Genomic DNA, 110,395 nt, shown 5'->3' with positions numbered 1-110,395 from the left:
AACTCCGTGGGATCTAGGTTTCAAAAGCAATCCAACAACCCAGGCATCCCCGCCCTCATCTTCTGAACTCTGTCCTGGGATGTCTCCACTCAATACTTAGCCTTCTACTTCCATCCCCTGGGACCTTGCTTTGGCCTTCCTGTTGACAATTACCTCACCTGCCTGTACCCTCAGCTTGCCTTATCTCCTTATCAGGAAACCACTGTCTTTGCTTTCTTCAGTTTGGGGACTTGACCTCAAATATTGGCAATAGTCCTGGAGTAGAAAGCAATAATTCAGGATGGGCAGGGTGAATGGCCAAGGGTCCGTTGTATCAAAGTTATTTGGAAACCCATGAGTCACACACACACCATTCCCCCTGTGGCCTGCACAGACAGTTTTCACTTCTGCTGTTACATCTTTGAACTTCAGACCAAGTCCTGAAACTGGAGAAGTTGCTTTTCAGGGCCTCTCTCCACCTTGCCTCCTTTGCTTTCTTCCTTACATCCCAACTTCTGACCTGCAACTGTCCTGTCTCAGAACAAACAATCAAAAAAAAAAAAAAAAAAAAAAAAAAAAACTCAAACAAAACGTATCTCATTTGAGTATTTTTTTTTTAAACCTTGCTCTAACCCTTTACTTTCTTAGTTTTCCCTTTCTACATCACCTATCCCTGGGGGCAGGAGTTTGCTGTTACAGAATTTTGTCTTCCCCAGAACATTCAGAGCACGATTAAGATGAATTGGTTGACACTAAATCCCAACAATGCATGGGGTGGCCTCTCCATCCCTCTCCCAAAAAGAATATCCTAAATTGGGTGGATTTTCTAGTCGCAGAAGCCTTCTGGGATGCTGCTGTATGCTACGCTACTTTCATTATACCTGCTTCACAGCAACAAATGGTTCAAGTCCTTAATTTTAGATTCTTTGGAGACTAAGACACAGGAAACTGTGAGGTTCAGGCCACATGTGAGTAAAAAGTACTGCTCAGTGGTAGGATACTTGCCTAGCATGTCAAAGTTCCTGGTTCACCCTTAGTACTACGTAGATACAAACAGGCTCAGAAAATGATTCCTTTTGCATACATGTGTATGTTGGTGCTGGTGAGCACGTGCAGGGTATGGTCAAAGGGGAGGAGCAGGGTTCACGTCATGGAACTTGATCTTTAGAGTCATGTAGCCCACGATCTCCTTGTCCAAACAGTAGGGCAGCAGAGATGGTCATTTCTCCTGTCAGGAGGTATGTTGGCTGTCCCTTAAGTTGTGGCTGGAAGATTCGGTGAGAAGCTCCTAAGTGCTCATGGCTCTTCATGCTGCCTGCCAAAGCTGTCTCCTCTTCCTCCTCCCCTCCGCCTGCTCCTTCTCCTTCCTCTCCTCTCCTCTCCTCTTCCTCCACTCTCCCCCCCCCCCACCAGACTATTGGTAGTTATGGGCTAAGAACTAGTTAACTGCCCACCAGTTAGTTTGATTCCATTCTGTGTTTAGTCAGGCTTTGTCACAAACCTGTGTTGCCACTTCAAGGACCTCGCATTGCATAAGGGTACTCGGCAATCGCACCAATGGGACTTGCCAAGATATTAGTCAGTTACCCTCAAACCTCTCTTTGGTGGCCTTTTGGGACTTTTCTGACCATCTGTCCTCTTTGGTAGCCAGATATTTTTTTACACCTCAGCCATGTGGGGTCATATTTCCACCATCTCTACTCCAGCCAGGCTACCCTTTGTTTTTCTCAGGTTCTTTTCTTCTTGGCTTGGCTTTGTCAAGTCCTCCTTGTCTCCAAGTGCTGCCTGGTCTGGAAGCTAGGCCAGCTCTTCCTTCTATGCCTCTGTCTTTACCTCTGTCTTTACCTGTCATTTGCCTCCAATATTCCCCCAGTCATGAGGAAGAGTATGGTAACAAGCTTATGGGCGCCTCTAACTGAAGTATGTCCACCTGGATTATTCCAAGTTTCCTGTCAATGACACTTCAGAGTTCTTCCAGGCCACAGCCCCTCAGTTCTCAGTCCTTTCTTCTCTACCCTTCCTTAGCCCCTAACCCATATGGGGCCTTGGCATTGCCTAGAATTGTTGTCCTCTGACCTTTTGAAGTCTAGCCTTTTATTCTCTAAGCACATCTCACTATCCTTGGTAATAGATCTTTAGCCCTTATTCTTCCCACTCCAGACTCTCCACTATGCCAAATCTTCCTCAGTTTTATCTATCATTTTCCTGTCCACTTATCAGCATCCTCTGGCTCGATTTCCTTCTTATTTGGTCCAAAGTACATTTTCCCTCAGTCCAACCCAAGAAGAGGTACTATTGGTGTAGGTATGGTCTTGTTGGAGGAAGTGTGTGATTATGGGGGTGGGCTTTGAGGCCTCCTTTGCTCAAAGTATACTCAATGTGACACACAGTTGCTTCCTATTGACTGCGGATCAAGATGTAGGAATCTTAGCTTATTCTCCAGCACCATATCTGCCTGCATGCTGTCATGTTCACCAATATGATGATAATGGACTAAACCTCTGAAACTGTAAGCTTCCCCTGTTAAATGGTTTCTCTTGTAAGAGTTGCTGTGTCATGGTGTCTCTTCACAGCAATAGAAACCCCAACTCAAACACCATGTAATCCCACCACATATAACTCTTCTCTTCCTTCATCCATTCATCCCATCAATGCTCCCACCCCAAGACGTTTGCATGTGCCATTCCTACAAATAAGATATTCTTTTGTGTGTATGTGCTTGTATGAATGTATGCACATGTGCAAGCATATGCAAGTGTACCTGTGTGCACATGGATATCCTCTTTGATCACTCATCACGTTAATATTATTATATTGTGTAGTGTGTATAAGAGTATAGTCACCGGGCAATTGGTGCACACCTTTAATCCCAGCACTCGGGAGGCAGAGGCAGGTGGCTCTCTGTGAGTTCAAGGTCACCCTGGTCTACAATAGCTAGTTCCAGGACAGCCAGAACTGTTACACAGAGAAACCCTGGGGGGGGGAGAGAGAGAGAGAGAGAGAGAGTATAGTCATGCGTGTTGCATGGTCATCAGAAGACAACTTTTAGAAATTCGTTTTCTCCTTTCATCATGTGAGTTCCGGGGCTATCTCAGGCCATCAGGCTTGTGTACCAAGTGCTTTAATCCTTTGAGCCATGTTGCCAATACCCCAGTTTAATTTTTGAGACAGTCTTGTCACTGAATCTGAGGCTCATCAATTTGGCTAGACTGGCTGCCCAATGAGTTCCAGGGATCTGCCTGCCTTCATCCTTTCCCTGGGCTAAGGTTATATATGCATGTCACTGCACCTGGTTATTATTATGTGGGTACCAGCGATCTCAGCTCAGATTCTCATGTTTATATGTCAAGCATTTTACCAAATAAGCTATTCCTGTCCAAGAATATTCTTTATCCAGAAATTCCTTCTTTATTTCATACTGACTGCTATTCATATGCCTCTTCTGCATAGAGGCCTTCTCTGGTCTCCACGTTCAACAGTATTTTTGTCATTATTTATCCTCTATTTTAATTACTCATCAGAGCATTTATTTGACATTACAGTATGTATTTTGGGGTTTGGTTTTGTCCAATCCTATATCCCATGCCCTAGAATACTACTGTCACTTACTAGGCAGTGAAATAATAAATATTAATTGGGTGAGTGTGCGAATCCCAGGGCATTTGAACCATCTGTCTTCTCCATGGGAGAATACATTTTAGCTCTGAGATTGAGGTCACTTCAGATTCACAGTGCCCAAGGTTGGCGGGCCTGTTGATGCTGCTTGGCAACCTTTTTACTTAATCCTGGGTCAGTTCCATTTCCTGTTGCCTTCGTTAACAATTCCTAACACTTAGCCCCATCTTTTAAACTCTAGTATGCTTGCATTCCATGACTAATGGTCATTTGGATTGCTCGTGATTTTGCCTTGTTATAAACAGGTACGGTGAAAATCTGTGGGCACGCAGAAGGATCTATCTATGATCCATATTTAGAAATAGAGAAAGTACATTTTCATTTTAATGGATTCTGCCAAATTGTCCTCCAAGAAAAGCTGGGCCAGTTCACAGTCTACCAACAGAGTATGAAAACAGCTGATTCTACAAAGTTGTCAATGCTGGATCCCAGGTTTTAAATTTTTGTCATTTTTGTGTGTTTATGTGTGCATGTGTGCCTTGGGTATCTAAAAAATACTCATTTATAATTTTTATGGTCTGTCACTTAAAAAATGGTATTCTAAACATTCTTAGAGCTTTAGATGTGTGTGCATGCATGTTTAGCTCATTAATTCATGTGGACTTTAAATTTAGATTTTATATGAAACACAGATACAACAACATTTTGGGTTTTTCCTCAATTTTGACAATTGTCCCAAAACCATTTATTGACTTGTGTGTCTTTTGCTCTGTGATTTACAATGCCTTACTCAGCATGTAACTTAACATAGCCATGGGACTACACTAAACTCTGGCCTGTCCCATTGATCTGTGTCCTGTGCTAGTATCCCACAGGTTTGTTGACTATAGTTTATGTGTTTTGATAGCTGGTAGTACAAGCCTTGCTCTCTGTTTTTCAAACACTTCTTTGTCATGTTGCATATTTTATTCTCTATATAATTAGCTCATCAGGTCCTGTAAAAAACTTGTATTATTATTGGAATCAAGATGGCTTTAGATGTTTGGAGCAATCTCAGGAGTATAACTGTGTTTATAAAACAGCCTTAAAAAAATCTTGGAACGTGTCTGTTTTTAGCTATTTTATGCCTTTCTTAGTAAAGTTCCCCACCCCCACCCCCACCCTCACCCCACCCCCACCCCCACCCCCACCCCCACCCCCGCCCTCACCCCCACCCTCACCCCCACCCCCACCCCCACCCTCACCCCCACCCTCACCCCCACCCTCACCCCCACCCCCACCCCCGCCCCTCACTCCCACCCTCACCCCCACCCCCCACCCCCACCCCACCCCCCACCCCCACCCTCGCCCTCGCCCCCGCCCTCACTCCCACCCTCACCCCCACCCCCCACCCCCCACCCCCACCCCCACCCTCGCCCTCGCCCCCCGCCCTCGCCCCCCACCCCCCACCCCCCACCCCCCACCCCCACCCTCACCCCCACCCCCACCCCCGCCCTCACTCCCACCCTCACCCCCACCCCCACCCCCACCCCCACCCCCACCCCCACCCTCGCCCTCGCCCCCGCCCTCACTCCCACCCTCACCCCCCACCCCCACCCCCCACCCCCACCCTCCGCCCTCGCCCCCGCCCTCGCCCCCACCCCCCACCCCCCCACCCCCACCCCCGCCCTCACCCCCACCCTCACCCCCACCCCCACCCCCCCACCCTCACCCCCCACCCCCACCCCCGCCCTCACTCCCACCCTCACCCCCCGCCCCCCACCCCCACCCCCCACCCTCACCCCCACCCCCACCCCCGCCCTCACTCCCACCCTCACCCCCGCCCCCGCCCTCACCCCCACCCTCGCCCTCGCCCTCGCCCCCGCCCTCACCCCCGCCCCCACCCTCACCCCCCACCCTCGCCCTCGCCCCCACCCTCACCCCCCACCCCCCACCCTCACCCCCACCCTCACCCCCACCCCCCACCCTCACCCCCCACCCTCACCCCCACCCCCACCCTCACCCCCACCCTCACCCTCACCCCCACCCCCACCCCCACCCCCACCCCCACCCTCTGTTGTTTGGTTTTAGCCCTGGCCACCCAACTCTTGTAGTTACCAGTGGCTTCCATGATGCTCTTTGCTTTGTGATGATATTTGGCTTGAAATGAGGCAGACTTTTGTGACTACTTTAAAAATTAACAGATGGTGAAGGGAGTCTCCATGTTCCCCACCCCTGTGAACGACTTTTAGGTTGGGTTAATTGATGTGGGAAAACACACTTTAAATGTGGGCAGCACCGTTCCATTCAGTCCTGCACTGAATACAAAGGAGGAAACCAACGTTCAGTCTCTCTGCTTCCCAGCTGCAGATGCAATGTGATCAGCTGCCTCATGTCCTTGCTACGAGGCCTCCCTTGCCGTTGGACTGCACCCTCAAACCAAGGGCAGGAACAAACTTTTCCTCCTTAGGTTTCTTTTGTTAGATATTTTGTCACAGCACAAAAGTAATTAGAAAAGTAACTAATACTAGCACAGTTCCCCTGAGGGTATCTTCATGACATCATCTGAGTTCGTCCTAAAGGTTCTTACTCTGAATCCTACCCCCGCTGGAGACTAAAATCTCCAAATGTAAATTTTGAGGAACACAGCATTAAGTCTTTAACACATGGAGTGAATCCTCAAGAGGCTTTGCAAGTACTCCCCAGGACTTCTAAACTGCCAGGAAGCTCAGAGCAGCCTATGAGAATGGTGGCTTGGAGAGAAGGAGGAGAGGCAGAAATGCTTGCTCAGCTAGCACCCAGCGTCACTAGCTATCCCCACCACCCAGAGCTCTGGCACTGGCTACTCTCTGGACCATATGGGAGACCCCAAGTTTGAATACCTCCAAGCCACAGACATAGTGAGAGATATCAGTATAATGCAATGGTCACTGTTGCTTATAGTTTTTATGTCTTCCTTGCTTAGCAATAGCCAGCCGCCTTAAAATAGCTAAGGGCCCACTTTATTGGGGGGGGGGCATTGAGACAGGGTTTCTCTGTGTAACAGTCCTAGCTGTCCTGGAACTCACTCTGTAGACCAGGCTGGTCTCAAAATCACAGAGATCTGCCTGTCTCTGCCTACTGTGTACTGGGGTTAAAGGTGTGTGCCACCACCACTGCCTGGCTCAAATGACCATGACCGTATTTAGAGAATTGACTCTTCTGACCTAGTAGAACTATTCCCTCCTCAAAACTCTCACTTCCCTATAGGTGACAATGATGTGACTGGGCCATGGGTCCAATACCTAACACTAATGCACAAACTGACTTAGTGGAGTCCATTCTATATGGAGAGATAGCTTGCTCAGCAGAGACACAGGGGTGTGGGGGTGGAGAGCTGCCTTGGTCCTGCCTCAGAGAGATGATGACACAGACTTAGTAGACTTCCTAAGGGAGGACTTGCCCTCTCCATGGAGAAAATGGGAGGTGGGGGGCGGGAGTGGGAGGAGAAGAGGGAGGAACTGGGGTTGGAATGCAAACAATAAATTAATAATAATAATAAGAAACCTCTCCCCTCCTTTGTCTTCCATGACAGTTATTCCTTTCTCCTTGTGTCCATGGCTGATTCCTGCCAGGCTGGGTGACACAAGTTCATAATCCTAGCATTCTGGGGGGTAGAGATAGAAAGAATACAAAGTCAAGGCTGCTTTGGGCCGCACATTGTAACACCCTATCTCAAACCAACCAAAACAGACTTTATACATGGTTGCTTCTTCTCTGTCCTCATTCTATGCTGGGTTCTCCTTTCCTGGTGTGGTTTCTCCTTTGCTGATAGTGTTCCAGCCTCAGGGATCTTTCCCTGATGACACACACTGCTTCTAGATACTCTCACTCATCTATAAACCAGCAACCAACACAGTCTTCTTTCATCAGCTCTGGACTCAGGAAACAAATTAGCTATCTCATAGTCAGCAGAGCCAAAATGAATTCCTTCATTGCCCCTACACTACCAACATGTCCCCATTTACACAGATGCCCAAGCCATAATAATCCTGAGGGCTATTTCTTTCTCTCTCTGCCTCTCTTCCCGCTCCCCCTCCTTCCCTCTCCCCCTTCCTCCTTCCTTTCTTTCTTTTCCTTTTTTATTGATTTTTTAAAGACAGGGTTTCTTTGTGTAATACCCCGGGTTGTCCTGGAACTCACTCTGTAGACCAGGGCGGCCTCAAACTCACAGAGATCCACCTGCCTCTGTCTCCTGAGTGCTGCCATTGAAAGAGTGTACCTCCACAGTCCAGCCCAAGGGCCATTTCATATCCCTCCTCTCTTCCATCTCCATATTCAATCAAATACCACGTGTTACCAAATCCATCTTCTCAAAACATGTAAGATCATCATGTTCCCTGTGTTTTCATTAACTGTTCCCACAGACTCTTCTCCAAACTACCTTCCACACCAGTCAGTGGTTAATATAGAGCTTTTCACCGGGTGTCAGTGGCACATGCCTTTAATCCCAGCACTCAGGAGACAGAGGTAGAAGGATCTACAGGGTGAGTTCTAGGACAGCCTCCAAAGCTACACAGAGAAACCCTGTCTCGAAAAAAAAAATATAGAGCTTTGGAACTAGGTAGATCTTCATTTAGGTCTCATCTCTGCCCTTCATTGTGGCTTTAGGCATGGCATTTAATTTTCCAAGTCTTATTTTCTTCAACTGTAAAATGGGGACAATCATCTTACCTACTTGCAAAGTTAGTGCCAGTATTCATTAAGACAACCTATATTCAGCATGTAGTATGGCAGTAGGCACACAGCAAATGCTCAATAAATGAAAACAGGATGTTTAAAAATGGGATTTCTATGAGAATGTAGATGGATGTCTACAGTAGCTGTCCTTTGCTGAAGAGACTGTTCTCATGGAGCCCATAAACTGTGGCAGGGCTCTGCTGGGTCTGAATAGAAAAGGTTGCATGTGGGCCGATCATGGAAAGCATGCAGATTACAGAAACCATGCACCATGTTTGAGAGATCTGAGTACAGCAAGGGCTGGAGAAGCTAACAGTTACTCCTAGAGCCAGTACATCTGGAGCCACACAGCAGAGGGCAGCAGAGGTTGATGTGATGGCAGATGTCTGGGTTGGAGTGGGGCATGGGATGAGAAACCTAAAGGAAGAATTTGGGAAGTGTTAATCCCAAATTGGAGTTTGGCTAGAACTGTCCTGGGATAGCAGTGCCCTTGGGATCGCTTTCCTTTAGGGTCTGGGGTGATGATGATGAATCAGGAAAGATGAATCAGGAGCATCTTGAAAATAGAGGAGAGGCCTGGAATGTAATGGTGGAAGCTGAGTGAATTGGGATGTTTAGAAACTATAGTCATTAAAATGCATCAATCCTATTCCCATGTCTATTTGTGTTTTCATTTTCTAGAAGCCTGAATGGACCGTTTAAGGTTAGAGTTACCAACGGGGAAGCTCAAATGGTAGACATACTTTTATGTGAGGTAAACGATGAACATGAAGTACAGGTAGGAACTATGTTTATAAGGTAAGGCTTACAAAAGACTCATGAGGAAACCAGAGCTGAAGGACAGGGAATGGCTTGCCTAAGGGCATATATTCAGAATTAAGTATAAACAGTAACTTGAATTGAGAAACGGATGTCACTACATACCCTCATAGTAACCATGTGAGGCACAACCAGATGCTGAATATTTTACAGATGAAAAAGGTAAAACCCAAATGCTAAGCCATTTACCCAAGCTACACAGTTGGTATTGTATCCAGGATATCAACCCCAGACAGCTTGATTCTTGGGCCTGAACTCTATCTAAACCACCCCATTCTGTTTCTTGTCTAGACAAAATTTTCTAGTTGTGAACCTTTTCCACCTTGGAAAATTATATATGATTTTCCAAGAGATTTTCCGAGATGGGTTTCTCTGTGTAACAGCCTTGAATGTCCTGGAACTCACTGTGTGGACCAGGTTAGCCTTGAACTCAGCCTGCCTCTGCCTCCACCTCCTGAGTACTTGGATTAAAGGAATGCACCACATTCATCCAATTCTACTTATATTTTGAATATTTGTTAAAGATGAAATTGGGCCAGTGAAATGACTCAGTGCTAAAGGTGCTGCCGTGCAAACCTGATGACCTGAGTTTGATCCTTAGAACCCATATGGTTCAAAAGACAAGTTGTCTTCTGGCATACACACACACACACACACACACACACACACACACACACACACACATAAATGGGTTTTTAAAAATTTGAAAACAAAGCTCAAGTTTAGGCCAAAGTTTAGGATTCTAGAGTCTCAAGAAAATTATTTCTCCATTCTCCATTGTCTTGAAGGGAATTCAATTTTGGGAACTCAAATTCTGGTAGCTAAAATAGACAGTTTGTTACTTTAAGAGGATTTTCGGTCGGTCCTTTTGTGAGGTAAATGCTATCATTTTCTCTTCCCGCCTATAACTTAGCTGCTGTGTGACATTCCTACATGTGTGAACTGTCCAATGGATGAATGCCTGTTATGCTTCCTGCAGAGGATTATTGCTGACCTGTGCTCTACTTCAGATGGCTTCTTTCCTAGCCAGTCCTGCCTCTCCTGAGCTGTCTTCCCATACCACATCGTCAGTGTAGGTCCAGGGACAGTGAGAGAAAGTTAATGTAACCCAAGTCATTGAATAATCCTTTATTCAATTGTTTTTCTCTATACTGTTGCTTCTTGTTGATTAAACAGGTGTTCTTATTCAGTGTCTGTCTTCGTGCAGGCATTCATTCATTCATAAAATACAGAGTGCCTGTCACGTGCCAAACATCATGATAGATTCTGGGGCTACAGAAATACACATGGCATGCATGGTCTATGCCCTGAGGAAATTTTATCTCTTAAACTACTGCCCCTTGGGTAGAACTTGGAATCTCCCAATTTCTCCATCACCATTGCCTTAGCTTGAGCTGTGCTGTGATCATGTGCCTCTGCCTTGGAGAGCTTCCAGGTTCCTCCTCCCATTCCCCCACCCCCACTCCAGCCTGCACTTAGCAGAAGGCAGCAGACAGACTCTGCCTTTGAAAACATCCCTTTCAACATGTCACGTCCTTTCCCTGCTCAGCCTGTTCAAAATCCTTCAATGATCGCCCCCCCCAACACTTCCTGTCAGATTGGCTCCACATGCCTTTACCACCTGGCCAAATTCAAGGAGCTATATGAGATAATTCTGCCCTAGCCACGGTACACCTATTCCCTCCATGTCCCTCTGCTCCAGCACAAGAGGTCTACTTACTGTCATCATAGGCTGACAGAACATTCCTCCTATCTATGTATCTTATGTATCTATCTCTGTCAATCATCTATCTATCTATCTATCTATCTATCTATCTATCTATCTACCTACCTATCTATCATCTATCTAAGAGGGTCTTGCTATAGCTATATAACCTGGGCTGGCATCAAGCACGCCATCTTTTTGCATTCTGGGACGACAGCATGTGCCGCCATACCACCTTCTTATCACCTTTAGTTTCAGCCATCCAAATCTTCCCTGATAGTGAGAAGCTCCAGCCTGGGCACTACCTCTTACACAACTTACCTCTCTCTTGCTCTCCCTTCTCTATGATCTCGGGTCTAGGCTCTAGCTGCTGTGAGGATCAGCTTTCCTAGGCAAATGCTTTGTATTGCACAATGAGAGTCTCACTTCACATCTAGCCGTACAGTTGCCATTTTGGGAGGCATACATTCTCTACCAGAGAATGTGGCTCAGAGTGTTACAAGGCATCATGTCACTAAATCACCATGATGCTCGCTGAAGTATATCTGTCTATATTAGGCCCATGATTCTTGGAAAAGTTGGGTATTTGACATAAAATGGTAATTCTGGGTGAGGCATGCCCGGGAAACGTGTGTCCATTATCCCACAGGTAGACCATTGCACCAGCTTTGCCTCTTTCCAGCAACCTAGACCATGCAGGTACAACTCTCTATGCTCTTTACCAGCTGATCTTTTTTAATGGGTTGCTATTTACCCTGTTTCTGAATCTCTGTTTCTACTTTGTCTTTGTTATAAACCACCTCAAAAATCTCAGGGAGGACTAGTAAGCTTCTCCTGTCTCCACTCTCAGGGCTCAGCAGGGGAGTGGATGCCCAGGCTGGGTGAGTCTTGTCAACCTCATGCTGCATAAGAACTTGAGGAAAAGGCAATACAAGCCAGAAGCCAAAGGCCAGTTCCTTCTGATAAATAAAAGGGCACAGAGTCTATGTCAGGTCCTCTATCAAAATGCCAAACTGTGGCGTGGACTGTATTTCCTTCCATGGCTTTAATTTGTATTTTTGGGGAGCCATCAGGTGGTAAGGGATGATTCATGCTTTACTTATGTTTCTTGTTTATTTCCTTTCCTCGACCTTCAGATTTTTTTCTGCTTAATGTTTGTTCCGGGTTTTGACAAAGCACTGAGGTACATGACTCGTGTTGGTAGCTTTTTTTCTTCCCATATCTCCTCAGGAAAAAAAAAATTGAAAGGAAGTGACAGTATTCCAAAACCATCTTTTATTCCATTACTGGCTGGATTGCACCTGTTACTTGTAAGGCCACCCTCCAATCATTTCCTTTTACAGTAAAACCTCATTAAAAGAAACTCCATGAGTACTATCTGGGAATGCCTTGGCCTCTCCCAGGTCTTACTTTGTCTGCTATCAGCAAATAAATGGATTGAATAAATGAGCTGTGAGCCCTGAGCCTCCAAACTTCTAGGAAACCAATGTCATTGCTTGGGCATGACCATTTTCATTCAAGTGATTGATGCTGGAGATCCTTTTCATTTCATTTAGGCAAATCTCTTAAGACTTGGAATAGGCCACAATTTGTTAGCCTTCCTAGAGTTACTGTAAATTACTTGAAGCAGTAAAGCTTCATTTCCTTTTTTATTACACTCATTTATTTATGAGGAGTGATATGCGTGTGCCGCAGCCCACATATTGAGCTCAGAGGTCAATTTACAGGAGTCAGTTTTATTCTTCCACTGTGTGGGTCCTGGGTATTGAACTCAGATTATCAGGTTTGGCAGCAAGCAACTTTACCTGCTGAGCCATTTTGCTGGCCAAGCTTCATTTCTTTATAAATAACCTGCAGTACAGATGGCTCACTAATTTGAAAGGCTACTGCCAATTAGTTTGAGTAAATGAAGTTGGACTGCATTCAACAACTATTGATTTCTTTTATCAGGCAAGTCACTCTTCCTAGGTGAGAATTCTTTTTAATTGCCCCTGACCTCCAGAAAGACCAGATTAGTGTGCTCTCCTCAGAGACACAGATGCAGTCAGTGTGTGCTCTCCTGTCTGAGTTGGAACTTTAACAGCAGGTATCCCATCCCACTGATACAGACACATTTTCGTGGCTTTGTTCTTTGTGGCTAAAACTATGGATTGAAATTCAAAGCCATTATATGGCCAGGATGAGGGATTGGTAGTGTGTGGTGCTGACTAAATCGCTTTGCCTCTTGCTTGAGATCCACTTATTTGGTGCTTGTTTACCAAGCCTTTGAATGCAACGAAGGGCAGTCAGTTACCAGGGTTCATTCTGTGAACAAGGTTAAGGAGCATTCTGGAATAATACTTCTACACTATTCACAACAGCCAAGACATGGACCAACCTAGGTCTCCATCAGCAGATGAATGGATATAAAGACAATGGGATATCTCAACTGTTTTTCTTTGCTCAGCCATAAAGTACAAATAAATCATGTCATTTGCAGGGAAAGAAGCATGGAACTGGAGGTCAATCCTGCTAAGTGAAATAACCCAGAATGTAAAAGTCAAATGTCACATGTTCTCTCATATATGAAATGTAGATTTTATACACACACACACACACACACACACACACACACACATATATATATATATATATATAGAGAGAGAGAGAGAGAGAGAGAGAAAGTAGAAAGGAGATCATTTGGGATTTGGGAAGCGATAGAGGACCAGTGGGTGGGGCATAAGACAGGGTAATTGGGATGTAGGAGAATGGAAAGATGGCTTAGCGGCTAAGAGCACTTGCTACACTACCATGAGGACCTGAGTTTGGATCCCAGTATCCATGCAACAAGCCGTGTGTCCTTCAAACTCCTACAGTTATAGCTCAGAGAGATCCATACATAGGGTACTAGTATTAGAACACCCATGTGTACACGCACACCACACACACACACACACACACACACACACACACACACACACACACACACCCTACACCTAAAATATACAAATTCTTAATTTGATTTTTCAGAGATTCTCTTTTAAATTTTAATGTATTTTGTGTATATGGGTGTTTTAGCTGCACATATATATGTCTGTACATCATGTGTGTGGTTGATGTCTAAATAGGTTGGAAGAGGGTATTAGGCTTCTGGAACTGAAGTTTCAGATGGTTGCTGAGAACTGAACCTGGGTCCTCTGGAAAAGCAGCAAGTCCTCTTGCCTGCTGAGCCATCTCTGTGATAGCTCAGGGACTCTTTTTAAAAAGTCTACTAAGGGTGCTGAAAAGATGGCTCAGTGGTTAAGAGTACGTATTGTTCTTGCAGAAGCCTGGAGCTGAATTCTTATCACCCATGTTAAGCAGCTCACAACTGCCTGTAACTTTAGCTTCAGGGGAATCCAACCCTTCTGGCCTCCAAGGGCCCCTGTAACTCACATGTAGACTCACACACGTAGACTCACATACATACACATATGAAAATAAAGTAAATATTTTAAGAGTCTACTAGGGCTGGAGTGATGGTTCAGAGGTTAAGAGCACTGACTACTCTTGCAGAGGACCCAGGTTTGGTCCTCAGCACTGACATGGTGGTTCACAAGGGGCTACGACTCCAGTCTTTGGGGATCTGGTGCCCTCTTCAGGCTTGTAGTGGTACTACATATGCATACATGCAGGTAAAATATCCATACTGACAACATTAAGAGTCTACTATTGTCATCCTCACTGTAAAAACCACTTATAATGTTTCACAAGAGAGTGATCAGGAAGTACATATCATCAAAATAAAAATGTATAATGCATGAAAATATAGTGGTAAAATTAAAGCTTTTTTTTTAATAACAAAGAGAAGGAGACAGACAAAAACATTTTGAGTTAATGATAGGGCTCAGTTAGAAGCTAGGTGCGATCCTGTGGATGAAGAACTAAACTGAGGGTCTTACAGGTAGCTTACAGGTAGCTTCTATAGTGAATCTCACTGAGTTTAAAACCCAAGATCTCTGTAGCAACTAAGGGGGACTGGATGAGGAAAAGGCTGATTTCTGCAGCCATTGGCAAAGCAAAGAATGATCAAATTCCAAATAAATATTTGAAATTTGTGCCTTTCTTTGCTATGGATTTTTATCTCAGGGACTCTAGCCACAGGGTACTCCTGGAATATGTTCAAGACAAGTTGTCTATTTCTATCCTCCACTTCTTCTGAGGGCAGAGAAGAAAGGTGATGGATGGGCTGGGCCACCTTGGGCCTTACCCCAGTTATGAAACGACAATAGAATTCCTGCTTCAAATGCCAGGGAAATGATTTCTCTGATCTCTCGGGAGGAATTGCAATCACCAAGTTTTGAAAAGCCCAGGGACATGTAAGGGGGGGGGCTGCTCTTCATTTGGGACAGGAAGAGACAGCCACGAAGGGTTAGACTGATAAGTGAAAGGGCGTGAAGCACCATTTCCCCCTGCAGGATGCTGGGACTGGGCTGGGCTGGGCTGGAGAAGATGCAGCAGGAGGTGGCAGTGATGGGGAAATCCACCCTACCTGACCTAAATACTCCCAAGGACTCTATGAGCTCATTATGATTATCATCTTCCCTTTGAAAATCAGGAAAGTGAACAGAGAAAAATGCAGTAAGTTTTCGGGGCTGTGACTTACACCAGTGCCTTGAAGAATTCTGCTGATTGTGAAGATCAAGTTTGTCTGGAGCAGTAGAAAGTCAAGGAGAGGAGGGGAAGGGAGTTGTGTTAGCAGGACACCTTAAGTACCCTGAAGTGTTTGATGCCAAAAGGTAGTACAGTGTAATGGTTAAGAGTATATACAGGGGGAGGGCTGACTCATGCCTTTAATAAGAGTATGTACTGGGCCTCTCACAGTCTAAGCCAGGAACAGGATCCTAATCCCAGGTCTGCTACTTCCTGGCCATGTTATCCTGGGCAAGTTACTTATCACATCACACCTCAGCTCCTTTATCTGGGAGATGGCATGTAGGGGTAATAGTCATACCTACTTCAGGGGTTATTATGGGATTAAGTCAATATAGGATTGGATTTAGGCAATGCCTAACGCCTAGGGAAGGCTCCTCAATGTCTGACATCAAATGCAGAATACAACAGCTGGGTCTGTGGATACTTTGGATTTCTTTGAACTTGTTCTCTTTTACCATCTACATTAGCATAGACATACCATTACAGTCAGTTTCTGCAGTATTGGGGATCAAACCCAGGCCTTCATGCACATTAGGTAAACACTCTCCCAGCTGAGCTGCATTCCCAGTGCTTGGAGAAGACATTTTGTTCTTCAAAGAATTATGCTTTTGATGTAGGTGAACTTTGGTTCAGTAGACAGGACAAGGAAAAGGGCTATGGCCTCCGATACCACTGGGTCCAGTTTTACAGTCTCAATAATTCAAGGCCTTCAAGATGGTATAGCCAGTAAGTAAGAGTAACTAGGCATGCCTGGGTCTAACTCTGTCACACATTGTGTGTCTTTAGGCAGCCTCTTTCATCTCTCTTTGCCTCAGTTTTCCCACTGGAAATGGGAGTCATCTTTACCCCTTCCTTACAGAGGTCTTGGAAGAATTAATTTCATGGACATATATAAAGAGCTCAAAACAGTATCTAGAAGGTAGTGTCATATTTGTTGATATTATTTCCCCAGAGAAAATCAAGGAGATAAGTGAGAAATGAAGGAAGTCGGTGGCAATCCTCTCCACCCTCTCCCCTTCCCGGTGGACCGGCTGGAAGATGGTCGGGTCCAAATGGGAAATGGAAGCCAAAATAGCACAATAAAGGAAAGGAAGCGCTCGCTGAGCAGATGGGCTCCTGCTTGCAGGCCCAAGGAATGTGCTGACTATTCAGGAACAGGACTTTGGCAGTCACTTAACACAATCACCAAGCAAAGGGAAATGATCAAGTCTGTCACCAGGGTCAGTGCCAATTTGTTTAAGAAAGTGGTGGGACTGAAAAGGAGGACGTGGAGAATGAGAGGCTCCGAGCATCCCTGGAGCCAGCATGCAAGGCCTCCTGGGCAGCAGGGGAATGTGGCTGGAGCCCTGATCTCCCCATATAGCCTGCCAAACTTCCCAAATAAGCAGCCTTAACCACGACGGTGGGCTAGTAACCTACATAAACATGGTTAAGTTCTGGCTCCTGTGTTTCTTTTAGTCTATAGACTTGTAGTCAATGACTGCTCTGCCAGTCACTGCCCTAGGAGCCATGGGGGATCTTGTGACAAATGATACAGGTAAGGTGCCCTGGAAGAACTCAAAGAGGATCAAGGCCAAACTGGGAAAACCTCTGAGAAACACTGTGGGGTTAGGGACTGAACAACTGCCCTCTTCCCAAGGGAGAAATCTGGCAAAAAAAAAAAAAAAAAAAAAAAAAAAGGTCTGGAAAAGATACTGCTTAACATGAAATAACCTCTAATGGTGGAATTAGCAGGGGTGTTATTTCCTGGGGGGTGCCTATGGCAGACTGTAAAGTCATTATAGCAAACATTTCTGCCTCCCCCAATCTCTTGACCAGTAGCTTCGCACATCAAAAGAGCATTTACAGTTACATCCTACCAGCTTTGCCCGTGCCTACTGTGTGCTACGTACAATGCCAGGGGCCCTTCCATGCTTTCAGTATCATAGGAAATTTCTGTGGGGGTAGATTAAAGAATGATTGGGCGAGATTAGAAAGAGCTGGAGTTACAATGTAATCCAGAGCCTCTCCAGTGTGGACTTTGGATCAGCAGTATCAACTCCACCTGAGAACTTGTGGGGGAAAAAATGCACGTTCTCATGCCCCTCCCCCTCCTTTGTATACTCTCAGAAAGGGCAGAAGCTAGGCCCAGTCTTCTGTCTGTTCAGCTAGGTCCAGTCTTCTGTCTGCTCAGCCCTCTAGATGACGTTGATGCATGTTTGAGTTTGCAACCTACTGTGAGACCGAATCAAGGCTGGCCTGGAACTCCTTAATAGACCAAGCAACCTCAAATTTGCAATGATCCTCCTGCCTCTGCTTCTGAGCCTTGGGATTATAGGTATGAGCATTAACCCATTGATGATTATAGAGTGGCCATAATACAATCACCCCTCAAGGCTCACCTCTAAACATTGCTGCATTGAACACAAAGACTTCCATTTGTAAGCAGGAGAAACATTTATTATCCAAACTAGCCATAAGTTTTATTTTCATTTGCTGTCAACACACACACACACACACACACACACACACACACACACACACACACACACACACACAGGCTAGAGAGGCGCATACCACTCTCCCAGAGGATCTGAATTCATTTCCTAGCACCCATATGAGGTTGCTCACAACCTGTAACTCAGCTCCTTGATCCAACAGCCTCTGCTAGCTTCTGCTACCACCCAAAACCACTTGGCATATATACATGCATACATGTAAATAAAAATAAAGATACATTGTTATAAATTAAGCAAAGTCAGATACTTGGCAGGCAAAGGCAGGTGGATCTCTGTGAGTTCAAGGGCAGCTTGGTCTACATAGGGAGTCCCAGGCCAGCCAGGGGCATATAGTGAGTGTTATAATTTTAAAAAAGGAAAAAAAAAAAGAAAAGAAAAAAGCAGCTTGGGAGAGAAAGATGCCATGCCACAAAGTTCAAGTGAAGGAGTTTTTTATTAAGGGGAAAAAAAGATCTTAAAAGGGGGAAAAGAGGGAGACCAGCTCCTGAGCAGTGGGAAAGGGGAAAGAGAGGCAGAGAGAGGGAGAGAGAGAGAGAGAAAGAGACAGAGACACAGAGAGAGACAGAGATGGAGAGAAAGAGAGAGAGAGAGAAAGGGAGAGAAAGAGAGGGGATGGGAGGTGGGCAGGATCCTTTTAAAAGGGAACACAGTGAATGTGCACAGGTGGTGCTCTTAGTGGCTGCAGCTGAGGGTGTACTCTGTCAGAACCCCAAGGGCAGGCCAGTACAAGAGCCTACATACTAACAGTGAGACCCTGTTCCCGAAAATACATTTTCCCAATAGATAAGCTAGAAAACCATGACTACTCTGATGAATCACCTTCTCCACTGTCCTTCTCTTGACTCATTATTTGTACAGATGGGGAGCACTGGACCCACAGAGGGTAAGGCTCCTGGAGGCAGCGATGGAACTGGCATCCAACCTATGTACCAGCTCAACGTCTTGAAGCATCTGAGGCTGTCCCTTCATCAGAGGAAACAGGAAGACAAGCCTTTGAGCTGCCCTTTATTAGAATCCCTTGGCTTCTCTTTCTTGTTAAGCCAGGAAGGGCCAGGGGCTTCCTGGGTTCTTGTAGGAAGTCCTTCCGGTTCCTCTTGCGTCCCTGTCCCAGGGCTTTGTTGCCACAGACCAATATCCCAGCCATCCTGACCCCTCCCCCCCCCACATTCATTTTGAGGTAGGACCTCATGGGGCAGCTGCCCGAACTTCCAGTCCTCTCTCTACTTCTTAACAAGGCGTCTGAGCCCCGTCAGGTTTTCCTGACTTCCATCCCATGCACACTTCTCTCATTGCCCTCACACTCTGATTTGGGGGTCCAGTGGGTCTCTCTTGAGGGTCACTGACCCATGTATTGTGCCTTTCTTCCCAGCCTCTAACACTGCTAGGGCTATTGTCCCAGCAGGCAGTTTCCAGGACCTGGTAAACAGTCCAGGGATTGTAGGATTCTGGTCAGCCCCAATAGCTGCTGGTTCTGTCAAGGCTTGAACACCCAGATGACCAGACTTCCTCATTGCTGCTGTGCCCTTTCGGATGCCAGAATTCATCTTTGACTTTACATTTGAACATCTGCCAGCTTCTGATGGTCAAAAGCACTTACCCTTGCCACGTCCTCAGTGAGGGCCGAGTATGGTGCCTCTTTGTGGGTGCCAGCTGTGGAAACCACCAAGGCTAGGGTAGGAGTTGCTAGTTACTGAGCCTAATGAACAAAATCAAAGCAACTGTGGTGTATGAGTCTGCTGCCCCCTACCCCCTCTGTGTGTGTGTGTGTGTGTGTGTGTGTGTGTGCGCGCGCGCGCGTGCACACGCACGTGCGCATATTGAGGAAAGTGGATTTTAGAAAAGAGACTGAAAAGAATCAGAAACATGATCACTAAATGACTAATAACATTTGCAGGGTATGCTGGATCGATCAGCAAAAGAACATTTGAAACCCTAGCGAGGTCCGGCTGGCCTACCTTTTAGCTTCTGTGGAGTCAGCAGGGATTTCTTAGCTGATAGTAGCCATTGGTGTGGAAGAAATAACAAAAGAACTCTGGGATTAGATGAACGAATGTTCAAAAGTGGGCAAAGGGCTCATCTAAAGCTTCAGTTTCCCAGGCTCTAAAAAGAGGTAATATTGGGCTGAACCCTATGAGAATGATACGTTGTAGGTCCAAACACGTTAAGTCTAGTATAGTGCCATACGTCTGTCATTTAGGAGTTCAGAGGCTGAGACAGGAGAATTGCTGCCTGGGATACATCAGAATGAGTTCCAGGCCAGCTCAGGCAAAGTATGAGACCCTCATCTCATAAAAACAAAACAAAACAAAATAGATTGGATATTGGCAGCTTACTATGGTTCAGTCCCAAAGCACTTTCTTTCTAGGGTTATGGTGAAGAGTGAGATGACAGATAGTTTCCCCAGGCACTGACTGTCAAGTAAAGAATAGTGATGGTGGTGGCGCTCACTGCACGACATCTAATGGCAGTCACAAATGACCTCTGACTCCGGCCATCTCACAAAGGCAAGTCCTAGGCTGGCTAAAATCTATGCAGCCTAGTCAATGATCTTAAAATGGACCAAGTCCTCTTCCTTTTGAGCTGTCTCATCCTTTGGATGTTTTGCTTATAAGTTACTATTTGTGGTAAAACCATTCCTGACCAAAGCTTCCATTAAAATATCCCAGAGGGAGAATAGTTTCATTTATTGTTTCATTATGCATTATTTAACGGTTTGTATTAAGAGCCTAAGATTTGCCCTAGAGGAGTTTACAATTCAATATGGGAGAATACCCCCAGACACCCAGACACCAGTCCATGGTGTGTGTGTGTGTGTGTGTGTGTGTGTGTGTGTGTGTGTGTGTGTGTGTGATCTCACTGTGTAGCCCTTGATGGCCTGGAATTCCATACGTAGACCAGACTGACCTCAAATTCACAGAAGTTTGCCTAACTCTGAGTCCTTGGATTAAAAGCATGAACCACCATGCTGGACTCAGTCACCATTTAATATGTGTGGGTGTGTGTGGGCACACATGTATGTGTGTGTACATGTGCACATGGGTTCAGGCCAGAGGACAGCCTTGGATGTCATCCTTAGAAACACTGTCTGCCTCCTCTGAGGCAGGGTTTCTCGATGGTCTGCAGCTCAACAGTTATGCTAGATTGGCTGTTCAGTGAGCTGCAGGCATCCTCCTGGCTCTGCCTGCCTCCCCAACTCTGGGATTACATGCCTCTGCCACCAGGAATTTTTATGTGGCTTCTGAGCACCCACCTCCTCATGCTTGTGAGGCAAGTCCTCTACTGACTGGACCTTCTCCGCAGTCCCATATCACTCCATTTTTGACAAATGGCCAGGATCATAAAGAGTTTATCCCCAGATCTGTAGGTTTACTAAGGTGGACCATCCCTGTCCTAATTCTGTTTGGTGTTTGCAGAAAAAGTGGCATTCCAGATGGACTTTAGAGACTGGGTAAGAATTCCCTGCACAGAGACTGTGCTGGTTCAACAAGAGGAAACCTGATATGCAGAGGTGCCATGTTGCAAAAGGGATCTGTGTGCCATTAGAGATTGCTCCTAAGTATGTCTGGAGCACAGGTCTAAGAAAGGGTTGCTAGAGCTGAGGCTGAAGGTCCTGGATGGGCTAGAGGTGCCTCCTGGAAGTGATTTTATAGACAATTGAAAACCAGAATTTCAGACAAAAGACAAGTTGATTTTGTTTAGAGGGGGTTCCGGCAATCTGAGATAGGGCTTTTTATTGTTAGCAATTATTTGCTACCTTATTGAGTTATAATTATATATTCAATAAAATATGGCCACTGGAAATGTACAGGTCAGTGTTTTGTTTGCTTTTTTAGAAATGATCTCACCCCATAGAGCACAGGTTGGCTTGGGACTCACAGTATAGCTCAGGCTAGCCTCAAACTCACAGCAATGCTCCTGCATTAACTTGAGCGCTGGAATTATAGCCATGAGCTGCCACACCTACCTTTTTTTGTGCAGAGATCTTTTTCTTTTCTTTTTTTTTTCTTTTTTCTTTTTGACAGTCCTAAATTGTTTACTGGTTATGAAATTTTACAAACATCGCGTATATTAGCGGTAATGGTGGAGCTGCAGAGTGTTGCGCCTTCTCCAGGCTGCACGATGAGAGCCGCCAATAGTGTAGTGAGACTTGTGACCCTGTCCAAGGCCACGGCTCTTGTGGCCAGCAGATGTCAGCCCATGCATCTCTGTGCTTGTGGACTGGTTTGGTGATCCACTGGGTGTGTCAGGGTTCCTTCTGATAGCTTTATGGAATGGATCGATGAGGATAACTCAAAAAACTTATACGTAGACTCTTCACCAACCCAGTAAGAACTGAAGACTCTCAAAGCCCCACAATGACCCAGCTCTCTCCTCAGCAACAGACTGAAGGCTTCGGGCAAACTTTAACTGGTTAACACCATGATGGACAGACTTGCTGTAAGTTGCACTCTTAGGAACTGGGCGTTTGCGGCCACCACGGCGGACACGAATCCTGTATATGAAATAACCTTGCTTGGCCTTGTAACCCAGCCTTTAAGCTTTATCAGGCCAGGTGGGGCGGGGAGCCTTGTGCAGCACAGAGAGCTGGTGGTATTGCCAGCAACCGCAACCGACACTCAGCAGAGAACGCATCACGCATCACGTCGGATTGCTTCCTCTTCCATAGCTCCTGGATGTATTTGTATGCACCCGTCTTGGCTCACCTGCTGGCTGCCGCCAGAGGAAAGGAAGGCCAGGGTGCTTTTTCTTTCTCCTTTTTTAAAAAATGCAATTAAACCCAAGGCCTCTCACATGGTAGGCAAGTATTCTCCCCTGTGCTATTATCTCAGCCCTCAATACATTTTGGTGACTGTGTACATACATGTATTATGGTTTGAATAGACTTACATGTGTACCCCTAAAGGTTCATGAGTTGGGACATTGGTACCCAGTGTAGCTATATGGTGGGAACTCAAGCAGGGCAGGAGGCAGGAGAGGCGGGAGAGGCAGAAGAGGCCATGGAGGAGTGCTGCTTATTGACTCAGTCCTCATGGCTTGCTCAGCCTGCTTTCTCATAGACCCTAAGACCTCTAGTCCAGGGATGGCACTCCCTACAATATGCTGGGCCCTCCATTCTCAGTCGCTAATCTAGAAAATGTCCTAAAGCTGGATCTTATGGAGGCATTTTCTCAATTGATGTTCCCCCCTTTCCAATGACTGTAGCCTGTGCACACATTTCTCCCTGTTTTTGATATTCTAGACCCTCTTCCACCCTGTCCTTGGGGCACAGTAAATATCCCAAGGAACCCAAGGATTCTCACCCATAAGATCATTTATGGAACTCAAGGTTGGATATTTGATTCCAGGATGTCAGTGTGGCAAGGGGTTGCTTCACCAGCCAGAATAATGTTCCTCTGACAGAATTACAGGAAATTGGGTGGCTAGAATGGTATTGCCACACTGACTGGAGACTACACAAAATGCATTTACTATGGATCTGAGTACCATAGAGCTGTCCTAGTGTGGAAAACTCCCATGTTCCCATTATTACCATAATAGCAACAAGTTTGCTTGAAGAGCTTTGCAGTCAGTCTTAGCACCATTTCCCATCTCTGGCTACCCTCATTCTGCTTTCTTTCACTCTAGGTTAGTGCTGCCTGTTCTAGAATCTTGATTAAATGGGACCCAAACTGTATGTAACTTTTGCATCTGATTTCTTTCAGTTAGCATAATGTTTTTGAGATTCTCCATATAGTTTGTTCCCTGTTATTATTGAATGTATTTTATATGCATATTATATGCTACATCTTGATATAAATTATAATGCATACTGATATAACACTGTATTGCCACACCACTACATTTTGTTTATGTATTCATCTAGATATTTGCTGGATACCTGGGCTGTTCTAGGTTAGGACCTTTATACAGTTATTATGGACATTTTTCTAGAAGGTTCCTTGTGGGTATTTGTTTTTATTTTTCTTGGATAATTAATTCTGTTAAAGTCAGAGAGAATTCTATGCATGATTTTGGTCCTTTTAGATTTATTAAGATAATAAATTACGGGCAGTTCCACATGTGCTTGGGATGCATGTATGTTTTGCAGATGTAAGCTGTAGTGTTCCATTCATGTCAATTAGGTCAAGTTGATTGATGATGTTGTTCAGCTTTTCTATATTCTTACCAGTTCTCTGCTTGTTTTATCAGTTATTGTGAGAGAGATGTCAGACTTTCCAACTTTAATTGCAAGTTTGTTATTGATTGTTTCAACTCTGGCGGAGCTGGCTTCATGTATGCGGAGCTGGCTTCATGTATTTTGAAGCTTGTTGTTAGGTATATACATACCAGAGCTACCAGGTTTATGTAGCAAGTACATTTACCTGCTGAGCCATCTATCTCAAGTGCCTTATACTTCTGTTTTGTTTTGTTATTTTTTTGAGATAGGGTTTCTCTGTGTAACAGTAATCCTGGCTGTCTTGGAACTCACTGAGATCCACCTGTCTCTGCTTCCCAAGATCTAGAACTAAAGACATAACCATCACCCTGCAGTTTTTGTTTATTTAGTCTGTTTTTTTTCTTTTTTGTTTTTTTTTGTTTGTTTGTTTTGACACAGGGTTTCTCTGTGTAACAGCCCTGGCTGTCCTAGAACTAGCTCTGTAGACCAGGCTGACCATGAACTCACAGAGATCCACCTGCCTTTGCCTCCCAAGTGCTGGGATTAAAGGAATGGCCCACCATCACCCAGAATTAATTCTTTTTTAAAAAAAATAATTTTATTTTTACTTCATGTTCATTGATGTTTTGTCTACATGTATATCTGTGTGAAGGTGTCAGATCCCCTGCAATTGGAGTTATAGAAACTTGTGAGCTGCCTTTGTGGGTGCTGGGAATTGAACATGGGTCCTTTGAAAGAGCAGCCAGTACTCTTAACCACTGTGCCATATCTTCAACGTTTTTGTTTTGTTTTTTGAGACAGAGTTTCACAATGTAGTTCTAGCTGACATGGAACTCGCTCTATAGACCAGAGTGGCTTCAAACTCAGAGATCTGCCTGCCTCTGTCTCCTAAGGGCTGCAAATAAAGGTGTGTGCCACCATGCTTTATGCTTTGATTTTTTTTTTTTTTGAGACTAGGTCCCATGTAAACTAAGACAGCTTTGAACTTTAAATGTAACCAAGAATGTCCTTGAACTCCTGATCCTCTTCCCCTTACCATTCAACAAGTGCTCTGACTTTAGGTATGTACCACTATGTCTGGCTAAAAAAAAAAAAATAGAATGTTTTTACTCAGCACATTGTAATTATTCATATTTATAGAATAAAGTGTGAAATTTCAGGGGATGATGGTAGTACATTCCTTTGATCCCATCATTTGTGAGGCAGGGGCAGGCAGATCTCTGTGAGTTCGAGGCCAGCCTGGTCTACAGAGTAAGTTCCAAGACAGCCAGGACTGTTACACAGAGAAACCCTGTTTCGATAAAACAAACAAAAAACAAACAAACAAACAAAACAAAAAAGAAAAAAAAACAAATAACAAACAGAAAGTGTGAAATTTCAATAGATCAACTATCATTTATAGGAAACAAATTTACCCATGTATTTACCATATCTGACATTGCTTTTTGCAAATCTCTGTTTCTCTCTTATATTATTTTCCTTCAGCCTGAAGAATTTCCACTAATATCTGTAGTAACATAGATATTTGAGTACTTTAAAATATTGCTCCATTGCCTTCTGGTTTGCTCCATCTTGCTTGAAAAGTCTTTGGGGATCCTTGAGCTTAGTTGTCCTGTACAAAATGTCTTCTTTTCTAGGGTCATTTTGGTTACCTTTTCCTGTCTGTGATTTTTCAGGATTTTACCATGTGATGCCCTAGTTTTAGTTTCTTCATTTGTATCCTTCCTTGAGATGCCCTGGGTATCTTAGATCTGTAGTTTATAGTTCTCATCAAGTTTACCAAAATTTCAACCATTGTTTATTAGAATTTTTGTCTATGGCTTCTCCAGAAATTCTAATTACACACATTAGATTTTGACATGGATGCATATTTCACTGATCCCTGTTAACATTTCTGAAACAATAATTCACATGCCACAAGTTTGCCCATTGAAAGTGCATAATTTAATGACTTTCAGCATATTCATAGGTGTGTGCAGTCCTTGCTACAGTCAGTTTTAGGGCATTTTCATCTGCCTTGAAGAAGCTCCTGACCCCTGTTCTCTGTACTTCATTATCTTTTTTAAAAAATGATGTTTATTCATATGTCTGTGTGTATATCTCTGTTTGTAAGCTCTCTCTCTTTCTACGTGTGTGTGTGTGTGTGTGTGTGTGTGTGTGTGTGTGTATGCTTGTTTTTCTAGGATTTTCTAATGACAGGAAGAAGTTCTAACATAATTTACTCCAGCATGATTGCATGATCACAGTAGAGGGGAAAGACACAATCACATTTGACTTTAATGGGAAGCCGGTAGTTTCCTAGATGGATAAGAGGGAGTAAAAGAGGCAGAAAGACAAATTAGAGGGTTATTTAAATGTCTATGAGTGAGCTAATGCTAATTTCCATTAAAGTAGTTGTGTGGGACTAGAGAGATGTGGGCATACTGGAGGTCTATCTAGGAGGTGGTAGTGGCAAGACTTTTTGACATGTTGGACGTGTGTGGTGTGTGAAATAAAAGGGCAGAGTTCATTTTTCTAGCTTAAACATCTAAGGCAGTGGTGATGCCATTAACTAAGGTAGCTAAGACTGGAGTAGAGGATATTTGCCTTTTCTTAGAGAGGTATATTATTTGGTGCACAGCTAAACTGAAAATGATGGGGTCCCTTGTGGACATGTAGCATTTGATACACTCATGAGCCATCCAGCTGGATAAAGCTGTCAGACATGTAGTTCTGGGGCTCAAAGGAGAGCTGGGGGCTGGAGAAACTAATGGGGGATTTGTAGTCTATAAATAGGCTTTGAGGTTTGATGGGCCAGATAAAGGGTACCGAGAGGAAAGGGCAGCCCAGGGACAGTGCAAGTCCCATTTGCTAGCAGAGCATAGAGGCAATTTGTGATGATGGAGAAAATGGGATAGAACAGGAGCCTTGCTGGTCTTTGTCTTTGGAGAACAAGCCACAGAAGGCATAGGGCCAAGGAATGGCAGAGGACCAGGCTCATGGAGAAGCTGACAGGCCAAAGCAGGGCGCACTCTGCTGACTCACTTCTCTCCTAAGCTTGTCTGGCCCCTCCCTGTCTTACCTACAGCCATAACCACTAACACTATTAAAAAGAAAAGGATAAAAAAAAAGGGGGGGGGGGCAAAACAGAAGCACAATTGGAATAGAAATAGTTTCCAGATACCAAAGTAGAAGAAAACCTCAACTGGTATTTTGGAAGCTAGAGCAGGAGTTGCCACCCTGTCTCCAGTGGTTGGCATTGTCAACTTGGCCTCATGCCCTGCAGCTGGCCACACTCCAACCAGCCCACGAAATTGTATCCCACCTCTGGCTTTGGGAACCATGCCATGTCTTCCTTAGGCAGCCAAGCATGTGGCCAGGCTTAAGGAGCTGAGTGGGAGGCCCCTGGAGCAACTAGGATAGTCAGGGAAAGATGGGAAGGGGATAACACAACCATGTGGCAGGGATAGGAAGGCCTAGAGCGCAGGCCTAGGTATCTATTCTCAGTATCCTCCCTGGTAATTATTCCTTAAACTCTCTCCTGCTTCTCAGTGGGTCATCTATGATATCACCACCCACTGCCTCTAGGGTTTTTTATTCTCTAAGTGAAGCCTGCCTCTTTCCAGTGGGTAGGGAGATCCCCTCAGGCCCAGGAACTCACTACAACTGCTGTGTGCTTGGCTTCTCTATAGTATATTCACAGTCATTTGTCTTATGGTAAACATTGCTATTAGTTCAGATACACAGCATGATGACTGTGGGGAGTTCTGAAGAGCTCTCTTTAATTGTGAACCCCCTTGGGGCATATGGAATAGGATCAACTTCTCCCAAATTTAATTTATATTCAAGTTCTTCAGGACACAACTTTTGGGAGAAGTGAGGTACACTGGGGTTTCTTCTCAATCTCTGATGGAAATGAGCAAACAGTTGTATATGCTAGAGATGATTATAAGACTTGTGGAGTCCCTAGTTGAAAATAATAGATGGAGACAATAGTCAAAAGGTGTGCTGTTTAACCAAATTGTCAATTTGATTTTAAGATTATGAAACATCTGGGTGTGTCTATGAAGGTACTTCCAGAATAGTTTGCAGAGAGAAGATTCTGTCTGAGTGTAGGTGGTACCATCCCATAGGCTGGGTTCCATGCTAAAAAAAAAAAAAAAAAAAAAAAAAAAATCTATTTAAATTTAAAACGAGTAAAAATTGACATTGGCTCACAGTTTCATAAGTGTCAGTCCAGGCTTGCTTGGCCCTATTTCCATGGGCCTGTGTTGAGGTACTACACCACGGGCAGAGCGAGCACTGTGGAGCAGGGTTGCTCATCTCTTGATTGTAAAGAAGCGGAAGACCTGGAAGAAGACACAGACCCGAAGTGCATGCCCTCAGTGACTAACTACTTCCTCCAAACAAGGCTCCAGCTCTGAAAGTTTGCATCACCTCTCAACAATGCCATCAGATTAAGAATCCATTGAGAACCAATCTGTTCACTGAGTCAAAGCCCTCGGTTTTCATCAAATGAGGACCAAACCTCTAGTACATGAGGCTTTAGGGGACATTTACCATTTGGAGCATAACAGAGAGCCCTTAAAAGACTGTGGCACCAAACTCACACTTGAGAAAGGAGACAGTTTTGGGGAAAGAGACTCAGGAAGAAAATGTTCAAAATCTCAGTGAAGTTCTGAGAAATTCTTGGTCAGATTAATGGGAGTTTCCAGAACAAAGTTTGTCTGTTGGAGGAGTCCCGTGTTGAGCAGGAACAGGCTAGATCTAGTATCTCTGCCAGGCTTCTGAATATGCCAGAGAAAGTCTAGAGGAAGCACAGCCTTGGTGTGAACACCACCATAGATTCAAAGAGTAGCAGCTGGCGCTGTCAGTAACTCTTCTCCCAGTAGAAAGTTTTCTGCAAGGGAGATCTAAGGAGTACCTCTATGTGCTTCCTAGCATCCCTACCAACCATGCTTATGACATTTACCTTGCTACCTTGGTCTTTTGGTTTTTCTTTAAGTTAGACATTTCTCCCTTGTTTCATAAACTATAGGGCAGACAATGTTCCCAGGCCTGACTCCTTAGGCTCCACAGCCTGGCCCTGGCTCCTAGAGATCTGCCTTGCTGGAATCTCCCCTTGGAGGAGATAGAGCATACAGACAGTCCCAGAAGGGGATGTGGCTTTGGATTCCAGCACTGGTCAGTTGATCAGCACAGGTGTTAACAGAGCCCAAAGGAAGGGTGCTGCTGCTGTTTTCCTGGTTGGCCCCTTCTGCTCTGAGACTGGCCTGGAAACTCCCTCCTTTCCCTTCCCTTCAAGGAAACTCTGTATGTTCCCTGTAGCTGTGTGGATGACAAATGGCCCTCTATGAGTGCTCATCCAACCTGTCCTGCCTGAGGTAGGAAAGTAGTTGATAGATGACAAGGCACAATGAAACTGCCTCCCAGTAGGATCCTTAGATGAAACATTTCCTCTGCAAAGAGGGTCACAATATAATTCAGGACCCTGGGCAAATACAGAACCTAGTCTAAAGTGTCAAAGGAAGTAGGTGCCTGATTCTTGATGATCTCCCCACTAAAATGACAGAATTGTGATGTATGGAGTTGGGAACATTCTTTTTCTCCCTCCCTCCCTCCGGCCCTCTATCCTTTCTTTCTTCTTCTTTCTTTCTTTCTTTCTTTCTTTTTTTTTTTTTTTTTTTTTTTTTTTTTTGAAGAAGATTCTATGTAACCCCATCTGGTCTTTAACTCACCGTGTAACTCAGGCTGACCTTGAACTTGCAGCAATCCTCTTGGATCAGTGCTGGGATTAGAAGAATGCATAGCCACGTCCCTTGTAACTTAGTTTTTTTCATTGTAATGTCCAAGTTCAGAGTCTGGCAAATAGTATGTGCTCAGTAAATAGTGTTAGATCAGTGAAAGACTGAGTGTCCATTGGATGCAAAAGCCATGTTTAGACACAAGCAGGCTCCGCTGATGGGATCTTCTAGCTTGATGGGATAGCACAGCTCCTTTGGCAACAGACACAGAGCTGGACTGACTCTGCAAAGGAGCTAGACACATAAGGACACACTTAAATCTGTGAACAAGAACATAGCTGGCTGCAGCTGGTTGGGAAAAGCCTTGGTGTTGTGGAGGACAGAGGAATGATGGAGGTGACAAGAGCTGCCTGAGTGTTTCCTTTCTAAGTTCTCTATTTATAGGGAACACATGTTCTGAACTAAAATTCCAAACACAAGGGACTAAATGTGAGAAAGTGGGGCTGGCCCAAAAATGCTGACAGGATACTTCCTGGTCTCAGGCTGGAGCTGCTCTCCATGAGGGACGTGCAGATGGAGGCCAGTCTTTCTTCTGGTGTTTGAGCCAAGTTTTGAGGCAGTGGTTACCAGTGGACCATCTTTTTGCTGGATGGAGATTGGCACAAGTCATGTGCCAATTTACTGTTCCTTGACTTATTTGACCTAAGAGAGTGAACACTTGATTGCAGCCCACCTCAGCATGGCCACCCTTCTGGTACATCAAATACCTTGGCATCTACTCCTTCCAGTAAAATAATCATCCTACTGCTTTTGGGCTAAGATCAAATGCAACCAGAGAAAACCTATTGTATTTTAACACAAAGTACCTTTAGATCCTAGCTGCTCACCACCAGATGGAGACAGCAATTGCCCAGAGAACAAATTCCAAGAGCTTGCCTTCCCTGGGGGAGATTATTGTGTGCTACTTCAAATTCAGTGAGGGCTGAAAATGGAGAGGGAAAGAGCCGATGAGTCAGTATGGATTCCATGAGATGTCGTGGAGCTATAGAGATGAATTTGGTGGGCACCCTTCACGTGTCATCTCAGCAAACAGATTAGGTTGAAGGCATAGGCTACACGTTAGGGTTCAGATTCAGCAGTGGTCAAGCTTTGACCAGAGCTGGACTGAAGGACAGTAGATCATGTCCAAATGGAATGACAATATTGGTCTCTACTGAACTGTAACCTCCTACTTTAACCAGACTAGAGATTTAGCTAGGGTGTTAGAATTGATTCACAAAGACTTGTTTCACACACCTTTGAAGAACTCAGAATTAAGAACTTTGATTCTAGCTAAAAGTAGTCCCCATTCATTCAGCCATGATGGATGCAGTAACAAGCTCAACTTGAGCTGGCCATATGTGGCAGTTCTTTTAGAGGTTGAGACTTGGCTGAGAGCAGAGTTTGGTGGGTCATTGTCCTTTCTAGTGGAGGAGAGAACATGCTGTCTCAATGGAAGATAGGTTCTGAGGGAAAGGGATGTGGAAAGTTAGACACAAGATAAGGGCTCTAGCACTGAACTCAATGCCCTCTCCCAACCTTGGTTGCTGCTACTATGTAAGAACTGAGCTTGTATATATGTGTTTATGTATGTATGTATGCATGCATGTATGTATGTATTATGTATTTTCTAGACAGGGTTTCTCTGTGTAACAGCCCTGGTTATCCTGGTACATGCTTTGTAGACCAGGCTGGCCTTAAACTCACAAAGATCTGTGTGCCTCTTCCTTCCCAGTACTGGGAAGAAAGGCAAGCACCACCATGTCTGGCAGAATTACACCCAGACATTGTCTTCAGGACACCCTCAGAGGAAGATCTAACGTACCATCTTCAGATGAGTCAATAGAAGCTGAACTGGTCTAAACATTCAGAACAGGATAGGATTCCAGAGATTTTTGATAACTATCATTTTGTTAATAATTTATTTTTAATGTTGTGTATGTACATGTGTATGACTGTATATGTGAATTCAGATGCCCACACAGGTCAGAGCCATTGGATCCCCTTGGAGCTAGAGTTATACAAGGTTGTGAGCTGCCCACTTTGTTCTGGGAACTGAACTCAGGTCCTCTGCTGAAGCCTTAAGCACTCAATATCTGAGCCATCTTTGGAGTCCCTGATGTCAATTTTTGCTAACTAATGTTTCCTAGGCTTGGAGCCTACTATGGAACTCCCCAGAGGACAAATGGGCACTAGATTTTCTGCATCCCTGACACCAAACTGTCAAACATGTCTCATCTATAATACCCTTCCTCTCCAGTGTGCCTGAAAGTTTGCCCCCCTTTGCATTTCTCAGGGCCCATTTAGGCAAGAGCCAGTTCCCTAGTCTATGTGCCATCTCTACAGATTCACCCCCAAATGACTGGGTTGGAGCTATGAACCCAAACCCTTACCACATCCCGCCCCACTGTCTCCCTAAACCCTGTTGCTGTCCACAGCTTTCCCGCCTTCTGTTAACTGTGTGGGGAGGACTTGGCAGCACACACATGAGGTTTGCTGGCCTTCATCCAGGCTGAATTCACATGGGCCCCCTAGAGACTCCGTCTCAGCCTTAGCTGATTGTGAGCAATAGTTCAGTTTTAGCTCATCTGCGGATTTCATCAGAGTGCTATTTACTGACATCCTAAAAAATTTTTTATCTAAAGCTGTTCCTGGAGCCTAAGCCTGGAGTTGGTTACTTTGGCTGGTCACAAGCTGGTGTTAAAGAAGTGGAAAATACAGATCTGGGCTTGCTTTGAGTCTAGAGACTTGGACTAGAACAGCTACAGACAGAGTCCAAGGTCAGATATCATTTCACATTGAACCTATGTCTTATGCATAGTCAGACTCTGTTGCCTAAACTCTGGGATGACTCTGGGATGGCAGTACATGAAATATACTAAAAAAACAAGCCTAGAAAGTTGTAAGGATGCTGTCATAGAAACTCATCTGTCTCCTCGCTTACCTTGGTATTGATGTCATCAAGTGATTTGGACATTGGCTTTCCTTCATTAGAAAAATGATCCTGTTGCTTGAATGCGTCCCTCCAAAGCATATATATTGGAAAAGTAATCCCCAAGTCACATTCAAATTTGGAGAAGGGCATTTGGGGATGGAATAAAGTTTAAGTGATATCATGAAGATTGGGCACTGTGACCGTATTCTCAACTATAAGAGGAGAGAGACCCTCGCTGGTACTCTTGCTCTAGCTTGCTCTGTTAGGATGCAGTACAAAGTGTTTACCAGATTCTGAACAGACCCTGTGGCAGGGGAAGACAGTGCAGAGGCTCCTGCATCTTGTATTCTTGCTGAGGTCATTTAAGGTTTAACTAGAGTTTGATCTCCTCGATGGGGAATCCTGTGAAAAGTTACCTAACTCTATTCTAGGAACCCGGGGTCAGGATGTCCTAGCTAATTTATCTTACTTTTTGTTAAACTGACTGCATGTGTGGATGTGTAGAGCTCCCTCCAGCTAACTGCTCATCTTAGCTTCTGTTAAACTGCTTGCTCTGTGAAATGAATAACCCCCACCCCACAATGGTCAAGTGAGTTACTAGGACATACCTTTTGTCTTCAAAAACCCTGTGTTTCTGGACACTCAGGGCCACATCTAGGTTCTTAAATACCTGGGTATGGTCCCAACAAACTAGAATAAAGACTTTCAATTGACTATATACTATGTCTGAGTGGTCATCTCCGGTGGGCTTCCTGTAGCAATTTCAGCCCTGTACTTTGGGACTTTCTAACTTCTAAACCTCTATGCTTTATAAGTTAGCCAGGTTGTAGCATTTAGTTGTAGCAGCAGAAAATGGGATGAGACAGAAGAGATAATAATGGTGTACAGAAGGAAACTGTTCTGGCCCCTCTCTCTTCCCTTGCATCACCCTCTGGCTCTGGCTGTAGTGTTATGGAATTTTCCAAGAGGGAGGTTTCTACATAATCTTATTGCCTTATTCTGTTATATATGATGATAGACTTCATAGAGTCACTTTCATACAAGTATATTGTGTGCTTTGGTCATATTTACCCCTTTTCCGCCTCTCACTTCCCCCTTCATTCCTAAAGTCACTTCTACTTTCATGTATATGTGAATATATACTTTCATATAATACTCTTCCAAGATTCATGAGTTCGAATCATATTGAAAGGGTGGCAGTATAGGAAATTGAACCTCTCGGGGGTGGTAGAGTCATCAGGGCAAGTAATGCCCCTATGAATAATCAGGGTCTCTTCTTCCCTCCCTCCCTCCCTTGCCCTCTCCCTCCTTTCTTTTTCTCCCTGCCCCTCCCTCTCCCATCCATCTTTCTCCCTCCTTTTCTCTCTCTCTGCCCTGGAAAATTCAAGATGGCCCTATACAAACCATGGAAAAGACTATTACCAAAAAAAAAAACTGTATCATAACAGTGTGCAGATTTCAGACTTGTAGCCTCCAGACCTTTGAACTGTACATCGAAGCTTCCCAGTCTGTGGTGTCCCATTGTAGAAGCTTGAGCAGACAAATACAAGAGTATTCCTAAATGAGATGATTTCTCTACAGGAGTTTGAAGAGTCAGTGGATTCCGGATGGCTAGTAGAAGGAGGGGAGAAAGGCAGTGAACTAAGACGCACACTACAAGCAAAGGTGTAGAAGGCTGAGGAGTTAGGTGGGTTGGGGAGCTGCAGCTGTTTCAGCACAGTTGTTGGACTTTAGCCTTCCAGTGCCTGGCAGAGTGCCTGGTAAGTAGCTGCTGCTCAGCAGATGCCGAGCAAGCAAAAGCAGTTCCTTGTTCTCTGGGCATCATGTGCATTTGTAGAGTGCCCATCCCCTGTGTATCCTCCTAGACTGCCAGCTAGTTAAGACTACGTCTGTGATAGAGAAGCGAACACTTAAGATGCTACAGAGGTCAGGAAAGAGACTCATCTAGAATCCTTTTCTCTTGGCTCCCAGCCCAGTGCTCTTTCCACTTCATTGACTTGTCTCTTTCATCTCTCTCCCTTCTTTCCCTCCCTTAAGTGACTTTAACACACAGAGGCAGAGACAGACATACCACAACAGACGCACACGCTCAAACTTACTCTGTAGCTCACTGTTATTCAGGTTGTTCTTACCTAGTGTATTCTGCTTATCTCTCCAAGTGTACTGTCAGCTTCTTCGAGTGGACATTTGGGATTGCTTCTAAATTCTCTACTCTGAACAGTCAATGTGAAAAGAAAGACAGCACCAAGAATTGAAGAATCGTTGCCCAAGAGCTTTGTGGATTAATTATTAGGGGCTGGCTGCCTTGAACTTGAAAGTTCCAACCCTTTCTGTGTACAAGTGAAGCCAATGTGGCAAAGAGCTTGCTGCTTGGAAATGGAGGGCGAACAGTCCTCTACTGCAGCAGAAGGGTGGTTCTTTCTTATTTCGAGAATAACTTGTTTTCCTGAAATGTGTGTGGGAGTCCTGTTTTGATGAACTTGGGGAATCATTACTTGAAGAAATCGTATGGTGACATGTTTAAACTAATGATATTAAATCATTGAATTAATCCATTTCGTTCCTCAATACATCTTTTGCTTTATAGAGTTGAGATGTATTCACGTACCAATTATCCAAGAAAAAAAATTCATTTATGTCACTGTACCTATCCAGCCTAGTAAATACCAACAGTGAGTAAATGCATGCTGACTTAAGAAAGTAAATCCATGTTTCTTAGTTAAAGTACATTGCTTTATAAAGGGAGGAGAGAAACATTGCCTGATGGGCCTACTATGTTTTAATGGGACAAGAAGCTGTGTATGAACAAGATTACTTTTTCCAACTGTTCTCATAAATCAGAAGTGTAATATGGATTTATATTTAAATCTCATTGGAACTTAAATGGATCTTTCTCCCATGGAAGCCACCTGAGTCACTAGAACTCTCAGCCAAAGGGCCTGGTTCCAGCAACCCCAACACTCTGGGTGGAACAATACTCTCCATGACAATGCAGCCAGCCATGGGGCAAGCAGTGGTAAACGAGAAAGGGATTGATTTTAGTGTGGCCATAGTAAGAAGAAACAGGGGGATTACCAGTCTTTCTCCATGGTACTGACCAGAGGTTGAGGTCTGCAGAGGAGGAAGAATTGAATTAGGAACTAAGAAGTGTGGATAGTAAATCAGTCTTGGACAAACTGGGCTCACCTTATCCTTATCTCAGCTATGGCCGTAGGGAGTACCACTGACTGGCCCCTGGGAGGTCTTCATGTCCTGAGGGGGCCAGTCAAGATGACTGCTCTTGGAGCTAAGCATTCCTGGAGCTGGAGATAAGGTGGAGGAAAACTCAGGAACTCAGAGAATGAGGAGGGTTAAGGAGTAAAAGGGCATCAGTCCAGATGACTACAAAGACAAGGTCATTGTTTAATTCCCCAACTGCAAAGGATCCTCTATTACAATTCTTTTTTTGTTTCTGTCTTTCCAGGCAGGGTTTCTCTGTATTGCTTTGGAGCCTGTCCTGGAACTCTCTGTAGACCAAGTTGGACCCAAACTCACAAAGATCCGCCGCCTGCCTCTGCCTCCCGAGCGCTGGAATTAAAGATAAAAGGCATGTGCCACCAATGCCTGGCCCTCTATTACAATTCTTGTGAGTTGTGTTTACATCTCTCTTCTGTCACTTTCTGAGTGACCTTGGGCAAGTGGGTTGGCATTTCTGGCCCTCAGGTTTTCCTTGCTATAAAATGGAGACAATCCTAACCATTGCCTCAAAGGATTGTTATGCCAATGAAAAGTCACTCTGCGAAGAGTGAAGACGGATTGAAGTGGATGAAGGCAGTCGCTGTGAGGCATTGAAATAGCCTTTTCCTACAGTGACCATGAACCTCAGGTTACATTACATTAGGGGTGATTCTCCCTAAGATTAGACTATGCTGTAACCTATTTCTCCTGATGGCAAAGGCAGGCCTGAGATTTGAAAGGCAGGGAAGGCAATAGTCATATTTCTCCATGACATGTCTATGGGCAAGGTGTCCATCACAGAGAGGATGACAGTCATGGACGTAACCATAAGCAAGAGCTTGTTTGGATACCTTATGCACTCAGAGTCATGGGCCGTACACATCCTGAAAGCTTTCTGCAGTAGATGAAGCTGTTCTTCCTTTCCTCACGTCAGCCTAGATTAGGCCACCTACAGCTGTAGGAGCTTACTTCCAGCATGTGACTGCTTTCAACCTTTGCCTTACCGCCCCTAGCACCGGCAGGTTCTCTGCAGTGTGGAGGAGACAGAAACCCTGAGGGTAGTCTTTAACTGATGAAGGATAGGAATCAGTGGACAAATACTCTAGTCTTCTAGCAGGATGAGTCATAGGAGTGCACTCATTTTATTGGTGGGCTCCCAGCAGGATGCTGCGTGTTCTGGCAGCAACCTGAGAATTTATATAGTCTTCCCCACCCCGCCCCCAAGACAGGGTTTCTTTGTGTAGCTCTGTAGATCACAAAGATCCACCTGCCCCTGCATTCAAAATGTGGGGGTTTAAAACCTTACGCTACCACAGCCTAGTTTTTTTTTGTTTTGTTTTGTTTTGTTTTGTTTTAGGCAGGCAGGCAGTCTCAAACTTGCTAGGTTGCCCAGAATGACCTTGAATTTCTGATCCTCCTGCTTCTACTTCCAGGTAGTGCTGGACAGGGAGGATGCACAACCACACCCAATTGTTTCTACGGTGCTGGAGATCAAATCCATTACCATCTTACATCCAGTACATTCTGAAAAAGTACCCTAGCAACTGAGCTACATCTGAAGTCCTGCCCAAGCCATCCCTTCATTGATTTTTCTCTTAATTCCCATTCACTCACCCCCCGCCCCCGACGCTTTTGTGCATGTGCTCATGTGATGCACTCCCTGGTAAACTACCCAAACCCAAGTGTCTCTGTGCAGGTCTGCTTTTTCCTTTCTCCTTCCCTCCTCTCTCTCTCTCTCTCTCTCTCTCTCTCTCTCTCTCTCTCTCTCTCTCTCTCTCAGAAAGGGGGAAGGAAATAACCCTAAACAAAAACACCTTTCATTTCTTCTACTGTTCACACAAGATCCAGGTGTAGGGAAACAAGAGCCTGAGAAAAGCTCGTTACAAAAGAAATGTAATAACCCTGCTGGACATCTGTTTTCAAAGCTCTTTCCTTGGCGTACCTCCTTGTTATTGAAAGCAGGAGGAGCAGCAAGGCCATCACCGGGGAGCTGGTGAGAAATGCAGAGCCACCCAGCTGGCTGCTTTCGAATCTGCATGTGTAGGAGCTCAGCAGGTGCTCTGTGTTGGAACTCTGCAGGGGCTCCTGCCTACACTGCAGTTGGGCACTGGGTCTTACCTTGCTATCTTCCTGGCCCCCACACAGTCTGATCAGGGAGCCCATGTCACTGTTTGTAGTATGCTGACATTGTTCTTTTGAATTCATACCACCCAGAATTTAGGATGTGTCCTTTTGCCTGAGGTCTCCATAGAAATGGGCCCTCGATCCAACGACTAGCATTGTAATAAGAAGGGTTGTGTGTGTGATGTGGGGGGAGGAGAATGTGGGTCAATCCTACAGTGCTTACCCAGCATGTGTCCAAGGCCATGGGTTACATCTCCAACACACACACACACACACACACACACACACACACACAGAGAGAGAGAGAGAGAGAGAGAGAGAGAGAGAGAGAGAGAGAGAGAGAGAGAGAGAGGAGGCAGAGACAGAGGCAGAGGCAGAAGGACAGAAAGACAGAGTTTTGCTACCTGGAAGGGGGAAGGAAGATCATCCACTAGAACCTTTGGAGGGAACATGGCCTTGCTGATGCCTTGATTTAGGAGTCCTAGCCTCCAGAACTGTGGGGATTTCTTCTCCCTTCTCTTCCCCTCCACTTTGTCTTCATCATCTTCGTTCTCTTAGTAGGGTCAAACCTAGGGCTTTTCACATTCTAAGCAATTGCCATGTTACTGAGCTGTATTTTCTAGAACCAAACCCACGGTATCAGCGTCAGCAGGGCTGTATTGCATCTGAAGGCTCGGGGGTGGATCTGCTTCCATGTCCTTCCCTGCTTCTCGATGCTATGCCATGCCTTGGCTCTCCATGTTGGCAGTGGTCAACACAGTCTTTTCTCCTATGACACCATTCTGAATCTTACTCTTCTGCGTCCTGCTTTCATTTATAAAGACCTTATTTATGTTGGGCGCTTCTGGCCAACTCAGTGTAGCTCCCAAACCTCTGTGTTCTAAAGACATCTGATCGGCAGCTGTTACACTCACACAACATTTTCACAGGTTCTGATGAATGGGATGTGTGCATCATCTGAGAAGCATTATTCTGCTTACCCCGCCCTCCTGATTTGCATATATACTTCCTTCCATCCTCATATACTCTTTTCAGAGAGGTTATTTGTCCATTTTTCAGACAAGATCCCGAGGCTCACCAAGGTGGCCTGCTTAGGGTGATTCCGTGTCTTTCTCATAAAGCTTCATCTACCTGTTATAACTGGTACAGCTGCAGTGGAACACCAAAAGCAGGGTACTCACATTGACACAATGCTGTTAAACAGATTGTAGACCTATTCATGATTATTTTCAGGCAGGGTCTTACTGTAGAGCCCCGGCTGGGCTGGAATTCACTATTTAGATGAGTCTGGCTTCAAACTCACAGAGCTATGCTTGCCTCTGCCCCCTGAGTGTTAGCTTAGTCTGTTTGTTTTTAATTGTGTGTATGACTATTTTCCTGCATATATGTCTGTGCCTCACATACATACCTGGAGGCTGTAGAAGCCAGAAAAGGGTGGTTGATTCTGGGGAAATGAAGACTAAGCCACCATATGAGCACTGGGAACTGAACCAGGGCCTTCTGAATGAGCAGCAAGTGTTTGTGTCCACTCAGCCATCTCGCCAGCTCCCTGTGTGCTAGGATTAAATGCATGTACTACTAAGTTCACTTTAATAAGTTTTTTGTTGTTATCTATGTTAATAAAAACCAGCATGCCACAGGATAGTGCACACAGTGTATGTTAAACACACAGACTCACAGACACACAACCATACATTTCTCTAGTTACCTTTTACGGGTATATAATATCTGTACATAAGCAACTGTATGGACCAGTGCTTGGAATGCCCAAAACTCTAGCTGTTACTAACTCCAGTAAAAGGCCTGGAATGAGAACAGAGTTTCAAGGAAATTTTTTCAAGATACCTGAATAGTTTGTTGTTTTGCTTTTGTCTTGTCAAGGTATTCCTTGGTACATTTTCTAACTAAACATGTATTTTCACAATAATGGGGCACAGAAAACTTGGTGGTTGCCAAGGGTTACGGATGGCTAGAACGAGTGGGTGGTGTGGTTGTGAAAGGATGACATGTGGGAGTTTGTTTACTGTGATGGTTACACAAAACTGTACACATAATGAAGTTGTACAGGATCATACACACGAATATTCGCCCACAAAGGAGTGTGTACAAAACCCACAGACCAATCCTATGCTAGTTGTCTAGGTTTTCTTCCTTTATCCTTATTGTACACTTCTGTGAGGCCTCTGTGTACATGTACACCTTACATTTCTCTAATGTGTAGCCAAACTGTGCTTTCTACAACATGACAAGGAGACATGAAGTTTCAGTGACCAGACAGACAAGTGGCACAAACCGTGCCATCCAGTAGGCCCCTATGTGAACGCCACTGGGGACACATTCATTCATGATGGGGGTTGACATCAATGGACTTGTGGGCTTTGGCATTTTTGGGACTTGGTATTGCCAGGCTCAGTTCAGGTGTCTGCACATGCCCAGACTAGTCTCTTTTGGTCGTCACTCTGCCTCAGCTAGCTCTAAAGGTGGAGGGGTCTAAGAGAGGTTCTTGTATTTTGAGGAAAACATGTATCGTTTGCATGATGTTTATTTTGACTTAATGCTTCCTAGCCTTGAAAAAACCACATGCCATCCTGGAACAACCAGTGGTAGAGGTGCTGATGAGTGCCCTTTGTTCAAGGAAAACCGAAGGCCAGAGAGGAGAACTAATTTACCAAAGGTGGCGCAGCTAACTAGCTGTCTCCTAAAACGCATTCACACTGGAGGCGGAGGGGTGTTGGAGCAAGGCAGTGTGGAATGGTCAGCTGAGTGTCTTATCCCTTGCCTGGGATGAGTCCCTCAGCAACTGGGAAATGGTCATATGGTCAAGCCTTGTCTACTTGAATACTGCCATATGTGAATGGGGAATTGATCATCGACCAATCCCAGTTCCATAGTCATTTACCCACAGATCCACCCACTACCCTGGAGCCTGTGTGTCAGAAAGTAGGAAGTGGTGGTAGAGGAAAGGCACAAATGTAGGAATTATAAACGTTTAAAACCAGTTTTCCCTCAGCCAGGCATTGGTGGCGCACACCTTTAATCCCAGCACTTGGGAGGCAGAGGCAGGCCCATCTCTGTGAGTTCAAAGCCAGCCTGGTCTACACAGTGAGTTCCAGGACAGGCTCCAAAGCAATACAGAGAACCCCTGTCTCAAAAAACAAACAAACAAAAATAAAAACAAACACCCCCCCCAAAAAAGAAAAAAACAATTTTCCCAAGCCAGTCAACATTTCAGCATGGAGGGCTGGGGGTCATACAGGCCCCCCACTTCCATCTGAAGAGCTATGGACAGTTGATAGTTGCTGGGAGTGGGGGAGTCAGTTTTCTCTAAAAGTATGGCCCTTGATAAGGCAGCCATGTTCCAGTGAATTGCCCCCACCCAGGTTGGACTTGGTGGGTTATACAAATAAGGAGGACCTGAAGTGGGGAGGGTAGAAGTAGGGATGGCATTGAGGGATCTGGGAGGGGTTGGGGGAGAAGTGGGGAGCATCCAATATGATCAAAATGCATTGCATATATGTATGGAATTCTCAAAGAACTGATAAAATTATTTTATAAGAAACAAACCACACTAGGTAGAATGTAAAATGAAATTTAAAATAAATAAATTATATATAAAAAAGAAACAAACTTTCTTGAGCTCAGAAAGGTTTAATTTCTCTTTTTATCCATGCATCAATAGGGAGGAAGGACAAGCTCTAGGTGCTTTGCTGAAGAAGCAGGGAAACCGAGTCCCACTGAAAGATTAAGGGGTTTGTCTCGGGTTATAGATCAAATTACAAAGAGTTGGCTGAAGGCCTGCATTTTAGCCCACGACTCCTACCAATACACTGTATTGGCTCTTTTCCTGACTGTCATGTCTTGTGCTCATGGACACACCCAAGAGACACGGTACTCTAACCACAGCTCCATCCTGCCCTTTACAGTTGGATATCACGTCACCCTGGAAGAATGAAGTCACTCTGTGGACCTGGAAGAATGAGGAAGACATTCCAGCCAAAGATATCCAATGCTTCCCCTGTATGGAGTAATTCTTTAGACTGTTAAGCACGCATGTATCTATATGCTTTGAGTGAAACAAAATTGTTGCTTGAGGTGCTTCCGAGAATTGCTAGGGAAACTTTTAGATGTGAGATTTCACCAGGGGTCTGAAGGAACCAGAGAAAAGAGAAGGGCACCAATGGAAAGGTCCCCAATGACAGCCGATCTTGTTTAAAGTATCAAGTGAATAGCATTGGGTATAAGGTTGGCGTGGCAGGGAATGCTTTTCCCACGTGGCTCAGATGCATGCACCACCAGTGTGGCCTTGACACACTGGTAAGGATTCAGGCATTACGCTGGCCTGCCCGTTACCTGACAGAATGCACTCAGGCAGTATCCTGGGTTCCATATCTACTAACTGGTCTGGACAGAAGTGCAAAGGACCCCTATAAAAGAAAGACCCCCCCCACTTGTGCTCTCTTCTTCCCCCCCTCTTTCTTTCCTGCTGTTTCCCTGGGGCAGACAGGACTTTTCCTGTCTCCCTCTTCTCTTCTGTCTCACGCTCTCTATTTATCTCTGTGTCTCTTTACCTCTTTTCTCTTTCCTTCCCCCTTCCCTCCCCTTTCTAATTAATCTTCTCACTAAGCTCTGTCTGCCTGGCATTTGTGTCAGGCATTGTGTGGGCCCCCCCTCACCCTTGCCTGCCTTGGAATCTTCCAGGGTTCACCTCGGGCATTATCATAACAACACCCCTGTTGGAAAATGGGATTCTATATTCCTTCTTTAGAAGCTGGGTGGGATTTTGACTAGTTAGAAATGAAGTTAGGTGACTTCTGAGGTGAGGTCATAAAAACGTTTCTTCCTTTATGTGCTTGTTCCTGTGACCTTGTGACAGTCACTGTGCTGGGAGGGAACAGAGGAACTCTCACAGCAGGCCCTCTTGAGTCTTAGAGAGCCCACAGGAATTGGAAGATGCCCTGGCCTGCCCCTCACTGCTCCTGTTGTCTTCCTCATGCCTAGTGCTTCAACTCTACTGTCCCACTGCACTTAACCCACTTAACGGAAGGGGGGGGGGCACCAAAACTGAACAGCCAAGCTAAGCACTTCCCAGCTTCTCATTGGCAGGAGCCACAAGAAATACAAACATGACTGCTGATAGCGTGCGAGCTTGTGTGTAGATCAGAGGACAACATTATGAACCTTCCTCAGTTGCTCTCCAACTTGGTTTTTGAAGCAGGGTGTCAGTGGACCTGGAGCTCAGCAATTTGGCCAGGCTAGCCATATTTACCAGGAAGCCACAAGATCCTCCTGTCTCTGCCTTCCCAGCATAGGATTACATGCACACGTCTATTGTGCTTGGCTTTTTTTTTTTTTTTTTTTTTTTTTTTTTTTTAATGTAGGTGCTAGGGGTCTGAATTGTAGCCAGCACTTTACCCAGTGAGCCAGAACCCCAGCTTTGAATACTTCGATCTGAAGCCACTGAGTTTTGGGATGACCACGAGAAACGAGTGAGGTTAAGGAAAGCAGAGGGATAGTGTAGAAAGAGTACTTTGGTCGCAGTTTAAATGTTTTAGTGGAGACGTTATCAGGAGTTTTTAATACGTTACTGAATCTTCCCAACTCATTTTCTAACTAACCTGGGAGGACTCTCCCATTAGCTATCACACTATTGAGAGAGTGAATGGACCCTAAGAAATTGGAATTTTCTCAGGAATCTCATGCTGGGAGAAGGAAACAGCCTGGGCCCTGGTGTCAGCCAGATTGGAAACCTGTCTCAGGGAACGATTTCACACAGTTCTGGCAATTTGTCAAATAACCTTGCAGGGGAAACTGGTACAAAGACAAGAGAGATGATGGGCGTGACCACACCTTGACCAGGACTGCTTAGCTATGCATGCCTCTTGCCCCTCTGTTCAAATGTAAACCTCATGGCAGGACCCCAAAGATGAACTTGAAGGGCCAATGAACTTCTTTGTTCCTCTTCACAATGAATACCTCTCCTTTGAGCAAGAGAGAGACAGAGGAAGGGGGGGAGGGAATGGGAGCACTAATTTAGAAGTCAAGAGGCCTGCTCTTGGGCTCTCACTGTCAACAACTCGCTGTGTGAACTTGAGGAAGAGCTTTCCCTCCTGGCCTCAGTTTCATTATTGGTGAAAACAAGAGGTTAGAAAGCCCTCTGGTATTAAAATGGCCTTTCTAGTGAAAAGCCTCGGAGGAGTTTGAACTTTGCCCTTCTGCAACAGGAACTATTGAGTAAACGATAACCTGCAGAGAAAAGGCTCCAGAGATAAGGTCTTTGTAGGTGAAGATAGGGTTAGGAAATCTTTCCTTTTCTCAGGTGAGTGGAAGGTGATGCACGACAGGAGAGATAAGGATAGGAGGTTGGGAAGGTCAGAGGCTAGATTCAGTCAACACAGCACGGGTGCCGGAGAGGCCTGACCTGTTTGAAGAGAAGACGCCTCCAGTTCTTTCCATTCTCAGACCCATCCACTTGTCTCAGCCAGAAGGGCTTTCTACTTAAACAGCTTCTTTGTTCTCTTTCCAGTGAAATACATGTTGGGCTTTTTCATAACGATCCTAAGCCTACCAATTTGCTCAGCTTTTGCTGGGATTAGACTCTAGTCTTAAACCATTGCCCAGACAGTAGGGTTGTCATCACTATACACTATACACCAACGATGAAGGCACAGGTCAAAGACTTTTAGTGTCTTCTTTTGGTCCTTTTATGGATCGGCTTATAGCACTTGACCCCAGTCTCTATTCTAGAGTCTTTCACTTTGGAGACTTTGCTTACAAGACACTATCACTATAATGGAACCTGCAGTCTGTCATTCCCGTAAGAGAGAGGTGGCCCCAGCTGTTGGCTTGAGACATTCTCTGAGGCAAACAATGGGTTGGCCGGTGCCAGTGGGGACTGAGTGGGTTCGCCTTTTAGTAACAAAGGGAGCTTTTGAATGGAGGAGCTGCCTGGGCTTCTCAGTTGCTTACTTTTCTCTGCTTCTAGAATGCTTCAGGCAGCTCAGGGGGATCTGGAGTCCCTTGGCCTGTGGCCTGTGGCTAACACTTCCCCCACTGTGGAAAGGAGGCTGAGTTTTCGCAGCCTTCAACTGGGTGTGTTGGCCTTTCCCCCACCAGTCCTGGCACATGCTCACAGGCTATTCAGAGAGTTGTAAAAACCGGGAGGCCACCACAGGGAGGAGTAGGAGGGACAGAAGGGTTGTTTGAAAAGCTCTGCTGCTTCCTAAGGCTCAAGACTGGGTTTGCTCTGGAGGGAGGTTAAGGACACAGCTGAAGCTATTTCCAGTCATCTCCCTCCTACATCCCTTTGATAACAGCTCCTAACATGTATTGAGCCATTAGTATGGACCTGGCATCATTCTCTGTCTTTTTAAAATGGATTTTCAAATTTAATCCTTCACAACAGTGCTATGGTATGAGACTATTATTATCCCTATTTTAGAGATTAAATAATAATAATTCAACTCTCCCTGAAGTACATAGGGGTTAAGTAAGCTAGGAAGAGGCTGAGCCAGGATTAAATATGCAGAGAATTTGGCTCAGGGAGGCTATACTAACCACTAGACTTTATGGCTTGGTCATGAATTGTCCCCCCCAGAAGGCTCATGAATCCTGTTGAAAGTTTATTCTCTAGTTAATGGTACTATCTGGAGGAGGTTCTAGAGATTGGGATGTAGGGCTTTGTGCTGGGTAGTTTTATTGTCAACTTGACACAATCAAAGTCTTATGAGAGGAAGGAACCTCAGTTGAGAAAATGCCTTTGTAATATTCTGATGGAGGGCTAACACACCAAAGTGTTGGTGCCCCTCATGCAGAGCTGGACTACACTGTTCCATACTCTGTGTCTGTTCTCTGAACTGTCTTTCTGAGGTTTGCTTTCTCGAAGCCCATCTCATACTTTTGATATTTTAGCAGCTACCTGTTTACTGAGTGATTATACTGTGTACCAGATATTATAATATGCACATTACGTAGTCACTGGCTGACTCTGTTGTATAGGTATTGCCACTACTTCTATCTTACAGGTGTGGAAACTTAGGCTGTAGATTGTTTAATGGTTATCATTTGTTCAAGGTACTAAGTATAACAGAACCGTGACTTAAAATTGAATTAAGGTCTGTGGTCTGATGGGGCATATACTCATTCAACCAATCAGTCAGCAACATTCTGTGTATGTGTGCTGGGAATAAACAAAGGGCTATATCATAGTCCAAAATCAAAATTGTATGGGTCATGGACTACATGCTAGACACTATACAGAAGTAGGTATATATACTGACAATATTTTTAACTCTAAAGCTAGGCATAGTGGCTCACAACTATAATCATAACACTCAGGATATTGGGTCAGGCAAATTGAGTTCAAGGTCAGTCTAGAGTACATAGTGAGTTCTAAGCCAGCCACAGTGTAAAATTCTGTCTCAAAACAACAGCAACAAAACTCCACCAAATAAAAATGAAATTAATAAAACACCACACCAAATGAAATAAAACGATTCTGCATCTCCAGACTAGCATGTCCTCTTAAATCGCGATTATTCACTCATTTGACATTACCCTGTGGATGTTTAGTAAGTCTCAAACTAACATGTGCAGAACAATGTGACAGTCCCACTAAGCTCACTTCCTAGTGTCTCTCTTGGTTGTATAAATGACTTCACCATCTGTGTGGTCTGCTTATACCCTTCCAAAATTTGTTGGTTGAAACTTAATCCCTTTAAGGAAGTAATTAAAGTCAGGAGGGTCGTCCTCATGAACAAGATCAGTGCCCTTCTAAGAGGGCCACGTAGATGCCACAAGAAGGCACCATCTGGGAAGCAGGAAGTAAGCCTGCCCTATGTCTTGATTTTGAATCCCTTATCTTCTAGGTCTCTAGACTGCAATAAATTCATTTCTGCTGTTTATAAATTGCTGACTTGTTTGTGTAGCCCAAATGAATGAAGACATCATCCATGCAGTTGCTCAAGCCACTATTTAGAGGCTGTTTTGGATTCTTTTCTGTCCCTCTCACCTACTTCTAATCCATCAGCTTGTCTAGCTGCCTTTTTCTATAAACATATCCTACAACTTTTCATGTTTTTCTCCACTCTCCCTCCTGCACCAATCTTTTCACCACAAGTAAATCATAGAACAGATAATTTCTTGCCCCAGCTTAACACAGTTCAATGTGCTGTCATAGGTTCATTAACTGTATGGTCCTCTTCGGTCTGGGCCATGTCTCTACCCAGATTTCCTGCCACTTACCCATTCCTTCCTACGTATATTCCATACCTTTCTGTTTATAGTCGATGCTGTGTCTGCCTTTGAGCTTTGGGGCATAGCCTTTTCTTTATCTGGAATGTTCGTTTTCTGGGGTGACTCCTCTTTACATCACCTTCTCAGGTGATGTAAATCTTCCCTATCTAGCTTATATAAAGTTGCCACTCAGTTTGTTCAGCTGGACTTTATATCATACCGCAGAGATATTTGCTCATTCCCATTTATTGCTGTACCACTCACAATAGCAAGGACATGGCCACAACCTAGCTGTCAATCAACAGATGAATAAATCTGAAAATGTGTCATAGGGACAAAATGGCATTTTAGTCAACTGTAAATAAGAATGAAATTTGCAAGACAGTAGAAGGATCTGGAAAGTATTAGGCTGAGTTGACCCAGGCTTAAGAGGACAAACAGCATATGTTGTAAGTGGATCCTAGCTTTGATGTTTATATATATGGGTGTGAGCGTGGATATAGGATATGAAACTAAAGAGGAGGCCATGCGAGAGGAAAGTAGGGGTCTAATGATGGGGAGAGGACAATGGAGCATGGTCCATGAAAGCAGAAAAGAGGTGACTGGGGATGGACGAGTACCCCAGGTGTGGGTAGACGGGGCACAAGAGGTGGGAGAAAAAGCAGCAAGAGCAAACTTTGTGTGCCAGTTAAAAATTAAGGAAATTTAATTTAAAAAGAATATCTCATTTGTTGTTTTCCTACCTATCCATCTGTTGTGTTTGACTTTGCCTAGGGAGACATGAACAAATGTCTTCTCACTCCCAGAAAGTGCACTGGAGACAGATTCCACCCAAGTGAGATAAAAAATAAATAAATAAATAAATAAAGAAATAAAGAAAAAAAAAAAAAAAGAAAGGAAGAAAAGGAAAAAGAAAAAAGGTTTCACCAAGTGAGGGATAGTTTACCAGTGTGTGGTAGACTGACTCAAAGGCAGTTCCGTGGCAAAGCCATTCCAGAATTGGTGATGCCTCACAAAAGCTGCATCCCTAGGGCTCCCTGCATAACTTACAGGGAGGCAGCTCAGCCTTTCAGAGAGCATCTACTAAATTGTTGTTACTAGTTATATAACCTTGTGAATCTTGTTTTGGGGACTTTCTGGGCCTTGTGTGTTGTTTGCTTACTGAGCCTTGTAAATTAAGTTTACTTCCTGAGTCTCAAATGTTAAATTACATGCATTTCTTTACCCTCTGTGTGTATGTGTGCACAACTTTGCCCTGGTACATGTGTGGAGGTCAGAGGAGCATTTGTGGGAGTTGGCTCTCTGTTTTTGGCATGTGGGTCCTGGGCATTGAACTAAAGGTTGTCAAGCTTGGTGGCAGGTACCAGTTGATTTGTCTCTCTCAGGCCCTACTTCCTGAATCTGAAAAGGTCTTCCTCTAGGATGGAATGTTCCAGTGAGGAGGAAATTGCTACACACCATTTCCCCATCTACTAGAATAAAATCTCCAGAAGTGTAAAAAGCTGGTTTTCTACCTGCCATTCCATTCTCAGAACATAACACAGTATCTAGCACATGGCAAGGGCCCAATAAGTAAAGAGATGATGGTTCAGTGTAGAGGTTGGTGAGTATTGCTCCGGTCATGGGCCGAAAGTATATTCTTGGGAAAATGCAAATACAAATAGCCTGGAAGCAGTAGAAGGTGACTCTTCTCTGGGACTGGGGACAAAGGAGGAGTATATGATCTCCACAAAATCTTCTGATAAATTGACCTTGGCTGCTCACTGGCCAAAGGATTTCACTTTTCTGAGCAGCAATTCCCTTGTTTGAAACTGATGATAACTGCACCCTAACTGCTATTGGAGAAGTCTGTTCATTCGTTCTAAAGCAGGTATCTTGCTGTCTGAGGTCCCTGTAGTAGCATCCAACCTCATCCATGGTTGGCAGTCCCCTGCCCATTTCCCCTCTGCCCTCATCTCCCACCACTCATCTCTTCACTCACTCTTCCTGGTGGTGTTGTTTCCTCAAGCACATGTCCATCTCAGGGTCCATGAACAGCTGCTCTCTCTGCTGGTAATCCTCTTCCTCCAAATACCTGAAAAGGCTCATTGCTTTGCTTCCTGTAGAGCCACTCTTGGTGTCCTGCCTTCTCAGTGGGACCTTTCCCATGCAGTTTACCCCCTTTCTGGACATCTCCTGTCCCTAGCCCTGTTCACACTATAGCACTACCATTTTTTCATTGATTTTGAATAACCTCTGTGTTCTTCACCAGAGTTCATGGGAATGGGGAATTTACCTGCCTTATTTGCTGCTGTGCCCATAGCTTCTTGAATGAGGTCTTCGATTAGCAGGTACTCAGGAGATCATGTTGATCATTGTTGAATGAATGAGGGAATAAATGGAGTGTCAACATGTAAAAAGTATTCAGTCAACTGGAGTTGTTATTATGGGTAGCAATCTCATAGGGGTCCTTAGAGTACAGAGGCGGGAAGGCAGTCCTCAGTCTGTTTCCATATATTGACTCTCCAAGCCTTATTCTTGTCCTGGAGAAGAGCTCCACTGAGGAGACTTGAACCAATAATGCTATGGTCTATGTGTCTATATCCCTTGTAATAGTTTTCACTCACTATAATGGAATATTTGAGATAATTAATTTACAAAGAAAAATAAATTTATTTTGACTCATAATTTTGGAGATTCCAGTCCCTGATCAATTTACCATATTGCTTTTGGACATGTGGCAAGGGAACACATCATGGTGCAATTTTGCAGTAGAGCAAAGGTTCTCATATTAAAAAAAAAAAGCCAGAGAACAAATAGAGAAGGAAAGCCTGGATCTTATAATCTGCTTCAGGGACATGTTCCAATGATCCAGATGCTTGGCACTAAGCACCATTTCCTAAACTGTGCTACCCTGCCGACCAAACACATGGACCTCTGGAGCAAATTTAACATTCAGAATGTAGCACCACATAAGTTCACATTCTGAAATCCTAATGCTTAAAAGAATGGTATGTGGGGCTGGAGGCGATAGCTCAGGGGTTAAGAGCACTGGCTGCTCTGCTGCCCTTCCAAAGTCCTGAGTTCAATTCCCAGCACCTGCATGGTGGCTCACAACCATCTACAACAGAATCTGTTGTCCTCTTCTGGCCTGCATGTGTATATGTGGCCTGTGGATAGAGCATAGAGCACTCATGCATAATAAATAAACAAGCAAATAAATAACAGAGAAGAATGGTATTCAGGGGTAGGGACTTTGGATTAGATTATAATTAGATTATAAGAAGAAAACCCTTGGGATTAATACCCTGATGAAAAAGAATCAACAGAGATCCTTCACCTCTGGTACCATGTGATAACACAGCTCGAAGGTTCCATATATAAGGAAGAAAGCCCCACTAGACATAGTCTGGCCACCTTGATCTTCGTGTTTCCAGACTCCAGAAATGTGAGAAAGAAATCCTGGTCATTAATAAAGACCATCATCTTATGACATCTTACTTTAGCAGCCCAAATAAAGTTAGACATGGGGCAATTTATTTATTTATTTTTATTCATATGTGTGGTGTGTGAGCCTGTGTAAATTTATGTATATCACATGCATGCTGGTGCCAATGGAGGCCAGGGAGTATCAGATTCCCTGGAATGGAAGTTATATAAGGTTGTGAGCCATCTGATGTGGGCGCTAAGAACTGAACCTGGGTCCTCTATGCCATCTCTCTAGCCTCTGTTTCTATCATTGTCCAACTACATATTCCATATTCTTTTCAACTATGATTATAACCAACAAAGCATTGTAGTATTAAAAGTTCTGTTGCTTGGCTCCAAATTACACATATTTTCATACCACTTTAGGTTGAAGCAGATTTCTTATAGTAACAATATATTCATCGTTACTTTGAAATTATGTTAGTTATAAGATTTTATGATTGATCTTATTACTTAACGTACTAATAACGAGGCACAGATATCACCCATTTAAAAAAAATGTTGACAGGTGCATTCAGTATGATTGTTTTCTGTTATAATTCTTTGTATTTTATTTAAGTGAATTAAAACCATTCTTTAGCTGGGAGTGGTGGCACACACCTTTAATCTCAGCACTCTGGAGGCAGAAGTAGGCAGATCTCTGTGAGTTCAAGGCCACCCTGGGCTACAGAGCAAGTTCTAGGAGAGAAACCCTGTTTCAACCGCCTCCCCCCAACAACAACAAGAAAACCCCTCTATATATTTTGTGAAGACCACGGATGTTAACAAACTCTTCAGAGCTCATAACACAAAGAAAAACCCAAGACTCCCCTGCTAAAGTATAGATGTTTAAGTGTAATTCAGTCCAGCTTTCCTAGACAGTTAAGTCCTTCCAGGTGGTCCCTAAACCACTAGCACAGATCCTTGACAGTGAGATCTGCATGCAGAGTGTCCCTCCCCAACAGTCTCATCTTATGCCACTTGAATGTCTGTGCATTAGTTTGCTTTCTCCATCCAACTCCTTTCCCAGACATCCATTATCAGCCAAACTCCAGCACACAGTATACCTCTTTACCTTTGCCTTTCCCTCTTGCTAGGATATAGACCCAGCCCAAGCTTCAAGTCTAGGACATCCAAGCAACATAGCAGTCATTAATGGCAAGTAACCGATGATATACCTCTTTTTTTTAACAGCCTAGGCTAATATGTTCTCATTCTCCATGACCCAGTACTCGGGAACTCCATCTGAACAATTGTCCAAATAATCTGTAACTGCTTCTTTAAGGGACATGTTACCCCCTCCCTCCCTGCCAGGGATTTTAGCATAGATGTAGGCAATGATTTGTCCAGATAAGAAAAGTATGAAAGAGGCTGAAGAGATGGCTTAGCTGTTAAGAGAACTTGCTGCTCTTGCAGTTTGGCTTCCAGAACGAACATGGAATCTCATAACCTCCTGTAATTAAAATTTTGGGAGACCCGATGCTGTCTTTGATCTTGGTGGGCACCAGACATGCAAGTGATGTACATAGACATGCATGGCAGGCAAAACACTCAAACATATAAAATAAAATAATCTAAAGTCTCTTAAAACAATGGAATGCTTATTTATTAAAGCAAATAGTAACTCTTCTAGCTCTTTTCCCATTCCTGTTATCCAGAAAACAAACTCTTGGCTTTTCATCTATAGCACAGAACCCCATACTTTCTACACTCACTTCTAGAGCCCAGCTTTTACCTTTCTTGTTCAGGGACTGATATTATAGCCACTGCCAATCTGTGGTAATGAAGTGACAGGTCATAGATCTTTTTAAGCTAGAAAATAAAGAAGTGAAAAAAGTAGAGGGATGATAAAATAGAAAAAAAGACAGAAAGTTCTGTGGGCTGGACATGCCAACGAGGTTGAAGTACAGTTCTCATGGAAATAACAGAATAAGTTTCAATCTGGAAGATGCGGGAGGCTTGAAATAGTGTTCTGTGTGTGGTGTATGTGTGTAGGTCCCTTGGTGTTGGGTGTCTACTTCGACCTGTCCACCTTACTTTTTGAAATAGGGTCTCACTGCTGGTTACACTAGTTGGCCAGCATGCCCCAGAGACTTGCTTGTCTCTGGCTGAGGATCCAGACTCAGGTTCTTATCCTTGTATGGCAGACACTTTGCTAATTGAGCCTTCTGGCTTCTTCAAAAAAAGGAGTTTTTAAAGTGGCTCAGTTGAGAGCCAACTCAAGGCCCAAGATGTGGCTTCCAGAATGGAGCTGAGGGGAGGAATGAGATAAAGAAGTCAAGAGACAGGGACATTAAGATGTTAGAAAGTATATTGGGTTACTTTTCTTGTTTCTGTGACAGAATGCCTTTTGGAAGCAGATTAAGGAAAGATAGGTTTATTTTGTCAGGGAATATAGGCAGAAGTTTCTGTTTCACCAGCTATGCCCAAGCAACCATACAGAGGCTTAATATTACTTATAAATGCTTGGCCAACAGCTCAGGTTTGTTATTAGCTAACTCTTTCATTTTAAATTTACCCATATTTTTATCTATGCTTTGCCACATAGCTTGGTACTTTTTCCTCAGTATGGCATGTTCACCTTGCTTCTCTTTGCCTCTGTTCCCTACTTTTCTGACTCTGCTCTTCTTCTTCCCAGCATTCTCTGCTTGGCTCTCCCCCAAACCTTATCCTGTCTAGCTATTGGCCAGTCAGCTTCTGGGTTTTTTGTTTGTTTGTTTGTTTTTGTTTTTTGAGACAGGGTTTCTCTGTATTGCTTTGGAGTATTTTCTGGAACTAGCTCTGTACACCAGACTGACCTCAGACTCACAGAGATCCTCCTGCCTCTTCCTCCGGAGTGCTGGGATTAAGGGCGTGTGCCACCAACACCTGGCTTGCCAGTCAGCTTCTTTATTAAACTAACCACAGTGACATATATTCACACAGTGTGAAGGAATATTCCACAAGGGAAGGCATGCCTGGGGCAGGCGGTTGAGACACCTGTTCACATTACATCTGTAGTCAGGAAGCAGATACAGTTGAATGCTGGCACTCAGCCATCTTTCTCCTTTATATTCAGTCCTGTGTCCCATCCAAATGAATGTTGTCATCCATATTCAGGTAGCCATTGCTGCCATTCAAACCTTCCTGGAAATGCCCTCATAGATATACCCAGAGGTGTGTTTCCATGGTGAATCCAAATCTAGTTAACTTGACAATCAAGATTAAGCATTACAGAAGAGATACCCATATCAATGTTAATGTCATCTTTGATAATGAAGGTGGGGGAGCTTTCTGGAAGAGGAGAAAAGCATGAACTATTTTATCAAAGGTCTTTCATGAATGAAATAAAAAATGAAAGCAATGGAGGTAGGGGCAACAGTCTGGATGTTAGAAGAGCCAGAGGTTAAATATTAGCATTCTTCAAAACCCATGTTAGTTTTCCCTTGACATTCTATAGTCTTTACCCAGGTGATCTTTTCACTGTTTGGCTTTATATACTTTCTTCAATTTTTTTCTATTTCTATGGCAGTGCCAACCATTCAGTTACTTACGCTATCCTAGATAGAGTTCTTTCTATTTTCATGTCGAATGTATTATCAAATCCTGTTGATTTCACCTTCTAAGTAGCCTTTGAATTCACCCACTTCTTTCCACCACCCTGGTTCATCTGGTCTAATGCACTATTCTTACCTATCCATTCAGCCCATGTTTAATCCGTTTAACCAGTCAAACTGATCTTTTTTATTTTATAGCAATAATATTAGTGTATGCGTGTGTTCATGCACGTGCATGCATGCCACTGTACACATATGGATGCTAGAGGATAGTTTTCAGGAGACGGTTCCTGTCCTTCCACTTTGGATTCTAGGGATGGAACTCGGGTTATCAAGCTTGCATGGTAAGTTTTGTTCCTGCTAAGCCTTCTTTCCACCCCCAAAATGATCTTTTAAAATCCAAATTTGGTTCCATCACCTGTCTACTTGAACAAGTCATGGCCTTCCCATGTCTGTCTCATTCATGATACAACGAGCATTGTGCCCAGTGCAATATAATAGTTCACTAAATACTTGACAATCCAATGAGTGAATGTGAGATGAAGTGTTTGAAACTGGCTGGATTAAATATATTCCTTGATTACAAACTGAATTCCCAATCTTGGTCATAAACTGAACCCTACAGTTAGGTGCATTATGAAATCAGAATGCCAGGCTACAGTCTAAGGCCATCCTCATAGCTGCTTATTTGTACCAGGCACTCTCAATCCTGGCTGCTCATTACAATAATTGATTTCCACACTGCTCCCTGTCTGGTGTGGTGACACATGTCTATAATCCAGTACTAGGTGGGGAGGCTAAGCCCAGGCTACACAGCAAGATCTGTCTGTCTCTCACACACAAAGCCCCCATCCAACCCTGGCAGAGTCAAGTCAGCTAGTATCTGGGGTGGGGCCAGTTTAATTAGGTTTTGAAGAATCAAGTGATTTTTTTTAATGTGCAGCTCCAGTCCGGACCAAGTGTGCGGGCAATAGCATCACCTGGGAGGTTATTAAAGACTTTTATTTTCATTACTTTTAATTATGTGTATGTGGGAGAGGGGTACATGTACGTGACTGCAGGCAGGTAAGGTGGTGTGTGCTGAGGATGGAACTCGGGTCCCCTGCAAGAGCAGTACGTGCTGTTAACCACTGAGAGGTTATTAGAAATGCAGTCTCAGGCTTCAGCTCTTCTAAGTCAGCATCCGCGTTTTAACAAGGAAATAGTTAGTGTTTGGAAATGCTGTCAGGGAGCCAAGCGAGAGGGCACCGAGTTTAGTGGTGCTCTTCCTAGCTTCCAGGGAGGGGTACAGCTGCTTGGAGTGGGAGCAAATCTGCACTCCTCCCCCAAGGCGAGCTAATGGCTGGCTCAGGCATTTGCCAGACTGCTGGATCTGCATCCCACTGTGAACAAGGTCGTCTTCACGTGGACAAAATCTCCGTCCTGAGAAGCAAGAGCAAAGCAAAACAGGCGTCCGTTCTGCCAAGAAAGCTGGGATCGGCAGACTTTGCTAGCCCGGAGTCCTTTCTAATGAGTGGAAACAATAGAATAAAGAACGAGCACTAGCGGTCCTGTCACGTCCCTGCACCCAGCTAACCACAGGCCTGGCTTGGTCATAATTGCAAGTACTGCACGCTCTCGCCTGGAACCAGCTCACAAAGGCGCTGCTCGCTGCGATTCTCTCCATCAGCTCCCCCCACCCCCAGGCTTATTATCTCTTTGCCTAAAAGTAAAACAAGTGATCAGTGTGTCTCAGTTTTGTTATCTGTTTGGTTTCTAAATGTCACCCCCGTCTCTCCTTTCTCGGCCCTTTTAAATTTTTTGTTGTTCAAGAGTCTTGTTTCTTCAAGCTGGGCTGTGTAGTTCCAGGACAGTGAGGCAGCAAGCATGGGAACTCACGACCTGGCAGGGTTCTCCCTGCTGTCGCCACCACGGTGCTCCTGCCTCCTCCAGTCCTCAGCCAGGGCAGCAGCGCCCGGGCACGGCTCCTGAAGCTTGGACAGGAGTGGCCATTGACTGGCAAAGGCGTGCGTGCGTGCGGGCACTTCACTGCCCCCCTCCGGGCGGGCGACCAGCATCTCAGCAGACCAAACTAATCCTCTTCTTGGGTCTGGCTGGCACAACTCTGCGCTACCGCGGGTCTGTCTAAGTACCGCGACAGGAAAAGTCTTCGGAATGGAATGACCTGGCTGTCTGCTGCAGAGTGTGGCAAACGTGTGAAACCAATTTGCACAAGCCTTGGGCGACAGAAAGCCTTGCATTACTTTTGGAGAATGTTTCCCCATAATGGCAGTTCTGCATTGTTGTTGTTTGTTTTTTTAAACAAAGTCACCTGTCAGTGGAACAACCCCCTGGGAGGCATGAAAATGGAGGAAACATTGAACACCACTGGAGCCATTGGTTGTAACGCCCAGAACCTAGTTCTTCGGAGCCAGCTGTTTGCTATGTAACTGAGAGCCGAGTCCTCTGAGGACACTCAGGCCATTGGGTAAACACTCTCCTTGTCTCTCAGGCAGCTGGTTGTGGATAGTGGCAGTTGCCTTCGGCTGGGCGGGGGGGGGGGGGGGGAGGAGCACCAGCTGTTGCCTGGCCAATGAGCCAACCTGTCTCGTTCTAAAGCTTTATAGGCTTTGGTCCTTCCTTTTGTTGAAGGACACATAGATAGCCAATGTCTTAGAGGATGAAGTGCGCGCGCACTTCACACACACACACACACACACACACACACACACACACACGTGCAAGTAGGTACCTATTTCCTCCTTGGCTGTAGAATGGGTATTATCTCCAGGCCCTCACTGCCATCTTCTACACTTTCCTGTCTCCACACTTTTGCTTATTCTTCTTGTCTTGCCAGCCGGTTTCTTATTTTTTCCCTTCTTGTTTGTTCTAGCCCTCCTATTCTTGTGCTCTTTCCTCCTTTCTTATTCCTGTAAAAATGTACCGATCTTACATTAATACGTGTCAACTTGGCTGTGTAACACAATCCCATAGATAGACATCCTAAATTACTGTTCTCATGGTTCTGGAGGCCAGGGAGTCCTGCCAGCATGGTCAGGTGATAGTCAAGGAAAGATATGGGGTGTGGAGGAGAGGAATTAGCTTCCTGTTTGTATAAGGCCACACTTTTGTCTAATTAGGGTCCCATCCTTATGATCCCATTTAACCTTAATTAGTTCCTGAGGGTCCCATCTATAGACAGAAACACATTTGATGGATTAGAACTTCAGCATACAAGGGTGGGATTGAGTCCATAGCAAGCCCCTGTAACCATCATTGATCATGTAAAGCTACAGTAGGGTAAGACAATGGTAGAAAAAGATGCAGCTAGTTTTTTTTTTTTTTTTTTGTAACAAAGTGTGAACAGAGGACAGTAGGAATATAGATGATCAGGGATCAACAGGTACCCAAAGATATCAGGATGGGTCCAGGTGTTGGTGGTGCATGGCTTTAATCCCAGACCTTGGGAGGCAGAGGCAGGTGAATCTCTGACTTCAAGGCCAGCCTGGTTCAGAGTGAGTTCCAGGACAGCCAGGGCTAATCAGAGAAAACTGTCTCAACCAACCAAACAAACAAACAAGATGGACTTGCTACAAGAGGTGCTTATTTGACCTGGTCCTTTAGGCAAGAGAAATAATTTGACAGAAGAACAAAATTTCAGGTAAAGCAAATTCAATATGCACAAAGGAATAGAGTTGTAGTATCTTTTCACTTGATAAGCAGCGATAGATTATGTGCTGGAGGTAAGGGTCTATCACGCAAGGAGCAGGAATGTTGACAATGGAAGTTGATGTCAATTTATGAAGAATCCAAAGTACGACAGTGACAGTGGAGAAGAAAAATAAGATGGGCTTGAGGAGACATAGGCAAGAGTAAATTAAACAGTGCTTGATGGCTGGTTGAATGGTGAGGCAATGAGGAAGGTAGAGTTGATTGTCAAACTAGGGGATTGTCCCACTTCATTAAAACACAAGGTGAAGAGGTCAGGACAAGAGTAGAGGTAACAAGTCTGAAGCATCTCTAGATGCTAGTAATGAATCAGGGAGGATGCTTTGGATGAAGACAGGGGTAGAGCAAATTATGTCGATTCAAGAGCATGTGGAGGCAGTGATCCGATAGCTATGGAGGCAGCACTACTAATGGTTAGAGGAAACTGGACTCAGAACTCAGGGCTGGAAATAGTGCTTGCTCCCAACCAGCTAAGGTTTGGGGTGTTTCTATAGCTTGAATGTCAAAGCCATTTGTCACATACGTAACAACTGACATGATGGTATTAGGAGGTGGGGAGTTTGGGAGGTGATTGGAAGGAGAGTGGGGCTCTCACAAATGGGATCCCTGCCTTCATATGAAGAGATAAGAGCTTTCCTCCTCATTCATTCTCTCCCTCCTCCATCCCTATCTTCCTCCATTTCCCCTCCCCTCTTCTATTTCTCCTTCCTCTTCCCATCCTCATTTCTTCTCTACTTCTGTCCTCCCTCCCATACTCTTCTCTCACTCCCTCCTTCCTCCCGTATGAGAATACAATGAAAGATGGACATCTATGCAAATGGGCCAGGAATAATTAGCCCTAGAGTGCTCTGGGTCAAAATGACCAAACATTTTGGAAGAAACTTAACCAAGTCCCAGAATGGAGCTCAAAAGATTTGTAGCATGATTTTTCACCTTTAGTGCAATTGAGCCTGAGAATTCTTTATTGTGTAGGCTATCCTATGTGTTGTAGGATGTTAACTAATACAATCAACTTCTACCCATTAAATATTGGTAGTACCTTCCAATTGTAACAACCAAGTATGTCTCTAAACAAACAAAATCATCCTTCATTGAGAACCACTGATTATAGGGATCCAGTAATAAAAACTCAATACTGTAGAAGTCACAATGTCTGGAACTCGGTTAAAAATTACCTGGTATGCTTAGAATAGGAAACTGACGAAAAGTAGAAAATAAACCAGATTATTGAAATAAAATTAGAACTATTACAGATGACAGAATTATCAAACAACGGCACTAAAACAGTTACTATATTATATATTCTGTAGGCTGAAATCATTAGAGATATGTGGGATATTTATAAAAATACCTGATTAAAATGTATAGAACTCAAAACTAAACATATGAAGTTAAAAATACATTGAACTGGGTTAACTGAAATTAGACATTGAAGAAGAAATGGCTAGTCAACTTGAATTCAAAGCTATGGAAACAATTTAAAGTGAAATGCAAAGAAAAATGAATGTCAAAAGTGCACAAGGTATCACTGAATGTTAGGAAAATTCCACGACCTTTACAGTAATTAGAGTCACCGAAGGAGAAAAGGAGAAGTGAGGGAAAAGAAAACGAAACCTCAAAAAAATAGTAACCAATTTTTAAAAAATCATATGAAAACTAAGCTCATAGACCCAAGCATTCAACAAAGTCCAAGTACAAAAAAGCAAAAAGGACTTTACACAGAGGCACATTAGAACCTAATTGCTCAAAACACAGCATATTCTATGCTACCAGAGGGAGGGGCACATTCAAAATCTTTAAAACACCAAAATAAATAAAAATGTCACAGATTTTATTACAGACAAAAATATTGCTATGGTTTGAGTGTCCCCTCTCAAACTTCCCCTGAAATTTCATTGTCATTGTAGAAGTATTAATAGGTGCTTTAAAATGAGTTGTTTACTTTTACTCTACCTGTTTGCGTGTTTTGCCTGAATGCATGTAAGTACACTGTGTGTGTCTGGTGCCCATGGAGGGCAGAAGAGGGCACCAGATCCCCCTGGAATTAGAGTTGTAGATAGTTGTGAGCCACTATGTGGGTGCTGGGAACTGAACCTGGCTCCTCTGGAAGATCAGCAAGTAGTCTAAGCAGCTGAGACATCTCTTCAGCCCCAGGAGGTGCTTTGATGTTGGAGGATTATAGCTTAGGTGTAGAGGACTTGCCTAACAATGGACTAGGTTCTAGGTTAAGTTCCCACACAAGTAAAAAAGACTTCAATGAATGGATGGATGCCAGTTCTAAATGAGTTTGAGGCTTATTTGAGCTTATTTGAATACTTCTTGCCTTCTGTCACCCTTTCTTTGCTCATCTGTCACAGACTGATCCTCTTCTGGTACTGCAATTACGGACTTCTTAGCTTTCAGAATCATATGTCAACATATTTCTGTTTACCATAAATTATCCAGTCTTTGGTATTCTGTTAATGTATCACAGCTGATGGAAACAACCATCTTTCAGAACTGAAAGCCAAATAAAGAGATTTCAGGTATATAGAAGCTCAAAGAACAAATATCTAGAAGACTCCCCAGCAGAAAAATAAAAGGACAACAGATAACCATATTGATCCAAGAAGGATGGAGGAGCAACAAAACAGTGTCTAAATAGCTCTAAAACAAGAGACTGTTTAAGGAAAAGTAATAACAAAGGAGTATAATTTATAATATGTGTAAATGTAAAATATATTATAACAATAGTGTCAAGGTTAGGAAGGATATTTCAACTCAAGTAGAGAGAGAGAACACTTGGAACTTTCTGTTCCATTCAGGCTCTCAACAGGCTAGACAATTTCTACTTGTGTTGATGAGGCTAATCTTTTTTTCAAGTCCTTATCCCTTTTGGAAAAAAATGTCACAAACTGTCTAGAGATATTCCATAGCCCAGGCAAGTTGACACGTACAATTAATCATACAAGTCTTAAATCAATGGCCTTGTTTTCCACCATTAGCCACTGGCAAAAGATGAGCAAATTAAACCCCAAGTAGAAGGAAATAAAGATTGGAGTAGAAATAAAGAAGACGGAAAATAAACAAACAGTACAAAAATAAATGAACCAGAAGCTGGTTCTTAGAGAAGATCAATAAAGTTGATTGATAAATCTTTACTCAGACTGATCAGGACAAGAAGCAAGTAGACACGGATTACCAATTTGAAGAATGACAGGGTAAGTAAGTACAGATTCTATGGATGTTAAAGTGGTTCTAAGGGAATGTTATGAACAACTTTGGCCTGCAAATTGGACAATTTAGATGAAGTGGATATATTTCTTAAGAGGCACACACACAAGAAAACTCATTCAGAATGAATAGGTACTATGAATAGCCCTCTACTACAGGCACCTGATTTTGTAGTTTAAATAATCAGCAAAGATAACTTCCGAGTCAGATGGCTTTATTGGTGGATTCTATAAAGCATTTAAGGAAATAATATCACCTCTATACAAATTCTTCTATAAAGATGAAAGAAAGGCCTATTTTCTCCTTTTATTCTGATAATAAAGGCAGAAAAATATTTTATAAATATAGGTCATGCAAATATAAACATGCAAAACTTTTTTCAAAAAAATTTAACAATATACAAAATGGAAAATATGTCCATAATTATGTGAAATTTATTTCAGGAAGGCAAGTTTTATTTAACATTTGAAAGTTAAGAATTATATTTGGCCATATTAATAAAAATATACAAAAGCCATATGATTATCTCAGCAGATACAGAAAACCATTTTACATAACCCATCATCTGTATCTAAGAAAAAGTCTAAGCAAGGTAGGATTAAAGGAAAACTTCTCATTTTGAAGGCTATGGTGGAAAAAGCTATACTTAACAGTTAATGATCAGCTGCTGAATTCTTTTCTCCTCAAGGGAGGAAGATAAGCATGTCTGCCCTTATTCAGTGTTTTACTGGAAATTCCAGCTAGTGCAATAAAGCAAGAAACGAACATGGAAAATATTTAGATAGGAGAGGAAGCAGTATTTGTATCTGTCTTTAATTGCTGGTAACAATCACTTCTGTTAACTCTAATAATATCTGACTGGGCAGCGGTGGTGCATGACTTTAATCCCAGCACTGGGAGGCAGAGGCAGATAGATCTCTGTGAGTTTGAGGTTGTCCTGGTCTACAGAGTGTCAGGACAGCCAGGGCTATGCCTCACAAAAAAATAGCCTCTAATAATATTAATTAAAAAACCTCTAATAATATCTGTTAGAAATCTATCAGAACTATTAAACTACTTTAGCAAAGTTTTTGGATACAGGATGAATATTCATAGATCATTTTTATTTCTATTTACAAGTATCAAACAATAAAATGTTAACATTTAAAATGTTACCATTTATAATTTAATGGGTGGGAAGAATATGCTTTTCAATAAATGGTCCTAGTACACATGAATATCCCAATGCAAAAGAATAAGGATGATTTATTTCCCTATGTTATTTACTCAAAAATTTACTCAAAATAGATCATAGATCTAAGCATAAGAGGAAAATCTATACAACTGTAGGAAGGAAATATAAAAAATAAATCTATGTAACTGTTTCTTAGCTATCATATCAAAAGCACATACCAATAAGGGAAATATAGACAAGTTAAACTTTATAAAAATTAAAAACATAAAAAAAATTTAAAAAATTAAAAACATTTGTGCATGAAAAAAGTGAGAAGACAATTTCTCATGTAGAAAAAAATTGTTTGGAAATTAGACATCTGATAAAGGTCTTCTACCCACTATGTATAAAGAATTCTTCACTGGGTTAGTAAAGTGCTTGCCACGCAAACATGTGGGCCTAAGTTTGATTCCCAGAATCTATGTTTCAAAAAAAAGTCAGTTGGGTGTTGGTGGCGAGTGCCTTTAATCCCAGAACTCGGGAGGCAGAGGCAGGCAGATCTCTGAGTTCGAGACCAGCCAGGTCTACAAGAGCCAGTTCCAGGACAGGCTCCAAAGCAATACAGAGAAACACTGTCTAAAACAAACAAACAAACAAGTCTAGGCATAGGGTAGCAAATTTGGTACTGAGAAAGCAGAGAAAAGTGGATTCCTGCGGCTCGCCAGCCATTCAGCTAGTCTGCTTGGTGAGCTCCGGGCTAGTGAACAACCCCATCTCAACAAACAAACACGGAGGATTTCTCCCAAAGAACAATGTCTGAAGTTGAAAACAGTTTTAATGGCTCTTCAAAAGATTAAACAAAATAATCCCCATGAGACAAATAAATACTTGAGCATACAGTAGTGATGGAACTGAAAACATGTCTATATAAAAGCCTATAAACGAGACCTTATAATCGCATTATTCATAATAGCTTAAGTTAAAAATAAGTCAATTGTCTATCAATTTTAATTGATCTCGATGACAGTAACCAGAGGGAAGGAGGTTTTATTTTGGCCTGACACAATGGGGAAGGGCATCACAGCAGATGGCTCCAAGGCTGTGGGAATATGAGTTTGGGATTCCTCACATTTGAGACAGGAATGCTGATGAACGAATAAATAAATTGTGATGGATCCAAACAGTGCAATATCATCTGGCAATAACAGGGGATGAAATAGTGATGCATGCTTTATCATAGATGATCTTTGAAGACAATGTATTAGGGAAAGAAGCTACACAGAAAAACACCTTTATTGTATGCCTCTACTCATACGAGATGTTCAGAAGTGGTAAAATCTTCAGAGGATACAAAAGAGTGATAGGTAATGGGTATGAAGATTCCTTGTAGGATGATGAAAATACTTATTTATTTATGTATCTTATTTTACATATCGATTCCAGTTCTCCTTCCCTCCCTCTCTCCCTCCTTCCCTTGCCCCCCACCACCACCCTACCATCCCACCCCCCCCCACTCCACGGGGAGGGTGGTGCCTTCCAGGAGAGGTCAACAAAATGTTTTAATATTAGATTAAGGTAATGGTTCCCCAACTTTGTAAGTACTTTAAACACCACTAAATTTTACATTTTCAATTAGTAAGTTTCGTGCATATGAATTATATCTCAATATAGTTAACCCAGTTATAAGAAAAATAGCCAGTAAAATATGTACTAAATATTTGAATATACATCTTCTTGAGTATTAACATAAATGTGAAACTTTAATTCTATAGACTCATACGAACACTTGATCTCCAATTGATGATATTGTTTTGCGAGTTTGTGAGCCCTTTACGAGGTAGAGCTTTGCTGGAAGAAGTGAGTCATGGTGAGGGGGGTCAAACCTTGAGGTACAATATAGCCTGTCTCACTTCCTGTTTAATCTCTGTACCCTGATTCAAATGTGAGGAGTTCCAAGCTGACATCCCCACTGCCATGGAGCCACCTGCTGTGATGCCTTCCCCTTCGTGTTGGGGCTATATATCCCCTCTAACCAGAAACCAAAAGAAAACCTTCTTCCCTCAAGTTGCTGTCATCGGGTATCTGGTCATAACAACAACAAAAAGTAACTTACATAAAATTGGTACTCAGAGGTAGGGTAGTTGCTGTGAATAAGTTGGGTGATTCATAGGCCTTGGTAATTGGTTTGTGGGAGAAGTGTAGAAGAATTTGTGATTGCAGCTAGAGAAGCCTTAAAATGTTGCAAGCAGAAGTTAATGGGCCATTCTGATGAGATTTCAGAAGACTGAATGCCAATAAAATTGTGGACAGTGAAGACTGGGTTCATGAGGTTTTAGAAGGGAACAAGGACTTTATTGGGAATAGGGCTAGAAGCCATTCATACTATATTATGGCAAGGAATCAAGCTGTGTTTTCCCCATGCCCTAAAACCTTGAATGAGGCGGAATTCAAAAGTAATAGACCGATTTCCTTGGGGGAATAAATTTCACGACAGCATTGAGTTAACGTTATAGCATAGTTACTACTCTCTGCTCTTAGTCGGGTTTGTAATGAGACAGGCAGAGAGTGAAGCAGAAAGATATCTAAAATATGCAATTTGGTGAGGAAAGGATCATTAACACAGTTAAAGTTGCAGACATTGGGTGGGTTCAGACAGAGCTGTTGCAATTATTGAAGTGGTTAATGCAATTGAGGACAGACCTCACATCTTGTACTGGAGACCTAGGAAAGATGACCTGAAGAAAAGACCGCAGCTATGGCAGGTTCCAGGGTATAGCAGTGTAAACCCATTTGAAAAAAATCTCTTTGCCTAGAGACCAGCACATGAATGTCCATAGCAGTTTTATTTGTAAACATTAAAAAACAATAAATGTTCATCAATAGGCATATGGATGAACAAAATATGGTAGAATACTGCTCAGAAATTTAAAAACATTGTGCTGCTATTAATAATGTACAACAGCGTGAATGAATTTCAAAAAACAGCTTTTATTGTATGAAAGAAATCAATCATTGTTTTGTTTCATATTTAAAATTCCAGAAAATGTTATAATAACAGAAAAAGAACAGTAGTTTCCTGATGTCATGGGGGAAGAGAGGCTTAAAGGGACAGAAGGAAGGTTTAGGGAATGGTGGAAACTTGATGATGGTGATGGTTTTATATGGTGTTCTAGCTTGTGTTCTATTGCTGCAATAAACATCATGTTCAAAAACAACTTGGGGAGGAAAAGGTTTATTTGATTTTATAACTGTGTGGTCACAGTTCATCACTGAGGGATGTCAAGGCAGGACCCAAAGTAGGAACCTGAAGCAGAAATTGAAGAAGGCACTATGCAAGAAATTCTGCTTACTGGCTTCCTCTCTAATGGCTTGTTCAGTTTACACCCTTATAGATTCCTAGACCACCTGTCCAGTAGTCTGGGCCCTCCCACATCAATTTCAAATCAAGAAAATGCCACCATTGACTTGCACACAGGCCAGTCTGATGAAAACAATTCCTCAACTGAAAACTTCTTCTTAGATGCCTTTAGCTTGTGTCAAATTGACAAAAAGCAATACACACACACACATACACACACAGACACAGACACACACACACACAAACTGGTAAATTGTATACCACAAAGTATATAAATTATTATATACTATAAGCTAAATAAATTATTATATGCCAATTATATCTCTATAATACAGAGGAAGAGGTCTTTGGGAACGTCCTTTCAAGCTCTGGTTCTGTGGCACCCATCGGAGGGAATTACCCTGAACGCATCTACTAAAATAGTGGGTTTTCTTTCTTGGATATCTAAGTTCGTGAGACAAAGCTAGGAATTTACCTTGGATTATGCAGACATATCTCTGACTACTTCTGGGGCTGCATAGACCAGGGGACAGAACAGGAAAGCACACCATGAAGCAAGTGGGAAGACATCCAGGCTGGAGGAGGAAACTGGGGAAATGACAGCCTAATGAGCACTACTCTTTCCAATTTCTTTAAGAATATGATTCAGAGGATTAGCTCGCTGGACATTCCAGACCAGTGAGGCATCTCAGAGTTGTGAATATATAGCTATCCCAGGGGAGAAAACAATGGAAGAGAAGATGGAAACGAGAAATGACCCTTTAAGGTCTCCAGACCCAAATGCAAGCAGCTAAGAGGATATGGAGGAAGAGGTGGAAGTGTCGCTTCCCTGCAGGAAAGGAGATTATGACTTGATAGGGTCTGGGGAAATCAAATGGAAGAAATCAAAGACCTGGAATGTTGAGCCCCTAGGGATACCTCAGATGGATGTGCTACAGGAGCAAGGGGAAGGAGGTGAGTACCTTCCCTGCTTGTTCTCAGTGGAAGCCAAGAAGGCATGGAAGTGGAATACAAAACCAAGAGGCATGCTTCAACGTCATTTGTCAGCTGGGCAATGCCTTAAGCCAGTGCCATGACTGATGGATCACTTAATGGGAAGCACCACAAAGACAGACTTAACCCAGAGAGCTGTCATCCTATCCTCAGCCTGACCTGATCAGACGTTTTAAAAGAAGACATTGAAAACCCTAAATACCTGAGATGGCTCCAGGCAAGAGTTACAGCTGAGAATGCCCTTTCCTTCTTGATTCAGAGGGTGATTGATAAGTATTTGTCAAATGCCAACTAGCTACTGAGGACAGTCATAAAACCAGACAGTCCTAGACTCTGCCCCGTGGAGCTGAAAGATGACCTCATCGTCTCTCTGCCTTTGATGCTATTATTAAGTCCATAACCCAGCTGGTCATAGACCCAACACCCAGTCCCCAACAGTCATTGCCCCTGGATCAGTATACCACGTTTCCAGATTCAAGATCATATAATACCTTGTCTAATTCAAGTCTTGATAATATTAGCCAGCAATGCAAGATGAAGAAAGGTTTGTTGGCACATGGGATCTTGGAGATAAACCTGCTGTTTTGGGTGTGGCCCTCATAGTTCAGTGGGCCTTGCTTGGTGAGGAAAGAATTCCCATGCCTCCCTTAGGTACCAGGGTATTTATAGACCCTAGGGGAGAGGAAGGATGGAGGCTCCTGGGAGACGTCATAGAGGATGTACAGAGGAAATGAAACTGCTCCGAAAGACAAACAAGAGGAGCAGGGATCTATGTGGCTCTGGGAGAGGCAGGATCAGAAGGAATCAGACAGGATGTAGGGGGAAAAAAGCACACCTTGGTGTGGCTTAGACTGGGGTCATCGGGTCAGTGGCTGAGGTGTAGCTCTTCTTGGAGGATCTTTCTTAGAACCTATTGAGTTGTTAAGAATGAACCCTTCAAAGACAATTGAGACATGCAGGCTATCTGAATCCTATTGGCCAAGGTTTTTCAGAAAGAGTTGTTAGTCGAGTGAGATATATCTTTGGCAACCTGTGGTACATAGTTTTCAAGGAATTTGAAAAAAGCATGTAGTAGAAGTGGACTGAACATTTCTAGGCTGTGTGGAGCCAACTTGAAAGTAGCTAAAAAGGCACCTGTAGAAGGAATCAGCATGGACCAGCACTAGTAAATGCTAAGGATGTGACTAGAAGCCATGGTATTGTTCTGGAAAGTGGAATACTGTATGGATATTGTATTAGTTATTTGTCTTGTTGCTATGACAAAATATCTAACAAAAATTTAAAAAAGGGTTATTTGTGCTCATGATTGAAGATATAGTCGTGGTAGAGAAGTCTTTTTTTTTTTTTATTCGTGTGTGTTTGTCCAGGCATGTGCATGAGCCCCCCTCCCCCATCTAAATGTATTTGAATGTGTGTGTATGTAGTATGGATGTATGTGCCTATGTGTATGCTTAGAGGCCAGAAGAGAGTGCTGAATGTTCTTCTCTACCACTGTCTGCCTTGTTCTTTGAGGCAGGGTCTCTCTCTGAACCTAGGTCTTGTGTTTTCTCCTCCTCTTAAGAAGCCAGTATGCTCCAGTGATCCTCCAGTCTCTGCCCCCTTTATAGCTGAGGTGACAGGAATGTCCAGGATGCTTGCTTTCTTACATGGGTTTTGAGACATGAATCTGAGTCCTCATGATTGTACAGTAAGCACTCAACTTCTGAGCCATCTCTCTTTAACCCAGAATCCTAGACACCTGCATTTAGGGTGGGTCTTCCATCTATTAGCCTAATATAGACAGTTCTTCCTAGTCAATGCCCAGAAGTTTCTTTCCATGGTGATCCTATTCCCATTCAGTTGACAATCAAGGTTAATCACAACAAAAGATTAGTATTTTGCTCTATGTGCTTGGGAAAAGGGTTCGTGTGAAAGACAACATCTCCTTCTGTGGCCAGGGATAGGTGATGAGGATAAGGAGGTATTAGACACAAGACTAGCTAGGGGAAGAAGCATAAGGCTAGTTGGAGACGAAACACTGGAAAAAATTAATCAAACCTCAACAATATGGTTAGTTCCTCTGAATGATAATTAGGGACTACTGATTGACTTTTCAGGCCAGGTTCCACATACTTGTCATTCTCTTCTGTAGTCTTACACCTCTCCTGGGAAAGTTAACCCTTAAGTGTCTGCCATGGTATGACAGCATTGTGGTAGTCACTCCAGTGGAAAAGAGCACAATTATTGTCTGTAGAATCCCTCCCCACCAAAAGAAAAAAACCCAAATCTCAAGCATTTGGACATGAGACACTGAAAAATCATATTCTTTATTTGTGCTTGAGCAAGTGAAGTTCATTTGTCATGGATCCAGTTAGCAAGGCATCAACTAACAACTGACCGTTCCACTAGGTTTTGATTAAGCAGCCCTAGAGATGGGGAGATTTGACACTTATACACGGAGTTTCCTGTCCAGCCTGGTCCAGCCACCCTTCACCTCCAAATAAACACACAGAAGCTTATATTAACTAGAAACTGTTTGCCTGATGGCTTGGAGTTTTTATTGGCTAGCTCTCTCTTAATTATTAACCCATTTCTATTAATCTAAGTATTTCCACATGGTTTTATCTTACCAGAGAGAATGTGTGTCCTATCTTCCCGGTAGCTACATGGCATCCCTTTGAGGCCTCTCTCTGCCTCCTCTTCCCAACAGGCTCCTTGTCTGGAAGCCCCATCCATACATCCTGCCTGTCTATTGGTCAACCAGTGTTTCATTTATCAACCAATATGAGAAACATATATGTACAGAAGGACATTTCCCATCAGAAAGTCTTCTTAAATGCCTTAAAAACAATAGCAACAACAACAACAACAACAACACACACACACACACACACACACACACACACAAAAACAGTGCCATTGCTGATGACCTCTGCTAGCAAAGTTTGTTATGGCTTAGGAAACAAGTTGGATGAGCACGATTAGGTCTAGAAGGAGTGGACTGTGAACTGAGAGTCCCATATCTAACCACACCACTGCAAACTGTTCTGCTAGTGACTTCTTACTTAGATCAGTGCTGGAAAGGTACAGAGGTGCCCCAGTCCTGAAGTTGCCACTAGTTTTTCACAAGCCACTTTTCCTTCCTGTGCCTCAGTTTTTCTATCTGCATAATAAGGGGAGTTGGGATTCTTGTTACTATGAAACTTCTCTGGGTGCTGGTCAGGCCCATCATTACCCAGATGACTTTTCTCCCCACTCACGCGATTATTTGCATTGCTCCAGTAAAAAGTAACCACGGTCCAATTGGGGTTGAGGGTGGCCACGTCTTGGAATATTTTTGTTAACTGTTGGTGTTGACTCATCTAAAATCCTGTGGGCAAGTTTTGATGACTTTGCCCAAAATAAGGACTCTTGGTATGTCTCAAACCTAGAATGATGATTAGTATGATCATACAATTCTTTCTTTCATTTGGTGAACAGTATTTGAGAATGGGCTTTGGGCAACAGTATTGCTGAAGAGAAGACAAAAATGAGTAAGACAGTCTTACTATCTTCTATTGCTATATATACATCTATGAGCATATATACCATCTATTCAATGCTCGCCTCACCATGAAAGCTGAGCCCTGGTCCAAGTACTGTATAGATTCTGATTCATTTACACATTCCAAAAACCTAAGGAGGCCTGTTTTTCAAATAGGACAGTGAAGGCTCAAAAACGCTGAATGCTTTGTCGAAAGTTACTCGTTTAGTAAGTGACAGGACTGCTGCAGGAGCCCTGTGTGTTTCCCCACTATGCTTCATTACTTCCTAATTCAAGAGAGTATGGCTTAGATGGTGGAGGCTCAAATAAAGCAAGATATGGACCCAAGGAGTGGAGAATTGCTTCTTGATTCTCAGTAACAGGAGAGTATGGGCTTTGAAGTTAGGCAGACCTGAGGAAACGATGTGACCTCTGTTAGCCCCAGGTGACTCATTGATGATGTGGGGCTGATAAAGAATCAGCCCTGCCTCACAGATGGAAGGATTACATAACTTAATATGTTTAAAACGCTCAGGATGGTGCTTAACACGTAGTACTCATAAAATAAACGTTTACCTATTCTGTTATCCTCAGCTATGGGGACCGGTAGGGAAGAATGGGCTGCAACAGGATTGTACTCTGAGGCTTCAGTGGATGAACCTTTGAGTTGAAAGTTGATTTTTGAAACCAAGCTAGCTTTGGGGTAGAAAAACGTAAAATTAAAGTCACCAAGAAGTCTCCTTGCTCGACAAAGTAGAGTTTGGTTTTGTCCCCTTAGGGCAGGGCATTGGCTCCCAAAAGCTCTGTTAGAATGAACTTCATACCTGGAATGCATAACCTGAAGTCACTATATCAGATTAGCCCTCCAAAGTATTAGTGCTTTGAGGCAATAAGATAATGATCAGTTTGCTGGCCATTAAGAAGACAGATGTAGAGGAAGCAGGGCAAAGGCAGAGTCCTTCCTACCTGATCAGTTCCAGGAGGCCAGAGGCCGTAGACCAGACTCCACAGTGGGGAGCGGTTAGGTCTGGCAAAGGAGAAACATACATTGCGTGTGTGCACCTCCTATGGAAGGAGACTTGCTAAGTACTTTGCGAGCGCACTATCTCATTGAACTTCCCAGCTATAACTCTTTGTTTCTGTTGCCATTACACACTGTTAGAGACAAGGTAATTTATGTACAGTAGAAAAATATTTCTTACACTTGTAGAGGCTAGACAGTCCAAGATCAAAGCACCAACAGGTTTTAGTGTCTGGTGACAGATTCCAAACTCTCTTTGCTTCCAATATGGCACCCCAAGTGTTGCTTCTTTTGGAGTAGGGAGTGAGGGTCCATATCATGTTCTCACATGGCAGAAGATACATATATTAGTTACTTTGGGGTTGTTGTGAACAAATACCTAAAAAAAAAAGCCAACTTCGGGGAGAAAAGATTTACTAGTGATGCATGGTTTGCAGGAATACATTCCATTATGGCAGGGAAGTCATGGCATCAGGAGTGTGAGGTGGCTGCATTATAGCCACAGTGAGCAGAGATACATACTGTGTTCCACTCATTTTCCTCCCCTCTTCTTCCCTACCCCCTTTTTCTTCAAATACTGGGGGTTGAATCTAGGCTCTCCTACATGTGAGACAAGCCCCAGCCTCATTTTCTCCTTTTTATTCAGTCTGAGAACCTACCTGTGGGATTCTGTCACCCACATTCATGGTGGATCTTCCAATGTCAATTAAATCTCTCGAAAGGCCTCATAGGCCCACCCAGAGGCCTGGCTTTTAGGTGATTCTGTATTCCATCAAGTTGACAATTTTAACTATCTTGCCAGTTAACTGTCACAAGGCAGAGAGTAAGAAAAATCATTGGAGCCAGGTGTGGTGGTGCACGACTTTCCTCCCAGCACACAGGAGGTAGAGGCAGGCAGATCTCTGAGTTTGAGGTCAGCCTGGGCTACAGAACATGTTGTAGGACAACCATGGCTACACAGAGAAACCTTACCTTAGAATTAAAAAAAAAAAAAAGAAAAGAAATGAACACCGGGTTGTTTGCTTCAACCTCCTTTATAAGAGCTCCGATCCACTCATGAAGATGGAGCCCTCATGGATTAATGAAGTTTCAAAAAGCTCCTCTTAATACTATCACCTGAGGGCTTAGTTCCACCATTTGAGTTTAGAGGGATATACACCTGGAATGTGCAGGAGCAGCTCCGAGGCCTTAGAGGAGGCAAACAAGGCACCCAGAGCCACACAGCTAATGTGAGGTACTGAGAGGCAGAATTCAAAATAGTTTATTAAAATTTGAGGTTTAAAAAACAATAAACTCATAGTATAGAGAGGTAGATAAGTCAATTGAGCAGCTAATAGCTATTGGTAATGATAGGGGACACTGTGGAACTGTATAGCATAGTGTTGATGTGGGGACTAATGACATGGTGGTTTCACTTAGGTCACCTATCTCATCTCTCTTTTCAGCAATACATACACAGACTTGTGCCCCTGCCCCTGCCTATGAATGTCCCTCACATGGATGGAAACTGTCTTGCCAATGAGCCAAAGCCTACCTCAAACACATGCACACTGATAATGAAGATGGCCACTAGGAAAAGGAAAAATGAATGGGTTTGATAAATAGCCATCCAACAGAACTTTCTGTGGAAAATGCAAGTCTTGTTCTATGTCTAGTAGTCCCTGGTCATGCATGTATGGCTAAAGCAACTGAAGTGTGGCTATATGTTGAAGGAATTGGACTTTATTTAAAATGTGGTTAGTAGCTATCATACTGGAAAGCACTACGCTAACCACTCTATTAGCCTTTGAAGAGCGCTTATTTGAGTATGCACAGGCATACTGGAGCAGTGAGTTTACTAAAAAAGTGGCTCTGTAAGGGCGTATTCCCAATTTGTACAGTGCCTGAAGTGGAGGGGGGGGGGAAGCAGAGATTATCTTCCCCATAAGATCCAATAAGTCTGGGTGAGGGCAGCAACGACCTACAGCAGATATGTCTAGAGAACAATGTTTCTTCTTGTCACTCAACTAATCTTTCCAGGAGGAAAGCCAAAAGAGAATGAATGACCCATGCTGGCTGCTCATAGCCTGGGTCCCTAGGATGAAGATGGATGCTTTCCTTCCCAGGCCCTCTCATCCTCAATGTGGCCAGTTGGATCACAGACCATTGTTAAGAATCCTGTCTTATCTAATGTGGTTTGATCATGCCAGACCGCCTGAAACAGAGTACAAGCTAATCCTACATTCAAAACAGCTGGACAAAACAGCCCTACAGACTACAGCCAGGATTTCTGAATCTTCTTCGAATCCCCCAAGACAGCGCCCCTTACCAGCAGGAAGTAGTTTGGAAAGAATGACGCCCAAATTCCCAAATATTGTGTATAAATGTTTGTTTTCATTTAATTGGACTTTGTTATATAAAATTAAATAAAAATTATATATATATATATATATATATATATATATATATATATAAGACCATCCTGGCCTATGTATCATTTCCAGGCCAGCCAAGGCTATAATAGTGAGAATCTGTCTCAAAATTTCTAAAATTAAAGTGATAATGACAAATGGATATTTGTACATCACAGTTATAGCTGACTATTATTTCAAATAAAGCATAGAAAAAAAAGAATCCTGTCTTATACCCGTCGAACTCCCTTGATTTATTTGAATAGTTTACCCATAGATTCAGTAGCATCTTCAGAAGCTCCAGCTATCTCCAAGGCACTGTTCTGGTCTGGAGCTGCAGTTTATAAGGAAGGCAAAGGTCACTTTATTGTGGACACTTTTGGTGAAGGGAGACTGATATTGTAACATTTCAAAGATATTTCATAGTATATACCATGGATTTCCACATCCTCTGTGGTACACCAAACACTGTCCCATGTTCCTTGTATGCATGTTTGGATGTAGACTTGGAACAAACTGCCTGGCTCGCTGCAAGGTGGAAACACCTTTTGACTCAGCCTTTCAACATGTGTTGAGTGCCACCTATGTGCAGAGAATGATATTGGGGAGTTTGGAAAGATGCAGAAGATTGAGACCATAGGGTCCTGTCTGAGGGGATTCCCAGGCTGAGGAAAGAAGCCGTGCATTTCTTTGGGAACCCCCCAGGCTGGAGAAAGAGCTAAGAGTCCAGAATAGACAGACAAACAACCCTAGGGCCCTCTTATAATGGGGAATCCCAGTTGAATGCAAAAGAAATCCAGCTGAGTTTGGAAGGAGCCCGGAGGCCTCCTACAAAACTAGGTAGGGGACAGCTCCAAACAACAAGAAAGGGAACATGGAAGAACCTGCAGAATGTCTCCAGAGAGTGAAGAGGATCCAGGGGGCAGCATCTCCAGGGGAACAGGTTGAGGCACAGGGACAGGAGGATACCTTTTTTAGATTGAGTGAGATTTTGAGGTTTTGCTGCACTCATGGGGCCAGCCCAGGTAGAGGGTACTCTCTAGGAGACAAAAGGAGAATTAAGGGTGGTAGGCAGTGGCCCAAGTCTTTTGTTTTTCGAGACAGGGTTTCTCTGTGTAACAGCCCTAGCTGTCCTGGAACTAGCTCTGTAGACCAGGCTGGCCTCAAACTCACAGAGATCCACTTTCTCTGCTGGGGTTAAAGGCTTCTGCCACCATCACCAGGCTAGTTACCCCAGTCTTATGTGCAACCTAGGCAACCTCCCCGATTCTAAATCAATTGAAGGTAAGGAGGAGAAAGAAGGCAGGGCCGGGGAAGATCTTGAGTAAACCCCTACTTGGGAATACAGAGAGACAAGGGGAGAAAGAACGTGATCAGGGTCAGAAATGGATTGGGGTGTTGTGGGGATCCTTCTCCAATTGCCCAGGTATCCTGACAGCTGTTAAGGAAATCTGTTAAGAAAGGGTTAAGTGTGCCCCTCCACTGATCCAAATGCTTCCTGTGTTTGAAATCCTTCAGGTCTCCACAAACCCTCTGGACCCTGGCCAGGCAGGCATTGTCCTGGGAGTGGTTGTGGGTTGTCCGGGCAGTCGCTCAGTCTTTGTTGTGGGGCCACCTCGGGGTTCCCTTTCGCGTCCTGGATAGGGCTGCAGCGTGCTTGCCTGGAGGGGGGCGGTGCGGGAGGCTCTCTCCCCCTCCCTCTTCCTGCTCTACCCCCCTCCCCAGCCCTCCCGATGACCACATGACCAAGTGGGCTCGCCGCCAAACCACAAGCTACAAAACGCAGCCCCCGAAGTGAGCGGGGAAGCATTCTCTCTAGCAGCCTGGACCGACAGATAGTTGCGAGTCGCGGACCAAGCACAGCCGGCCACTAGGAGAGTTTCTGCCACTGCCCCGGAGCCACTTAGGCCAGCTTTGCTTGCGCCGCTGCCCCGCGGCAGGAGAGGAGGCTGCTGCAGAGCAGAGGCGGAGAGCCTGCGTGAGGCGAGCAGCCAGCGGCGCTGCCGAGGCACGCACCCTCCCGTGGTCCCGGAGCCAGCCACGCGAACTCGGTGCCCGCACGCGCCAGCGCCGGCTCGAGCCTTTCTGGGAGTCCCGGGTGCCCGGCCTCTCCCCCCACGCGCAGGCTCTTCGGGGAGGTTGTGGACCGAGTTGCAACATGAATCTGCGGCTCTGCGTGCAGGCGCTGCTGCTGCTCTGGCTCTCCTTGACTGCGGTGTGTGGAGGTGAGTGCCTGCCCTCCCTGCTTGCCCGGGCTTCCTCCGGGGCTCTTCCTAGCTACTGCCTGCACGATTCTCTCTTTCCACCTCACTCGCGCTCTTTCCGCCTCCCAGGAAACCCGGCGCGAGCCTTGCAGGAGCAGCCACGCGCCAGCCACACCGGGAGGCCATCTGACAGGGCATCTGGGGCCAGGGGGAGACGCGCTTTGTAGGCACTGCTTCCCCCGACAGTTCGGGGTTCGGTGTTGTCTAGTACATCACCGCTTGGCCCCTCTTGAATGCCCCTAGCAGTTTAAGGCGCTCAGGGCCACAGACTTACACCCTATGTCCTGCACTCTGCACCCCACGTGGTGGCAGGGAGGAGGATGGGGGCATGTGCAGCTCACCTCGTGGATCAGTGGATCAGGCAACTGAGCTGAGCTGAGTGGTCAGGGCTCAGTGTTGGAGGTGTCTTGGAGATTAGGGGCTGCTGGCAAGTTTAGGGGCTCAAGCCGCTAGGGATGATGTGCTAACTTGTAGACGTGACACTTGTTGCATAGTCTGGAGCACGCTGCGCGGGCGGGGGCGACCGCAGTGGCTAGTGGATCCCAGCTGTTGCCTGAGTGTTAGCAGAGAAAGCCTACTTAGGCAGATCTGGCCTGGACAGGGTCAGGCTGGTCTCCTCCTATATGCCAAGGTCCTGGATGATCTTGTTCCAGGCTCCTCCATTGTGGGACACCTGGCCCACAGGCTCCATCTCTCCGAAGACTCGTTTCTTCTATATTCTGGCTTTACCCTCCACTCTTGCGCCAGGTAGAACTTTGGTCCTCCTGACTCCAGGTACCAAACCAGCAAACACAGGCCCTTCAAGCCACTAGGGGAAGGGGAGTCCCTTCACCTCCACCTGTACCAATATCCCACCTGGAAATTCTTGGCACTGGAACTTCTTTGCCTACTTCAGTCCAGGTCTCCGGGGTCCCAGGAGCCCCTGCCCAGGCTGCTTGGCGTCTGTGCGTCAGAGCCTCCCGGAGCTGCCACCTTCAGCTGTCCCAGTCCTGTGATCTGGCTGTCACTGCAGCCTGCCTGGCACAGCAGAAAGGGAAGGTCAGGACCAGGTGGACAATTGCCAGTACCAGGGCTGGAGTCACAGGGAAGTGAGTGGAGAGAGCAGGACAGTGGGTTTCCTAAAGGAAGAGCCCAGGAACTTACTTAGTTTGACCCCCCACTCCCCAGAACAGGAGGACTGCGTGCTTCCCCGGGAGTCTCTGGGGTCCTGGCCTACTCTGCCTGCCTCTCTTTGTAGCTCCTCCTTTCTGCGCTCCTGTTCTTTGCATTGCCCTGCCCTCAGCACACTGTCAGGGTTCTCAGGACAGTACAGTGGCCTAGCTGATGCCTCCTGCCTCCAGGTCCAGTGGTCTCCTGCCAAACCCTAGCACCAGGATGGCCACCTCCTTTGGATGAAGGGTACAGATTTTCTCCCCAGAAACTCCTGCCAGCCAGGCCATGGCAGGAAGGGAGCAAAAGCTATGAATAAAGACACCGCAGCAGCCTTCCCGCTATCCTGGAGCTTACACGGCCAGTATGACCGGCAAGACGATACACCTTCAGTTTGATTTCAGGCCAATAGTCACAGGAGTGCCTTTAGAGAAGAACATGATTGGGTACAGAAAGGGTGTCCCAGAGGAGGCTGAATCACTTGGAGCTGCATACTTCCCTAGAGGGTGGGGGGGGGATATAAGGGAGACTTTGGCTAGTAGATATTCTGTGAACCCTTCAGGGTCCAGCTGTTAGGGTATTAGTAAAGGGGTGAGCTGAGTTCAAGGGAGTAAAGCAGCTAACAAAGCACTTTGCGTTTCTGGTCTAGACCTTGAAATTTCTCACTCTGTCTCCTCAGTTTACAAGAAATCTTCTGTATACCCTAATGCGAGTATAAGCATCACCCCTATATTTTAAGACAAGCATTGGCTACATGCAAAGCTCTCACTATTTTCCCACCTCTTGACCACTCCCAGAGCCTAGGAGGCCACCTTCTTGGAGGGAGCCAGCAGCCAGAGGTTCAGCTGTGCTCACGTCTCCTGTGTCCTGATCTAGAAAGCAGAGCCCTAGAATAACCTTGTCCTTAGCATGGACTTGCACGAGCTCTCCACAGCCAGCTCCCAAAGTTCCAGGCTCAGAAACTGTTGGTCCTCTTCTTTTCCACTTTCTGTTCTGACTTGGAAAGTTCACCTTCTTTCTTCTCCCCTCCTCCAACTCCACAAACTCCCCACTGCCTTCTGACCTGGGATACACTTTGCTCTTCTGAGTCCGAGAGTTTCTGAGTCCTGGCCAAGTGTCCCTTGGTCTCCTCCCCCTTGGAAACTTCTACTCCAGTATGCAATGTAAGGACAGCTTACTGTACGCCTCCCACCGTGAAGAACATCTCCACACCATCCCCAGTTCTAAACTCCAGGCATCCTTGTAACCTGAGTCAAGCCCTCAACAGGAAAGTTCTAAGGCTAGTCAAGTGGAAGGCAGGTTTCCCAGAGTCTGATCCAGAAAAGCAAGGCTGGCAGTAGAAGACAGCACAGAGCCCCGGAGAAGGTGACTGTGCTGGTGAAGAAGAGCGTCTCATGTCTCAGAGACACGGGCATCACTACAGACCAGTGGACACAGCATCACCAGTAGAATCTCCACCAGAGCCTAGGGGCGGGCTTTTAAAGTAATCACTATACAGACCACACCCTGAACAAGAAGATGGGTGCACCATTCCTGCTGAGGTTGGCATGTTCCTGAAAAGTTTCACAGACTCCTTTTTGTGTCTCAGCAGGGTTGGAGTTCAGGTTGCCTGAAAATCCAATCCTGTTCTTTCCCTGGCTGCAGTTCCCAGCTTGAAAATGTTGTTGCCTCACTCTCATTAACAAGGGCTTCAATCCTCTTGGCATGGGATTCTCTGGGAAATAGCTCTTGCTTCCTTTTAAGCAGAAAATGAGGTGGATGGGCACATTGAAGTGTATTGGGATATTCCCCATCTCCAAAGGGGAATGCCTTTTGTACACCCAGGACCTCTGCTGTGATGAGAATCAACTGCCTCTAATTTGTTCTTTCAGACAGGACAAAGCCAGGGTTTCAGGTATCAGCTTATCTAACTAGACTCAGCAGCAAAAGTAGGAAACAAATGGGTGATGGGATCAGAGTGCAGGAGGAGCCCACAGACTTCCTGTGATGGGGAGGACAATGAGCTCCAACCCAATAGGATGGAAGAGGCTAAGCGGCTTCTGGGACGGCCACTTTCCCAGCCCTGGCTGAGCCTCAGTAGGCTCAGGGTGGGTCTTCTCTGCAGGACTAGAGTCTAGACATCTTCCTGGCCTGAGTCTGAGCCTCTGTTAACATATTGCTCATTCTAGCTCTTGACTTCCCTTTCTATAGGGTCCCCCCATCCCCGACTGCCATAGATACTGAGACTCTCAGGCCATGAAGAAATTGTGTGTGTGTGTGTGTGTGTGTGTGTGTGTGTGTGTGTTACTTTCTCCCTCCTATACCTACTTACTCCATTCTTGCTGTAATGGTTTGGACCATTGTTCCAATGTAGTCATTGAAGGCATGGACATGAGAACCAAGGCCTTGCTTTTTTAGGGCCCGAAGGGTCCTTCCCCTATGCATGGCCACATATAAGCTGGACACAGTTCTTACTATTTCCTACCTCAAACATGTCTCTGGTTCTGACTTCTCATCAGCATCACTAAGAATCACCCTCAAGGCTCAGGGGAAGCTTTGATGAGATCCTAAAAGTCAGGACATTGGCTAGATCAACTGGTGGGGACCTAACAATGGTGCCTTAGAGCCCCTTCACAGACGGTAGCAGGAAGGCAGTTCTAGATTAGTCAAACTGAAGCAATCCCTAACCCTTCTCATCATCTTCCTCTGTCTCCAAAGCACTAATATTATTTAAGTTTCAGCTCTCATGAATTATAGGTTTAGAGGCTCAGCTGACAAATTGACACATTTTAACCCTGAGCACAGAAGTGTGGCAAGTCAACCCTTGTAAACCCCTGGGTCCTAATGGGCCTGGTGTATTTTCTCGAACAAGAATGGGAGGGTGTTTTAGGCATAGAGGGTGTGTGTATTGTGTGTGTGTCGGGGTGTGTGGGGTGGGTGTGGGGGCATGTAGTGTGCTTGTCTGGCTCTGAGTGGGGAGGAAGAGCAGCAGCCCTGAAGTCTGCACAAAGAGGGCTGCAAGGACAAACCTCACCCACTTTTGGCCCAAGAGGATGCTAAATGCCTGGAAATTGTGTGCAAGCTGAGAAAGACTCATAAGAACCAAGGGGCCAAAGAAAGAACCAGAGTATGGGGGTGTTGGAGGCAGGGAGGGTTGTGGGAAGGAGTAGCCAACTGGATGCTATATGGAAACTGTGAGCCAGCGGTGGGAATTCTTTGATGGATGGCAATGAGACTCAAGGAACAGGGATATATAGCTGAAGGCAAATCTGATGGTGTGCAGGGAACAAAGGCTGGTATTCATTATCTTTGGCCTCAGGCACTGCTGTGTTTCTGAAGGCCACTCCCATACTAGGCATCGCATAGACATCCTACTCCTCTGCCTCTTCCCGCGAACCATCTCATCCCTGCACACTGTCTGTTTTTAGGGTCCAAGGGTTTCTCTGGGTACTAGCTCAGCTTTCTTGGCTGGAATTCTGGCTCTGTGAGAGCTGGCAAATGTGCCTTCCCCTCATTTTTCCCAAGAACATCCTGCACAACTTGGATTCCATTAGGACTCAGTGGCATCAGATGACTTCTGTACTAAGCCAGATGTAAGCAGATGGAGACAGGAGCCTGGAAGGGCCACAACAGAAGCCAGGTGGAAAGAATGTTTATCAACTGTTGCTTAGGGGGTGTGATCTAGAATGGCAGATTGATGGGGTGGTGCCAACCCCAAGAGCCTACTCCACTCCTGGTGCACACTGCTTCAGGTGACAGTTCCTGCACTCATTCACTGGCTTGTGCCATATTTATTAGCTTCTAAATCTGGTCACAGGCTGAATAGAACCCAGTGCAATGCAGGCTGAGTCAGTTATGTCCTAGTCATATCAAAGAAGCCTCAGGATCAAGGAAAAACCTCAAAGATATGTAACTACTGCTAAGGTGCCCAAGGGGGACAGATAAGATCTGTAGCTCACAGAAGCGGGTCACCCTGCCTATCCAAGGATGTAAGCCTAGGGTGACATGCATTTGGTATTTGCTTTAAAATATTGCAGCCAATATTTTAAGCAAAGCACACATTCAATAACTGATGTTGTATGTCTGAAATGTTGGAAGCACACCAGCTGTAGGAATCACTGTCTGTGTATCCCAGCCAGGTTTTGCTCCCCAACCAAGTATAGGCTTGATGCTGCAGAGTGCACCCCTAATCATGACATTTCCAAAGAAAGAACTTGTTTGTCCCTGTCAGATACATGATATAACTGTCCACAGAATATAAAATCAGTTACCTCAATGGCAAAACCAGTGGTTCCCACTTGCCCCACAACAGTTGAATAGAAACTTATGAGGTGCGCCATCTTGTGGAGCAGTTGCACTGTCCCTTGGACCGTGGCCGCCTCTGCTGTTTCCGCCATCCATCTTCCTGGCTAACAGATTCTCTTCTCTTCACAGTGCCACTAATGCAGCCTTCAGATGGGAAGGGGCTAGAAGAAGGCAACACGCGCTACCTGGTGCAGCCCAGAGCTTCGAGGACTGGACCGTGGCAGGGAGGCAGGAGGAAATTCCGCAGGCAGCGTCCCCGGCTCTCCCATAAGGGCCCCATGCCTTTCTGAATCAGGTATTAGAGCCCCTTGTCAGTTAGTAGCACTGAAAGGTATGGACAGCCTACTCTCAAAGGCCAGACACAGCAGGGTCTTAGAGCTTTCTGGGAGCTAGTAAAGTACTTATGTCTCTCTCTTTTTTTTTTTTTTTTTTTTTTTTTTTTTTTTTGAAGAAGAAGAAGAGACTGTGGCCCAGAGAAGGGTTTAGCACTTGGGGTCAGTCTCCTAACTCCCTCTCAAAGAGTGGAGTGTTTTATTTTACTCTACCTTTCTTCCTGGGATTGGACATGCTGGTGCCACTGGAAAGTTCTGGAAGTCTTAGCAGGCAATGGCTGGAGAGGTGTACTGATGGCATGCCTACAGATAGCCAGCGTGTACTCTTACCAGGTGTACGAGCAAATGGGAAGGCAGCAGAGAGCCTTGGGACTGTCAGGCAGGGGACAGAAGAGCTTGGGTGGTAGTGTCCAGGGCCATGAGAAACAGAAGAGCTTGGGTGGCCAGAGAGCAGGGCCCTTGAAGCCTGGCCTGTTTTCCCTCCCCCTGCAGCCAGAAACAATGGGATCAACTTTGTGCCTTGGGAGTAGGGGTGGATTGGACATGACTTCTGTTTCCTCATTTTTCCCCCCTGGGGTTTTCCCCTGACCTAGTATGTGTCTGTGACTTTTCTCTTCTCATTTTGTCTCCTTAGGATTGAAGAGCTTTCCAAGTGTCGAACGGGTGCCATTCTCTCTACTCCACAGATTCTTCTAGTTTCTGGAACCCTCACATCCATTTGGCTCTCATCTTGCACCTGTTATGGCTGCTGATGGTCCTCCCACCCACCAAGTTCCTCTAATGGCGTGGTCCTACCCCTCATTTGGATGATTGCATTTCTCTCACAAGGATCCATTTGGCCCATCTTCCTGGCCACTCCTTGGACTACCACTGGGGGCCCATCTTCTCCTCGACCTGCTCCATGTTCTAGTCCCCATCTATTGGCCTTAGCATTCACTTGACCCTTCTCTCTTCTCGTTATCTTGGGAACTGGACAGAAACACTCCCTTCTTCAATGGATCCCTGCACATTCATTCTTTCTTGTCAATTGGACTTCACACTTAGAAGGGAGTACAGAGGTGTGCAATGAGAGACTTTGGATGAGTGGGATTGGGTGTTGGGATGCAGAGAAAGTGTATTGGGGACACTGAACTGTGGGCATGGTAAAGGGGTGAGAAGGCATTGCTGCCACGACTTCTTCCTTAGCTCTTGCTGGCCCTGTTAAGAAGAGGCAAAGGAGAGGGGCCCATGAAGTATTTTGTCACCATGTCTTCTAACATCCTTGTCCTCTTTATTGCAGCCAGTTCAGTCTCCAGGTCAGAAGGGGAGAGTGCTGAGCCTGACATGGTTCTATACTCTCATGGGAGTAAAAGCGAACTAAGCACGATACTTGTTTTTGCCAAAAAAATAAAATAAAAAATAAAAACTACAGAAAGTCAGAGCCCAAAGGACCTTGCTTCCTTATGCAAAAGCTTGCACAAACAGAGGCCCTGGAGAGGGAAGTAACCTGCTCAGAGCCACTGCAGAGTCTCAGTGGGGACCAGGTCTCCCAGCTCCCACTTTATGATGTCCTTTTTCCTCTTGATGATGTCCTTTCAAGGCATATGAAGTGCCTTTTTCTGGGTTTAATGCAAAGGGTAGCCAGGAAGGATGGGGAGGGAGAGGCAAGCCAGCTGTGAACTGCCCTGTGTGAGCATGGAATGTCCCCCTCCCAACCTGGCCTGAAAGACTCCAGAAATGGCGAGATGTACCCCCACACAGGCCAGGTCTCAGCCACATGCCCGGGCTCAAGCTACTTTAATTGGGATTCTCAGGCACTGAAACTATCATTTAACCCCTTACACTGGTTGTCATGAGCCCCTTTGTTGACTGGGTCATGGTTCTTGTGGCTTTTGGGGGAACATCAGAGGATGGAGAAAGGGGAAAAAAAGGAAGGAGAGAAGGCAGAAAGGAGGAGAGATGGGAGGGTATGTGGGGGGCCCATTATCCCACCAGGAGGCCCTGTCTCTTGCCAGGAGCTTTTTGCAGTCCTTCCCTGAAGGGAGACCCTCATCTTTTGCCGGAATAGTTGCTCTTCTCAGAGGCCTCCCAGGAGGGAGAAAAGAGAAAGCAGAAGCTTAATGTTCACTTACCTATGTATAGGGCAGGGGGAGTCAGGACCCCCGAGCCCCATAGTAACCCAAGGATTTCCTATCCACCCCCTAAGCCTTTCCTTCCCATCTGCTGCTGCTAATGCTGCTGCTGCTACTACTGATGCCGCTTCAGAGCCCAACCGGGACATCTGGGCCAGGCATGAGGCCCTTACCCCTTGAGCTTGAAGTGGGGGCTGGCTCATGCCTGTTCTACTGCTGGTGCCCATACCAGGGACCCGGCCATCTTCCTCTTTGTCGTTCCTGCATCTCCTGCCTGATCAGCCTGCCATGCCCAGCCCCACAGGGAAGGGGGAGAGAAGAGGACTACGGCTGAGAAAGCAGAGATAGCAAAGGAGGACGGGAAGAAATGGGCCTGGTGGGCTGTCTTATTTAAAGTAGTTGTGTATGATTCTTATACTAATTTATATAAAGATATTAAGGCCGTTTTGATTTAAAAAGAAAAAAAAAAACTGTCCCCTTAACGTATTCACTATGTTTGTAAAGCTTGTTCTGTGTAAATATGTCTTTATAATAAAGAGTTAAAAACTGACAATTTGCCCTTACTCTTTGAGGTCATATTCAGGAGGGACATTCCTTTCCCCCAAGGGCCATGTTTGTCCCAGTGCCCACAGATTGCACGTGTAGGGAGGTAAGGGCTTGCATCCCAAATTGGTTCTAGGTCAACTGGCCTCAAACGGATTTGCCCCAAGCTCACAAAAGGACTCTATATTTAAGGGCCAGTTCACATAAATTTGAGCCCCTTTTAAGTCCTTTGGCATCCGTTCCAATGTCCTCATTTTTCTGGCAGTGTCATTTAAAGTTTTCTTTTTTTTTTTTTCAGAAGCAATTCATTTAAGGACATACTGATCAAAGGTGGGATTTGTACTAAACGTTGGTTTGTATCCCTGGTGGGTGTCTACTGTTTTATCTGCTTTTGAATACTTTCAGGACTTTTTAGCCAGTTTGCCTTTCTTGAAAAATGTTGTTTTCAGCCATAAATATATTTGGTAATGACTTTGTATGCATCATTTTATGTTTCACAAAGTGGAGTTGCTTGATGAATGAGATAGCCTGAAAAATAAAATGCAAGGAGTTCAATACAATTCTGCCCCATCTGTCTTACTTTTTCATGCTTGTTGTCAAAATGTCAATATCTTCTGGAACAGACAGGAACATTAGGTACATGCTAATTTGGTTACTAAACCCATTAGGTGTGCACATGCATACGCAATACAGAGAAAAACACTGAGGACAGAGACATTGTCAGAATAGATACATTTGATAAATCTTGTGAGAAATTCTGTAGATTTGACAAGTATTTAATGCCAAAAAGATTTAATTTTCAAGAAAATGCCTTCAGACAAACTTGCTAAAGAGTCACATACCTGCTCAATAGGCGATAACACAGAAGTCACCCACAAGCATGCTTAAGTATCTCACCATTAACAGCACGCTGCTCATCATGCCATAGTGATTTAAAAATACAGCTTTTGGTTGGGAGTGCTTCTTAGGAAAATGTATAGTTTTGAAATTGCTGGTTTGCTGTCTAAGTGAACTGATTGTCAGAGGAATTTAGCACATTTAGGCAGAGCTTGCATTTGGGATGGGCTTTACACGGATTGGTTTGTAATCTCCCCAACAGACCCCCCCCCAGCTCTCATTTCACATGGAATCAAGGGCAAAGGGGTGGAGCTGGACCATAAGTATTCTGACCCACAAGTATTCAGGCTTTTAGCAGGTTAACAGAGCCCTTTAAAACATAACTCATTTTGTCATTATGACACCATGGACTAAAAGACTCAGTCCCTTCTTACAGATGAGAAAACACACTAAGAGGGGTGAAGCGCTTGGCCCAAAGTTCCCTAACTTGTGACTGTAGAATCTATATAGCGAATTCCAGAATGCAAACTCTGTAGAGTAGGTCTCCTAATCGTGAGAAAAATGAAGTATAAAATAAAGTCTTTTGTTCCAATAAGTGAAACTGAACTTTGAAATAGGAGACAGCATAGCCTGGTGGTATCAGGGAGAGTGAAGAGAAGCTGAGTGATTAAAACTGGCCCATGAAGAGCCAACAACATCTGGGAAGAGGATGGTGAACAGGGGAGGTAGGGGATATGAAAGCAACAGCAGCCACCAGGTTTCACAGCCCACATGTAGTGAACTGAGTACCAGTAAGTGGGTGTGAGCTTGATTTCCTTGGGACAGAGGACAGGGGAAGGAAAACTAATATGTCTCTGTAAAGATAACTTGACTTGAGATCTAATTAGAGCTGGGCCATATAGATTATATCCATTTTGAAGACCTTAACTAGAACAAACAAATACAATAGAATCAGAGCAGTATTGACTGTCAAAATACTGAGCTTTCCAGTAATATCCAATCCTGACCTTAAGACCACATGTGGCCTAGGATCGCTATGAATGTGGCCCAACATAAAAGCATAATTATGCTTTTTTCCCATTTATTTATTTGTGTATGTGTGTGCATGTGTGTGGCCTTGCTTCCCACAATGCACAGGTGGAGGGGTCAGTTTTTGAAGTTCTTGAGTGTGACAGTTGTAGATGTCAATGTCACACCAAATAAACACATGCATACCTACAAGTCAAGGTTAGACACCTCTGCTAGATGAATCAATAGAAATTCACCTGATTATTTCTGGTTGTGAGGCCCCAGTCTGAGCAGTTGAAGGGGTCGTGCAAAGAACCTGAAAAACAATGCTGCTTCCAAACCCATCTAGAAGCTAGGTGCCTTTGAAATGACAGAGAGTGGGGAAACAGATTCAGGACATGCATGGCTTTTCAGACCCGGGTGTTGGTGTCAAATGAGCCATGGTTGCTATGAAGCCTTTCTCTTCATACTCTTTGATTGACATGGGGCCCCTAAGTGGGGCTGGGCTGCTCTTCCACAACCAAAGTGCCTATGGGGCCTGGCCTAAGCGGCCATTCTAGGGTGCTTATATAATTCTGCTTCTAAGATCTAAAGGCTATTCAGCTGCGTTTCTCAATCCAAGGTTTCTCTCTGCCCAGATTGAACCAGTGCCAGCTAACCACCAAAGAAAATGGTGGAGAAGACTTAGTCAATATTTTTCCGGTCCCAGCCGGCAAAGGCTGTTCACTGTGCCAGCATTTCTCTGGAACACCCAAACGGAAGGCCTCACGAGCTCTCCTTTGAAAACCTACTTTCCCCTTCCTAGTGGCCAGTGCTTGGAGAGGTAGCCTGGCAAGGAACTCCTTTGCTGCAGCTTTGGACTACAGCCGAAAGGTCAGAGGGACATGGAGGCACTTCCATGCATGTCTCACCTCGGGGGTCAGATACTTTTTCTGTACAGTGTTTTCAGATCTGCCCCACATATTAATTTCGTGTGTCTTGTCCTACAGAAGCGGCCATAGACAGCACATAAATCAGTTGGCGTGGCGCAGTTCCAACCCGGCTTTATTTACAAAAACCGGTGACAGGCCATAGTTTGGCCAACTCCTCTCTAAGGAAGTATCAGCCAGTTCTTCAACTTGCCATTCAGACACTGACTGGGGCAAGGCGGGAAGACAACCTTTGTACAGCTGGGGGAATGGCATCAAGTGGCTGTGATGTGACCCCTGAACCAGGATGTGATAGTAGTGTCCCAAAGTGCTTTCAGCTGTGGGACAAGTCTGACTTTAAGATCATGGGTCAGGCCAGGTAGTAGGGTGCCCGCCTTTAATCCCAACACGCCAGAAGCAGAGCCAGGTGAGTCTGAGGCCAGTCTGATCTACAGCGCGAGTTGCAGGACAGCCAGAGCTGTTACAGAGAGAAACCCTATTTCAAAAACCACCCTCCCCCCAAAATAAAAAGAGATCATGGGTCCAATCCTGGTACATTTACTCATCTGTGTGACCTCAAAGGCAAGGTCATAGCCAGGGTGAGTCCTCTTCCTTCTTGCCTTGGATGCTGTTGCTTAGTTTCCAGCACTGTGATTAGGACTGCATCACACAGGTGGAGTGTTCCACATAGACCTCAGCTCCCAGGACTGGCTCACTAAATGGGTGAAGTTATTATGTTCACTCAGCCTCACAAAGCCCTGAGAGGTGAATAGGGAAGCAATTACTGCCACTTTCTACAGGGAGGGAACAAAGGCTTGAGGAGGTGAAATCACTCGTTCAAGTGCATGGAGTAGCTCCACTTGGCAAGCCAAGCTTTAAACGTAGGGCTAGCCTCAGCATGGGTTCGCTGTTCTGCTCCCAAATGGTCTGCATGCCATGCCGAGTGGGCCTCGGTCACTGGAAACTTCAGCTCTCCTGGACAACACACAAGGCCTTCTCCAGGGACAGATTCGGCCCACAGAATTCTTCCGTGTGCCAGCTTTAGCTTGGGCTGCAGCCTGGAAGGCCTCTCCAAAGATGCCAAGCACTCAATGTTAGCACTATATCTGGGGATCCTGAGATGCAATTGCTGGGCTATACACCTGTTCCAGGAGACTCATTTGGTATATAGGGATCCTTCTTGTAAGGATTGGAGCCTGTAAACCTAGGTTCCAGTCCTGAATCTGCTCTTCCTCATTGATTTTCCAGGCAACTTGACCATGCCTTGGCTGTTTTAGGACTCAGCCCCTCCTCCTCCCAGTCCCTCCAGTTTGACTAGATAGATGGCTTTGAAGCACCTGTGAATGAACACTGCTTATAGCAAGGATCCCAACAAACAGGGAATATGCTTCAGGTGCATTGGGCTGTCCCATGGCAGAAGTTCCTGTCTGGGAGAGGAAATAGACATAGGGTGGGACATGAGCTTCAACCCGAGAGGGAGGCCATTGCTAGATTATGTGGGTTGACACCACTTCCCTTTACTCCAGGGAGGCTGCTGGTACCACCTCCTTGCATTTCTCCCGTTGTGCCAACAAAATGCTTTCCTGTCTTCTTCGGTGTTGAAGAATTGGTAGGCCATAGTCGAGGGAGCCCAGTATCATGAAACTCCTAAATTCAGAGCTCTAGATACTACCTCAGCTTGGCTAGTAGCTGGCCCTGTGATTCCAGCCAGGTCACTTCATCTTTTGGGGTTCCAGGTTCCCCTCGTCTATTTGCAAAGGAAAATCTACAAGTGGCCTCCCTATCTCAGCCATAAAGAGCCCCAAGGTCAGAGCGGACAAGCCTGGGAGGTCATTTTGTAAGTCAAACCTCTCCATCTATACAGATGACAAAATTGAGACTCAGATCAGGACAGTGACACTTGAGGGAGGGTGTGACTAGGTAACACTAGAGTGCTTCTCATGTGGCATGCACGGAGCTTCCCCTGCTTTGCCTTAGTCTCTCCATCACAATCCCATTCTGTAGCCAAGGACATGGGGTCATCAAAGAGCTAAATCACCCACTAGTGTAAAGGTCTTGAATGACATATGCAGGAGCTCAGAACTAAAGTCTGTTTGCTTTATTAAAGGAAGGCAATAACACTGGAGACTGGATCCATCACATGGTCCTCCTGGGCCTCGATTTTATCCTTTCTGAAATGAAAATTATAGTCCTTTGTAGTCTTATAGTAACTGAAGTTCCTGAAGTTAAAATGTTTGGTATAGTGTTATAGAATATTATCTTAACTAGGCAAAGATGTGTTACTTTTGCTTACATTGCAGAATATTACTTTAACTGTGCAAAGGTGTGTTACTTTTGTTTATGCTGCATTTGTTTAACTATGAAAAGATGAGTTACATCTGTTTCACCTTGCCTGCCTAAGACATCTGATTATTCTAATAAAGAGCTGAGTATTCAATAGCTAGGCAGAGAAAGGATAGGCAGGGCTAGGCAGCAGAGAGAATACATAGGAGAAATCTGGGCTGAAAAACGAAGAACGAGGAGGAACCAGAGAAGGAGGAGGAGAACGAGGGACAGGTCTGGGGCAAGAAGCCAGACAGACACCAGCCGCCGAGGGGCATTAACAGTGAAAGTAAGAAAGGCAATATGCCCAGAGGCAAAAGGTAGATCAAGGAAAACAATTTAAAAGAGCTAACCAGAAACCTGCCTGAGCTAGACCAGGCATTCAAAACTATATGTCTCTGTGTCACGATTTGGGAGTTGGTTGGTGTCCTCAAACAAAAAGCCATGAGCCAGTATTTGTGCATGCACACATGTGTTCAAGTGTATAAAATAGTGTTTCCTTCAGCAGGTGCTTATGAACAACCCCCCCATGCTTTGCATGTGAAAGTGTTTTATAAGGTGTAGAAAGCTATAGAAATTCTTTTCTCAGGCTATGAATAGAGCTCAGTGGTTGAGTATGCGCTTAGTATGCATTAAGTCCAGGATTCCACCCCCCAAAACAACTCTTAACGTTTGCCAAATGTGTATAGAGTGCCTATTATGCACCACATTCCATAGAGTTGGAGAGAGAGACAGATGTTATTCAAAATTGCAATAGATGTGTAACCACGGGGCCCTGGCAGAGAAATCAGGGTTTCTGGGTAGTTTCTCTGGAGATTGGGTGACAGAGAAGGTTTCCTACAGGAGACTTGGAAGATGAAACCCCAGGAATGTGTCTGGAGCAAGAAGGTGGGCGGTCCTTGTATAAGGAGCCCAGGGCCCCTGTTGAAACACTGAGGTAGGATGAGATAGACATGATTTCTTCTTGAAGCCATTTTCCAGGTGAGGGAAGGAGGTTGTGAGAGGCTGTGATTTGCCCAGTGAGATTCTGCCAGGCAGACTGATTCCCTTCGTTGCCCTAGCCTGGGAAGGCAGGGTACCTGTTGATAGTTAAAACATTGTCTCTGGTATTTGCTCAGGTGCGCTTTATCAATTTTACCAATTGCTTAGGAAAGGCAATGGATGGCCCTCCCCTTACAGGAGGGGGTGGTTGAGTGCAACTGGACCAACCTTCAGGCTGGCAGGATACTTTGAAAGCTTCTAAATTCTGCAATCCTAACCCGTGGCTCTGCGGGGCTATTTCTAGCCAGCTTGCTCAGTTTTTGCGTGAAATCTGGTGTGGTGTGAAAGGCTTCCCCCTGCTGGTGCAGTATTGGAACTGCAGCGATTTTTTTTTTTTTTCTCTCCATTGAGCTCCACACCTTCCAGTGAATTCTTCAATGGCTATTATGCTGTTTGCTTCCGATCTATCTACTACGCCTACGACAGCCTCTTACTGCACGAGCTGTGTTGGAACACGGAGAGAGGTTGGCATGTAAGGGTGCTGGGGGTGAACCCTGTGGTGCCAAAGAGCAGCAGCTATGCCTTTTTTGGTGGTATCCTTTCAGGACTGTCCTGAACTGGTTTCTGGCCCTCAGTGAATGCTTCCTTCAGTGAACTCCACGTTACCACTGGTCTCTTCCATACCAGGGACTCATCTGCTATTCTGCAGTGCCGGAGGGAAGCTGCATAGCTTCTCCAGGCAACAGCAGATATTATTGCATGTGTTTTTGGGAAACCTTGCAAGTAGTGTGTCTAGCCTCTGCTAAGGCCGGTACCCTAGGCTCCTCTCTGCCCCTCTGCCCTCTGTGCTGGTGAAGCTGGTGAAGGGTGTTTCTGTCCAGAGAACACTCTGATTACAGAACATTTCTGGGACGTAATAGTTAACCCAAGATTTTCAAAGGTGTCACTCCACCTACTTCCCACGCTCCCAGGTACCATGTGTATTTTAACCCAGAGCTGTGGGAGACCATGACTTAGGACATCACTCCTGATCCCAAGCCTCTTCTAAATGACTAAAAATATTAGCCCACCCTGTCTAGTCTCAGCAAGTAAAATTCCCTGGTGAAGTCATGAGGTGAGCCACTTCATCGGGACAAAAGTGTCAAGTCTGATCCTAATGAATCCCTGAATTTCATACAAAAGGGAAGTTTCTGGGTGAGCTCAGAGACATGGGAGCTCTTGAAAAGCCCACTTGGCTTCTAGAAACGAGCTTCAAGTAAATGCTCACACGCTGGCATCACTTTGTCCTTTCCCCATGGGTAAAGCCCACCAGCTCCGTCCACAGCATTTCTAGGAATTACTCTCTTCTGCTCCCTTAACTGTGGCTGCGAGTCTTTTCGTGCACAAGTATAAGCAGGGAGGGGCTGCTTCCCTCAGGGCGCCATCGCCAGGCACGGCTCTTCTCTCACCTGCTCTACGCCTTGCTCTTTCCGTCTGCTGTCTTCTCTCTGGATAGGGTGGTCCTGAAGTCTGAGTAGTGTTGTGACAGGAAAGAAGCTGTCATACCAGCTCTGCACGACAGATGACCGGGCCCCTCCTCATCACCTCCCTTCACTTCCCTTATCTAGACTGTGGAGATGATCCTAGTACCTCTTGCTGGGGTCTTTGGGCTCAGTGAAGACACTGAAACCAAAAGCAACCTGAAAAGAAAAGTCACTACTAGAAGCATGTAAACGGAGAGTCCAAAGGCCCTGGGTCAGCAGCACAGAGCCCTATCCTTGGCAGGATGCCTTTTTTTTTTTCTGGATGGTAGAGGAAGATTCAGAGCCTATAGTCCGATAGCATCCCACACGTGGTGGGAACTTAACCAGAACCATCATACCATAAGGCAAGCCAATATTTATCAAGCACTACTGTGCTGGGCACTATTATGTGTGCTTTATATTTACAATACTCATTGGATCCCCGGGACAACTCTACAGGTGAAACTTTCATCCCCCTTTTGTGGATGAGGAAAGCAAGGCTCCATAAGCCTAAGCAAATTGTCTAAAGTCACACAGCTGCTACTAAGCTGTGCCAAGATTTAAAGATCGCAACCTACCTCCAGGACCTGTGCTTACCATAGTCACTACTATGACCTAACAGTCTATACAATCCTTGCTGAGTAGTTCATCAAGCAATGAGGAGTTCATTACTTCTCAATGGAGCCTGTTTTGGTTTCACACTGATAGACTCTTTTGGCAAGTCTGGCCAAGTTTTAGTGACCCAGACCTCACGATGATCTAAGTTGCCTGGAGATAGTTTACAGCAAATGCTTTCCTTGTGCATCCTCACACAGAGAGATCTTGGCATCACTCTTTTTTTTGGGGGGGTGCTGTCATTTGGTTACATCTCTCTCCTGATCGCAGAATCCTCCAAGGCATCAAGGCTTCTTTGCTACCTCATGGCCCTCGTGCAGCAGCTGAGAACTAGACAGGGTGAGTAACTTGCCCAAGCTCCTGTGATGGTTGAAGTAGAAATTAAAATGGTTCTGTTCACCTTAACATTCTTTTCAGTTGAGGACAGTGGATAAGCAGCCCTTATCTCTAGTGATAACCCGGAGCATCCACAGCACCCAGTGTATTAATAGGTGCACACTATGCCAAATGAATGAATGGACTCTAAGTGTGAAGTGCAAGCCCACAGCCTCTTTTCTGGCTGGCCTCAATTTCCTGGAAGAGTTAGTTTTGCATCCTGCTTTGAGATCCTTAAAAGCAGCATTTCCATGGTAACAAAGCATAGACTTGCCACTCTAAGGCCAAATTCTTTTCTGTCACAGAGAATCTGAACTCAATCCAGAAAAAATACCCTAAATGCCTCCAGAGTCTGAGGAGCAGGCCACTGTCACTTGGGAAACCTGAGGAGTAGGCACTGCCAAGGGCGGATCCCCCAGAGCATATCTCCTCAGGGAAGTGCTTGGGCCCATCGACCTTGCTAGGGTTTCCATGGTAACAACACTAGGCTAATGGGTTGCCAGGGTGACAGCGTGCTACTGCTAAGATTGCATAGGACTGGACCACACAGGGCTGCTGAGTTGAAAAGATGCTAATAACACCTTTCTGAGTTTCTATGACAACAACACTCAAACACCCAGTTGGCTTTGTCCTGAATGCAGATTAGGCTCCCACCCTTCACCCTTAGCAAAGAACACCCTGGAAGGTGGGCCCCTAGCCCAGTGTGCCTAGGATTTGGGCCCTGCCATTCCTTTTCAGAGGGAAGGGGAGTTCCAGGTTTATTACCCTTGTCAGTCTTACTGCTTCTCAAAGTGTCTGGTTGAAACAGCCTGGGTCTGCAAGAAGGCCTGGGACAGGAAAAGGACTTGGTCTGATAGGTGTGGGAGATAATAGAGCTTCCGGTACCTTTGGGGTCGAATGCCTCTCATGCTGCAGCTGCTCTCAGATCACTTGAGTTCACGTAGTCAAGGAGCAAAGTCAGCAACATCAGGCCAGACGTTCCAAACTCTTTCTAAAGCCACGGCACATATAAATTGTATCAAAGCAAGATCAAGTTCTCAGCATCAACTATGAAGTCTCATTCTTCCTACCAGTTTCTCCCTGAGGCACTTACAATTCTGTGGAACACAATTTGAAAAGTCACAACTTTGGGTAGGTCCATTTTGTGTTCCATTTGGGGAGAGACTGAGAACCAGGGAGGTTGAGTGACTTGCTTAAAGCAGCACAACTATTCATATAGCCAGAACGAAACCCCCAGGGTTCTTGTATTTGTAGTGTGACTTCTCTTAAATCAGGACGCTGTGAACTTCTGGATGACCTCTTACTTGGACTTTTTGACTTCTAGTTTTTCTGCCTGTTCCTGGAGTTTCTAATAAAGGTGTGTGGGGAGGAGAGAAGGTTCCATTGTGGGGGTTAGGCTTCCAGAATTGACTTGCACACTTGTTTGTTACCCAGTAGGCTAATAATGCTTTCTGTACTGGCCAATGTGTCATCTTCAAAGAAGCTGTCAAGGCAGGCATGATGGGCTCCATTTAATGGAGGAAAAGGAAGCACAAGGCAAGGGGAAGTGAACCCCAGTGTACCAACCTGGGTGAACAGCTATCTCTTCACAAGGGTGCCATTTCATAGCTCTAGCAGAGAATTTTGTGGACAGTGTTGACCCATGACCTCTCTCTCATTAGAGACCCCCACCTGCACCAATATCCACATGCAATATACTGCCTTGTGTGGGGGGGACTGGAGGGCAACTCTATTCTCTAAAGCAGAAAGCATTCTTTCTTCACAATGGTGCACAGCTGCAGGCCATGCCAGGCACATGATCTCGTTAGCATGAGGATAGCTATGGTGATTCCTAGTTACCATGGAAACCAGGAAGGTGTATGAACATCAGTTGCATCAGAGGTCTGTACTTACTGGGTGTGGTGTACACACCTAAAACCTCAATACTTGGGAAGAAGAATTCAAGGGCAGCCTGGTCTACAGAGTAAGACCTTGTCTCAAATCAAACTGAACTAAAATAGCAATGACCAAAACAGTAAGATTGTCCATCAGGTAAATCACTTGCTGTGCGAGCCTACTGACCCGAGTTCAGTTTCTGGAAGCATGGCAAGATGGGGGCAGAGAGTGGGCTCTGCAAAGTTGTCCTCGGATCATTACATGAACGGTGGCACCCCATAATAATAACACAATTGCTTTTACAAAGGTCATGAGCTCTTTGGTCTCGGGTAGCAGCCCAATCACTTGTACACTTCTTGAATGCACGGGCTTCTGGGCCATGTGTCTGACTCATGAGTTTGGTGAATGCAGTGCCCCCACTTTTTTGTGCCACATCAACTGGCAAAGTGTGCAGGGTGCTTGTGGTGGCTTCCCTGGGGCCTTACCTGGACTCTGGCAGCACCAAGCTTTCTCAGGGTGTACCCTCCCTCTACCTGTACCCATCTTTTATTGTTTTCACTAAAATTTTATTTTCATTTATTTCTATGTGTGTGGCTGTTTTGTCTGCATGTATGTCTGTGTATCACATGTGTGCCTGATACCCATAAAGGTCAGAAGAGGGCATTGGATCCCTGGAACTGGAGTAACAGACAGCTATGAACTATGTGGGTGCTGGGACCAGAACCCAGAGCTCTGAAAGGAGCAACCAGTGCTCTTAATTGCAAAGCTATTTATCCAGCTCTTATCTGAACATTATTCCAGTCTTGAACCCTTTGGGTGGTTCTGAAAAAACACCAAACCCTGGATAATTCATCAACCACAGAAATTTGTTTCTCATAGTTCTGGAAGTTAGGAATCCAAGAGAAGGGTGCCTGGTGAGGCCTGCTGTCTGCTTCAGGATGGCACCCTGTTGCACTGTCTTCCAGAGGGGAGGAACAACTTGTCCTCACATGGCAGAAGAGTAGAATTGGGTACCCACCTCAAGTCATCTTTTAAGTTTCCTAGTGAGTCACCATGAGGGCTATACCCTTGTGACTTGCCTCAAGAAGATGTGTAAATGTACCTGCAAATGGTACATGGACATGAGTGAAGGTGTCTATAGACACCACAGTCACCTCTTTGGTCCAGGACCCCATCTGTTAAGACAGTCCCAATTTGCCTTAGTGGACTTATTTTTTAGGTAATACCTTGAATTCTGCTGTGGGGTCACTTTTTTATTTTGTATTTTTCTTTATTTTTTTGCTGCTCCCTGACTGCTTCTCACAGTCACGTAGTAGGTGCCTATGAACAGAGATAAGGACAGATTACCATGAACACCTTTCCTCTGTTCCTTTGTGTTTCTACCTTCTTTCGGTGTCTTTAAAGCTCCGCTGTTCCTACAAAGGCCAGAGACCCTTATGAGAAAGCTTTCACTGGGGCTCATGATTAAGTAGTTCTTTCCCTTTTGACAGGGTAGGAGGGCAGCATGTCAAACACCTTGACAGGTACAGGTTTTATGGAGAAGTGTGGGCCACCGTCAACTCCAAATCATGCCGCTGTGTCACCTCTGAGTGGCCTCGAATGAGAGGTGGCTGCTCCTTGGCCAGCAAAGCCAGCAGCACTACTACAAGCGTCTCTCCAGGATGGAAACAGTAAAACCAGAAGGCCTGAATTCCATTCCCAGCAATGCTACTTAGCAGCTGCATGCCTACAGGCAAGGGGTGGAACTGGCTAAAGGCTAGTGTTCTCACCTGCAAAATGGAGGTCCTGCTAGGTTCTACTCAGAAAGTTCTTACGGTTGGTTTTCTCTGTGCGAGTTGATGCTTGGTACCAAGGCAGCATCCAACAGAAATGGAAGGCCTGGAAGTGTTATAGCTGTAGTTCGGTGGCCAAGCATTCATGCAGTGTGTGAGGTTCTGGGTTCACATCTCAGTGCCACGGAAAGGGGGAGTGAAGAAACTCTATTGCCATCAAGGGTGAGGCATTCTTCCCTCCTACTTATGTAACACAAAAAATAGACCCAGAGACTGATATTGGGATTCAAGCTCCCAGCTGATGATCAGAAAAGCAAAGCAGCTGGCCACTAGTCTCTTTCCTCTACCTCAGGCTGAGTGAAGCGATCTTCTCTCTATAAACTCTCACCAAGCCTCAGAATGCAACCTCTCCTCAGCGTGGCTGGAGAATGAACGGCTCTCTGAGGTCTTGCTTCGGTCTTTCATACTTTTCTAATGTTGGGATTAAAGGCGTGAGCTATAATTCTCTTTTAGACTGATTCACTCTTGTGTGGATCTGGGCGGCCTTGGACTCACAGAGATCCATCTACCTCTTAATCCTGAGTCCTAGGACTAAAGGTGTCTACCACCACCTCCTAGTTTCTGGCTGCTGGGATTTAAGGTATGTATCACTACTGCCTGATCATTATAGTTTGAGACTGACTTTGTTTTTCTGAATCCTCAATCAAGCCTTAATAAATCATAAGTAATGAATCACTACACTCTTATGTCCCACCCATTGCCACCACTCCACTTTCTTGTCAGAGATGTCCTTTTGTCCCATGGGAAGAAAATCTAGACTGACTATTCTAGTCTTACTGATTGGGACTCAGAGCAGAGTTTTGTATTTATTTAGGATGCATTTGTTGAGCACCTACTGTGTACTACTCTCGTGCTCCCCGGGGTGAACTTTAGAGCAAGTCTAGCCCTGCTCAGGGGAATTCCTACTGCAGCTGCCCAATGGCCCTTCCTTCCAGATGCAGCCCTCCACTTCTTCCCTACCCCAGGCTCTGTGCTATTGAGGCATACTCCCTGTTGCCTTGTACTCCTGTTGTAGTGAACATGAGAGTCTGGGTAGTCTCTGGGCCCTCTGATAGCATAGACTGTTATAGTGAAGTGCATGTCTACTGACTTGTCCTAAGATCAGGCATGGAGGGCCGGGCTCCCTGGCTACACTAAGGGCTTTAGTTCTCTGTCTCCTGGGGGGAGGGCAGAAGGCCAGGTCAGGGATGTGGCCTAAGGCAGAAGTTCCAAGAGGAGAGCACAATCGCACCAGTAAACTTCTGCTCCTGTACAGGAGAGCAGTACAGGCCAAGGCTGGATGAATACAACTTCCCAGCTAACTCCCATGGCTTGAAGTTCAACAGGCCTGTCTGCAAGGGTTTTCCCAACATACCACCTTCGTATCCCCAGTTGTCTTACTATTTTTGTTACAGCATCTTAATAGTGAAGAAATTTCTACTTGTTTTCCTGCTTGAACCTAAACCGTGTTCCTTCATTCAGTTCTTTGTGCTGAGGACAGTTCCTCAGCCTCACAGACACAAGGAAGCCAGCCAAAGTTGATTTTGAGCTGGGGCACAGGAACCAGCACTGAAATTGAACCACCCAGAGACAGAATGCCTGATTCTCCACTCTGGTTCATCTCTGCATCATGTATATGACTTGGGTAAGGTTATTTCCATTCTCTGTAACAGCTTCCTCATCTGTGAAATTGAGGTGATAGCCTACCAGTCTCACTAGGGAAATATGAGACTAACATAAGAATGGATCTGTGATAACACTTTAAGCTCTACTGTGCTTATAAATACCCATAAGAGATGACAAGATGCTTGTCTTAGGGTTTCTATTGCTGTGAACAGACACCATGAGCACAACAAATATTTTTTTGGTTTTGTTTTGTTTTTGATTTTGCTTTGCTGTGTAATAGCCATGGTGGTCCTGGAACTCTCCCTGTAGACCAGGCTGGCCTCAAACTCAAAGAGATTTGCCTGCCTATGTCTCCCAAGTGCTGGGATTAAAGATGTGTGCTACCAATGCCTGGCTAACTACAGCTACTTTTATAAAAGAAAATCATTTGTTGAGTAGCTTACAGTTTCTGAGGTTCAGTCCATTATCTTCATGGTGGGACATGGCAGGATGGGATGCAGGCAGACATGGTGCTGGAGAAGGAGCGGAGAGTAGAGAAGGAGCTACATCTAGATCCTGTAGGCAACAGGAAGTGGTCTGAAACACTGGGTATGTCTTGAGCCTATAGGAGACCTCAAAGCCTGCCTCCACAGCAACACACTTCCTCCAACAGGGCCATACCTATTTCAACAAGGCCACACTTCCTAATAGTGCCATTCCCTATGAGCTTATGGGGGCAATTATATATCAAAATGCCCTTGTACCTTTCCTACCTGTCTGACTTCCACCATTCCACTCCATGCTCTGAAGTGTATTTCCCTTTACCAGATCCTTGCCCTTCTTTCTTAGCCCTCAAATATGCTCAGAGATTTCTTGTCCATCTCTAACATTCTTCCATAGCGAAACTTCTCATATAAATCAACCATGTGCCTTCATTTTTTCATCTTCACATTCCCATCTCTTGGTTCTTGCTGCCACTCTTCCTCTCCCTTTATGGCCTCAACAGACCCTTTTGGTTCTAATGTTCTTCAGAGCACCACCTCCTGGTGACTGTAGGCTGAACCTAGAAAGGTAGTTAATGGACAATGGAAAGATGGATAGGGAGACATTTCTAAGATTATGCTATAAGACAGTGATACCTGTCTTTCTCATATTTTCTCACCATCCCTTCATGGCTCAGAGACAGCTAGTTGCCATGTTGGTAAGCTACTCTCTGGAGAGTTCCACATGGCAAAGCACCAAGGGCTGCCAAAACCCAGCAAGTTACTGAGACTTTCCATCCAATAACCAGCAGGCACCAGGACATTCCTGCCAGCATCCATGTGGTTGAGCTTGGAAGTGAAGTCTCTCTTAGTTGAGTCCTGCAGTGACAACAGCCTGGCTGACACTTTGACCCCAGCTTGGAAGAGAATTTAAGACAGAGGATCCAGCCAAGCTACACCCAGATTTTTTTTTAATATTTTTTTTATTTTATATGTCGATCCCAGTTCCCCCTCCTTGCCATCTTCCCATACCCCCCACTGACCCCCATCCACTCCCCAGGGAGGGTGAGGCTATCCATGAGGGATCATCAAAGTCTGTCAAGCCATAGGGCCTAGGCCCTCCCTCCTGCCTCTAGGCTAAGGGAGTATCCCTCCATGGGGAATGTGCTCCCAAAGTTATTTCATGTACTAGGGATACATCCTGGTTCCACTGTCAGATGTCCCTTAGACTGCTCAGGCCTTTTAACTGAGACTCAATGTTTAGGGGGTCTGAGTCACTCCAATGCTGGATTCCCAGCTGTCAGTCCGGGGTCCATGAGCTCCCCCTTGTTCAGGTCAGCTGTTTCTGTGGCTACACCCAGATTCTTGACTCAGCGATTATGAAATAAGCTTCGTTTTTGTTTTTGAAGTACCAGGGATTGAACCCAGAGTCTTGTGTATACCAGGCAAGCACTCTACCACTGAACTACATCCACATTCTTCTTTTTTGAGTCACAGTCGCACTATGTAGCTCTGGTTGATCTGGAACTCCTATGTAGACCAGGCTGGCCTCAAGCTCATGGAGGTTCACCTGTCTGTCTCCCCAGTGCTGGAATTAAAGGCATGTACCACCATATCCAGCTCTCCTTTCACCTTTGAAGGGTTTGTTTTTATTTTAATTGTGTGTCTATGTGTGTATATGAGTACAGTGGCCACAGAAAGCCATAAAAGAGCATGGGGAGGGGCATCTGGAGTTAGAGTCACAGGTGTTTGTGACCCCACTTGACATGGGTGCTAGGAGCTAAATGTGGGTCTTCTGCAAGAGCAGTAAGTGCTCTTAACCACTGAACTGTCTCTCTAGTGGCCCTCTCTTTTACTTTTTATTTTGAGACAGGGTCACACTAAATTAACAAGACTGGTCTTGAACTCTCTTACAGCCTAGGTAGGCCTTGAACTTGCAGTTCTTCTACCTTAGCTTCTTGAATGATAAGATCATAGGTGAGTATCAAATCATTCATGGCATCAATCATATACTATCTGTATGGCTAGTACCACAAAGCTTCACATCACAATCTACAGAAATACCAGCAAAACGTTCAAAAGGTCAAAGAGCAGAAATTAACAAGGAGGTAGATGCACAAATTGAGGACTGTGGAGGCCCAGCTCAGGAGGGTTCAGAGGGGAACAATATGGCAACTGGGCTAGAGACCATTTTTGTGATAATTTGACAAAGAGTGTACCTGCTTTCTGCCCTTGTTCTAAGAATTTGCATGGGGCTAAATAAAAAAAAAATAATGAACTAATTTCTTTGGCAAAGGAGATTTCAAGACACTGTGATTATTATGTAGGTCTACAATGAAAAAAGAGCAAGTGAGGTGAAAATAAATTAAGAATACATGGTTTGAAGAGAAAAAGCACCGGGAAATTTAATGCTGGCACCAAGGCTTATGCTGTAAGAGATGAGATTGAGAGGCCTGATATGCCCTAGAATAAAGGGAGAGGTGCCCTCTGGGCAAGACCACATCCAGCAAAATGTCCAACTTGTAAAAGGAAAAGGACTAAGGAATTTTCTCCTCCTCGAAAGGAAAAACAACTCAAAAGCTGCTGCCAATGTGATTCAAGGGGGTTAAGCGAGCACCCCAATTTGACAGTGTTACTCATGTAGGGCTAGCTTTAGACTCATCAAAATTACTTGAGCAAAAGGGTTGTGGAGGCTTCTTCCATGGTTAAGGAGAGCTATTGAGGCCAGACATGTGGCAGGGGGAGTCCCTGCATGGAGGCCCCGAGAGGCCATTGCATAAAACTGGAAAAGCAAAGCCAGGATTTCATTGGTGATTCCAAGACGTTAAAAGTGCCAAAGCTGTGGAAAATGTGCCAATAAGAGCTGCACAGAGAAGGTGGGATCAGCCCAAGAAAGAGAAGTGTGTTGTAGGCAACAGAGTCAGAAGGGTGGAGTCATCTCAACTCTCCAACATCAGACATGGAGTGTCAGAGTTTAGAGTTTTTCCTACTAGGGTTTGGTCCAGTATTTCCTCAGTATGCTCTGGTCCCTTCCTTTTGCAATGATAATGCATATTCGATGCCATTGTATGTTGGAAGGTTGTAATTTGCTTTGTGATTTTGTGATTTTTTTTTTACAGGGGGTTACAATGAAGGGATTGCTTTGAGTCTAAGAGAAACCTGGACTTTAGACTTTTAAATAGTGTTGAGACTATGAAAGATTCTGGGAACTTCTGAAGTTGGACTAAATGCATTTTACATTGTGATATGGCTACACGCCTAGAGTGTTCAGTGAGTGAAATGTGATGGTTTGAATGAGAATGGTCCCCATAGGCTCATATGTTTGAATACTTGGTTCCCCAGGTGATGGGACTGTTTGGGAAGACTTAGCAGGTGTGGCCTTCTTGGAAGGGTATGTCACTGAGGGTAGGCATTAAGGTTTCAAAAGACTCACCATTTCTAGTGTTCCACTTTTTGCCTCCTGTTTGTGGATCAAGATATGAGCTCTTAGTTGTTCCTGCCACTAAGCATTTGCTCTACAGTCATGGACTCCAACTCTCCAGCTGTTAAACATTTTCTTTTATAAGTTGTATTGGTCGTGGTGCTTTATCACTGTCCTAAGGTAGCTGAACACCTACCCTCTCTACTGTGGACTAATGCAGCACTAACTTTCACCTCAAGTGTTACAAAAGGCTTGAGATCTGTGTCCCTGTTTCCAGCCTTTCAGTTTATTCCCTGAAATGATCATTGACTATCTATGGCTAGGCGTCTGCCCAGAATCCTTTGTTAGCATCCATCTTCCTCAGTGTGATGACAAATGACCCTTCCAGATTTAGTCTCAGTGCTTCCTAGCCTGACCTTCTGCTGCCATTGCCTTAGGCCCTGCACTCCAAACACAGCATCTTGCTGGTTAGTCCCTGTCCACTCAGTACAGTCCCACCCCACAGCCTTTGTTCTTGCTACTTCCTTGGTTCAGAATGTCCTCTCAGACATTTGCTTTAAATGATAACTCCTTAAAGTGCCAATTTTAAACTACAAATGCTCCTCTATAGTCCTCTTTCTTCTCTGCTTTTCATCCACACCAATAACCATAACATCATATATGTTCTACTTGTTTGTTTATTGCTTTCCTCACATGAGACTGCAAACTCTTAAGTCAGTGGTTCGCAACCTTCCTAATGTCTTGACCCTTTAATATAGGACCTCATGTTCTGGTGACTCCCAATCATAAACTTATTTTTTTTGCTACTTCATAACTATAATTTTGTTAGTGTTAGGAATTGTAAATTATCTCATATGTGACTCCTGTGAAAGGGTCATTTGACCCTCAAGGGGTTGAGACACATAGGTTGAGAACCACTTCTCTAAGAAGATGGGGTTTTTGTATGTTGTGTTTCCTGAAGGGTCTATGCAGCAGCTGAGGGGTTAGGGGTAGCCTCTATCCAGAACAGTTTGCTTTTTTGTCATGGAAGTTTTCCTGGATATGGCTCAGTTCTACACCTACAGGAAAGGTAGCATCTGGCACTGCCATTCCTGAAGTCTTCCCCAGAACAATAGATCAGACAACAGTCTCCATATGCGAGTATGTAAAGACATATGTGGATGTGGGCAGAACTGGGAATAGAAGGCAGGTTGTGACTTTGGGGCTATTTGTGTGCTCTGGGGAGAGAGGTAAGATATGCTTGGCTGGGTAAGGGTAAGCCCAAGGCATAAAGGCCTAGTTGGCCCTAAGGATTCTATCTTTGTGGCCAGCAGGTGTCCTTAGTATGGCTGGCACTAGGATCCAGTGATATCCTCCCAGTGTCCCTGAAGGAGCCAGGAGTGCTAGTGACTAGTAGGCCAAGCATCTCTGAGGAGGTGGGGGCCAAGCCTCTGGCATTTCCCCTCATGAGCCAAAGGAATGCCAGAGAAGCCCTAAGAACAATGGGGAGCTGACAGCCTCTCAGAGGATCTGTGACGTGGGCCCTAAAGGGGGAATGCACAGCTGCTGGCCAGAACCCCTGGAAGAGCAGGGGCCTGGCAGGGATACAGAGAGGCTGAGGAATCCTTGAAGGAAGAAGGAAGCAGCTGGGGATGACACTGATCGGCATTTCCCGCCTCAGGATGCCCTCCTGCTTTCTTCACTTCCACTGCAGCTGCAAAAGCAAAAGCTACAACTTCCATCCGGCCCCCAAAGGCCATTCTAGAGCTGTTGCTGGAGCTGTAGGCCCCAGTAAGCCACGTCCACTCTTGCTACCCCACCCAGTCCCAGAGGAAAGCAGGCAAACCACCTACCCCACAGTAGAGTGCCTTCTTGGCCTAAAGGAAAGTGGTAATGGATGTTCAAAGTGTTTGCCTCTGTAGCCTTTCTCCACCTTTGCCGAAAGAGGATAGGTGGGCATTTGGATGGATGGAAAGAGTGCTTGCCTTCTCGCTCGCTCAGTGATGCGCATCCCTTGCTAGGTTCTACCTTTGAAAGGTTTCACTGTGTCACAGCAGTGCCACACTGGGTACCAAGTCTTCAACACACGGACCGTTATTTAACGTTCAACACGTAAGAATGACCCTATAGTAGAAGATTCTCCCACAGACACCTGAGCCCCATTGGAGAGTAATGACTTCAGGTATACATGCAATAACAGTTCTGCTTGGCTGGACCTCTTTGGACCCCTGGGGAGCAGCCTGCTCATCACCTAGTAGGTATATATCAACAAGCTGCTGTTGACTCACCATGGGTCAGCTGAAGTTCAGAGAATCGAGTGGCTGAGGACCAACATTAAGGATGAGCTCTGCTGGAGGAACAGGCACCTTAGAGCCCTTCAACATGAGGTCTGGTACCATAGTCTGTTTTGTTACTGTAACAGAATACCACAGACTTGGTCACTTACAAAGGAGAGAAAAAACTTATTTTTCTCAGAGTTCTGGAGGCCAGAATGTTCCAAAGCATGCTCATCTGGCAAGGACTTGAGTGCTTTGGTGCTGTATGGATGATTTCACACAAGGGCAAGTGACAATGTGCAAAATAACCACACTGTAAGAAAGCCACTCTAATAAGAATGAACAAACTCCTGTCAGAATAAACGTACTCCTTTAATGCATTCACGGTGGCGGCACCTGCCAGTAAGCCTCACTTCTCAACCTCACTGCACCGAGACTTAATGTTCCAACACATGGAATTTCAAACCAGAGCTGAGGAAAAAGTGCTTAGATAGCAATTAAACTTCTGCTGTGTGGAACCATTACCATCAGCTACATCCGGCTACAGAGCATTTGAAATGTGGGCTATTGCAAGAGAAGATGTTCTCTAAGAGTCAAATATATACGAGAAGTAGAAGAATTTGCCTGAGGAAAACAATATGAAATATTTCATTAATACTCTGTGTACTGATTATATGTTAAAATGATGACATTTAATTTTTTATATAATCAATTAAATATAGTAGACTGCCAAATATATAAAGGAGGGAGGTGGGCTGCAGAGATGGCTAAGTGGTTAAGGACACTTGTTGCTCTTCCAAAGGACCCGAATTCAGTTCTCAGGATCCATGTCAGTAGCTCCACTACCTGTAACTCCAGCTCCAGAGGAGTCATCTCCTTGTTCTGGATTCCACAGGCACCTGTATGCATATGCATGCCATGTATATTCCTATACACACACACAAATGAAAACTAAAATAAACTTTAAAAGAATTGCAAAGGGCAGGAGTAGCTCTTTGAAGTGGAGGAATATATTCACTATCTGATTGTGATGATGTTTTCCCAGATGCTAATATATATCAAACCACACACTTTCAATATGTGCACTTTGTTATGTGGCAGCTGTATAATAATAACACTGAAAAAAATGCCTCAATATCTTCACCATTACTTCAGTAGAGGTTGGAAGGTCTAATTTCACCTCTTTTAATTTTTTTTTCAGTGAGGCTACTAGAATATTTTGAGTTACACGTATGACTTGCATTGCATTTCTATGAAGCAGGGCCAACCTAGAGGTTCTCCTTCGTTTTACAGATTGTAAAACTAAGGCATAGAAAGGAGAAGGAGCCCTGCTCATGTAATGAGATGGAGAAGATATTTTACCTCACAGCTAGCACCAGCATCCACAGAAGTAAGAGTGTGCTGGCAAAAACCATGATGTCTGCTTTCAAGGGTAGAAAAAGGATGCTTGTCCCTGGCTTTCACACCTATAGGTACCAAGGTCTTTGGAGGCAAGGGGAGAATTTGGAACAACTTTGGAAATCTGGAAGGAAAATGACAAGGAAGAGTGAAGACAGGGAGTTAGAAGACGCAGGCAGATGGAAGAAGACTGGGCACTCCACCGAAGAGCTTCAGGAAGTTCTTGCTCTCTCATTACATTCTTGGGGAGAATTGAGGAAGGGCCAAGGTTTCAAACCTGGGTCACTGTGGAAGAAAGAGACCATGCCCCCAAACCACGGGAATTGGGGGTCAAAGAGGAACACATGATACATTTTCCCTATTATTTCCACACCTTGTGAGGTTCCCAAATACCATGGGTAGGACTCTCTTTGACATTGACTTGGCCCAGAGGTGAAGGGAGGCTGGAAGTGATACCATCTGTCTTAAAGGAACTGGGGACCTGGGGAAAGCTCAGGAGTCCACTTGAGTGGTTATAAATGCGAAGGCAAAGAACAGAGTGACTGTAGATTTGATTACTAGCTCTCACCCGTTGATTTAACAATTGAATGATAAGAATAAAAGGATTCAGGAAGCTTCTATGACATGCAAAGCCAATCTCCATCCCCACTCCCCATGCTAGGTGTTGCAAAATATACAAAAGAAAGCACAATCACTGGAAGCTTACAGAGAAGGCATTTCAACAAGAGCACAATGGACAGAAATCAGATAGCAGGGTAGTTGAAGGACACAGGGACTCAGGAGAATACTGAGTAAATAGCCCAGCAGGGTGGTAGAGCCCAAGTCCAGCTTTGCTGGATAATGGGGCCTGATTCAAAGGACTTCGGAGTATGTCTAGAACCCTTGGGGAGGAAGGAAAGAGTGACAGCAAGCAGACAGCATCTGGCAGGACAAGCACACAAGGGACTGAGTAAGCTGTTTGAGAAGGACACCACTTATATTTTCTGGGAAGATATGTACTGACAATTCTGAGCTGAGAGAAAGTTAGAAAGATGTCTGGATTGGCTCAGTGTAGCTCGTGGTCACCAGAAGGGGTCAGTGTGATGGGGCCACTTGGTAAATGCCTTCACTCTGTTCCCTTTGGACCCTTCTCCAAGGTCTGCTGCTTCTGAGGAAGGAGGACCGACACATGCATCTTTACAATTTGATAGTGATGAGTAAGTCTAGCTCATGACATTTGGGAAGCGATGAAGTCCGGAGTGAATGTGTTGTTGACATGAATGAATTCATGTCAGTGACTCCAGTGCCTCAGACCCACTGGAATAGCAAAACCCTCCCCAGTTCAGGCTAAGGGAAATGGCAAAGCCTTCCTCTGATCTAAGTACCAATATCTGTAGCTAACATCAGTGCATGTGAAAACTCTTCAGTTTCTTCCTCCAGGGTAACAGCAACCCGAAACTGCTCTCCAGGAAAGATCCAGTTAAAAGGTTGCGGAACATTTCCCCTGAGCTGGGTCAGGACATGGCATTTGATTTGGGCTTCAAAGGAAGGCAGGGATGGCATGTTCTTAATACTCTCTGAAGATGCTGACTACATTATTAGATTGCCCCTTTAAAAAAATTATTTTATCGAACGTATGTGTTTTGCCTGCCTGCATGTTGACTGCCTGTATATATGTAGATGCACCAGGAGTGCACCTGGTGCCCATGGAGGCTACAAAAAGGCATTGAATCCCCTAGAACTGGAGGTACAGATGGTGGTAAGCCGCTGAATAGGTCCTGGAAACTGAACCCAGGTCCTCTGCAAGAGCAATAAGTGCTCTTAACAGTTGAACCATCTTTCCTGCCCCATGCTGCCTTTTTCTATGTGCAATGAGTAATCTAGGCTCACCACAATCTTATGAAGTAAGTGCCCTTACCATCCCCATTGAACAGATACAGAAATAGAAGCTTAGCCATGCTCAATGCTTTGCTCAAGGCCACACAGCTGGTTAGGGATGGAGCCAGAATCAAACTTAGCAGATTCCATGCCATAGCTACTAGTCATCCTACCTGCGGGAGGGGCAGAAATGGTATGAGGGTGGAAGGGGCAAGCTATGTCTTGAAGAAGAAGAATCGGGAATGGATGCAAGAACACCTGGCATCTTGTGGAAGGCCGAGAGTGTCTGGATGCCTTTAGTGTGCTACCTGAAGGAGAAGTCACCCAAGAGAAGGTAGAAAACCTTTCCAAGCTCCATCTTCAGGTACTCAAGGGTGTCAGAGTGCTTTGGAGGACTCACCAGCAGCAGTATTCATCCACGCCTGACTCAAGCAAGGAGACACCCCCCCCCATCCCAACTATACACAGAGGCGGCTCATTTCCCAAAGGGCTTCACTGAGCCCCACTGACTATCTGCTCAGCTCTAAAGCCCATGTTCATTTGAGGACGAGAATGGAAAATTCATCATGCTCCAAGCAGGAAATTCCACAGTGAAGGCCCTTGAGCTGCATCCCTGTAGCACGAGCCATCCCCCATGCAAGACCGGTTCCGTCCCTGTTTTGTTTGTTTGAGGACTGGATGTTGTTATTCCTGCTCTGCCTGTGTTTATGTCGGGGGACGTTTACCATCAGCAAACAAAGTCCAGGCCAGGGTCGGGCCACTGCAGCCCACTGTGGAGTCCTTCACTGTGGCATTTCCGGGCTTGCTTGTCCTGATGAATTTCTCAGTTGAACATCAAAGATCTTCTCTTCTGGCCTTTCTCTCATCTTCAAGGGCCTGTGGTGCTGAGAGGAAGCCATTTGATTCTTGAAGCAAGGTAACATCTAGGCTTGATGTCCCTGCCTGACTCAGCCTGAGTGAGAAACAGAAGAGTCTCGCCCATTATGCCCAGGAAGCAGCAACATAGAATGCCAGGCCTTAATCTCAGGAGGTCAGGGCCAGGCCTGGGAGGGTAGCATGGGACAGCACTTCTCACTGAATCAGATCTCAGGACTGGAATGCAAGACTGCAGAGGCACCACCACCTGCCTCCAGTAGGAGCATCTTCATTTTGCGGCTGAAATAACAAGGTGGGTTAGAGTGGTCTAAAGATGGGAAAGAGTGCACACACACAAGCGGTGCTGAAGATCAAGGCTAGAAGGAGAGCAGATGGAGGATAGGGGAGCTAGGGCTACACACAGGGTCTCTGCAGCCATCGTGCCCAAAGTCCCTCAACGTCTTTCCTTCGTTTCCTCTCAGGCCTCTGTCTTGGGTGCGTGACCTTTGGCCTGGGCCAAATTAACCTCTCTTCCACTCTTTATCACCTACTGGTTCCTGCTACCAGCTGACACATAAGTAATTCCATCTCCTTCACAGTTCAATCTAAGCCCCTTTGTCTGATAGAGCTCGCACTGCCCTTTCCCTCCCTGTGGGCTCCAAAATGTGTAGGCTCCAACATTTTGCACTGTGCCAAACACCCTCCTATGTGAACGAATGCAATCCATCAGTCAGAGTACAGACTTCCTCTTTCCTCCTCTCTCTTTTCCCTCCATTCAGTACGCGATGCCCCATGAGCCAGTGATATATAGATAGAATCCAGGCTCCTGGTAAACATGGAAGTCAACTACTGTGACTACTAGTGACTTAGGACAGGGACAGTGAATGGACTGGTGGCAAATAGACTGGAATACAAAAGATAAGAGGAAGAGGGCAGGGCCTGTGGCCCAGTTGGTAGAGGCTTTCTTCGTGTATACACCAGCCATGGATCCTATCCTATCCTATACAAAAACTGGGAAGTATAGAAATACATAGGATAGGTAACACCTATCCTGGCCACCATATTTAAAATTTGCTCCTATTTCTTAGTCTCCTTCTCTGCTTTATTTTTTTCCAGTGATACTGATCACCAAGTGACATTTCTGCATGTTCCGTTTCTTTGTCTTATGCTCCTCTTTACTACACCATGCAGACCATAAGAACACAGGGCTCTAGTCTGTTGCATCTCCTACTAGAATCTCAGGACCAAGAACTGTACCTGCATGAGGACGTTTGGGAGTTCAGCTGTTTAGTGAGCTGTGTGTGATGCTCTTTACACTGTGATACTCCTTCACTCTTCTTTAGGGGGAGAGGTGGGGTTTAGGAGCAGCTAGCCTTCTTTGAGTGAACTAAGCAGGCCACTGTGAGCACCTAACTTCAAGTACAGACAAACTCTTGCATACATGACTTCCCTGCTGAGATCAGTGACTGCTCCCTGTGTGCTCCGAGAAGGGCTGAGGTTCAAAAGTCCTCACCAGGTATGAAACTGATGCAAAAACTCAGCAGTGTCGGGGACATTGTTTGTTTACCACAACTGTCAACAGACAGGATCTAAACTGCAGGAGGAGTTGATGTAGCACTTCCTAAGCAACCTGGGTCAACAATAACCACAACAAAAACAGGGGAATTCCCCAGGTTAAGGACTAATAATAGCTCATATTACACTAGCCAGCTGTGTGACCTTGGGCAACTTCTTTGACCTCTCTGAGCATAGTCTCGTATGCGAAAAGCAGGCTTCAATGAAACTAAGATGAATTAATAGAAGGGAGATGTCTCAATAAATGGTACCCAGTGGTCACTATATGCATGTTACTTACTCTTGGTTGTGGTATT

General features: G+C 44.9%; 1 protein-coding gene and 1 pseudogene across 1 annotated transcript; one reads left to right on the top strand and one right to left on the bottom strand.

The window, feature by feature from the left end:
• Nucleotides 1-22,031: 22,031 nt before the first annotated feature.
• Nucleotides 22,032-75,894, bottom strand: LOC127217482 (60S ribosomal protein L15-like; annotated as a pseudogene).
• Apln (apelin) lies at nucleotides 75,588-84,971 on the top strand. The gene is made up of 3 exons (XM_051178476.1): nucleotides 75,588-75,959; nucleotides 81,561-81,726; nucleotides 82,398-84,971. Exons 1-2 carry the CDS (start codon nucleotides 75,893-75,895, stop codon nucleotides 81,719-81,721), a joined length of 228 nt encoding a protein of 75 aa, XP_051034433.1. The 5' UTR covers nucleotides 75,588-75,892; the 3' UTR covers nucleotides 81,722-81,726; nucleotides 82,398-84,971.
• Nucleotides 84,972-110,395: the final 25,424 nt, after the last annotated feature.

The sequence above is a fragment of the Phodopus roborovskii genome, unplaced genomic scaffold, assembly GCF_943737965.1.
Source record: "Phodopus roborovskii unplaced genomic scaffold, PHOROB, whole genome shotgun sequence".
NCBI classification, from domain to species: Eukaryota; Metazoa; Chordata; class Mammalia; order Rodentia; family Cricetidae; genus Phodopus; species Phodopus roborovskii.
This window is presented reverse-complemented; position numbering and strand designations above follow the sequence as displayed.

Coding starts and splice junctions, on each gene's coding strand:
- Apln (XM_051178476.1), top strand. CDS start 75,893: ATGAATCTGCGGCTCTGCGTGCAGGCGCTGCTGCTGCTCTGGCTCTCC. Junction 75,960..81,560: donor CTTGACTGCGGTGTGTGGAG/GTGAGTGCCTGC, acceptor TTCTCTTCACAG/TGCCACTAATGCAGCCTTCA.